This window comes from Peromyscus californicus, unplaced genomic scaffold, assembly GCF_007827085.1.
Source record: "Peromyscus californicus insignis strain IS unplaced genomic scaffold, ASM782708v3 Scaffold_4__1_contigs__length_199733344, whole genome shotgun sequence".
NCBI classification, from domain to species: Eukaryota; Metazoa; Chordata; class Mammalia; order Rodentia; family Cricetidae; genus Peromyscus; species Peromyscus californicus.
In genome coordinates, this window is record NW_026294562.1 from 59384333 (window position 1) to 59520924 (window position 136592).

Sequence of the window (136592 nt, forward strand, 5' to 3'; positions counted from 1 at the left end):
ACTTGATACTGTCACTACTGGACACAAGCTTGCTAGGTGCCCAGTCGATACTGAATGGAGGAGAGGAGAGGAGAGGGGAGGGGAGGGAAGGGAAGGGGAGGGGAGGGAAGGGAAGGGGAGGGGAGGGAAGGGAAGGGAAGGGAAGGGAAGGGAAGGGAGGTAGTGAAGAGAGGAAGGAAGGAAGTAGAGAAGATAAGCAAGGAGGAGGGAAAGGAAGAAGTAGGGGGAGATGAAAGTGGGAAATCAGAGAGGGATGGAGGGGAGGGAAGGGGTGGGAGAGGAAGCAGAGATAGATGTCAGACAAAGAGGACTACAGCGGGCTTTCTCTTTGGGCTGCCAACCAACTCCCAAATAAAGACACGGAGACTTATTCTTAGTTATGAATGGTCGGCCTTAGCCTACGCTCGTTACTTGCTAGCTCTTATAACTTAATTGAACCTGTTTCTCTTCACCTATGTTTTGCCTTGGGGCTTTTTACCTTTTTTTCATTCTGTTTGTCCTACCTCCTGGATTCCTCTGTGTCTGTCTGTCTGACCCAGGGTGTCTCCCTCTCTCTCTCCCTCATTCTCTCTTCTCTCTCCTCCTGAGCCTAGATTCCTCCTCCTACTTATTCTCCTGCCCTCCAGCCCTGCCTATCCTTCTACGGCCTAGCTACTGGCCATTCCGCTTTTTATTAGACCAATCAGGTGCCTTACACAGACAGGGTAAAACAAATGCAACACATCTGTACATAGTTAAACAGATGCAGCATAAACAGTGTAACACATCTTTACAGAGGACAGGCAGGGATCTGCAGTGTCCTCTTGGTAAATGCTAGGAACCCCAGCCCCAGCTGCTCCGTTCAGGACGCCCTAGGAAGCTAAGAGCACCCAGGATGGACAAAGTGAACATCTCACACATACTCCTCTTGTCCTGCCTGTCCATAAAGCAGCCTCCTTCTGCCATGGTGCCCCCCAAGTAGACATGGGATACTAAGCTCCCTACCTGAATCCCCGCCCCACAGTGGCCAGGACAAGCCAGGGAACCTCTGAGAGAGTCAGTGCCCACATCTATGCTCTGGGCAACAGGACACCTTCCAGGAGGAGCCCATCCTCGTGTGTTTGCTGAGCACTCATGTACCGTAAACTCCCCTCGTCTCTTTACAAAGGTCACTTCACTTGACCCTTATGAGGTGGGTAAAGGGAGGCACAGAGAGAGCCAGATTCTGCCGGCAGGTGGCCTCGAAGACCTCCTGTTTCCTCTTTGAAGTGTACAGGGCAGGGTGACCTGCCAGACTGCCACTCTGAGCAACCTCTGCTGCCCAAATCCTGTGGCCCTGACCACTCTCCCCTGCATGCTGAGGTTCACTACCCAGGAGTTCATGCCAGGAACAGAGCTAAGTGTAAGCAAGCTGGTCCTTGCCACATACCAACACACAGAGGCAGATACCCACAAGTGCGGAGCCAGGGACAGTTTTGCTGACATCCTAAGTACAGTAGAGAGACACTAACGCTGTCTGTACAATTGCCCCCCACCCTCACAACCACCCCTGAGGAGCCCTTCCGGAGCAGGCACGGTGCTTCTCCCCAGAGAGGCCTCCTGGGAGCTACCAGGGAGGAAGGACAGCTGGACAGGGGAGGAGAAAGAGGGACAGGGGAGAGGAGGGAAAGGTTGGGCAATGGTGCTGGGAGAAGCTGGCGCCCACTGCTCTAGATACAGAAGATGTGCCACATACCGCCTCTGTGCTTTGTCCCTGGAGGAGAAAGACCACAGAAGGGTTAGGGAGTCTGTCAGTGGGGTCTTAGGTGTTTGTTCTAGACTAATTTCTCCTTCTGCAGCCCCTGCCCAAATCAGCCGCAGAAGAGACAGCCCTGGTGTTAGGTAAGTGCGTCTCCTGCTGCATCCAGGTCGGGCTGGATGCCCAGAAGAAGGCTGCAGAGGACCATGCTGGAGGGGACAGCTGTCCCCGAACATCACACACCAGGCCATTGTGGGTCACTATTTGCAAGTCTCTGGGGTACATCCCAGCAGCGAGCCCCTCAGCCCTAGGTCGCGTGCCTCACGCGCCCGCTGCACAGATCCACACTTGCCTGTAGCTGCTGCCATCCCGCCAGGAAGAGCCTTCACGGGAGGCGGGGCAGTCGGGTCCGGCTTGCCATTGGCTCTGAGCGGCTAGTTGGAGGCGGGACTAGTCCACTTGGGGACCCAACCCACTGGAGATAGCAGAGCTGAGCGTGGAGAACTGAGGACCAGCCTGGAGGAGAGAGAAATCTGCCCCGTGCCCTCATGCCGTGCTGCACGGTGAGTGCGCAACACCCCCCACCCCACCCCACCCCGCGCAGCCTTGTCCCATCCCTGAGGCTACACTGCTGAGATGCGCTAGGAATCTGGGGGTCTGGAGCTCTACGGGGAGGAGGCTGGGGACCCTGTAGGGTTTTCTGCTGACTTCAAAGTTTCCTGGAGTTGCACCTGGTCAGCGGAACCAGACGTCGTAGGGGCACCTCTGCACAGGTCTGCTGTACCCCAGCAGTTGTCAGCCTCACAGGCCGATAGCAGGCGTGATGGGAGCAGGCAGCTGGTTCCAGCAGCCCTGAGGTGCCTTGGGCAGGGATGCTGCATTGCACCCACACACGGGGCCCTGCTCCCTTGTCAGGGTGGCTCCTGCCACCACCTACTGCCTGCACTACTGCCAAGAGTGGTGAGGGGATCGCATACCCTTCCTGGGTAGGGAAGCCCAACAGGCTGGCCAGACGCTTGCCGGCAGACCTCACACTCTATGCCTCCTTCTGCCGAGCCCTCTCCCAGGCTGTCTGAGATTTCCAGCTTAGCTCACTCTTTAAGAAGAAAGGGGCTGTTTATAAATTCCTAGGTTAATATTGCATTGGCGACATTTGGAACAATATTGAGGTGCTCTTTGGACATCTCTCCCCATGGCAGGAATGGACAAGAACTTGGCTTAGACCCATGCTGGGTACAGACAGGGTCCTGGGGCTAACTGGGAGTCAGCAGGCTGGCTTTCCCTGGCTGAGGCTAGCTGGGGCCTTTGAGCATAGCTGGGCTCTCAGAACACTGGTTGGTGCAGGCTCCCTAGAGCAGCGGTTCTCAACCTGTGGGTCGCAACCCCTTGGGAATCACATATCAAATGTCCTGTATAACAGATATTCATAACAGTAGCAAAATTACAGTTATGAAGTAGCAATGAAATGATTTTATGGTTGGGGGGGTCACCACAACATGAGGAACTGTATATAAAAAAGGTTGCAGCATTAGAAAGGTTGAGAACCATTGCCCTAAAAGGAAGTTGGCTTTGCGGCTGATATGAAGGGACACACTGCTCCCCGTTGCCCATATGATGTCTAAGTGTCCATCGGTGTATGGGAGAGGCAGTATCAGCTCTTGGAATGGCTCCTGACGAAGGAGGTGCTCTGTCTTGGCTCTAGATGTTTCCAAGAGCACATTGTGCGGAGCAAGGCTTGCCCGAGACCCTCAGCGCCGGTCAACGTGGGGAGGCTGGGATCACATGAGAGCTGCCAGGGGAGGAGCAGGTGCCTGTGACTCCTGCTCCTCACTGCAGCTGCAAAGAAACAGGACTTCTCTGCAGTTCTAGACTCAAAGGGGCTCTGAGCTCTGGGGCAGGGGGGGTGGTACTGGTTAAAGAGGATTGAGGCGGTGATGGAGCCTTCAGGGTCTCATGCTCCCCAGGTACTAGTGAAGTCGGGGTTACTGCTCTCCATGGCCAAAGCCCAGGAGGAACAAGGGTGATGGCTGCTGCTCACTCTCTGCCAGCCTTTATGTAACACCCCTTGTAAGAGGCAGCCACAGACCGCTTGCCTGTCTACCAGGGAGCCCTGGCTCCTAGAGGCTCACCCGGCTTTCCACCCTCATCATCATCATTTCCAGCCAAGGGTCCCACCCATCAGTGACTGCTGTGCTCTGGAGTCTTTGGAGCATCGTGACAGAACAGCCCCAACCCACCCCAGCCCCAGCCCCAACCCACCCCAGCCCCATTTCTAGGCAAATATGGCAGCTGAGCATCTGAGGTGGGGAACCTGAAGCTGGAGATAGTCCTGACTCTGTGGTCTTGGAGGACCACAAAGCCATTCTGAGCCTCAGTCTCCCCATCTGCAAGTGAGAGAAGTGCCTGCATCGAACATGCACAGGCAGGACAGTAGGCTCCCAGTAAAGGTTTGAGCACTGTGCCTTGCAGAGCTCACAGCGCCAAGTCACCTGCAGGGCAATTCCCATGACATAGTCCAGGGCCCAGGACTGCCACTCATCCTAGGAAGACAGAAGAACTGATGGGGCTAGGTGAGTTAGGAATGGTCAAGAGTCTGAAGTTGGGACCACGGGTACCTGTGAGTCCTAGCTGTCTAGTGCTCTGAAGGTCTTAACAGGATTTGGGGTGCTATGGCCCTCCTTATACTACAGTGCCCCTTTTCCTCTGCATTGCCCCTCTGGGTAACTCCTGTCCAGCTGATGGAGTCATTACTGTTTCCCAATTCTGTGACCCTCTCTGTACCTGGGGCAGAGTCTGCTAGCTAGGCTGTCCTTGCTATATCCCCCCAACCCCTGGATAGGACAGCAACAAGTCAACTCCACTAGCTGCTGCTCTATCCATTCCTCTGAGGACACACAAGCAAGACAGGAGGCCCCGCAGGGCCATTGCGGGGCAGTGGGAGCTGAGGAGACAGCTGCTCTGCCCCCTTGTCTGTCCCTACCCCTCCCTGCCTGCCTCTTTGCCCCTCATTGGGTGCCCCAGGTAACAAGCCACATTCCCAGGTGACAAGATGGCAGGTCCAGGTCTCCATGCGTACTGTGGCCAGTGGTCTAGTGAGTGCACCTGCCAGATGGCCTCTCCAGTGGGCCCTTGTGGCTTGTAGGTCCTGCCTTCACCCTGTTCCCAGATCTATTAGGTAGTGAGCTTTCAGAGTGTCCCAGGACTTCGGAGACATCTGCTGACCAGTCAGGGCAATGCAGACCCCTCTGCCCTAGCAACCCTGAGCTAGCTTGACACCTGGTGACCAGCCCAGGACCCAAGGAAGCCCTAGGGAGAGGCCCCCAAACTGAAGCACTCCATTCTATGAGCTGAGCTTGTCCTGAGATCAGTAGCTGGGATGTAGCAGGGGTCAGCCCAGGGAAGTGAAGACTGAGAGGTCACATGGCAGGTCTCAAGTTTTCCATAGAGGCTATTCTGACCCTTGTCATTGGCCCTGCATGAAGCCCATCAAGCAACAATGTAGGGTAGGTGGCAGGGAGGACCAAGGTAGTGTCAGCCAGGTGGCAACAGACTCTGGGCAGGGTGTAGGGTGAGGTCCTGTTCTCAAGCCGTAGGCTCAGATGCCAGTCTTGATGCTCCTACACTGGGGTGAGCACTTGCATCCTTCTCCGCTTGCTGTTCCTGTCTGGGAACTATACCAGCGACAGCAGGCGTCCACTGTGTTCCGGAGAACTGAATGCTTACAGGTTGCTTGCTGGGTGTGGAGTGAGATAGGTGTTTTGTGTCTCAAAATGCCTGTGTATAGCCTAGGCTGACTTTGAACTCCTGATCCCCTTGCCTCAATCTCCCAGTTTCTGGGACTACAGGCATGCATCCCCACCCCCAGCTGAGGACTCAGTTTTGGTACTTTTAACACAGCGTATAGACCCCAGGTGCAGTGCCCACAGGCCCCACTAGCAAAATGTCCTTTAGCTTTGGGCCCCAGCAGGGCCAATCCCCCCTACAAGAAAGTACCTCACAAACAAGGGCTGCATGAAGGCACCTGTAGAACCTGGGTACTAGGCTCTGCCTCAGGGGCTGCTGTCCCTGAGAGGTGGGACCTTCTGTGCTCTGTAGACACTAGGCCTGGGTCTGAGCCTCTAACCCCAGGCTGGGCCCTATCCAGACAACTGTTGGTGCCTGGGAGGCTGGGCTCCGTGCACTGTCCCTCAGGGATCTCGGCTCCCAGTTCCTCGACATCCTCTTTGTCTCTGGCCAGCTCCTGGCCTTGGCGGGCAGGAAGAGGTGAGGACGAGAATAGCAATTGGGCTGAGAAAAGCCTCTAGAACTCGTGTGTTTCCAGCCAAGGAGGAGAGGGCAACAGCAGGATGAGAAGTGGGTGGGCCAGCGGGTGCTCAAGTGAGAAGATATGCCTGCTGCCCCTGGCTGATGAGGGCCAACCCCTGAGGCCATGGTCATGGTTGGGGTAGAGCATCTATGAGCCACAGAAGCCAGGAGCAGGGATGACTATAGGAGGTGTGGTTGGGTTGGTGGCTGCTGGGGAGGGCCAGGGAGGGCTTGACAATCCCAACCTCCCAATACTGGGCTGTTGCTTCTCTCCGGCCAGAGCCCCACCCCCTAGGCCTCATGCACCCCAAGCCTGTACAGTCCATTTGGAGCCTCACTGCCTCTGAGCCCCCATTGCATGAGTCAGAGAAGACAGGTTACTCCAGCCCACCTCATCCTCACATTCTCCAGGGAGAAGCTGGAGCAGGGACAAGGACACTCAAGGCTTGCCAGCCGGAGAGACCTGCAGGGCACCCAGTGCCAGGGTGACCTGCGACTCTGTCTCCATCTTTCACCTCCATCTGGTGAGAGTCACATCTTGGCTGAGTCAGGAGCTGTCCTTTTGAGGACAGCAGTCTTGGCTGGCCCATCATGTGTCCTTGTCACACGAGTGTCTGTTTCTCCAGACCCTGCTGCTCTAGGAGTGGGTGGCTGCCACATCTTTTCTGGCTCTGTCCCCAGACCCAGGGACTGTCCAGGACAACCTCAGGCTGGGGCTTGCTGGGACCACAAGAGGTGGGACCCAGAGGTACTGCAGCTGTTGGAGAGATAACAGCCAGGGAGGGGGCTGCAAGGAGGGATCTCTAGGCAGGCTGCCCATCCATCTTTCTGTGTTTAACCATCTGCTCCCCAAGGCAGCAGTCTGGAAGATGGGACTCAGCCTCACTCACCACCAGGTAGGTCCCCCAGGGACACACAGTGCCTGGCCCTGGCCAGATAGGTATCACACCTGGGCGCTAGCCAGCTGTGAGGCTGCTGCTCGCTGCCCATCTGGGCACTGAACTGGCCTCCCTGGGCTTCTGAGCCAAAGGTTCTGACAGGTAAACATTGCATTTCTCCAGACCTGGGACTTGTCCTTGATACTGGCGCCCCGTGGCTCTCAGCACCGTACCTCACCTCAGCTGTCCTTGTCAAGTGTGTGGGAAAAGCAAGGACACACGGGCGGGGCCTGTCTAGCTGTCTTAAGTTATAGCTCTCCCCACCGCTGTAAGGAGACAGGAGGGGAGGACAACGGCAGCACAGTCCCCAACCCGGTAACAAAGCCCTGTGACCGGTGTCAGGATGTTCTCCACTCTCACTCCTCACCAGGCACTGGGAGTCCCTGGCCAGAGCCCAAGGACTATGTTCGCAGTCAGTCCACACAAGCACGCTACATATGTGTTTCCTGGTGATCTCAAAGCCCAGTGGGCCTGGAAGTCAGCAGCCCTGCTCAGTGACAGACACTGCTTCTTGGATTGCTCTTTCCACAGAGCAATCCAAGAAGGGCTGTCAGCTGCAGGGTGGCTGTGGGCCACCCCCACGCCATCACACTCAGCGCCGGGGACAGTTCATTTAAACTTATTTAGATTTATTTTATTTTTATTTATGTGTGGGGGCCACCGCTCGGCATGTGGCCAGCCACTGTTCCTCTCTATCTAGGAGGAGATTGCTTCACTCTTGGAGACATTTTTGACACCATTATCAAAAGTCAATTGACCGTGCTGGCCAGGGCTGGTGTCGCATGCATCTGTGTGCCAGCAGATTCTACCCGGGTACTAGGGTGGCTTCTTCTAGTTCTGGGAAAATTCATGCATCTTAACAGGGATCCATCAAATTGGCATGTAGCTTTGGGAAATGGGACATCTTCAGGAGCAACTCTGGAACATTCCCACCTACATCCCATGTGAGCCCAGTGTCCCAGCCACAAAGCAAAGTGTGCCTTGGCAGTCACAGGCCACCTGAGGCTCTTTAAACTGACATTTAAATTTACTGAAGTGAATTCCTGGGTTGCTTACTACACCCTCAGTCTGTATTCATGTGTGACTGGTGGCAGCCACACCGGGCCACTTTGCTTATAGAATATTTTCATCATTTTGGAAATATCCGTTATATAATACCTTTTTGGTAGGAGTTGTAGGAGGCCGAAGGTATAAGAACCCCCAAGTTCTGGGCTGAGGGGCGGGGTGGCTCAGTTTGTAAAGTCCTTGCTGTGAAAGCATGAGGACCTGGGTTTGAGTCCCAGAACCTAACTTTGAAAAGCTGCACATGGTGGGCCACACTTACAATCCCAGTGCTGGCGAGGTGGAGACAAGTGGATCCCTGGGACTCAGGGGTGAGCCAGCCTAGCCTAGCCTAATCGGAAAGTTCTAGTCCAGAAAGGGACTTGAAAAAACAAGGTGAACAATGCCTGAGGAACACTTGAGGGTGATCTCAGATGGGGACACACACACACACACACACACACACACACACACACACACACACACACACGGAACAAGGGGATAGAAAGAGGACAAACATCCCATTGGAAACAGCTGGAGGATCGGGTCCCCATCCCAGACCTGCTTGCAGCCAGGAAGGAAATGCTTACCCCAGTTTTGCTCTGTCCTCTGCCTCATAAATGGTCTTCTCACAGGTATCCACTTGTCCCCTCTACCCTCAGGAATGAAGTGGATCCTTCCTCTGAGGCCAGAGCGATGGGCACACAGAGGGCCTTTATCACTCCCCATCCTACTTCTGAGCCTCACAGTCCCATCCACATCACTCCAGGCCACCCTGTGTCCCTTCCTCTCTGGCCAGCAGGTTGAGTCGTCAAGGACTGAGCATGGACTGTCAGCCTGCCATGGGGTTACCTGGCCTCCAACAGGGCAAGATTCAACCCATCCCCTTTCTGTCTACCTGGGCCTAGGATTGGACCAGGCCCTGAGCCAAGAGTTGCTCTGCCCAGGATGGAGGACCCCGACACCTACTGCCCAGCTGCTCGTATGTTGACAGGCCCCTCACCCAGCCAGGATAAGACTACACTCATGGTCCTGCTGGATGCTTGCTTGGGGCCCCGGTGTCAGAGACCGAAAATACCAGCGGCCACATCTATTCTCTCCTTCCCATACCCTGTCCCATGAGTCCCTAAGACAGCTACCCCAGACCTTCCTGCCAGTTTCCCAGTGTCTATGGCCCCTTCTCACATCCAGAGAGTCACTCCCTCAAGGAGTATAGGTCCCAAGCTGTGCCTGATGACCAGACACATAGTGGAATTTGCTCTGGACAGGGCCAGGTCTGGATCTGGAACAGAATGGCCTCCAGGAGGGCCCGCTACTCAGCTTGTACCCACCCCACAGCCCCTCTGCATCTGTGTACATGTCCCACAGCCCCTCTGTGTATGTGTGCACGTGCTTCTGGAAGACTGCTCCCTATCGCTGGCATTTCTGTCCATCATTTCATCAGTATGACTTTCTGGGCTGTTCTGGGCTGTTTCATCGCAGTTGTGCTGATGAAATACCCTGATAGAATCCATGTAGGGGACAGGGGGTTCATTTCAACTTACAATTCCAGCTTACAGTCCACTATACCAGGGAATTTAAGGCAGCAACTTCAAACAGCTGGTCCCAGCCAGCACATCCGCAGTCAAGAGCAGAGGGAAATGAATTCAGGCTCCCTCCCAGCCTTGCTTGTGCTCAGCTCCATCTCTCCACTCTTACATAGTTCAGGAGCTCCTGCCTAGGGAATGGTGACATCCGCAGTGTGGCATCAGTCAGCTTAATTAAGACAATCCCCCACAGATATGCCCACAGCCGCCTGTCCCCTCTCCCTGCCACTGTTGCCCTGTAGACAATTAATCCCTCATTTGGATTCTCTTCTTCCCGGGTGATTCTAGGTTGTGGCAAGTTGACACTTGAAGCTGTCACACCGGGTACCATTATAGTTCACACAGATCGTCTTGCTAGTGTATGGCTGTCTCCACAGTGGTGTGACTGCCGCCACAGTCCAACTGCAGAGAGGTCTGGACACTCAGTGTCCACCTTGTCCCCTGCCTCTCACCCCTGGGAAACCTGATCTCTCTTCTGTCCCTACATTTCTGCCTTTTCCCGAAAATTGTACAAACAATTGGTGGGTAGACATCCGTTTGTGCTTCTCCCATGCTGCAGAGAGCTTCTGGGATTCCTGCATGCTGCTGAGTGAAGGAAGGGGTTCAGGGGTATGTCTGCTCTGCCAATGCCCTGGTGCTCCTATGTCACATGCCGGCTTGCTTCTGTCTTGGGTGTCTGCAAATGAAGCCATAGACAGTACACACATTTCTGTGCCATGTCACTTTGCTTGGGTGGGTGCAGTGCCACGAAGCCGCTGAGTCTCCTAGAAGTGTTTAAATCTGAAGCTGCCGACCTGCCTTCCAAAGGCCAGAGCCACTTGGCATTCCTTTCAGTGACACGCAGGGACGCTGTTGCTCTGTGGTCGCCCACACCATCTGGCTGTCCTGTGCGATCTGATTTGCCAGTCAGTAACTTAGGGGCTCCAGGTCCCAACAGCCCCTTCAAGGGCACATCCTAGCCCTACCTCCTAAGGGTATCACCACCTCCCAGTGGTACCACAGGTTGGACACAAATCCTCCTTACATGGTTTTGACAGACACTTCTCTGGAAAGCGGTACAAGGTTTGTCTGTCTGCAGAGAAAAGGCCAGTTGTCAGAGTGCCTTTTGTTTGGCAGCTTGCCTTTTCTCCACTGATCTGCCTTTTCTGTCTTTGTGTCTGTGTCAAAAACCAATGGCCCGTGGATTCCTGGACTCTGCTCCATTCTGTTAATCTGTGTCTTTCTTTTGCCAACACTAATCCAGCATGGAATTGATTCTTGTGCGTTCATGGAGAGTCCCTAAGCCAGGTGGCAAGAACCCTACCACCACACAGGTTCAAAACTGTATTAGCGATTCTACTTTTTAAAAAACTGTTTATTTTTATTTTAAGTATGTGTATGAGTGTGGGCTTGTGTGGAGGCATGGGCACTTGAGCGCAGGTGTCTGTGAGGCCAGAGGCATTAGTAGCCCGGAAGTGTAGTCACAGGCTGTTGTGAGCTACCCAGTGTGGGTGCTGGTCACCAAATTCAGATCCTCTGCAAAAGTAGTGCCTGATCTTAACCATGGAGTCGTCTCTCCAGCCCCAGCTACTTTTGGCCATTGAGATGGTTTAACAGGGAAAGGTGTTTGCCCCTCTCTCCCACAAGCCTAACAGCCTGAGTTCAATTCCTGGAACCCATATAAAGATGGAAAGGGAGAATAGATTTCAGAGAGTTGACCTCTGATCTCTACATACATGCTGCAGCACGGTGCCCCCTCCACACATACGTGCACACACAACAACACTAATTATAATCGGTTTTCAAAAATTATTAATATACATTACTTACGTAAAGTAATAGGTTTCTTTTGGGATTGGTTTGGTTGCTCGAGTCTTGAAAATGGCTTTTATTAGTTATATATATATATATATATATATATATATATATATATATATATATATATAATACCCCTTCCTCCTTCCCACACCTCCCTTGGCACCCTTCTTCTTTCATGTCTTTTCGTAGAATATTTTTAAATGTTTACAAAATAAATATGTTTCCATTGATATTAACTATAACACAACTTGATACATTTTGGTAATAAACAAACCCATATGTCCATAATTCAGACCAAAAACTGAGAACATTTTAGCCTCAGTCAGCACTGGGCTCCCAGAGGTAACAGCATATTGGCTTTTGTCACAGAGATTACCTTTGCCTGTGTCCAAACTTATGAACAATATTGCACAGTAATATTCTTTTGTCAGGCTTCTTGTATACTTTTAATGCCACCAGTATTCATCTGTGCTGTCAAATGAAATTTCAGTCTAAATACTACTGAAATACACTGAACTGCTAAGGAACACTGGGCTGTCTTTGGGTTTTGCCTGTGTGAATAAGCTGCTAAAGTTTTATTCTTATTATTTGTAATTATGTGTGGGTCTGTGCACATGACTGCCCAAGGAGGCCAGAAGAGGGCATCAGATCCCTGGAGCTGGAGTTATATACCATTGTTGAGCCTGCCGATGGTTATGCTGGGAAATGAACTTGAATCCTCTGAGTCTGGCTTATTTCGCTTAACATGATCTCCATTTCTACCCATTTTCTTGTAAATGGCATTTCATTCTTCTTCATGCCTGACTGCAACTCCATTGTGCACACTTATCTGTTGACTCTGAACATACTTCATTTTCTTCACCATTCATCTGTGGATGTACCCCTAGACTGTCCCAAATAACATCATGATGAATGCTGCCTTTTGGTATAAATTTTAGAATCACCCTGCTGGGCTTTTGTTGGTATCCCTCTGAGTCTTAGCAACACTGACTCCTGACTACAACTGAGCTTTCTTATTGTTTCATTTGTAACTAAATCCTTGGTCTATTAAGCAGATAGATGCTGCATGGTTAGATTGGACCCGACTATTTCCCACACTTAACTGTATGTGAATGCAGTTTCAATAATACCATAGTACTGGGGTCTCCTTTGTGTCTTCCTTCCCAATACTTACATACACACACAAATGAGCTTTACCTTATAGCGTAAGACCTTGTTCAAGCCATTACTGGGTTTGGTGATTTGTCTATTCTGTAGGATGTCTCACATAGATAATTATATCCCTTGCAAACAGAGGCAATGCCATTTCTCCCTTTCCAGTGTGCCTAGCTGCTTCTCCTGCCCCCCCCTCACCCCCTCTTTCCTCCTTCTCATGTCCTTTTTCTCTTTCTCCTTCTGTGCTGGGATGGAGGCCAGATGTGCTGGTTAAGTTTTTTGTCAAATTGACACAAGCTGTTGTCATCTGAGAAGAGGGAATCTCAGCTGAGGAATTTCTCCTTCATATTGGCTGTGGGCAATTCTGTGGGGCATTTTCCTGACTAATGATTGATGTGGGAGGGTCCAGCCACTGTGTGTAGTGCCACAGTGGTCAGATGATCCTGGGCTGTATAAGAAAGCAAGCTGAGCCGGGCGGTGGTGGCACATGCCTTTAATCCCAGCACTCGGGAGGCAGAGGCAGGTGGATCTTTGTGAGTTTGAGGCCAGCCTGGTCTACAGAGCAAGATCCAGGAAAGGTGCAAAGCTACACATAGAAATCCTGCCTCAAAAAACCAAAAAAAAAAAAAAAAAAAAAAAAAGAAAGAAAAAAAAAGAAAAGAAGAAGAAGAAGAAAGAAAAAAAGAAAAGAAAAAAAAGAAAGAAAGCTGAGCAAGCCAGTAATCGTATTGCTCCACGGTCTCTGCTTTAGTTCCTGCCTCTGGATTCCTACCTTGAAGTTCTGCTCTAGCTTCCCTTCATGATGGACTGTGGTCTGTAAGCCAAATGAACCCTTCCTATGTTTTTTGGTCATGGTGTTTATCACACCAACAGAGAAACAAACCAAGACACCAGGGCTTTTAAAGTTAGGCAAGGGCTCTCTCTGCCACTGAGCACCAGTCTCTGCCCCATGAAGTGAAACCCCACCATGCTGTTTATCTATGATGTTGGGGCCTGAATGCTCCTCAGAGCCCTTACCATGCTGCTGTCTGTCTGTCTGTGGTGTTAATGACTCTTTGACTAAATTTCTTACCAAAAAACAATCTACCTCAGTGTCCCATGAGCCTCAAACTCAAAACATCTTTTTTTTTTTTTTTTTTTTTTTTTTGGTTTTTCGAGACAGGGTTTCTCTGTGTAGCTTTGCGCCTCTCCTGGAACTCACTTGGTAGCCCAGACTGGCCTCGAACTCGCAGAGATCCGCCTGGCTCTGCCTCCCGAGTGCTGGGATTAAAGGCGTGCGCCACCACCGCCCGGCCTCAAAACATCTTTTAACAGGTGCTTTTGACATAGAAAACATGTGCCCCTCAGTTACCCCAATGGAGATTTAGCACTCCTTGAAGTCTGAATTTGTATTATCATCAAAGGACAATGGGGAAACTGAGGCACTAACAGATCAAAGTCAGCTGGCTGGGGTGGGGAGTCACCTGGAGCCCTGACCCTATGCTGGATACTACAGCTTTCTCCTCCTTAAACTAGGAACCTCCATCCCTATCCTGGAGGTCACAGACTGGGTGTATGTCAACCTCAGTCTCTTTGGAGATTTGTTTTACTTTTAATAGTGTGTGTGTGCATGTGCACATGCGTGTGTGTGCCTGTGAATACAGTTGCATGAGAAGACCAGAAGAAGGTGCCAGATCCTCTAGAGCTGAAGTTACAGGTGGTTTTTTTGTTTGTTCGTTTGTTTTTTGAGACAGGGTTTCTCTGTAGCTTTGGAGCCTATCCTGGATCTCATTCTGCAGACCAGGCTGGCCTTGAACTCACAGAGATCTGCCTGCCTCTGCCTCCTGAGTGCTGGGATTAAAGGCATGCGCCACCACCACCCGGCAGTTACAGGAGGTTCTGAGCCACCAAATGTGAACTGAAGTCAGGAATTTAACTTGGATTCTCTGCCAGAGCAAGAGGTGCTTTTAACCACCAAGCCGTCTCTCCAGCCTCCTGACCTCCTTAAACAAGCCTGGACAGAGTTCCATCCTTTCACAGGACTCTTGGTCACCAATGCCAGGCAGGTGCTCCACTACAGAGACATATCCCAGCCTCCTACTACCATACTTGGTCCTCTACGTCAGTGGTTCTCAACCTGTGGGTCAAGATCCTCTCAGGAATGTCGAACAACCCTTGTGCAGGGGTCTCATATCAGATATCCTGCATACCACACATTTACATTATGATTCATAACAGTAGCAAAATTACAGTTATGAAGCAGCAACAGAATAATTTTATGGTTGGGGGCCACCACAATGTGAGGAACTGTATTAAAGGGTCACAGCATCAGGAAGATTGAGAACCACTGCTCTACAGAGACAGATTTTTGTTTTTTTTGTTTTTTTTTTTTTTGTAATCAAAAATAAGACCAATAGGTTGGAGAAACAGATCAGTTGGTAAAATGGTTGCCTTGCAAGTAGGAGGACCTGAATTTGATTCCCAGGACTCAAGTTAAAAAAAGAAGTTCAGGGTGGGCTGTGGTGGCACAGACCTTTAATCCCAGCACTTGGGAGGCAGAGGCAGGCGGATCTCTGTGAGTTCGAGGCCAACCTGGTCTACAGAGAGAGATCCAGGACAGCCAGGACTACACAGAGAAATCCTGTCTTGGAAAACAAGACAAAACAAGCCCCTGCAGGCATGGTGGCACACACTTGTAACCCAGCACTGATGAGGTGAAAGCAGAGGGCTTCCTGGTCTAACCTCACTGGTAAATTCACGTCCCAGTGAGAGAGTCTGTGTCAAAAAGCCAAGCGGACGGCACCTGAGGAACCACAATAGGGTAGACCTGTGGCCTCCACGTGCACACACATAAATACGACCACTCTTTCTCTTCTCAGAAACCCTATCTGAATCCACTACAATCAAAATAAAACCCAAATCCACACATCGCCTAGGAAGCCCCAGGCAAGAAAAACCTCCCAGCCTCCTTGACCTCACCTCTTGCCCTTCTCCCCATTTGGCTGTCCTGGCCACCCCAGCCTCTGGCCACCCCACGAACACCAAGAACGTCACCTCCTCACTCCTGGCACCTGCTGCTTCCTGTGCCTGGGCTGCACTGAGTTCCGATGCCAGATGTGCTCCCTCCCTGCAACAGCTGGAGGTGGAACCTGCTCTCACTATCACTCCTTACATGTGCAGACACTGAGGCATGGAGAGCTGCATGACCTGCTCAAGGCTGCCCTAGGTACTGGAGCTCAGCAGTGTGCCCTTGCCCAACTTACTCCTGCACGGCTCAGCTCCAAGGCTTTTTTTTTTTTTTTTTTTTTTTTTAGCTCCAAGGCTTTTTGCTCTTGTCTCTACCTCTCACCACACGTGCTGTTCATTTGACAGTCGAAGGAAAGGAGGTCCATCCCGAAGGACAGCTCAGGCTGGGGGTGTGGCTCAGTTGGTAGAGTGCTTGCCTGGAATGTACAAGACCCTGGTTTCTATCCCCAACACCACATGTCTTAGGTAGGGTTTCTATTGCTGTGAAGAAACACCATGACCACAGCGACTCTCATAAGGAAACCATTTAATTGAGACGGCTCGCTGACAGTTTCAGTCCATTATTGTCATGGCAGGGAGCATGGTAGCATACAGGCAGGCATGGTGCTGGCTACATCTTGATCAGAAGGCAACAGGAAGTGGACTGAGACACTGGGTGTTGTCCTGAGCATAGGAAACCTCAAAGCCCACCCCCCACAGTGACACACTTCCTCTATAACAAGGCCATACCCACTCCAACAAAGCTACACCTCCTAATAGTGCCACCCGCTTTGGGGGCCATTTTCTTTTAAACCACCACACCACATGAAAGCAGGTGTGGCGGCACACACCTGTAATCCCAGCACTTGGGAGGAGGTAGAGGCATGAAGACCAGAAGTTCAGGCTCATCTTCGACTGTATAGTGAGTTTGAGGCCAGCATGGGCCACGTGAGACTTTGTCTAAAACAAAGCAGACTACAACCTAGAAGGAAGGAGGTGCTGCATGGTGACAGAGCCATGTTCAGCAGCAGCAAGACTGGAGCCTGCCTCCATTCACATCGCTGCCTTTCCCAGCCAAGCAAGGAGCAGGGATGGGGACTTCTGGTAAGCCCAGCTCCAGCTACGCACCTGTCCCTGAGCCAGGCAGGTGGCACGTTCCTCAGCCCACATTTGGCCATCTGGCTCTGGGGGAACCTCTTTCAGACTGTGTTCCCCAGCCCACTTGTCCTGCCATCATGCATAGCCCTCTCCTCCTTTTGCCAGTAATCTGGCCCCTATAGTCAGTCCACATTCAAGTAGCAAGTGAAGGCAATTTTACTGAGGCCTTGCCCCAGGGGACGGGGGCCTTGTTTTCTTCTTTGATTTCCCCAAGGACTAGCCCTAGCAACTGCTGGTTCACTAGCAGTCACACCCAGCTTTTTGTCTGAGCTTGGAGCAGACCTAGCAGACAGGCTGGTCTCCATCTGTGAGGTGGCCCACACTACACACAGCCCTGCTGGAAGGACAGAGCCATCCCTCAGATCTCAAGAAGGAGGTTCCACCATGGCCCTGAGCATCTTGTCTGAGCAGTTCTGCATCCGAAGGCCTCGCCAGGTGACTGGGGTTGGGCGGGGATGGTCGTGGGATGAACTGAGAACCAGAGAGTCCAGGCAACCCACCTGGCCTGCTCCATCTGCGCCCAAGAGGCTGGTACTTGTCCACCAGGTGGAAACCCACCACCTATTCTAGCAGTGTGGGCAAGGCTGAGGTTGAGTGGGCAAGGGGTCCGCAGGGACTGGATGTTGGATATCTCAGGTTTGCATTCCACAGCCCTGCCCAGTGGCTTTTAGCAGCGGTGGCTTTCCACAGTCTGGAAGCATGTCTGCCAGCAGCAGCACCCACTGACAATGTGGGAATCAGGTAGGGCTCTGTCCACACTCATGCCTGGTATTCCTAAGGTTGAAGGTTCTGTGGGGAAGAGCCTCCACACCTGTGTCCTACCTGACTAATTCCAGGGGTCTGGAGGAGGCCGGCCCAACTCCCTGCTTAGGCGGTCCCTGGGAAAGACCCTTCCACACACCCAAACACCTCATGCTTAGGGCTGCAGCTGGAGACCCCTAAGATCAGCCTCTCTCTACAGGTGGTCTAGAATTGGAAAAGTGTCTTCTAAATACATGAGGAATGAGGAGTCTGGAAAGTTCTTGGGGGGTGGGGGTGGGAAAGGCTGATAGACACACAGGACTAAGTTCTCACAAAAATGGGGTCTTTTAATTATTATTATTTCTATTTGTGCGTGTGTCACATGGGTGCGGGTGCCAGTAGAAGCTAAAAGATGTTGTCAGATCCCCTGGAGCTGGAGTGACAGGTGGCTGTGAGCAGCCTTATCTGGGTGCTGAGAATGGAACTCTGGTCCTCTGGAAGAGCAGCATGTGCTCTCAACCTCTGAGCCACCTCTCCAGTCCCAAGGGTCAGATTCTCAGCCCAGGCATCCTTAAAGAAGTGTAGTGGGAATCACGAATGGGGACCATTCCCTTGACCCCTATGTAAGACTAGAGCAGTAGGTTTGATTTCTGGGGATCTTCTTGTGTTTTGAGAAGGGAGGATGCACCGCACCCAGGTACACTCCTCAAATAGAAGACCCTCCCACAAGACTAGCCCCGCTTACCGCCACTCTCCCCTCCTCTGGCTATTTGTGGGGCGGTGTCCCCAGCCCTGGCGCGCAGGTGCCACCCACTTGTCTATACTTAAGGATTTCTATGTCCCCAGCGCGCACCAGGGAGGAGGAGGCTCCAGGCAGGGACTGGATCCCCAGAGCGTCTCCCCAGCAGCCGATCCGCCCTCCGTCCGCCCGGGGTTTTGCGTCCGCCGCTCCCTCCTCCCTCCTCCGCCCTCCGCTCCCTCGCTCCGCCTCGCCTGGATCAGCCCTCTGGTATTTCCTGCTGCTCGGCGACAGCTGAGCCCCTCGCGGGCCCAGCGCGGCCCGGCCCGGCCCGAGCACTGAGCGCGACCGGCACGGTAGGAGCTGCGCTGCTGGGCACCGGGAGGGATAGGGATGGTGGACAGGCCCGGGAAGGCCAGAAGGGGATTCAGCAGGCCTGAGAAGCTCCAGGGCCACGGAGCCGGCGTGAGGGTCAGGGAGCCCTCACGGGCTGATCTGGGAGCCCCTTGGATGCAGCCGGGTAGACTCTGGCAGCAGCCGGTACGGGGAACAGCGCCTGGCTGGGGAGCCCGGGTGTGTGGGGACTTCTGGGTGTCGGGTGAGGCCCGCGTGTGGGTGCGGCATGCCCAGCCCCGCTTCCCACTTGGTGGGGCTTAAAGGAGTCAGGACCAGGCGAGTGGGTGGGAAGGTCTGGCTGCCTCCGACCCTGGGAGTGGAGGAGTCTGTACCCCCAGCCCAGCCATATCAGGTTATTGGTATCTAAGAGGTTTGAGATCTCAGGTCTCTGGCTTGATTCCCAGGATGGTTCTGCAGGGTCCGCAGAGCAAGTGGCTGCTGACCCCACCTTGCCCTTGGACTCTGTCCACCCATGGCCTCCATCCATAGGACTGAGCCCCTAAAGAAAGGGAGGGAGTTTGGCATTGTTGAGATGACTTGAGGGTTTCAGGGACTGGGGTGGGGTAGGACCTGAGCCCCTCCCAGCTACGAGTCCAGCCTGGCTTTGCCTCCCAACCCAGACATCCTGGTTCTTTAGGTCCAAGTCCCTGGAGTCCCAGTTGTGAGTGGCTCCTAGGGGTGTGGGTAGACATCCCCTCCAGAGCCAAGGGGGCTGCTTCACCCCTCACCCACCTTGGGCCAGGCTGGGCATGTAGCTGGGAGGGGCTTCCTAGAACCACTGGTTTGAATTTCTTGTTTTTCACCATCTCCGGGTCTCCCCTGCAGACTGGCCACCCACTTGTCTGTACTTCAAGATTCCTACATGTGTCTGCCTTTGGCTCCAGCCTCTGCCAGACACCCTTGTCAGGTCACAGGAGCAAGAGTGGTGGCATCAGGGCCTGGAGAAGTAGACAAGACCCTTGGGGGCGGATACCGCACTTTTGAGTTTGTTTGTCCTGAGTGAATCCAGCAGACACCGCCACCCCCATCCCCGGAAGGCATGCCCCTGCTAATAACAGCCAACTGGCTGTCTGGCTTTACTACCTTTCTGCCCCTCTTTGCTCAAGTGGGGAAAGGGGTGGAGGTGAGGGTACTTACTGACACTTGAACTTGTTGGGGTTCCAGAGGAGCCCAGAGAGCTTTGCTGGTGTCAGACAAGTCAGGGTGACCTGGGTGGCAAGTGGTGACATCTGGCTGTCCCTTTCAGGCTCCTGACTGCGGATCTATTGTCTGCCTGCACGTGTATGGGGCAGTGTCGTGGGGCCTTTTAGCACCAGGCCAGGGTGCCAAGGAAGCAAGTGTTTGCCCCTGTCTGGTTGGCCTGGCCAGGCAGTGTTTAGAGAAGGGTGAAGCAGCTGGGTGAGGCTCCTCCTCCTCCGCGGGGCTGTGCCTTGTCTCAGGGAGAGTGCTGTGCTGAGGCCTAACCCCAGCAGCACATCCTGGATGTCAGAGGGGTTCTCTTTCCTAGCCAAGGGGTCTAAGTCCGTCAGAGCTTGGCTCTGGGCTCTTTCCAGATGCCTAAAGCATCCCTTCCCCCACACCCCGATTGCGTCTGCCTGGCTGAGCTATCCAGGGTCGGTTTCTCCTGACACCAGGCTTCTTCCAAGAAGCTCTCTGAGCTACAATAGCGCGATCTGACATGCCACGCACGAGGGGGGGGAGGACAGAAATGGCACGTGCTGGCAAGTGTTGTGTCTGGCAGCTGTGTTGGGGACCTGAGCCATCTGTGCGTTCCGTGGTTCAGCCACAAGCAAGTAGGCACACGCCACTCCTGACACACAGGTGCTGAGCTTGCTCAAGGTAGTAGGGGTGTGTCCACCTTCATTTCCATTTATTGTTCAAAACGAGGGTGGGTCTGAGCGTGGGGCTGCTTCTCGGAAACATGTGGGCCTCCCAGTGAGGCCTAGGAGCTTGAATTCTGACTGCAAGACAGTGGTACAAATGACCCTAAGCCCAGAGGACTGTTGGGTTCAGATCCCTCCCTGGAGCCACTGTGAGCTGGTTGCAGGGTTGGCTAGGCAGCCTGGGTGAGCACCTGCAGTGTTGGGTGGGGCAGGACAGTGAAGTTGGCCTTTCCACAGGCGGCCCACTGAACGTCTTACTGCCTGCCCCGGGGTGCCCTGTCACTGTTGAAGACTGTCCTGTAGGAAAAGAATACTGTTCCCTGTGTGCTGAGCCTTCAGCTCAAAGACAAAGAATTCACAACCTGCCCAGATCCCTGAGGGTTTATCAGCCATTCATTTGAGATGTATGCATAGATAAGGAATGTTGAGCCTGGGGTCAAGTACAAAGGCCTTGGACTTGGGATCACATCATTGTCTTTGTTTACAGTTCCCAAGCCAGGACACGGCAGAATGCACACATGGGTAACAGGTCGCCTTGTTCTGGCATCTAAGCTGAGGGGACTGGCAGCAGTCATGGACAGGGCTCGGGATGCCACTGGGGTGACACAGAGGCTCCAACTTGGAGTTCTTTGTCCATACAGCTAGCTGGGGAGTCCTCACGTGTGAAGAGGACCAAGCTGGTTTGGGGACCCAGAGAGGAGATCCTTGCAAGGGTGATGACAGAGCTGTGGGAGGGTGGAGGGCTTGAAGGCCATTGAGAAAGGCCTGGGAGCCACCCAATCAGACCCCTAGCGTGGCTCTGGTCAACACAGCCTTGCCAAGGTCATCCAGGTCATTAAGACATAAGAGAATGCCTTTACAGTTCAAGACAGGAGCCTGGCCAGCCGATGCAGAATGACAAGTGTAGAAGGGCCTAGAATACACAATGGCCTTTGATCGAGGCTCAGAGCCACCCCAGGCTGTAAGCTCAAGCTTTACAGGGCTTTCCCAGCCTCCCACCTGCCCACTCCTGTGTGGGGCATCATTGCTTCCCAGCTCACAAGCTCCCCCTTTCTATCACACCTAGTTATCCAGCCAGAAACAGTGTGGCCTTTATAACCTAGACTTAGAATTGGAGCACTTACTCAGTTCTGGGAGGTTCTGGGTTCCATCTCTAGCACTGCCAAGGTGCATAGGTGTGTGTGTGTGTGTTCATGTAACTTGACCCCTCAGAGCCCTTCTATTCACCATGGATCTCTGGGTAAATCCATGGTCACCAGGGACCTACCCCCTGGCCCCTGTCTTCTACTTTCACCTTGCCCCATTCCTCACTCCCAGGGACTCCCCCGCATGCCTGGTTTTCTTACCCCATGGCCTTGCATGACTGTACTCTCTGTGGCCAGCTTTCTCACAGATCTGAACGTGGTGAGCTCCATCTGATCCAGGTTCCGCCAGGGTGCCACTTCTCCGAGACACCCTCTGTCCCTGTCCTGAAGTGCCTGTTTTCAATTCACTGGGTCTTACGTTTCCTTCTTAGCAGCATGAAGCTATATCTGAAATTATCTTGATTTATTTAATTGGATGTCTGAATATGCAGAGAACAGTTGGGCCAGAGGTAGCCCGGGGGAGGGCACCGTCCCCTGTCACCGTTCTCTGCTGTCTGAATGTGAGCTCCAGGCTCAATTCCCAAGGCCTGGCACACAGTAAGCCTTCTGTGCTTGTGTGAGGTTGGAAGGGAAATCCCTGGAAGTTGGCAGTCTGAGGCCAGCTGCCCATCTTGCCTCTCCCACTCCTGCCTCCCCAGCATCAGGAGGTAAGAGATCTGCCTCGGTATTGTGTGTGATCCATGCCTCCCAGCCTGCGGCCTCTGAATTAGGACCAACTTCTGCAGATTAGCCTTGGAGCAGAAGACATCTATATTCCTATGTGGTGTGTGCCGGTGACTGTTGCCCCTGCCTCAAAGCCAGACAGAGGAGAATTAACTTATTGGGGTTCATAACTTAAGTAGAGACATAGAGATGTCCTGCTGCTGGCCTGGTGTGGAATCACTTTCCCTGGACAAGTACCTGGGGAGTTTGGAAACCTATCCAGGCCACACTGTCTGTGAGGTCACAGCAGAAACAGCGTCTCTCCAGGGGTAGGTGGGCACACAGAGTGCCTGCACAGGGAGAAAGCCAGGCCTCCAGGTATTGGGATTAATCCATGGAGTCTATTTAATGATCAAAGGAATTTATTTGGGGGTGAACTCACAACCACGGGAGATTTAGCGTAGGGTCCAGGAAAGCTGAACTATGTCCCACGCTGAATGGCTTGGTCCAAGATCTCAGTGTCCAGAACCACGAGGTAGCCAAGAGGGGCCAGCATACATGCATCCCAGGTCTTAAGGGTCCCCGGTGGCCATGCTCCAGAGGCCGGTACCTCAAAGTCATAGGCAGGTGTAACAGCTACAGCTGCCTCACGAGAGGCAGTGCTTCAGGGCATGGCTCAAACAGCTACCCACTACCTCCAGGACCTGACAGGAACAGTGCAGAGATTTGTATGGTCCCACCAGGGCACAAACTCGCACACCCAGCCTGGGGAACATGAGCAAGAGTACAAGCAGTGGCATCTGGGCAGTGGTGGCAGTGAGATGCCAGCACACCCTCTGGGTAAGTGCAATGTGGAGAGTCCGGGCCCTTAAGAGAGAGGGTCAGGCCTGGGAAGTGGTTTCATGTCTGAATTCTGCCTTCTTTCTTCGTTTTCAGGGTAGGAGGGAAGCCAGGCACCTCTCAGGGTCTGGTCTGTGGCCCATAGGTGGGCCGCTTCCCTAAGAGTGCAGAGGTAGAGGACTCTGAGGCTGACCACTAGGCACAGGGGTGCGGGGCGGGGGGGGGGGGAGGAGGAAGGAAGGCCAGGTTTCCAGTTTACACAACAAGCTTTACACTCAGCTACATCGGAAAGTCACCTTCATTCAGGGGGTTCAGGCCTATGGGGCAGAGACAGAGAAGGCCTGTGTTCCTTGTTCTGGAAGGGTGAACCAGGGCAGTGAGGGAGTGCTCAGCTCTGGACCACCCTTGGCCCCTCCAACCAGCCACAATCCCAAATGCCAGAACCACCCATGCTGCTCAGATCCCTGGTACAGTTCCTGGACTCAGACTCACAGGGGCCTGAGTGGCCTGAGTGGATGGAAAGGCCTGGCCGTGGGAACCTTACAGAAATGTTGCAATCCAAGTGTTCTGCCACGATGCTCTTTTTGTCTCCAAGTTGCCTGTCCTTGTGTGTGTGTCACTGGGCTCACACAATACCGGGTGACATCAGCCGTTATGTGGTGACTGACTTGTATATTCCCTAAAGTCCCAATCAAAGGTGTCTGCCCTCCAGCCATCATCTCCCTCGACAGTCCCACCTGCTGTCACCATGGGCCTTCTTCTGCAAGTGGAATCCCAAGTGGACCCTGCTTCTACTCAGGACCTTCCCAGCCCTCCTCTTTACAGCTCCCAACTGCTTGTGACCTTAGCCTCCGCCCTAGCTGTCCGGAGCTGTCTCGGTGGGTGGTGGCCACCCAACCTGTGAAGAAGCAGTAGTGACTCCATGCGAGGGGGGCTTGTTTGGCTCCCACCTTCTAGAGAATGCCTGCCATCACCTACAGAGCTGGGATCCCAGCACACAGAATCCTCACATGGAGCAGGCCCAGTGAGACTCGCTGATCCAAAGTCTAGAGAACTGGGGTGTCTTTATCTCTCTGATCCACAGTTGCCTAACAATATCAGCACTTCGCTTAGGAACCAGATTTTTCATTAGCCCAGACCTGGGTACCAGAGCTAGTAATCAGCCTCCAAGATGACAGACAAGGGGTGGTGACAGTTCTCAGGCCATCCTGGCCTCTGGAGCATGTCCTGTCCCCTGAGAAGACTTGGCTATGGGAAGGGGTTGGAAGCGCTGAGTCCTTAGGTACCACCCTCTGTTTACTCCAGAGCTCCACATGCCTGCTCCTGAGCCCTGGTTACTCCACCCTTTCCCAGGCTTCCCTGGGTAAGTGCAGGCTGCCAGTACCCCAGCTCTCATTTAATGGGGACCCAGGAATACAAGATTACCCTTCACCTGGCCTCAATTTCTCTATTCTTAAGGCTCCCTCTCTATGACACTGCCCCCTAACCAGCAGATCCAGGGACTCCTGTAAGCACATGACGTCCAGGCAGGCACTTGGAGTGCAGCTGGGCACCCCCAAAGCAGAGGTTCTCCACAGAGCACCATCTGCACGGCTCCTTGAGCCATTTTCTGTCATTAGAGTCACATCGTGTTTATTCTAAAGAGTTTGAAAGCTGCTCCTTACTCCCTCCCCACACCAGCTCTCACACACAGACAGATGCGTCTTCAGTGTCCCTCAGCATTCTCCAGTCTACTGCACGTGCAGCCTTGTGTGTGTGGCCTCCCCATGGCTGATGTACCTGCTATCAGAGGCAAAGCCCACTTTCCCATAGCCCCACCCTACTAACCTGTAGTCCCTGCATCAGGACAGAGTGGAAAGGACAGAGGCAGATGTAAAAAAGCAGGTAGCAGCGTGAGCAACAAGCCTTTACCTGATGCCCTGTGGTGCCCTTTGACCTCTGTGGGCAGAGGGATGGAGCAGCCAGCTTTGAAGGGAGCCCTCACCCACTGTGGTGCTATGCTGGGTTTCCACTTTGGGCCTGGCACCTGCAGGAACGCGTGGGCCCCAGCTGCTGAGAGGCCTAGATTCTGCCTCTGAATAGCAACAGAATGACAAGTCCCTGGAAAGCAGGTCCCCAAAGGGCAGGGGAGGCTGCTGGGAAGAGGAGGGCACTTGGCTACGTACTGATGGGGAGTTTGGGATATAAAGAGACTTTTTCTTTGACCTAGAAATTCAGCCCCAGCATGTTAACCCAAGGGTGAGGCTGCTTAGGACAGGGCTTGGTTGCTGGTCCCATCCCAGGGGCCACTGCTGGTCATCCCTGCTGACCAGGCAGGTAAGCTGTTATAGAGGGTCTTATGGGAAAAGGGGACAGAGGACTTTCCTGTTGATGACTGACACCCAAGGAGTGGTATTGGTGTGCACAGCCTGGGTGGGCTGCTTAAGAGTGCCTGTCGATGGGTCTGGACTCCATGAGTCCAGACTGATGGGACCCACCTCCTTGCTGCCCTCCCTCCCCTGAATGTATCCCAGGACTCTTTCCCAGTACAAGCCCTCCCTGATGGTGCCCACCATAACCAGTGCCCACCTTCCCAGGAGAACTTGAGTTGGGCAGCCTGGGCCACATTTTTATAATCTCATTTAGAAGATAGAAGAGTGAGGCATGTGGACCCTGTGGCCAGGGGCACAGTCACCCTCACTCTGCACTACCTTCAGGATGACTCAGGGCAGCTGGTGCCGGTGGCCATGTGCCCACTCAACCAGACTGAGCACAGGCCTGGCCCTGTCGACCTTCCTTGAACATGGTACTGGCTTAGCTGGGCCTCTTGCTGCCTACATCTCTCTGTCTTCACAGATGTCCTTCCCTGGCTCGAAAGCATGCCCCTGTCTCTGTGTGGGACACTGACCCAATGTGCCTAGCAAGTGTGTAGTAGATGCAAGATGTTTGGGGCAGGTTTAGTACCTGATACCTGATCCACATCACCCGTGTCTTCTGGCACCCCATCGGTGGAGGCTAACCCCTTTTTCAGGGTGGTCCTTCGTTAGTCTAACTTGATAGACCTTTCATTTGTTTAGTTTTTTTTGAGACAGGGTCTCACTACTACATGTCTGGCTGGCCTGGAACTCCATATATAGACCAGACTGGTCCCGAACTCACAAGACTGTAAAATGTACTTAAAACACTGTGTTTGGGGTGAGGCATGAGTTTGGATTTTGTTGTTGTTGTTTTGTAATTCAATTGCGTGGCTCTCCAGTGTGAACTTTGTAGATGGCAGTGTCCTATCCCACTGTCAAAGGCTAGACACACCTACTTGAATGGGCCATGATCTCCTTGCTGCTGGCCCCAGCCTCCTTCTATCCAGGCTTAGTGGAGCCCACTCTTTTCTCTCTAACCAGCGAGTGTCACAGGGTTGCTGTGTGACATGTCTGTGTGGTTGAGGTGTCTTGTTGGGTACAGAGGCATATAGACTCTGGACTGTTAGCCATGAAGCCATGTGCCCCAGAAGGCTGTGGCACTATCTGCAGCTACTCACTTCTGACCCATGGGCTCTGAGTGGCAGTCTGACGTCCTGGGTGCCAGGTGCCATGCAGTTAGAACATGGATCCAGTTCTTCATGGAAACTCCTTCCCTGAGTGGCCCTGATTGCCCAGACCTCGGTTTGCTCATTGGCCTGTGCAATGGGCCATCATGTTGTCCGCTTCATGGAGATGCTAAGAGGACTTGGCAAGAACATGGACTAGGTCTACCGTGAGTGCAGGGCCCGGCCAGGCTACAGTTCTGTTTAGAGATGGCAGGGCTTCTCAGAATGGAGAGAAACACTTCCTTTCATTAATAAAAACATTGGTTAATAATTAAACATCTTGAAAGATTTAAACACAGAAGCCACATAAAATAATAGAAGCCATGCCAGCCTCACGAGTCATAGCAAACCAGCGTTAGCAAGGCACCTCTGCTCGTCTGTGTTTGCTCCAGGTTGATTCTGAGAGATCAGAGTCGTGCTGCTGAGGGAGGAAGGGAGAACCCTGTACAGTCCCTCCGCTGCTGCGCCTTCCCCAGGGCCTGCAGCCTCAGGTGACGTGGGCATTCCCAGGCCTGGTTTCACTGCCTTCGCTGTGGATGATGGACCGGCAGGCGTGGGTGCCATTCTTGGCCTTCTTTTATACACGTCCATTCTGGATCTGTCATTTTGTTTGTTTTGGTTTTTGGAGACAAGGTCTCACTCTGTAGCCCAGGCTGGCTTTGAGCTCACAGTAGTCCTCCTGCCTCAGCCTCTGGAGTGCTGGGATTTCATTTTGCTCACCCCTCCCTTCTCCTTGCATCTCAGAACCTGCAGAAAGTGGTACACAGCCCGGGCGGCTGGCCCCTTTGCTCTGTGATTCCAGAGCCGGCTGTGTTCCTTGCTTTGCGTGGAAATGTCTAGTTTGCTTCCATTCTCTCTGGCTGGAATACTGTGTCCAGGTCTCCCTGGTGCATCTGTAAAGATCTTCTAAGGAGTGGGTGGTTAAAGGTGCCCATCAGCAGCCCATTGGGATGTGGTTACTTTCTAGCTAAGGGCATTCCTGAGTCTCCTGGCTCTGGGGGCTCCACTTACCACATCCATCTATTGTCCAAAAAGACTCCAATTTCTCTTATCCATTTAGAGAGAGGATTTTAGAGGGTGCATGCCGCCGCCACCACCACCACCACCACCACCACCACCACCACCACCACCACCACCACCCCCAGCTTGCAGAATAAAAGCTTGTTCCCACAGATGCTGGCCAATCCCTCCAGCATTTCTAATTGGCCAATACATTTTGTTAATTAAAAACCAAAAAATTGGCCCGACCTTCCCTGAGGCCCCGAGAATCCAGAAGAGGCCAGTCTGCCTGATGGACTGCAGGGTCCGCGTGGAGCCAGAGATGGCACAGAGCCCACTCTGCCGCCTCCTGTGGTGCCACATTGCCTTGCACATGTGGTGTGGCGTGATTATAGCCCTCTGTACCCATCAACACATAGCATAAATGTTTTCAGCATTTACCTGTTCAAGCTGTGGCTGTTTTACGTCTGCCCAGAAAGCCTAGGCTCAGCTGGCCATGGGCCAACCTTTAGGTGACCCAAGCATTAACCACTCAGGGCTCACACCGGAAGAGCAAGCAAGAAGTGTGTTGGACAGGCTGTCCCATGTACAGGGCCAGTGAGGCTCCATGGTCATGTCCTGTCACTCACTGGTCATTTCCACCACAGGGCTGACTTCCCCCATCAATCATAGATTCCCAGGCCAGGATCCAAAGGCCAAGAGGGCCATTAGAGCTATGCCTTTCCTAAGTAATCTCTGCCTCCACCGTGTCAGGAGATCACATACCCCTAAGGTCCTTCACTGGCCATGAGGGGTCTGGGGTCCTCCCTGGGTTCCCTGTGTTTCCCTCATCAGGCACTGTCTGTAGACCTTGGGAGAGTGTCCTCCGCACCCGTGGGCAGTTGAGGCTTCCAGAGCCTTGGTGCTCCTGCGGATGTTGCATATGGAAGAGGAGGGAGACAGCCCAGGACTTCCTGCTGCCAGAGTCTGTGCTCTTAGAAGCTCAGAACTCTAGTGCAGTGTAAGGGGAAAGCTGGAGGCTCCTCCCAGGCAGCCACGGTGGACAACTGCCCATCCCTTGTGGCCTGGCCACGTGGGTCATTCGGGAATTTTCCCAACTTGGGTCTGTGTCTCCCGGCAGCCTGAGCTTCCCCTTGGTGTAAACTGCAGTTTAATGAATGACCGCACACAAATAACCACCCTCACCCCAAGCGTTATTTTTAACCTGTGTCTGTTTTTCCATTTATTTGCAAACCTTGCCTGTGGGGGGAACAAGCCATGTACCTCCAGTAGGCGCCTATACCCACTGATAGTGCTCGTTCATTGCCCCTGGAGCCTCATCCCAGTGAGGATGCTCGTGTTTGTCATCAGCCACTGTAGACCCTAGGAGCTTCTTTGGGGCACTGGGACTTTTTTTCCCCCCAGATTACACTGCTAGCCCTACTGGGATCCAAGGTTTGAACTCTTTTCCATGCTCAGTGGAAGTGGATTGATGTAAAGGCACCATGTACTCAGTTCCTTGTAAACTTAGGTGCACATGAGGAACAACCCTCTTCTTGCTGGGTGTGGTGGCACACACCTTTGGTCCCAGTACCGAGGAGGCAGAGAGAGGCAAGGAGATCTTTGTGAGTTCAAGGCCAGCCTGGTCTGCATATGGAGTTCCAGGCCACCCAGGGCTAGCTACATAATAAGAAAATAAAAGAAATAAAGAAATAACCCACTTCCTATGACTAGGGTCATTTTGTAGGCCCTTTTGGCTTTTTTAAAAAAAATTATTTACTTTTTAAAAATGTGTTTTGAGATAGGGTCCCAGGTAGCCCAGGTTGGCCTCAAAATTACTATATAGCTGAAGATAACTATTAACTGCTGATCTCCTGTTCCTACTGTGAGGGACCTTCCCCCACTTCTTCCAGGGTACTCTTGAGGAGGGAGGGATAAGAAAATATCAGGTAGAAAGAGAGACCTAGTTGACGAGAGGAAAAGACAGAAACACAGGACAGCTTCGGGAGAGCCCGGATCAAAACCCAACGGCCCAGAACTTTATTCAAAAGGGCTTTTTATAACAATGCCACAGGGTGAGGCAAAAGATCTCCCCCTTGCTAGATACAGCCAAGTGTAGACCCTTCCAAACACCTGGTACCCAGGCCTGTGGTCCAATCATCCTCTTATGCAGGCCTGGTAAAGCAAGCTCAGATCTCACTAGGAAACCTCTGTGGGCTCCCACATCTTACCTCCTGAGTGCTGGGACTGCAGGCATGTAGTACCTCACTTGGTTTATGAGGTGCTGGGGATGGAACCCAGGCTTCATGCATGCCAGGTAAACACTGCCAACAGCACATCCCCCGCCCTGTAGGCCTTTTAGTGACTAATCTCTGCTCGTGCTTAAAATAACAATAAGCAGTAGACACTATTGTCATCTCCTTTTACAGATGGGGACACTGAAGCTCAGAGGTGACAAGAGCTTCCCCAGGTCACCACTCCACACAGGGCTGTGGTTGGAACCAGCACAGTGTAGCATCTCCCACACAGTGATATACTAGACTCTATCGAGATGCTACAGTGTTCTACAATTGGGCCTATGCGGCTGCTCCAAACTCCTTAAACTTCCTGTGGGAGGGGCTAAGTCCACTGTTGCCTGGGAAACCAGATAAACGGTGGTGTTAGAAATGTGAGCAAGCCTTGAGAGCTTGTTTGGGGTTCTAGTAGGGGCGTCTTGGCCCAAGACCTAGCCTTCTTTATTCAGGGAAGATTGTCCCCTTAGACTGAGCTTGGCAGCTTCTGAGGGACACACGTGGAGCCATGAGGGAGGAAGGGAACACCTGCTTAGCCACAGTATTGAGATGGGCGGCACTGGAGGCCCTAGGGACCTAATAGGGTGAGGAAGCCATGGAGGAAAGTGGCTGAACAGTATGTGTTAACCTGGGAGGACCACACGTTGCTACTGAGTCCTGCTCATGGGGTGGTTCAAGGTGGCCCAACCACTTAGGTCTCACTCTCTAACCCAGGCTAGCCTCAAACTCAGGATCCTCCTGCCTCAGCTTTCCAAGTACAAGTATGTGCCCTTGCACTTGGCTAGCGTCTTGTGTGCCACATAGCTAATTAAATCACACTCAGGAATAGTACGCCTATCTATACTGTAGCCACTGAATGCTTTACTATCTTTTTTTTCTTTCTTTTCTTTTCTTTTTTTTTTTGTAATTTTTAAGAGTTGTTTTGTCGTTTGTTGTTGTTGTTGTTTTGTTTTTTTTTTAACCATGTAGTCCAGGCTGGCCCCAAACACTCCTAGCCTCCTGAACTTAGCTCATCCACCATGGGCTTTGTCAGGACCGCTGTCTCTAACAGAGGTGGGAGCAGGGTTGGCGGCCTGAGAGCCGGAGCCTTTTTCCTTGACAGCATCGAGACCAGAAGAGCATCAAGGGCAGGTCTCATGCTTCCCTGACTGGGCTGGGTGAGGCCACCCAAGCTGCCAGCGTCATCAGGAAATGCAGGTGACAGGAACACATCTAGTCTGGCGGGGAGGAAAGAGGGGCTTCAGGGGCTGGTTCTGGGAGCTCTGGGTGTGAGCCTTTCCCCAGGAGTGGGCAGGGGCCAGGAGCTGACCAGGCCAGGGGCCCCGCCTGTGGGAACTGGGAGAGAACGGTCTGCAGCCTGACCGCTAGGAACTCAGCCATCTCAGTGTGCCATGCCGCCTGAGAACTACCCGACTCCTGGGCATGGGACGGCACCTGCAGCAGCAGCACCACCAGCTCTCTAAGGCGTATTGGTTTCCCTCCTGGGTTATGCCAGGCAGGTGTGCAGCAGTGGATCAAAGAGGAGCAGGAGATCCAGTTTAGTGCTAAGGAGGGAATCAGGATGAGAACTCGCCTCTAGCCTCCTTTTCTTTGTGGGGAGAGGATAGGGGCTGTTGGGGAGCCCCTGAGACGGGCCGGGCCATACAGCTGGATCTGAGTGCAGGCAGGGGTGGGTCGCCTTGCACAGCAGTGGCTCTTCTAAGGCCTTTGTGTTGCTGGGCGCAGAGGCTTCTAATGCCACCCGCTGGGGGCGGGGAGCGTCCACTCCCTTCCGCCAGGGTTCCCCCACCTGGTAAGTCGTCATTCTGAGCCACCGCCTCAGAGGACCAGACACTGGACATCAGGACAATAGAAATTCCTTCTTGTGTCGTCTTCCCTCGGGGTGGGGACAGGGGCGGGCTGCCTCTGTGGACCATCAGGGAGGGACTGTCCTACTTCCTTAGCTTCTGGAGACCCAGGGCCACTAAGCTGTGGCCACAACCCTCCAGACCCTTCTGCACCTTCCAGTCACCCTCTCCTCTGTGTCTGTGTCTCCATTCTGTCACGAAAGGACCCCAGTTCTTCTGGTGACCTCTTAACTGGTTACCTCTACAAACACCCTCTTCCCGAAGACACCATACTCTTGGGTTAGGACTTAGATGTACGTTTGGGGGTGGGGGTGGGGGACAAAAGCCTCTTTCTATACCCTTAGGCAGTGGTCAAGAGCTCCTGAGACTCTGAGGGAAATGAATGAAGAGCCAGCACTGCAGCCCAGCTGGTGGAATTGGTGGAGAAAGTGGGTGGGTTCCAGGACCTAGAACAGTGCTGCGGAAGTGACACCACTCATCGCCACAGTCAATCCATCGCCGCAGTCAGTCATGGCCACAGTCAGTCCATGGCCGCGGTCAGTCCATTGCCGCGGTCAGTCCATCGCCACAGTCAATCCATCGCCGCGGTCAGTCATGGCCACAGTCAGTCCATGGCCGCAGTCAGTCCATTGCCACGGTCAGTCCATCGCCACAGTCAATCCATCGCCGTGGTCAGTCATGGCCACAGTCAGTCCATGGCCGCGGTCAGTCCATTGCTGCGGTCAGTCCATTGCCACAGTCAGTCCATCGCCGCGGTCAGTCCATGGCCATAATCAGACCATGGCCACAGTCAGTCCTCCCAGCCCTTGGGCTGGGGACTGGGCTGGGAAAGTGCTATCTTATTTACTGAAGTGCTATCTTATTTACTGATAAGAGCAGTGAAGACTCAAAGGAGCAAGATCTAGGCTGTCCAGGCAGTGGGTGAGGAGCTGGGAAGGAGGGCTAGTGTGACTGATGGGGAGATGTCCCCAGGAGGAGAGGTAGCCTGAGGGATCTTGTACTCCGCCTTGTTGGGCACAGGCCTTGAACCTCAGCATGCCACACTGTCTTGTCCTGGAGGGCGACCTGAGCTCATCCCTCCAGACCCACACTCCTGTGTTAAGTGGCCAGCCTGGCCATGTTGGATATGCTCTGGGGGCCTGGATCACTGCTTCCCTATCAAGGGTCTCCTGGGCCCCTCCTAAGCTCTGAGACACTTAGTCTGATCCTCTGCCCCAGAGGAACCTGGGAGGAAACAGCAACCATTGCATCAGCAGGTTTACTTGGGGACGGAAAAAAAAAAGTCTTCCGAAAGCCCTCATCCAAACAAGGAAAATCAAACTGCACTGTCTGCTCCCTGGGGACCCAGGGGTCTATTCCGGAGACCAGGTCTTCATTGGCTTTCTGTGGAGGGAAGCTGCCTCGATTACTTCTCACAGCCATGCAGCTCCCCTGCCCTGACCACAGCAGCAGAGCCCTCTAGCAAGGAACTGCCGTCCTGTGAGAAACAGAAGCAGAGGGCTCAGGTGTTTGGGTACCTCTGACATGATGCATATACACATGCTTGTGTGTGTGTGTGTGTGTGTGTGTGTGTGTGTGTGTGTGTGTGTGTGTGTGTGTGTAGGGAAAGGGTCATGAGTGTTCAGGGTGGGTGAGAGGAAACAGGAAGCAAGAATCTTGTGCTCCCGTATATACGGAGCTCATCAGTAATGGCCACAGCTGGCCCTTAGGCCCCTAGTTGCCTGGCACCAGCGGGAGGTTGTGGGTTGTGGCCACCTGTTGACAGTCCTTGGGAGATAGATTGTTTGATCAAGAGGCAGATAGACCAGGCACAGGAGCCCATCCGTCTTGGAGTATACCTGTGTGCTAGGGCAGGGCCTCCAGAACCCTAGGCAGCCCACAGCTTTACCCTTTTATGTTTATGTAATGGGTATCTTGACAGCACCTGTTCTCATGACCCCGGAACTAAATGAGGGCACAGGCGCCTAGGCTAGCGGCTCACCTTTAATGGAAGGGTCCCATGTTGCAGCTGCAGCTGCTTCTGAGCTGTTGTGGCTGTTGTGGCCACTTGCTATTTGTTCCCTGGGCTGGCCCCAAGCTCCGAACAGCCTGTCTGAGGGATTGTGGAGTCTGGAGAAGTGCAGCTGTGGTGGTATCATATCAGGGTAGACAAGAAAAGAGGGGCCTTGGGCATAGCTGCCCCAGGACCCTGACTCTGCTGCATTTAGGCCACAGGGTATGGCCCAGGCCTGATCTGGATAAGGTGAGCTTGGCATAATAGTGGAAGAGAAATGGGGAGCATGGCAGTAGGAACCTAGGCTCCATCTCCCCTAGCACCCCCTGGTCTCTAGCTCCTTTGTCCTGTTCTCCCACAGCCCCTGCATGGCCCACTCCTTACAGGACTTGGTGCTGGCTCTACAAAGGTATTTTTTCTAGGCTTAGCCCCCAGCTGGCCTCCTTTCAGCCAGCGTTCCCTCCCAAGGGTGGGGGCAGGGTGAGGAGCTGACCCCTCACCCCAAAGACTCCACCAGGTCCCATGCCCCAGAACTTCCTTATAGGATGTAAGGTCATATTCCCCCCAAATATGCCAAGCTCTCATCCCAGGTGTCTGTGAAGGTGATCTCATTTGGTGTAGGGTCTTTGCATGTGTAAATGAGGGTCTGAGTGGAGATCAGCCTGGATTTGGGGGAGAATGGAGAACCAATGAGTTGTCAAAAGATGCACCTAGAAGCTAGGAGATGCCTGGGGTGCCCAGAAGGTGCAAAGACAGGCAGGTCCCTCTCCTGGAGTCCTTGAGGGTACTGTGATTCAGCTGATACCTTGATTTTGGATTTGGGGCCTCCAGAGCTTCATAAGCAAATAAACCTTTAAGTCATTGTCTGTGGTCCTTTGTCACAGCGGCCCCCAGGGAGGCATGCACCCCCTCTTGGGGAAGCTGGTGTCAAGGCCAAGGAAGGCCCTGCCCCCACCAACTCTGTCTTCCATCAGTAGGAGGCTGAGGGCCTGAATGTAGTGTGACTAGAAGGCTTCATTCAGCTCCTGAGGAAGGGTCCCCAAAGACAGGGATGGTGGGCTGCAGCATCAGACTTCAGAGGCATGTATACGTAAAACAACTGGGCTTGGGAGGGGTTGAAAGTGTGGTGTGACCAGGGACCTATCACAGCCTGCAAGTGTCTCTCTCTTTTCACCTGTCACCTGCTGCTCGCGAGGTCTGGTGGCCGTGCTTCAGGTTTAGAACTTGTCATTTTCAGAGTGTGACCAGTATGCCAGTGTACAGATCCAAATTTAGGCCTGGAAACGTTAAGGACGAGACATGCTTTCTCACTTCTCCTCTGGAACTAGTTCTTAGCCCTAATAGCTCTGGGGACTTGGGACCACTGTGGAGGAGGGGGTGTCTCTGGACCCCTCTATGTCCCAGTGCAACCGGCCAGTCACGGCAGAGGACTGGGTGTCACTCGTGGTTCACTATTCAAGTGGTCTGTCTTTCTGCCCCTCCAGGGACTCTGCTCAAGAGAGGAAGAGTCAGGCCATGGTCCCTGGGATGGATAGTGGAATGACCAATGATGTGTCCTTGTGGTGAGGAGGGAGTAATCTTTGCCCTGATCCATCTGAGTAACAGTATCTGCAGGAGGGTCTGCCTTAGGACTTCCGGTGGTTCTGACAAGGAAGAGGAGGAGAGGGTGGAACTGGGCTAAGAAGACGGAGGAAGAGCCGCTGCACAGTGGTCGCTGGAACCCCTGCCCGGGAGCATGCTGAGCCCTCCATGGAGAGAGTCCAGAGTGGACAGGGCAGGCCCTGTGGTCAGCCCATTCTTCCACCTGAAAAACCATTGCACCGACCTGTGGGCCTTTTGGGGTGGGGAATGGGTTCAGAGTCCTATGAACAGAGAGAGCAGAACCAAGGCCTCCGGGCTGGTCACCCCTCACACAAACACCATCCCTGTCTTGGTGGGGTGTGGTGGAGAATGGCACCTGGCAGTGCTGGGCCCCACCCACCTGTCAGAACTGCCTGTAGCTCTCATTGTAGCTTTCACCTGACTGACAGAACCAGTTTCCCCACAAAGCACAGGGAGGGGCCAGCTAAGGTTATAACCCACAGCATAGGGTATGGTGACCAGGACTGTCACAGCTGCTCATCCACAAGGGTCCCTGAGGAAGTCACCCTCCTGCACTTACCTGTCAGCTCTCTGGGTCCCAGCAGCAGCCCCACCAGGCTGCCAGCCAGTAATTGAGGTGATTGGAAGAGGCTGAGGGCCGAGGGCTGAGGCCACCGCAGCCTTGTGAGACCCTGGTGAGTACAGTAGGTGGGGCTGGCAGAGCAGGGGTGCTCCAGCCCAGAATCAAACTGTAGGAATCAGTTGACTTCCTTTTTCCCTGCGCCTCAGTTTCCCTATATGTAAAATGGAAAGGAGCTAACCACGTGGAGTCAAGCCTGAGGGAGGGTTGTGAGTAGGGTCCCCTAAGCATCGAGTGGAGAGGGGTCCTGGGTTCTTGGAGGGAGCAGAGTAGGGCAAGAAGGGAGGTGGGCCCCCAGGTGTCTGCAGCCAAAGCTCTTCTCTTGGGCCATCCCGGTCTGGTGGTCCCCACAGATGCTGGCAGTCACCATAGAGGGTGTGTGGGCCGGTGATGCCTGCCCTGCACCGACCACCCACATGGCCCTGTGTGATTCTGTGCTTGCTTGTGCCTTAGTTAACACATCTGTCAAATAGAGAGACGGCAGAAGAGAGTGATAGAAGCCTCTGGGCCCTTCCCCCCTTTCTTCTTCTTTTTTCTTTCCCTATTTTATGTGTGGTATGCATGTATGCATGTATGTTTTTTCACATGTGTGGGTACATGTGAATATGTGTACATGTACACTTATTGTGGAAGCCTGAGGCTGAGGTTAGGAATCACCCTTGATTGCTCTTCCACCTGTTTGTTTGTTTGTTTGTTTGTTTATTTATTTTGAGGGAAGGTCTCAGTCAAACCCAGAGCTGGTGGGCATGGCTAGTCTTACATTCCCAGGACTTGCCCTGGGAATCCGTCTCTGCCTTCTGAAGCTGGAATTACAGGTGGGATACCACACCCGTCTGGCTTTTACATGGGTTTCTGGGGACTCAAACTCTGGTCCTCATGCTTCCATGGTGAATACTTTAACTCCCAAGCCATCTCTAAATCTTCAGGGTCTTTACTGCTTCAAGTGCCCAGACTCCTGCCTGGGCAATGGGGCGGTAGAGAAAGGGAGGGGCCCTGCTGCCTGCCTGGCATCTGCCATACTCGGCAAGCAAGGGCAGGCGTGCAGGGGTGGCTCTCGAAAGTGTTGTTGATGAGACTGAACTTGCCAAACCTAGGTGCACAGACACGGCTTTGCCCTGTGGGCATTTCACCTTTCACGGTGTAGCCCCTCCCCCTGCCAACCCAAGCTGTGGTGAAGCTCCCTGGTCCTGTGTCCACCCCATGCCTCTGGTAAGACTGACCAGGCCCTTCTGGAAGCCTCTCATGGGGTGGACAGCAGAGGGGGCTGTGTGGCTGGCCCTGCAAACTGGGGCAGAAGGACATGGGAGGTCGGAAGCACTGCATGGGGGAAGCCAGAACTCTGACCACCCCCACATGAGAGGGAGCCCAGGTGGGCAGGGGCCTCTCAGGTAGAGAGTCACACTCCAACTTGGCTCAAGGGCATTTATGCAAGGCTTATAGCTCATGGGATCAGGGGGCTCAGTTTACCCCTCCAGCAAGTGAGGAAGCCATTGCTCATTACATATGGGGGAGAGGCTCCTCGCTCGCCAGATCTAGAACCTTATTTCTTGAAGAGGAGGGTGTCGAGGGGAAGTGGAGAGGACAGTTTGTCCCAAGCTAGGACCAGGCCAACATGAAGTACCTGTAACCAGGTGAACAGAAAGGAAGGAACGGCTGCATGGCAGAACCCAGAGGAGTGTGTCTTTGGGAGTTCACCTCGTGCCTTTTGAATAGTTGGTTCTTGGTTTTAAATTCCACTGCAGCCCAGATGCACAACTACATGAGTCTTTCCTCAGCCCTCTCAAGCCAGGATGCGTCTCAGCACCAGAGGACAAGGGAGGATGGGAGGTAACCTTGGGATATCCTGTGAAATACGGTATAAGCCTCCCTGGCCTGATCCAGAGCTAGGACTGGAACAAGACTAGAACTTGGTTACCACATGGTATCCACCGTCCCTGTCCCCCAAGTACCACTAGGGCCTGAGTGGTCACATCTGATGTGGGTGCTGTTCAGTGTTTGACATTGGGCTAGCCTCCTCACAACATTTCCAAGGTCCCACATCTGTGACCCTTGACACTCAGCAGGTAGAGCTGAAGAAGGTGTCTGTCTCCAGTGGTCACTTGATCTAGGGCCTTCTGGCAGGTACCACATTCCAAGGTCAGTACACTTTGTGACCCTGCCACAGGACCAGCTGCAGCCATGCATAGACGTGTGAAGAGACCCTCACCCCACCTTGCTTTCTGGTACTGGGCCAGTCCCAGCTTTGTTACACCCCACAAGTAGTAGCGCCTAGATATGTGAGACAGCTGGACACCCACAGATCATGTGGTAGGGCTGGTATGGGGACAGCAGGCAGCAGAGGTACCTCTGGTGATCTCTTTGGTCTCAGACACCAGCCTCACACAGCCAACCAGATCACGTACCATCTTAGAGATCATGGCATGCTGGGTCCTTAGTACCCTTCTTTCTGATTGAGGGGGCAGAAGCCATGTCCAGAGTCCAGGCAGGCCCACCATATCCAGGAAGCATGGGCCTCCCCAAGGCAGGAGTCCCCAGTGGGGGTGGGGTGAGCAGTGGGAGAGAAGACGGGGTGTCTGGGCAGTGTCCAGGCCTCTCAAAACCAGCACAGGCAGTTTCTGCCCTTTGGACCTCAGGTCCCTGGTGCTACTAGAGAGGAAGCAAGAGAGACCGTGGCTACCTTGTCTCCTCCAGTCTTCTTGTGGTCCATCCAGGTAGTACAGCCTACACAGGGAAAGTGAGTGGCTAGACCAGGTAAGCAAACAATTCCTGGCAGCACTCACCCAGCTTTCCTGCTGGGTGACCTAGTGGCAGCTGCCTGTCGCTCCATCAGTCCCCACACCCAGGGTAGATGATGACTTGCAGAGCCATCCCACTGCGGATGGTATGCTGGGCACTAGAGTGGGAGAGCTAAACTAAGGGGTGTGTCTGTAACACCACACCCCTTCTGAGAGCCCCTCAGGTATGCCCGTTTGGCACAGGGCCGCCCGTGACTACAGTGGAGCTCTTCCCAGAAGCGTGTCTGGCTGTCCCTGGGAAGCCTGTCTCCTCCCATCTCTTTTGTATCGGGGTGTGGAGGCTCAGGTGAGTCTGGCCTGAAAGGGGGGCAGACTTCTTGAGCCCTGGTAGGTCCCTCTCCCTGGCTGCACTGTCCCCTGTCCTAACTCTCATCCGCCAGAGTCCCCCGTGCCAGCTTGCATGGCCACCGAGAGCATCACTCCTATTGCGGTCTGTGTCCAAAATCAAAGTCTTCTCTCGGTGGGATGGGACCAACGGGGACTTGGCAGGACATGGTGAGGACAGGCCTTTTAAGTGGTAGCTGCTGTCATTCTATAGTCTGTCAGTTCTCCAGTGAGCATGCGGAGAGCTGAGCTTGTAGGCCCTGGTCCTTCACCGCTGAGCTGGTTTCAAGGATGTGAACCCCTACCACCACCACCATAGCCTTTAATGAGACTCCAAATTCAGACAGAAGCATCAGCACATACACAGAGATGGAGGCCTCCACCGATAATAAAGAGCTCCAGCAGCTGGAACCTCACCTCTTCCCTAGGGACCCTGGCCTGCCTCCCTCCAGCAGCTTCCTGGAGGTTGTGGGTGAAGAAGCTAACCAGAGACCACAGTGCCAGCCATGGGAGAGCACTTGGCTGCTGCAGGTACCTCGAGGCCCCACTCAGAGGAAGACGCTACACATGGCTGCAAAGTGAATGTGGCCATGGTGCTGGGTCCTTCTTGTGGTCCCCAGTCCTCTGCAGGATGACAGAGAGGACTTAGGTCAGAACTGCCCCGTCCCCTCGAAGGTGGAATGCGAAGGAAGTCTGGGAATGGAAGACTTCATTGATCCCTTCTCTGAGGCTCAGGCGAGCCCAGACCCAGATTACAGATTTGTGCCTCCTCCTGTGTGGCCTTGACCTTTCTCCACAAAGATCCCATTGTTTGGGCTGAAGGTGGGCGTCTGTCAGCAGTGGAGGGAGTGGTGCCTTGGAGGCCAGATCCCTGCTTGGAAGGCAGCCGGAGGGCAGTGAGCTGGCTCTTTCTTGTTGGGGTGACCCAGCTGGGAGGGATGTCCTCACTGGGTGGGGACTGAGTGTCTCAGATGGTGGAGTCGTCTCATTAAGTGGACGGCTTAGGTGGTGGTGTCCCCACTGTAGGAGGTGTCCCAGCTGGCAGGGGTCCTTTCCCATTTTCCAGACCTTTGTCCACAGGGACTGATGGAGCAGGGACCACAGTGACCTCCACCTTGCCTGTTCTGGGAGGCAGCATCACCCCTGATACCAAGACAGGCTTCAATGCTCTAGATGGGAAATTGAGTCTGAGCCCGTGTGGAGGGCAGGGTCAAGGTCAAGCTGCCTCCTACCCTTATCCTTTACCTGCCACCTTTCTGACTCCTAGGTGGCCCGTGACCCTCAGCTGGGCAGGAGAGAGTAGAATTCCTGAGAAAAGGGACAAGGAGGACCTACAGTCAAGGGAAGAGAGCCACACGGTGGCTCTTAGGCCTGAGTGGGGGCCACCAGTCAGCTGTCCAAGCCCCTGCTGCTCCCAGGCCCAGCTACATGGATGTACCTCGACTGTGGCCCCAGCAGCACAGTGGGAGCTATGGACACTGTCATGACACCAAGGGCCCCAGAGCCCCATGCCCGTCAGCCCTGGGTACTGATAGGGAGGGATCCAGAAAGCGTCTGGAACAGGTGGTCGGGGTCTCAGGGGTGTGTGTCTATCCCTGTTCTGGCTGGGCAGCCACTGCTTTATCAGGAAGAGCTGCAAGAGGAGTCACTTCCCACGGCCTCAGGGATGGGTCTGATGACCTGCTAGAGCCCTTCAGGAGCCTTCTGTAGAGTTAGCAACTCCAGCTCCTCCTGAGCCCAGTTTGCACCATGAGCTAATTCTCTGCAGAAGTACTACATTAGCCATGTGTCTACCTAGCCCATGGAGCACAGCAGAGCTTGAGGGGTCAAGTGAGCAGAGAATGAGCTCCTTACACAAGCCCAATATGGCATAGCACAGATCCCATACAGACTGTAGGAAAACATGGGTACCTGAACAGCAGCCCGAGGAAACATTCTATGGAAGAGCTAATTCTCTAAGGAAGGAGAAGAGTCCCACAGATGGCCCTGTGGAGGCAGAGGCACACCTCAGCTACCTGGGTGGAGAGAAGAAAGGCCATCAACCAACTGGGGTGGATATGGTGGCTCCCCCTTTCTCCTCCTCTACCTACCCCTAGACTAGCAACACTCAGAGCAGAGCCTACAGGCCCACCCTCACCTTTCCATGAGCTCTGCCAGCAAGCAGGCCCTGCCTGGGCATCACGATACCCACACTGTCCCTGTGAGTCAGGAGTCCACTCCAATCCCCACCCCACCCCTCTCTCGTACTCCCATCAAATCACAGAGTTCCAGGCATGTCCAGCCCATCCTCTCGACTCAGAACATTGTCCTTCTAAGAGTCACATGTCTGTGCTCTGAAGCCAAGTTCAAAATGCCCCTTTCTGAAGGCTGTATGTCCCTACTGTGTGTGGTCTCTAATACAGTCAGAGCAAAGAGAAGGTTAGCTGGATGGCCAGGCCAGAGCCACTCTGTCAGAACCAGCAGGAGGAAGACAGGTGGCCATGCTTTGTCTGCAGCCTTCGTAGCCTAAAGAGTGGGTCTGGCTGACACTGAACACAGGCAGTCTGTGGTAGTCACAAGGTCTACCCCAAGCTGCATTAAAGCTTTCACTCCCAAAGCAGGGGTGCCGGCTGGTGGGTTCCACTCCTGCCTGCCCAATAAGCCTACCAGGACCACACTTTACCGCATAGTCAGGGGTTATGGCCTTAATTCTGGAGGTGACTGGCTTAGACTATACAAGGAGAAGTCTCCCCAGCCTTCCCTTGATCTGTTGGGATTTCTTGTGTTCCTGTCTTGCAAAAACTTCTCTTCCAAGGTCTGGGCCAGAACTGGGTGATGCTGGCCGTATATGCCTATCACTCCATTCCCTAGCCACAGCTCTGTCCTCTGCCTCATGGCCTGGTCTTCTGTGTGATCCCACCTCAGAGGATCAGGGTCTCTAGGCTAGGTCCCTCCTGGGCAGAAATGGTACCACCCTAGACTTCCACCCCATGAACCCAAGCACAAGCAGCTATGTTGTATGCTTGCCTTGGGTTCTTTCTTCTCAGGTCCCACAGGGCTCCCCCATGTACTTGGACTTCAGGATCATGAGGGCAAGAGGAAAACACAGCTAAACATAGAAATGGCATCGTCTGCAGCAGGGAGCTCTTTGGAAACTGTGGGCAAGGACCAGCTGTGTTCAGATGGCATTGAGTAGCTATGAGGTCTGAAAGGCGGCATTGCTGATTGGGTCACAGAGAATAGTTGGGTAAGCACACTTTGACTTCTAGTGGCCTTGGGTAAGCAGAATTCAGGAGCTAGCATCTGGCTGGACCTTGATATTTAGAGTTAAAGTCCAGGAGACCTCCTGGTAGGCCACATGGGCCACAGGTGGGCAACACAGCCCTCCTGAGTCACTCAGAGGACCCAGGACTCTGCTGCTGCAGCCAGCATTCCATTTCCTCATCCATTCTTCCTTTCTTCTACCTCCTCTCTTCTTTCTAGTCCCTCTCCTCCCCTGAAGCTCTCATGGGTGGGCATACATGGGAGTTGAGCTCCCAGGACCTGTCAACATAGAACTTCTGTTGAACATTGGGCCAGTGCAGACTGACAGGCCCCAGCTTGGCCCTCGGTATGTGGGATGGTCTCTGCCTCCCACGCCATTCCTCAGCCATTCCAAGCACTCTACAGATGCTGCCCCTTATACCTAGCTGCTAGCTAGAAAGAGTGACTTTGATGGTTACTGTGGACAGCAGGCCTTGCCTTGGTCACCTCTCTAAAGCGCCTCCCTGAGCTGGAGGCTTGGTGGGCCCAGCGTAGGAGGCACCCTTGTCCAGGGAGCCCAGCTTTACTCCGACACTTTCAGCCAGCATCATCTATAGCCCCACATCCCTAGGTCCCCACTCAGGACCTTCCTCACTTGTTGCTGCCCTGGGTGGTGGGATCCCATGGTGGGCAAGACGGAACCAGAGAGAACGCACCTTTAAGCATAGGGTCCACCTGCGTGCGTCTGTGTGTGCACCCCAGGTGCAGTTGCTCAGAGCCGTCTGCCGTGGATTGTTCAGGCAGGGTCTCTCACTAGCTTGGGGCCTTAGAGATGGACGGGCTGGCCAGCCAGTCTCAGGGATCCACATGCCTCTGCCTCCCCAGCACTGGGATCACAGGTTCTGAGGATTGAGCTCCAGCCCTCTTGCTTGTCTAGCAATCATTTTTTTTTTTTTAAATCAACTGAGCCATCTCTCCTGCCCGAGAGTTTTAACAGTAAAGAACTGCCAGGGAGGGTGTCTAGGAGCCGCCAGTGCTATGCAGAGAATGTGTGTAGTGCAGCCAAAGAGTGGTCACGCAGAGGACACTCTTCTGAGTGGAATGTGACAAAACCCAGCCTGCGCAATAGGGGTGGGGACACAGAGGGAGCAGAGCAGAGCCATGCAGAGGTCCTTCAGCAGGCTTGAGCTCAGCATTTGTCAGGACTGGAGCCCAGGAGGCTAAAGGACTGGAGAACAAGGGCCAGCGGCACAAGGTGGGCAGAGCTTGGGACCGGGGGACCTGGCTGGCTTGTGAGATGCACAACCCCGCCCCACATACCTAGTCTGTGACAGTGACCTTCAGACAGCAGGCAGGGCACAAAGGATGGGAGTCAGGACTTCAGGGTAGCTCTGCAGAGCTGAAGCCTCCTGCTGAGCAGGTCGAAGGAAGCTGCTGGGCCACCACTGGCCTGTAGGCATCACTATAGAGCCCTTGGCTCCTGGTGTGCACCTGAATTGTACTGGGGGTGCAGGGGCGGGGTGTCCGTTCATGCTGGAAGGGTAGTCGCTGCCCCTCCCACTTCGTGTGTCTGAGTGTAGGGTGAATGAGAAGGAAGTGGAAACCAGGCTGGTCAGCTGACTGACTGGAAAGATATAGGGAGCGAAGAAGAAAGAATGAGAGGGTAGATGGTGAGGGATAAGTAGATAAGAGGATGGATGAGTGCATGGATACATGGATGGATGAATGGATGCATGGATGGATGGATGGATGGATAGATGGATGGATGGATGGATACATGGATGGATGGATGGATGCATGGGTACATGGATGGATGGATGGATGGATGGATGGATGGATGGATGGGTGGATGATGCATGGACACATTGATGAATGGGCGAATGGCACATGGATACATGGATAGGTAGGTGAGTAATGGATGGTTAGAGGGAGAGAAGGGTGGACAGACTGATGGGTAAGTGAGGAGGGAAGTGGGGAAGACAGGATAGTATGTACATGAGTGAGCAATGGGGTGCACTTTCTGAGGAGTCCCTCTAGTCACTTACACACATCCTTTCCTGACCACACTTCCTGCAGGTGGGCAGATGGCCTGATGGGTCAGCTGAGAGTAAGCTGTTAACCCTGCCCCAAGCCTGTGTTACTCAATCCCTAAAGAAAGTGAAGCTCGCTGGGTGGTGGTGGCACATGCCTTTAATCCCAGCACTCAGGAGGCAGAGCCAGGCAGATCTCTGTGAGTTCAAGGCCAGCCTGGTCTACAGAGTGAGATCCAGGACACGCACCAAAATTACACAGAGAAACCCTGTTTCCAAAAAAAAAAAAAAAAAAAAAAAAAAAAAAAAAAAACCCAACCCAAAAAAGTGAAGCTCCAGAGAGGGCAAACCAACTACGTCAACACCCTTCGTCATTGTTGCCAGGGATGGCCCTCTTGCCTCCTGTGGGTCCCTAAGAGCCCGGCTTGCCCTGGGCCTGGCACAACCCAGGTGTCTGGGAATCTTAGCTGAATAGAGAAGTGGGCAAGGGCCACAGGGGCTTTGGGGTGTGGAGAGAAACCTCTGGGACCATTGACACCCTAGATACCCTGCCCATTCCTGAAACCCCACCTGGTCCCCAAGTCCAGCAGGAAAGGCTGTGTGTATTTGGGATCAAGCCATTGAAAAAAGGGAGGCTAAAGCTGGTTCTTTGGGGAGCCATTGACCACCTATGGAGGCTGAGGCCATGTCCCTAAAGAGCTGGACAAAAGGGAAAGCTGGTCGATGGTCTGAAAGCTGGTCAGGTGATTTTTCTCATAGGACTAGTGGAGATCGGATGAGTTCTGTTCCGTCAACAGGGAAATGCTTGGGAGGCGGCTGATCAGCTGTTCTCAGCTGGCAGGCCATGTTTAGGGTGAGGCTGTGGGGGCCTGTGATCTGCTGAAGACATTGCAGTGGCCGAGAGTGTGGGAGTGGCTGGCTGTGGTTCCTCCTCTGTGGCCTCTCCTGTTCCCAGGGCTGTTTCTAGCAGGTAGGTGACGTCTTGGGCTGGTATGAACCTGTCAGAGCACACCTGCACCTTCTCACCTTGTTCAGGACTTTGAGTCCAGGGACCCAAACAAGACCAGAGACACTCAGACAGGGGCACAAATCTCATGTGTCCTAAGATGGAACAAGCAGGCCCAGGGACACCCTAACCTCCTTCTAGTGCCTGCTGCTAGCTGGCCTCCTGACACTTTGGGGCCACCTGGTCTGTCCTCTCTTGACTCTCTGTGGGCACTCCCCCTGGCCTCAGGTGAGGCCTGACCACATGCCCCTCCTCTTCTTCCTTTCAGAAGCCCCCCAGTACCCACGTCATGAAGGAGGAGGCCTTTCTCCGGCGCCGCTTCTCGCTCTGTCCACCAGCTTCTACTCCACAGAAGACTGACCCCCGGAAACTCCCACGGAACCTGCTTCTGGGCTGCGAAAATGAGCTTGGTCCCATCACCCCAGGTTGGTGCAGGCCATGGGCAGCTGGGGTCCTCCTGACTCTGCAGTTGTGACAGCCCAGCCAGTATCCCACTCCTCCAGTACCTTCAGGGCCAGTGAGAGTGACTCCCCACACAAAGGGTTCACAGTTCACAGTTCACCCTGAAGGACCAAGTTGGCTGGCAAGGGACTAACTTAGGGATGGCAAAGGGCAGTTATATCAAATATTGGCTGTGGGGACAGGCACCTGACCCCAGCCCTACTGTCCTGGCCGGGAGCCCACAGACCTGTTATTGGGTCTCAGTTTACTCATTTAGAAAATGGATACAACATCAGTACCAATGTCCCACTTCCAAGAGGTCCTAAGCCCTGGGAGGGAACATACCACTTGTGGATAAAGTTCTGGGTCCTGGAATGTGGACCCCACCACAAAAGAATGTTTTCATGGCAGCTGGACCTATGGCTTCCATGCCCGTCAACCCATAGCCGAGTCTGAGCTAAGCTCTCTCTACCCTGTGGGTGACAGGTAGCCTTAGAGGACCTAACCCTTCCTTTCCGGAGTCCCTAAGGAGTGGGAGGTGGGATTGCACTGCTCTAGAGGACTCCTGCCCTCCCCTCCCCTCTTCCCTTTTCCACCCCCCTCTGCTGGATGCAGAGTGAGGAAGAGACACAGGCCCTCTCTTGGGGCAGGCAGAAGGTCATGATGGGGAAGGAGAGCTAAGCGTCATGCCATCAACAATCCCAGCCACCAGAAGGGGAAACTGAGGCCCAGAGTGGAGAGGGCACTCTGGACAGTCACTGGGATACAAGGAAGGTTGATGCCTAGGATGTAACCCGAAGCTCTTATTCACCTCTGCTGCAGGAACAGGGAGGGGGGGAGAGGAAGAGTAGGTCCCTGTGGGGAGGAAGGAAGGAGAGGGAGGAGTGACAAGCCCCAGTCAGTTTCTGGAGACTTGGAACAACTGACTAGGCAGGGTAGGACTGGGAGGCGCCAGGCCCTCCTCAAGGAATGCAAGAGGTGACAGGTCCCAGGAGCAGGGGTGTGGACAGGATATGTATGGCAGCAAAGAGAAGAGCCCGTGCTGGGCTGTTTGCACTGACATGATGTGACACCTCTGTCCTCTTGGGTGCTTGGAGCATTACCCCTCCCCACCCAGGATGCATCTTCCCACATGTGAGAGTAGACAGCTGCCTCCCCGTCACCAAGGCCTGAGTCACGGACTGTATGGGCAGAGAGTAGGCGCTCCTGGGGCTCAGTCACTGTGCCAGACTGGGATGTTAGGTGACTTCAATTGGCTACTGCTCTCTGACCGGTGGGGAGAACTACTTCCTCAGGTCACTGTCCTGGCCTTTCTGGAGAGACTATCCCCATTGTCCAGCTGTGCCCTACCTATCCCTGGCCTGTGGCTTCAGGAAGAGTTTCACTCCATCACTGACTCATGGCCTCTGTTATAAACCTACCTCCCCCAGGCAGTGATTTGACAGTAGCCAAATCACACCCATGGCTGGCTTCAGGCCACCCCACCATCATCTCTCTCCCTCAAGCTGCAGAGTACAGGGCGGCAGGGCAGGGATCCAGGTGCCAAGCTTCCCTCCTACCTCTTCAACTAATCTGGAGCAAGACTACGGGACTACCAGAGTCCTGTGTTTTGAACCGGTGTGCCTCTGAACCTGGGTGCCATGCTTCCTTGGTGATCCAAGGGCCTAAGTCACACCCCACTGGCCCAGCTGTCCTTGTTTCTGCCAGCTCCTCCCCTGTGGTTTCCTCTCTGTGGTTGTGAGGGCCTGGCCAGAGCCTCTGGAACCCTTTACTGAAGCTCATTCTACCTCTCAGGGCCACACCACTCTAGTGGCTTCCTGCCCCTCCCAGGCAGCCTTCAGAGCACTTTGTGAGAAGTCCTGCTTACCCATTGTCTTCCAGGGAGGGACATGGAGTCCAATGGCCCATCACCATCCAGAGATGAAGAGCCCCTGACCCCAGGCTCTGCCACAAAGGTACCACCGGTAAGAGCCTGCCTGTGGGAGGACTGGGAGGCAGGGAGCCTAGCTCAAGGGACAGCAGGGTGCTGGCTGAGCCTGTGGTCCCCATACTTACAGGAGGAAAAGCCTCAACTCTCAGGCTACACCCTTGCGGCATGGGGTTTAGTCATTTGTCTCCCTTGTTTTATTAGGAGCTTAGCATAGCCCAGGGGACCTGAGAAGGGATGTGTGCCAGGCAGAACTATTTGGGGAACAGAAAGTACCCATGAAAGGAAGTCTCTCTGCTTAGGGAGACCCTCCAAGCTATTAGGCCTGCTCCATTTCTCCTTCCACACTCGGTGCTGTTCCCTCGGCAGCCACTTCCTGGTGATTTCCATTCATTAGCTGTAGTAAACAGCTGCTGTGGGCACCCGTGTGCATATATATGTGTCTGGGCCACAGTCCTCTGTGTACTCGCCAGGTGCTAAGGTAACTACGGCCTTCTAAAGCAGTCTTTGTTTCATTTTTGAAGAACTGCCACACTCCTGTGTACTTGGAGAGCACCAGCATGTCACAGGTCGCCCCTTCCTCAGGTCTCCCCAGCCAGCACTGGTGGTTTCTATTCTGTTTCTGACTGTAGCCTTTCCTGATTGGCATCTCAGTATGGTTGGGTTTCCGTGTTGACTCAGATCTGTGTAGCATCATGTGCATCCTCCTGGGGGATGTCTGCTGAGTCCTTCACCTGCCTTCTGATTGGGTTGTTGGTCTTTTTCTTATGAGTTGCAAACCTTCTTCATATATATTCCAAATCCTTTGCCCTGCTCAGATGTGTGGTCTGTAAATACTTCCTTTCATCCAGAAGTTGTTCCAAAATACAGTTGATCTTATTTTATTACATGTGTAAATGTGTGTGCTATGTGGAGTTTGCATGATATAGGAGGTATATGTGCATGCATGTGGAGACCTGAAGTTGATATCAGGTGTCCTTCTCTAGTTATTGAGGCAGGGTCCCTCCCTGAACCCAGAGCTAAGCATTTCTGACTAGTCTTGCTGGCCAGCTGGCCCCAGAATCCCGTCTCTAGCTCTCAATTGATGCGATTGCTGGTGGTAACAGCATCTGTCTTACTCTTAGATGGCTTGCTTCTAGGAATCTGAACGCTAGCCGGCACACCTGTGTGCATGTGCTTTATCCACTGAGCAACCTCCTCCAAATCCTCAAATTCCACTTTTTAAGTCATTTTTTTTATAGGCCACAGAGTTCCAGGAAGATTTCAAAATCCCCAGTTCTGGGGAGCCTTCCCATTTCCTAAGTGTTCCTGTGCGGCCTGGTACACGTGAGGACATAGGAGTGACCTGGGGGCTCTGGTATGCAGGTGCTCTGCCCCAGGCCCCCAGCTGGCCTCCCCCCTCCCTCTCTCTGTGGTCTAGAACAAGCACAGCTTGTTCAGCCCAGGGTGGTAGAGATCATCCACAGGGCTGTAAATAATGGGGTTTTTAGATGCATTTATTTGTATTTTGTGTGTGGATGCTTTGTCTGCATGCACATGTATGCAGCACCTGCATGTCTGGTGTCCTAGGAGGCTAGAAGAATCCTAGAATTACAGTTTTAGATGGTTGTTAGCCACCATGTAGATGCTGGGAATTGAACCCGGGTCCTCTAGAGGGCTCTTAGCCACTGAGCCATTTCTCTCTGTAAATAGTGTTTTAATTTAAACCACGGGTTGATTTTTGTCCACCTCTTCATAGTTCTTGACAAACGCCAGCTGCTAATTTGAGCAGGGGCTGAGTTAGCTGCCCCACGGGGCACTCTGACAGACAGCTAACCGCAGTCCCTGCAGGGCTGGGACTGTCTAAGCCCTGGGCAAGTTGAGGGAGCATGTCTCCACCCGTGTGGTCAGAGCTGTCCTCCTTCTGGGTAGGCCATTCGGGGACTGAGGAAGAGAAGCATCTACCCAACCACGTGGATGAGCATGCCAGGCTGGGGAGCCTTCTGCAGAGTCCCCACAGAGCCTGTCGCTAGAGGCCTGCTACCTGGCACGTGCATTGTCATTTACCCTTAGCTCAAAGACCGCTTCTGAGCAGAGCCGCTGGGCACTTCCTCCGAGGATCTGGAATGTTCTTATGTGGCTAAGAGGGTGCAGCTCTGAAGGGGGACTGCCAAGTTCAATCCCAGCGTGGCTGCTTAGTTGCTGCATGGCCAGGGTAAGCTTCTGAGCCTTGCTATGGGATGGTCCCCGTCTCTGCGGGACATGAGTGACACCAGTGACCTGAGCTGTTGTGGATGGTTGGTTTGTCTTTGAGATAGGGTCTCACTGTGTAGCCCTGGCTGGCCTGGAATTCACTGTGTAGACTAGTTTGTCCTCCAGCTCACAGTGACAGACTCTTGGCCTCCTGAGTGCTGGGACTGAAGGCATGTAACACCACACCCAGCTGAGCTGTTCTGTTTAATATGCATATACAGGCCAGTGAGATGGCTCTGCAGGAGAGGTGCTTGCCACCATGCCCAGTGACCTGAGTTCAATCCCTGGAACTGTAGGAGAGAACCTAGTCCTGCAAGTTGTCTTCTGACCTACACACACACACACACACACACACACACACACACACACACACACGTAAATAATGATTAAAAAATAATGAGTACAGATGTACCTACCAACACAAAAGCCCACACATAGTACTTCCACCCCTCACTCTTACAGCATCCATGTACCTATGGACTCCCATCTGTCCCTCAGAGCCAAGCATAGTCAACCTTACTTCTTCAGGTCCCAATCGATCACTTCGGAGAGGTCAAGGCACCAGAAGCCTGAAGCACTGGTCACCTCTACCCGCAGTCATCTCTACCGCAGTCAGGGGCAGAGAGCCTCTGACTAACACCCATGGGCTGCAGCTCAGCTCACACTCTCCTTTCCATTCAGTCCAGGGCCCAGCCCATGAGATGGTGCCATCCACACTCAAGGTGGGTCTTCCCACCTCCATCAAGACACTCACAGGCCAACCTGATCTAGAGAGCCCCTCACTGAGACTCTTTCTAGGTGATTCTGTATTTTGTCAAATTGACAATTAAAATTGACTCACGCACTATAATTTTCACATCATGAAATATTCATTTGATTTTTTTTTTAGACACTTTAGCTTGTTCTGTGCAGGAGAGTGAGCAATGGCAGCCGATAGCCACACTTTGGGTTTTGAATGAGTGTGTTTATTTTTTATTTTTATTTTTTTTGGTTTTTTTGAGACAGGGTTTCTTTGTGTATCCCTGGCTGTCCTAGAACTTGTTCTGTAGACCAGGTTGGCCTCGAACTCAGAGATCTGCCTGACTCTGCCTCCCAAGTGCTGGGATTAAAGGCGTGTACCACCACCACCCAGATATAAGTGTGTTTATTAAGTATTTAACAAGACAAAGTAAAGAACACACGTAGGTAGCCAATAGACAGAAGCAATAGATAGCAAAACATCATCAAATCAGGCGTTTACAGGGCTCAGCAGAAATGACTGGAAGAGCCTGCTGGGGACCGTGAACAGAGGGACTTATAACACCTGGGGGCTCACAACACCTGGCAGAAACTGCCTGGGAAAGTTGAGGCAATCAGCTGGGGTTTCCAGCTGTGCTTTCTGTCCATAGCTGAGTCTGGCTGCGTGTTCCCACTGTGGGCACTGTTACCTTGTAGGATGAACAATGGTAACTTCCTCCGTTAGAAATGGTCCCTTTCCAGCTCTGAATTCTTCAGGGCTGCTCTCTTCCCTCTCTGTCACAGAGCTGGGGAGGGGCAGCCATGTGAGACCCGGGGCCTTGGAGGACACTGTGACAACATGCATGTGGGCGGGGTGCAGCCTTGTTCCCAGAGGCAGCTTCTCAGTGAGCTCAATAGCCAACGACAACTTACAGCCTCGTGTGTATCACACCTGTAGACCCCAGGGGCACGGCAACAGGTGGCATGCAGGATTCGGGGCACAGTTTGTGATCCCCAGACCTGTGGCCTTTCGACCAAGTTCTGGCTCTACTCCCCAGACCTCAGTTTCTCCATCTGTGGGGTTGTGGCTCCTTCTAGCTCCATGATGCTGCTCTCATACTGCTCTGGGTCTGGAAAGTGAGCAATGGCCCCAGGCTCCAGTGCTTGGCTCCTGTCTCTAGCCTCAAGCAAGGTTTGGACACTGACTCTATAGACACACCTCTGCAGAGCCAATAGGCATCCCTACCCCAAAGTCTCCTTGTTTACCTGCCCAGAGATGAACCCTGGTGGTGGCCAAGGAGTGGCCATTCTGAGCGTCGTGGAAGAGAACTGCTGTCCTTAGGGCTGACATAGGCTAGAAACTTGTCACCACCGTGCCCTGGCTGCCACCAAGGCCCTCTTTTACAAACCCCACCTTACTACTTTTCTCATTGCTGAGACAAGATGCCTGGTGAAGGCACCCTAAGGGAGGAAGGACCGTTTTTGGCTCGCAGTTCAAGGGCACAGTCCATCGTGGTGGGGGTGGGGAGGGCCTGGCTGCAGGAGCTGAGCGGTCGGTCTCATTGCGTCCACAGTCAGGAAGCAGAGATGAATGCTGATGCTCAGCTCGCTTTCTCATTTCTGTCTATTCTGGGACCCCTGCTTTCTGCTGCCCCGGCCCTGGCAGCCCCAACTGTACCCTGACACCTCCCAGCACCCCATTCTCTCTCTTACAGGCTGAGTACAGGCTATGCAATGGATCTGACAAGGAATGTACCTCCCCAACGACCAGGATCTCCAAGAAGGACACTCTCAAGGTGGGCCTGGCCCAGGAGGTGGGGAGGATGGAGGGAAACACCCACACCTTCTACATCAGCGGTTCTCAACCTTCCTGATGCTGTGACCCTTTAATACAGTTCCTCATGTTGTGGTGACTCCCAGCCATAAAATTATTTCGTTGCCACCTCATAACTATAATTTTGCTACTGTCATGAATCGTAATATAAATATCTGATATGCTACTCCCGTGCTAGGGTTGTTCAGCCCTCCCCGAAGGGGTCACGATCCACAGGTTGAGAGCCACTGTTCTACATCCTCCTTTCCCTGTGCCCCGCCGGCAGTGGGAGGAGCTAGGGCAGCCCATGCTCTCCACAACCAACCCACTTCCGTGCTGGTCGCAGGCGCAGAAGGAGAACTATCGGCAGGAGAAGAAGCGGGCTACAAAGCAGCTCTTCAGCGCCCTGACCGACCCTAGTGTGGTCATCATGGCTGACAGCCTGAAGGTAGGCAGGTGTGCCACGCACAGGGGCTCCTATAGGCCAGGACATCCGTGGCACCTGGGAGGTGAGTCTGTTTGTCACTACAGAGCTGTCTGAGTGGCCCTGGACTGTGTACCAAATGGCGCGACACAGACGCCAGTTCCCCATAGGTCTGGAGGCCAGAGGCCAGCGTCAAGGTGCTGTGAGGACCACACTCCCCACAGAGCTCTGGGACACACCTCCTAGCTCCTGGGGCCTCCAGGAGTCCATCACCCCAGTCCCTGCCTCTGGTCATGCCCCGCCAAGCTGTGTAGACGGCTCGGGGAGCGGCCTCCAGTGGATGACCCTGACCGTGAGGTCCTCTGCAGATCCGAGGGACCCTGAAGAGCTGGACGAAGCTGTGGTGCGTGCTGAGACCAGGTGTACTGCTCATCTACAAGACGCCCAAGGTGGGCCAGTGGGTGGGCACGGTGCTGCTGCACTGCTGCGAGCTCATCGAGCGCCCCTCCAAGAAGGATGGCTTCTGTTTCAAACTCTTCCACCCGCTGGACCAGTCTGTGTGGGCTGTAAAGGTGAGCCGATCAACAGGGTGCCCAGGCCGGGGGTTCAGGGAGATTGGGGGCTCCTCCTGGGACCACAATTCCAAAAGGAGAGCTCTAGCAAGGGATCCCTGGAGGTTGAGCAGCCCGTGATGGGCTGCGGGAAGCAGAGATGGGGCAGATCTAGGCTATGCACTGGGTCCCTCATCCAGTGCTGTCTGAAGGGGAGGAAGGGCCTGTCCCTGACGCAGACCTTCATCCCTCACCACCTGGACTGCTCAGCCAGGACTGATGCGACAGGCGTGGGTCCTCAGGGAAAACCTCGTTACATTTGGGTTTCAGAGAAACGACAAAGTTTATGTTTTGTTTGGATTTGGGAGTGGGGATGACACAAGGTGTAGCTTTGGCAGGCCTGGAACTCACTACGGAGGCTGACCTCAAATTCATAGAGAACCGCCTGCCTCTGCCTCCTGAGTGCTGGGATTGAAGGAGTGTACTACCTCACCCGGCTTGGTTTGATTTTTTTTTGAGACATGGTTTCTCTTACTGTATGGCCCATACTGATGTAGAATTCACTCTATGGCTCAGGCTAGCCTAGAACTTGTGGCAATCCTCCTGCCTCATCCTCTCAAATGCTGAGATTACAGGTATAAACTACCATGCCTAGCTTCTATTAGTTTTAAAAGTAATATTCTTCCCACTTTTGGTGAAATTACAGCTGAGTAAACCCACTATGGATTAAAAATACTGAACCTCAAAAATGCATGAACGTGCCTGAGCTAGCACAGTGCAGCCCCCTTCAGCGAGCTGAGGACACCCCATCGCCCCATGGGCAGCACTTGGGGGACAGAGGCAGGAGGATCAGAGGTTCAAAGCCATCTCCAACTACATAGGAAGTTGTAGGCTAGCCTGGGCTGCAGAGTGAGAGTGGGCCAGTCTCAAAACAAACAAGCAACAACAACAAAAACAAAAACTGCTGAAAAACCAAAAAAGAGTTAAAAATAAAACTATTTTATATGAAAATGCTGACCATATAAATATATTCCAGCTTGGCCTGCAAGGGTCACACCTTTAATCCAAGCACTCCAGAGACAGAGTCAGGCGGATTCTCTTTGAGTTTAAGGCCAAGCCTGGTCTACTTAGCAAGTTACAGGCCAGCTAGGGCTACGTAGTGAAACCTGTTTCAAAAGCAAAACAAAACACGTTTACTCCAAATAAGGGACAGACTTCCTTACACTGACCAGCCCTTCGCTGTCCCTCTGAAGGGACAATTCGACCGCAAGTCTGGAACTTACCTTAACTGGTTCTGGCCACCATAATCAGGGAGCTGAACTGAAGGAGGGGTCTCGGCTCAGAAGCGGGTGGGGAGCGCCCCACCCACTTCCTCATAGCCTTCCTGGCCCAGTGCTTGACCTTGCAGGTCTCTGCCTCTCTAGGGCCCCAAAGGTGAGAGTGTGGGCTCCATCACCCAGCCCCTCCCCAGCAGCTACCTGATCTTCAGGGCCGCCTCTGAATCGGACGGTGAGTGCCACCTGCCCTGTCTCCGCCATCCCAGAGTCCCCTGGAAGTGGAACCATGCACTGAGCTATACACCCCCAGCCCCTCCCTGGGAGATTCTAGGCAGGGGCTCTCCCACTGAGTTACTCCCTTCCCCTTACTGGGGGGTTCTAGGCAGGGCCTCTACCGCTGAGCCACACCCCAGCCCCTCACTGGGGGATTCTAGGCAGGGGCTCCACCACTGAGTTACTCCCTTCCCCTCACTGGGGGACTCTAGCTCAGCTACCCAACGACACAGACTGAGCCTGCCCTATAGTGATGCCCCTCTCTCAGCCGATCCTCAGTTTCCCCGTGGATTAAATGGGACTAGCTGTACCTGTCACCCCGATGCTATGGGAATCCCAGGGCTGTATGGAAACAATCAGGTGACAGTTCTGAGTGCCACCAACAAGTTCTGCTGTGATATTTCATGTTTGACAGATGGGGAAGCTTAAGTAACAGGCAGCCCAGAAGTAGTCTAGCAATAGGTTACAGATATTAATGTGGGTTCCCCTGAGTCCAGATCCTCTGAACTAGATCACAGATTCCAAGCAGCAAGCAGCCCATTATGTCTGTAACAAGGAGTCCTTCAGGTGACAGCTTCTAGCCAGGGCTGTGGCTCCTGATCAAAACCTCAGAGCTGGTGCCCCCAGCTGGAGGTCCAAGGACCTGACCGCTAAGGTCCAGCTGTTGAGGTTTGGAATCCCGCATATAGCTTAACTGCTGGTTCTATGGCGCCCCCTTGTGGTCAAATGTTATATCTACACTCACTCCCAGCCTATCTTGAATGCTTTTAATATTTTTGTTCACCCTCTCTGTCATTGGTCCTGCTGGACTCTAGGGTGGACCGACAATCTGTGCCCTGACAGAGCCTGCATACCTTAGGGGTCTTTGAGCAGTGAGCCAGCCACCAGATGACAAGCTTGAACTGAAGCCCTGATTGTCAGGGGCCACAGTCAAGGAAGATTATCTGCAATCTCATGTGTATCAGGGTGGGCTTCCTGCAGGAGGAGGCAGAGGCTTTCAAACAGGTTTCAAAGGATGTATAACACTCAGGATGTCTAGTCTTTTGTGGCAGCCACAAAATGCATGTCTGGGCCCTAAGTCCAATTCCACAGTGATCTCCCCAGCTCTCACCCTGGGTTATATAACCTGCCATGATCCTCTCACTGTCCCCACAAATGCCCAGTGTCACTGGTGGTAGCACTGTGCTCAAAGGAAGCCTACAGTGAGTCTAGCAGGATGCCAGGCATCCTTGAGCAAGAGGGCAGTTCCAGGGCACCAGGAGGTCCCATCCAGTGGGTCCCCTTGAGCTTCCCAGTGTAGCCCCAGGGGCTCTCCAACAAAAGGCTGTGTGGTTTTAAGTTAGTGAAAGAAGCCCACAGTACCCAGGGACACCCAGCATGGAAGCTTAGGAATCAAAAGCTTCCTTCATCTTTCCTTAAGCTGGGGCCCTCACACATGAGTCCCTCGGACACTGTAGTATCACTTATAGGTGACTCTGAAGTGTGGAGTGGATGGAGGCACTGTTGTTAGTAATCATGCCGGGACACTGGTGTCACCTGTGTGGGTGCCTCTCCCCATAGCTCTGAACAATACCTTCCTATCTATCACCCCACTCCCAAGGGCAGTGATATGATACCAGTCTAACCCAAGCCCTGCAGACACGCATACACACTGTCATGAAGAAAGTGGAACCTCAGGGCCACAGGCTTTAGGCCAAAGCAGGCCCTGCCCTGCCTGTCCCCTGCTTTCCCACAGCCCTGGCTGTCTTTTGTTGCCTCTTGAACCCTGCTCACTGGCTCCTCACTGGCATACCAGACCCCTGCCCAGCCTCTGCCCCCACGAACATGGGATCCCTGATGTGTGCCCCACACTCATTTCCAAGGGCATACACATGTGTGCACGTGTTCCCAGAGCTGTTGGCAGCCCCAACAAGCTGGACTCAGCCACCCATTCTCAGTAATCAATTAAACAGACAAAGCAGTGAAAAGTGGAGGAGGGAGATTAATTCAGTGTGGACACACTGTGAAGAGAAACAAAGGCCCTCAAGTCTGTCTTCAGGCTCCTGGTGTGAAATTTAGGTTTAAACAGAGGGCAGGAGGTGTGCATTCCTAAGCAGTTCTGGTCGAGGTGTGGTCCTGCCCATCACTGACCCATCACTGTCAGCTCCAGTCTCTCCTGCAAGGTGGTCTGACAAGTTCTCAGAACTCTGTGAGATCTCTGGGAGACAAGCTCCCCCTCTGACTGGCACCAGGCTTCAGCCTTTCCCTTCCTCAGTGTGAGACTCCTGGGGTTCATTGTTTCAATAGTCTGATGGCCGAAGGGAGGGACACACCTGTCTCTTTAGTTTATGTTCATTCCTGCCAGGATGGCTACATGCAAGGCTGGGGTCTGTTAGGGAGGCGAGTCTTTAACTAGACCCTAGTGGAGAGGAGTGAGGCATGGGACCAGAAGTTTCATGACTAAAAGACAAGATACCTTGGCAGGAGATTGCTTCCTGAAAGCTACTTCTGGAAAATAGGCAGATCAAGTTCCTTGGTGAGTGTCTTGGTTATGTTTTCCATTGCTGTGAAGAGACACCATAACCCCAGCAACTCTTAGAAGGAAAACATTTAGTTCGGGTGGCTTGTTTACAGTTTCAGAGGTTCAGTCCATTACCATCGTAGTGTGGGGAGCATGGCAGTGTGCAGGCAGACGTGGTGGTGGAGAAGTAGCTGAGAGTCTTACAGCTTGCCGGCAACAGGAAGTTGATGAGACATTGGCCAATATCCTGAGCATAAGAAACCTCAAAGCCTGCCCCCACAGAGACACACTTTTTTCCAACAAGGCCATACTCACTCCAATAAAGCCATACCTCCTAATAATGCCACTCCATATGAGATTGTGGGGGCCAATTATATTCAAACTACCACAGTGGGGAAGTACAGGGAAGGCTGCCCCATCGGACTCATTCTGTGTCCCCCAGGCCGCTGCTGGCTAGATGCCCTGGAGCTGGCCCTGCGCTGCTCCAGTCTGCTTCGACTGAGCACATGCAAGCAGGGCCGAGATGGAGAGCAGGGGTCGTCGCCCGATGCCTCACCCTCTTCTCTCTATGGATTGCCCACCTCAACCACCATCCCAGACCAAGACCTGTTCCCGTGAGTGAGCTGGGTGAGAAGGGTCTGCATGGTGTCCCCATTAGCCACAGGAGGGAGGCCAAGAGCAATAGTACAAATGCAGGTCACTCAGTATAAGGCAGTGTGTGAAGTCCCTGAAGTGAGAGAGGCCAGGTACCCAGATGGGTGTCTGAGGTCCTAGGTGTTGCCTGGAACTGGGGGCCCATAGGCACTTCCTCTCTCCAGGCTGAATGGGTCTGCCTTGGAGAACCACCTGGAGAATGATGCCTTCTCGGACAAGTCAGAACGAGAGAACGCCGAAGACTCAGATGCTGACACGCAGGATCACAGCCGCAAGACCAATGAGAGTGGGAGTGACCCACTGGACAGCCCTGGTGGGCCACGGAGGGGAACCACCTATGTGGAGCAGGTCCAGGAGGAGCTGGGAGAGGTGAGAGCCACTGTCGACTGAGAGAACAGAAACAGGGCGCGGCAGGGCTAGGGCTGAAGTCTGCAACCTCTTGTTACTCCGTGTGCAGCCAGCAGCTGTGCCTGTGAGTGGACGTCTCTGAATGACATGTCTCCAACTCTGCCCTGCCCATCTAGCATGAGATGCAAGGTTGATGTGAAGGTCCAGCCCCAAATAAACAGCTTCCCTGAGCTGGGGTGGACTGTGGCCAGAGGACAGATCCCAGCCCTCCCTGCTGGGCAGATGACAAACTCCTGTACACACTGGGGACCTGTCCTGTGGTCGGACAACCTTGGGCCCCTCACCCCAATCAGGAACCTGTGTTGTCCTCTGACTTTTTCACCTACATGTTGAGTGTCCTCCGAAAGCCAGGTGTGAAGCTTGTTACAGCTGGGAGGTGGTAGAACCCTGAGGACCTGGGACCTCAGGAGGAAGTTAGGTCACTGGGGGTGTGGCCTCAGAGGGGTCCGATTGGTTTCTTTCTCTTGCATCCTGACCATGAGCATTTGTGCTGCCATGTACTTCCTGCATGATGTACCATGTCTCCAGAGGCCTAAAGCAAGCTCATCAATCCTACACCAAGCCCTCCTACACTGAAGATAAACCTTTTGTTTCGTTTGAGACTGGGCAGTGTAGCCCTGGTTAGCCTAGAACTTACTCTGTAGCCCAGGCTGGCCACAAATAGCAGTCCTCTTTGTCAGCCTCCTTAGTGCTGAGATTAGCTCAAACCTTTCTTCTTTTAAAAGTCAACTGCCTCGGGTATTTCTTATAGTAGCAGCAAGCTGCCCGGCATACCTGCAAGCACACAGGACCCGGGCAACCAGATTCCTGAACTGGAACTTCTAGAGAAGAGGGGTTTTTAGCTCAGAATTTTGGAGGCCAGACATATAAGATCGGGCAGCCCTGTGGATGTGGCCTCTGGTGAAGGTCTTGTGGATATGCCATGTGGTGAACGGCACCATGGCAGTTGTGCCTGTGAGAAGGAGAGCCAAGGCACCAGAGGTAGAGAAGAGCTGGTCTTGTTCTCAGACCTATTGAGGAACTCCCTCCCTCCCAAGCTCAGAATGGGCGGTGGCACCCATTCACACAGAGTGGATGCATGTCCTCCGGTAGGCAAGGACCAAATGTGCTGTTCTGACTCCCTGTCCCTCAGCTCCTTTGGGCAACCCAGAGCAGAGGCTCCAAGTCCATCCCATGGGGCCTGACTGTATCCTTCCGCTGCAGCTGGATGAGACATCCCAGGTGGAGACAGTGTCCGAGGAAAACAAGAACCTGATGTGGGTGCTGCTGCGACAGCTGCGGCCGGGCATGGACCTGTCGCGAGTGGTGCTGCCCACCTTCGTGCTGGAGCCCCGCTCCTTCCTCAGCAAGCTCTCAGATTACTACTACCACGGGGACCTGCTCTCCAGGTGCATCACCGACAGAAGCGGGTCCCACAGGCCCTGTGGGCTGCTGCGGAGGCAGGGGATGGGGTAGAGCCAGGAAGAGGGAAGCGAAGGGGGTCTTCCTAGAGGGGAGGGCACCCCGACAGCCCGGAGCATGCAGAGCCCTCTCTGCCCCAGTGTGAAGCTGATCCGCAGCACTTTCTATGGCTGTGTGCTAAACCCACTTGGCCTGATTCTGGCCTGCCTGGAAGGATGGAGCGGGGTGTTGAGGTCATCTGGGATGAGGTTGCCTCTTTCATCCAAGTGGGTGGAGATTGGGATGTTTGGAGAAAGGGTTCTGGGGAGGGTATCCGGGGACCCCAACCTGAGTCGGAGCTCTCCACCTCCATCACAGGGCAGCCACAGAGGAGGATGCTTACTGCCGCATGAAGCTTGTGCTGCGATGGTATCTGTCTGGCTTCTACAAGAAGCCCAAGGTAGGAGGGGCCTGTGGAAAGGGCAGGGCCTCAGCCAGGGGTCTGTCAGCCCACCATGAGTGGGACCAACACTCTCCTCCGTGGCCCAGAAGATACCCAGCTATCCCCACCGTGGCCCTAGATCCTGAGAGGTGGAGGACAGTTCTCTCTCTGGCTTCTCAGGCCCAGCTCCCAATGCTGGTCCCATTAACTGGATCCTTCCTCAGTCTTCAAGGAGACAGCCTCAGGCTGCGTGACAGGTGCCACCACACACGAGAGTGTTAGGAAAGGAGCATTTGACCCTAAGTTATGTTACCTCTGGGATCTGGGGTTATCTATCACCTTTTGTCACAGAATCCCTTTTGAAAACCCCCAGCCCAGGACTCTGCTGGTAGCAGCCATCCTGGTTATGGAGTGGCCTGCAGGTCTACCTGGAGCTGGGGTTCCATAGTACACAAACTTGACAACCAAGATTCTGGCCAGATGTGGTAGTGCACACCTGTAATTCCAGCACCAGGGAAGCACAAACAGAATTTCCTGGGGTTCAAGGCCAGCCTGGGCTATATAGTGAGAATCCATCTTTAAAAGGGGAGGGAAGAGTGGGGAGAGCTCAGTCAGTAAAATGCTTGCCATGCAAGCTTGAAGACCCGCGTTTCATTCACTGGGGCTGGGGGTGGGAGCACGTGTTTGTAATCCCAGTGCTGAGGAGGTGGCGATGGGAGAATCCCAGTGGCCCACTGGCCAGCCAGCCTCGCCTGCTTGGCAAATTCTAGGTTAGTGAGCAGTCCTGTCTCAGATAGGACAGAAGGTAGATAACTTCTGAGGGATAGCGCTTAACATTGACTGCCAGCCTCCACAGGCATGTAGACTCACACTCATGCACGCACGCATGCGCGCGCGCACACACACACACACACACACACAGGCAGACACACAGGTGTGGTGACTCACACCTATAATACTAGCTAGCACTCTGGAGGCAGAAGCAGGAAGACTGCACTGAGTTGGATTCCAGTTCTGCCTCTCATTGAATAGATGTGAGCCTGCAGTCCAACCCAGAGTCATGCCATAGACTGAGATAGACCAAGGTCTCCTAGAAGCCTGGCATCTCCCAAGCTTGCCTTTGACCCAGTTATGTATGGGCTGTGCCTCAGTCCCAGGACAGCCAGATCTGGTTGGGGTCTTGAGGCCCCTCTGAACTCAGCAGAAGCCAGGAATTCCCGAGGCAGGCCTTCCCCCATCCTCCCCGCCAAATGTAAGCCACCAGCAAAAAGTCGTCTCCTCAAAGCAGAAGCAAGGTGCTAATGGCAAATCAGAGCCCCTTCTAGAGGCAGGAGCACCCCCCATACTGTCTCACCTGTGCCTCACCCCATCTGGACCCCCGGAAGTGGCTTTTTCTTCCCAGTTCCTCCAGCATGTCTTTGTGCTCCCCACAGGGCATCAAGAAACCCTATAACCCCATCCTGGGGGAGACCTTCCGCTGCCGCTGGCTGCACCCTCAGACCAACAGCCACACCTTCTACATAGCAGAGCAGGCAAGACCCCACTGCCCAACTCAGCCTTCCAGCTCAGTGTGGGCAGCAGGCGGTGGGCAGGGGCTGGTGGGACTGAGGGTGGCATTTTCTCTGGCCCATACCCTGCCATAGGGGAGGCTGCACACTGGTCACTGACCATGGGGATTCTCCAAGACAGGCAGGCATGTAACAGAGCATCACCTGAAGGAGGGCAAGCAGCCTAACTGCCCAGCACAGGGCATTTTTAGATGACTCAGAAATTTGAGTAGGTTCCCAGACACGGAGATTCAGGCCCTGCCGTGGTACTTTTAAGACTATGTCCCACACTTCGTCCTGGGACCCCGAGGTATGTCGTTTCTGGGACTGCCCTCTCTGGAGCCATCTCCAGAGCCACCTCCCTTCACACAGGTGTCCCACCATCCTCCTGTGTCTGCCTTCTATGTCAGCAACCAGAAGGATGGCTTCTGCATGAGCGGCAGCATCACAGCAAAGTCCAGGTTCTATGGTGAGGAGGCTTGGGGGCGGGAGTGGGGGGTTCTGGGTCTTGTAGAAGTGGGAGGAGAATTTCACTCCAGAAGCCAGTGAACCCCAGAACTCCAGTGGTGGGATGATGTGGGTGGCCCCAACTCTGCTGAGAGCGGACACCTTCTGCAGGGAAGCAAGGGAACAGAGGAGAAGCCTATGGAGAAGAACTTGTCCCAGGAGAACCACCTGATTCCATAGCCGTCAGCCACATGTGGCTGTCTGTACTGGTTAAAAGGGGGGCTGGGCTGCAGATCAGTGGAAAGTGCACACCTAGTGGGCAGAGGCCCTGGGTTCCATCGCCAGAAATGCACATGGATGATGGTGGATATATGACAGATAGACAGAAGGTAGGTAGATAGATGGATAGAGAGACAGAAAGTCAGTATATAGAAGATAGATAGATAGATAGATGGATGGATGGATGGATGGATGGATGGATGGATGGATGGATAGATAGATAGATAGATAGACAGATAGATAGATAGATAGATAGGTAGGTAGATAGATAATACATAGGTGGGTAGGAGGCAGAGAGATAGGTAATAGGTAGATAGATAGAAGGTAGGTAGGTATATAGAAGTGAAAACAGTATTCTATTGCATGGGTCCCATCAAGTGTTTTGGTAGCCACACCTGGCTGGTGGCAGGTGCTTGAGTGTTCCAAACAGGGCAGAGCAGCCTGTGATCACAGGACAAGCTGTGTTTCTGTGCTGCTCTGAGCCTGGGAATAGCAGTGCCCAGGAACCTCAGCAACACCTTTCCCCGTCAGGCACCTCGTTACCCTCATAGTTTGTGTGCAGGTATGTGCTTAGGTTCTCTGTGTGCCCTGTAGCAGCAGAGGGTAGCATGTGGCATCTGCATCCATATTCTATTCACCTTTCCCACCTGGGCTCTGGGCTCAGGCTAGCTCCAGAAGGTTAATAGTCTCCACCCTGAAACTCCCTGGTAGAGTAACTATGATGGGAGTAACTACATGCTACAAGGCAGATGATTTCTCAGAGTTCATAATGGGTGCAAACTAAAGAGTTTTTATGATTCCCAAGCCCCAGAGGTTGTTTGTCTGTCCCTCGGTGCTCTAGCTGGAGGCACTGGGAACTCTGGGATATGTTGAAAGGACACTCACACCCTGGGGTCCAGCAGCAGCTAAGGGTCTGTGCCCTCAACAGCCCTGCCCTGTCCTTGCAGGGAACTCACTGTCCGCGCTTCTGGACGGCAAGGCTAAACTCACCTTCCTGAACCGCAAGGAGGAGTACACCCTCACCATGCCCTACGCCCACTGCCGAGGTGAGTGACTGTGCCATGCCCCACTTCCCGATAGCCTGGGCTAGCCCTCAGTCATGGCATAGGGGGCTGTGTTAGTTACTTTTCTTCTTACGATGACATGGTAAAAAACAACCAAGAAAGGAAGAAAGAGTTTGTTTTGGGTCACAATTTGAGGGTCCAGTCCATCATAGAGGAGGAGATGACAGAGCTGGTCATGTTGAATCCACAGTTAGGGAGCAGAGATGAACCTGGTGCTCAGCTGATTTCTCCTTTTTTATTCAGCCAAAGACTCCAGGGATGTGCCATCCATATCCATGGTGGGTCTTCCTTCCTCTGCTAACCTCCTTGGAAACACCATTGTAGACCCACCCAGAGGTGTGTGTCTCCTAGGTGATTCCAAATTCAGGTGGTGTTGACAACCATAGCAGATGCTAAACCACTCAGGTGTTTGCTTGTGTGAAGGTGTCCTGACCTCGTGGGTGACTTTTCAGAACTGGGTGTGTAACTCTGGGTGGACTCTGCTAGGATTTCTCCTCTTTGATTTTTTTTTTTTTTTTTTTTTTTTTTTTTTGCCTCTGGCTCCCGTTGTGATAGTGAGCAGTCCCAGCTATTGAGGAGGCTGAGGCAGGAGGATTGAAACGTCAGAGCCTGCCTGGGCTGCAGAGGGAGTTCAAGGCCAGCCTGGGTAACTTAGTAAGACAGTGTCTCAAAATTAAAAGATAGGAAGGGAACTGGACTGGCCGCTCAGTGGTGCATACTTTCCTAGTATGTATGAAGCCCTGGGTTCAATCCCAGCACAACACACACACACACACACACACACACACACCAAGAAGTATAATTCCTATAGATCCCTACCCACCTCCAGCTCCTATCACAGACATCTTCCTTAGTATGGCAGACATTGTTACATGTTCATAGCAAAACCAGATTAAGACTTAGTTGTTAGCTAAAATCCACAGTTTCCTTTAAGGCCCACTCTTTGTGTATATTCTACAGGTTTAAGAAGAGTGACATAGAGTCACCACTGTAGTGTCAAACAGAAGACCTCCCCACCCTAAAAATCCCTTTGGTGGGGGCTGAAGCTCAGCAGCAGAGCACGTGCTGAGCATGCTGAGGCTAGTATTCAACCCCAAGAACTTCCAAAAATAAAAATAAGAATCCATTCTAAACCTGCTGTTGTAACTCATACCTTTAATCCCAGTACCTGGGAGGCACAGGCAGGCAGGTCTCTGTGAGTTCGAGGCCAGGGCTGCATAGTGAGACCGTGTCTTAAAAAATAAAAAAACTCAGCCGGGCGGTGGTGGCGCACGCCTTTAATCCCAGCACTCGGGAGGCAGAGCCAGGCGGATCTCTGTGAGTTCGAGGCCAGCCTGGGCTACCAAGTGAGTTCCAGGAAAGGCGCAAAGCTACACAGAGAAACCCTGTCTCGAAAAACCAAAAAAAAAATAAATAAATAAAAAAAAATAAAAAACTCATCTCTGACTCGGCATAGCTCTGACAACTGAAAGGATGAGCGGGACACGGGCAGCTTGATCTGGGACGTGCAGCTTGATCTGGGGAGCAGCAGTTGGCTTATGACCCTGAGTCTCTACACCCTGCCTGCCAAGCCCCGATCTTGCATGGCTCTTAAGTCTCGGGCAGAGCTGATGCAGACCTGACAAAGCCATCTAGCTAGGTGACAGGAGGCAGTCGTAGAATCATGGGACTCTTGGTGCTATGAGCCTGCTTTCTGTGCTCAGCTCTGTGTAACGCCTATCTTCCAAGGACTTTCAGAGTCCCCATGGAGTGAAAAGGTCCCCTCCAATATTACACAGTCACTCCCACCAGTCTTAGCTTGGGAGTTACAGTGACTTCGAGGAATTCATTCATTTTTATTTTATTTTGTATAATTGTGTGTGTAGAATACTTACCTGATTCTAAAAATCTAAAACACAAAACAAGGTGTGACTGGTCCCCGTGCCTCCTTCAGAACCCTGCCCCTTGTTCCCACACGGAGCTGTAGTTAGCTTCTTTTTTTTTCCTTCTCCTAGTTTGGTTTTTATTTCATTTATTTGTTTAGTTGTTTGGAGTGAGGAAGTGTGCCACTGCACACTCGTGGAGGTCAGAGGGCAGCTTGAAGGAGCTGCTTCTCCCTTGTCACCATGCGGGACCTGTGGACCAAACTCAGGTCCTCAGGCTCAATGGCAAGCAGCTTGCAGCTTATGAATAAAGATTTTATTTGGGCCTATGGTTCCAGGGAGCCAGTCCTCCGCCATGGTGGGGAGGCATGACAGCCAGCAGCAGGCATGGCAGCTGGAGCAGGAAGCTTTGAGCTCCTACCTTGGACCTCAAGCAAGAGGCAGAGAGAACAAAGGGAAATGTCGGGTCTTTAAACTCCCAAAGCAGCCTCCATGACGTGTGTCCTCTAACAAGGCCACACCTCCTAAACCTCTCCAAGTGGAGGCCAGGTGTTCAAATACGTGAGCCTCTGTGGGACATTGGACATTCTCATTCAAACCGCCAGTCTCCTTGTGTAACCCAGGCCGGCCTGGTACTCACTCTGCAGCACAGGCTGACCTCCTACTCATAATCCTCATGCCCCAGCCTCCAAGTGTGGAGATCACACCAAGCTCATAGCTGACTTTTCTTACTTTGTAATGCAGCCCCGAGACCCCCTGGAGCAACATGAGGATCCTGCCTTCCTCTCAGCTGTATAGTTCCCTGTGCTATGTCTTAGCACTTACACTCTCCTTGGAAGAATATAGGGGTAGAGGTCGAGCCTTTGCTGCTACAAATGGCTTTTCTTTTTTTTTTTTTTTGCTTTTAATTTTTTTAAATGAAATATTTTACTTCACATTTCTGAGTTTTCAAGTAGAAGTGTTTGGGTGTTTTGTTTTATCATTGTCTTAGTCAGTGTCCTATCGCTGTGAAGAGACACTCTGACCATGACAGCTCTTATAAAGAAAAGCATTTAATTGGGGCTGACTTACAGTTCAGAGGTTTAGTCCATTGTCATCATGGCAGGAAGCATGGCAGTGCATAGGCAGACATGGTGCTGGAGAGGCAGCTGAGAGTTCTACATCCAGATTGTCAAGCAGCAGGAAGAGAGAGCCACTGGGCCTGGCTTGGGCATTTGAAACCCCAAAGCCCACCTCCAGTGACACACTTCCTCCAGTAAGGCCACACCTACTCTATCAAGGCCATACCTCCTAATCCTTGTCAAGTAGTGCCATTCCCTAATGACCAAGCATTCAAATATATGAGCCTACGGGGCCATTCTTATTCAAACTACTGCAATCATGGTGGTGATTTTTAAATTAGATTATGTTTTCCATATGACCAGAAGTGTACTGAGAAAAAGATATACAGGATTTTCAGATGCATACAACACCAGCCCTGAGGGACCGCTGGGAACAGACACACTGGCCCAGTCCTGGGGGCAGTGAGGAACAGACACATCTATTCTCTAGTTCTGGGGCAGAACCCAGCCACAGATGTGATTGCTCGGTCACTGGGATCAGGGATTCTGAAGGAGCTGACCCAGTGAAGGGTGTGGCATCTCCAGACCAGAGCAGAGGCCCCTTCCTGGGTCACAGTACTGAAGGACAGGCAGGCTTCTGGCTCCATTTCAACAAACCCCTTCGTACACCTTCCCTACCCTGTCTGCTGACACAGGCTTTCAGGGCTGAATCCCAACACCAGTTGCATTTCAGGGATCCTGTATGGCACCATGACCATGGAGCTAGGGGGCAAAGTGACCATCGCATGTGAGAAGAACAACCTCCAAGCTGAACTGGACTTCAAGCTCAAGGTGATGTATGCAGTTTGTGGGAGACAGTGCATGGAGCTCGGGGAGGGAGGCCTGATCCCCTCATCCCACACCAAGCAGAGTGCCCCCAAACAAGTACACTTTTGCATCCGCATAGAACAGGCAGGGCCCAGAGAGAGAAAGGGGTTGCCCACAGGCCACACAGCAGAACCTGCAGGCCTAAGTCCCATTGTCCAAATGGTAGAAGACCACAGATTTGAGTTCAGACTGAGGCGCTGGCATGAGGGCATCCTTTTCTAGTAGTGAGCCTCGTCTAAGCCGTAGTCATGAGAATGACCACTCCGTACCTCTGAGGATGTGCCTCTAAGCAGGGCCCTCCTCCTCCTCCCCACTCATCGGACGTCCATCTGCTCTTGCAGCCTTTCTTTGGGAGCAGCACCAGCATCAACCAGATCTCTGGGAAGATCACGTCAGGGGAGGAGGTCCTTGCACGCCTCACTGGACACTGGGTAAGACATCATTCCTCGGGAGCCTGGCTGGGCCTGAGGGTGGTCACCAACCAGGCCAGCAGCTCTGATGCTGCTGTGCCATCTGGGGCAGGACAGAGATGTGTTTATCAAGGAAGAGGGCAGTGGAGGCACCGAGCTCTTCTGGACTCCTAGTGAGGAGGTCCGCAGGCAGCGGCTGAAGCGGCACACAGTGCTTTTGGAAGAACAGAATGAGCTGGAGTCTGAGAGGTGAGGCCCTATACCCAGGAGCCCTGCTGACCACAGGCTGTGGTGGCCAGGGGGAGGGCGGTCAGGGTCACAATGCTAGGAGCACATTCCAGGATGTCTTTGGCAAGGACAGCCTCAGAATAGACCCCTCAGGCCAGATCAAACTGTCCTGCTAGGGACAGCTGGAGGAGAGAGCCTCATCATAGCCAGCAAGGGAATCCCTGCAGGTAGCAGGTGGGAGCCCCGCTTAGGAAAAATACAGTTCATAGTGTGGAATCAAAACCTGGGAGACACAGGCTTCCTGCAAGATAATCAGCTCCCTGCCATTGAAGGCAACCAAGCAAAGAGCACTCAGCCTCCTTCCCATATAGACGGGACTGATTTGGGGCTGCCGATTAATGGAGCCGCCCCACTCTGAGCTCCTGGGGGGTTGATCTTCTGGCCTGTAGGCTCTGGCAGCACGTCACCAGGGCCATCCGTGAGGGTGACCAGCACAAAGCCACACAGGAGAAGTCTGTGCTGGAGGAGGCACAGCGGCAGCGTGCCCGTGAGCACCAGCAGAGCCTCACTCCATGGAAGCCACACTTGTTCCACCTGGACCCACTCACCCAAGAATGGCGCTACCGATATGAGAAGTGAGTGGCCAGTGGCCCTGGGGTCTGTGCCATGGGACTGGAGTGGGCAGACTGACTCCACTGTGCCTGTTTTGACTTGGGGACATCATGGAGTCTCTAATGCCCGCTCCCTGCCTTCAGCAGTACCTTAAGGATAAGGATATGGAGGGATGGAAAGATAGACCCCCCCCTAACCCTTCCCTGAAGACTCTGAACAGTGGTTATCCCCCGGGTTACCATGAGAGGCTGAAGTCTAGGCTAGGACAGCGCCCTCTCCCTCAGGAGTGGGGGGGGGGGGTCATCACTGCTACTGATGGATACCATCTGGACCCTCCAGCCACAGCCCCTGGGACCCCCTGAAGGACATCGCCCAATATGAGCAAGATGGGATTCTTCACACACTACAGAGGGAGACTATGTCTGGCCAGACAACCTTCCTGGGGAGTCCAGGGTCCAGACACAAGGTCAGTACCTCTCACCAAGGCTCCAGCCCAGGCTTGATCTCAATGGCTAGCTCATTCCTTCCACCTCGCCCTCCTCCCTCGGTGCCTGGGTCTGTGATATCTCAAACCCTACCCGGCAGTGGGCCTTCACTGACCCCAGGCTCCTCGTGGCTCCTTCTTCCTTTCTGTGGGGGGCCCCAGATCCAGAATACCTGATTCATGGGCACCTTGGGCCTCACAGTTCAAGACTCCATGTAGGAGTCAGTTGGCTACCAGTCTGTTTACCTCCTGAAGCCACTTTGTCCCATTCTATAGATAAAGAAACCCAGGCTCAGGGTAGTCCAAGAAGAAAGAAGAGCAGCCAGCATCCATACGTAGGCAGAGTTTCTCTGCATCCCGGCAGTTGCTCGCTCCCAAATAACCACTCTGAGACGTATCATTAAATATAAGTGCTAGACTGATAGCTTAGGCTTGTTACTAACTAGCTCTTATAACTTAAATTAACCCATATTTCTTATCTACCCTCTGCCATGTAGTGGTACCTTCTAGCATGGCATATTTATCTCCTGCTTCCTCTATGTCTCTCCCATGACTCCCACCCTTCTTCCCAGCATTCTCTCTGCCCCAACAATCCTGCTAGTTATTGGCCAACCAGCTTTTTATTAACAATGAGAGCAACACATTTTCACAGTGTACAGAAGCATTTATTCTACAGCATCTATACATGCCTAGGGCCTGGGAAAGGCAGGAAGGAGTCAAAGGGTCGGGGGAGCTCCAGGAAAAAGGGGGAAGGAGGGAGGAGATGCCCTTATGTAAGGTAGGACTATGAATGGCGCCACCAGGTGGGTCTGGCCACATGTTCTGGGTCCCAGGTGTGAACAGCACCGGCCATGTGCCAACCTGGTGGCCAGACCACAGAGAGCTGGCTGGTCCTCTTTCCTGAAGAGGAGGTCAATGGTTTTCTGTTCCTGATGGGAAACTGAGGCCCCAGAGATGGAATGGCTGCAGTTCATGCCAGGTGATTTAAACCACCTGTGTCCAGCTGCAAAGCCATCAGATCCGTCCTCTGCACACTGCCCTACTCTAGGGCATCCTGACATTAATGGGCCACCATGTCTCCAAAGGGCCCATGGGACGGGAACCTAGATATACTAACTCCATGTCTTTACAGAGACCTGGCCCCGACCGGCGGCTCCGCAAGGCCAGTGACCAGCCCTCTGGCCATAGCCAGGTCACGGAGAGCAGCGGCTCCACACCTGAATCCTGCCCAGACCTCTCTGATGAGGACTTTGTTCCTGGTAAGTAGCTACCAGGGTTTCCCATATGCTAAGCAGGCCCTGGCCCTGGCTGGTGGAAACCTTGGACCTTGACTAAGAGGGAGGAGGGCTGAAGGAGAGGGCCAGTCCCTTCCTGTAGCCCCTCTGCAGGATGTTAAGGGCCAGGAAGCACCTTCCAGAGATGAGGATACAGGGGCAGGTATCCTCATAGTACATCTTTGCTTGTCCTGCCCTGCCCTCTCCCTAAGAGATCTGCCTTCTTAGAGTCCAAGGACAGACTGAGGCTGTAGCCAGGACATGGGGAAGAAAAGAGAGTACCGTGTATGTGGCTTAATGGTAGAAAACCTGCCTAGCATGCATGAAGCCCTGGGTTCAGTCTCAGCACAGCATAAACCCAGCATAGTGATGTACACTCATAACCCAGCACTCCAGAGGTCACACAAGAGATCAAGAGTTAAGGTCACCTTCAGCTACATAGTGAGTTCAAGGCCAGCCTAGGATACATGAAACCTTCTCTGAAAAATGGGGATTTGCAGGGAGAACGTGGTCCCAGGATAGGATTTTCCTGAGCTGCAAGGACACTGTGAGAGGTTGGTTGGGTACTGTCCATTGCCCAGCTCCCAGCTCTGCCTCTGACCCTTCCCTGATGGGACTCTTGGCTCCTTTGTTGTTACTGAGCAATCTGTGTCTCCCCAACATTGTCCCCACCTCTGCAGTGGACCAGCCACGTCTTTGTCACTCATCTCTAGGGCTTGCAGGCTAGCTGAGCCTGCATCCATCCCTTCCTAACCTCTCCCTGTCTTTCCGTGTCTGTGGCTGGCTCCTGAAGTTTTCTCAGGTAGTAGATCAGAAGCTGGGTCAGCCAGGACATCCTAGCTCACCCTGGTTTCTTTCTTCCTGCTGTCTCCATCCTGGACATCCAGGTAGTGAGAGCCCATGTCCTCGGTGCAGGCGAGACGCACACCGGCTACGGATGCTACAGGAGGCTGTGCTGTCTATTCGGGAAGCTCAGCAAGAGCTGCATAGGTAAGAACACAGGAGATGGAGGGGCCTGCCAGCCTAGGAGAGTGCAACCCTCATGCAGGAGCCAGTGGGCACAGGCAAGGGGCTTAGAAGAAAGTACAGGGCTAGGGGAGCCCCTCAGGGCCAGGGGAGCCCCCCACCCCAGGTGTGTGAAAGCAGGTGGCAGCCCTCCTGGATACCTCAGACTCCCTGCAGCTTGTCAGCACCACTATACAGACTATGCTCAAGACAAAGGGAGTATCTGAGAGCCGTACTCTGTGACCTCAGGGGGTATGAACCACGGCCACACAGTTCCTTCCTGACAGGACACAGTATCATGTGAGGACACCATATGCCATCACACTTGGTTCTCCTCTGTAAAATGGGTTAATAGCAGCACCAACCAGGGGGTGGGGGCAGAATGGAGAGGGTGTGGTGGAGAACAAGCTTTGTGCCCATCCAGGCACCCCACAAGTGACTGGCACAGTACTTGACCCTGTTGACTCCTTTCCAGATCTTGCCAAGAGAATTGGTTGGTAGGGATGGGGCGTGGAGCTGAAGAGAAATGAGTCAGGCAGGGCTGGGACACTGAGAAGGGTAGGGACAGGAGTGGGATGTGGTGGGTACCTCCTGGGTCAGCCAGGTTCCAGACACGCAGCACCACTTAGACGGAGATCTAGAAAGCTGACTTGGCTGAAGTCAATTGCTATAGTTTGGGAAGTTGAGAAGTGTGCTGGCTAGAGGCCCCTGGGTACCTGCAGTAGCCTGAGGGGACGGTGTGGAATGACTTAAGACCCTAGGTACTTGCTGGGTGACAGTGGCACACACCATTAATCCCAGCATCAGGAGGCAGAGGCAGGCAGATCTCTGAGTCAAGGCCAGCCTGGTCTACAGAGTGAGTTCCTGGACAGCCAGGGCTACACAGAGAAACCCTGTCTTGAAAAAACAAAACATGATCTCCATCACACCGTGCTGCAGAAAAAAAAAAAAAAAAGAAAGAAAAAACAAAACAAACAAACAAAAGTTTCTATGGCCTCAGAGGCAGAGAGCTTGGAGTGGGTGTGTGAGGCCAGAGGTGGTTTTTGGCCCCAGGGAAGATGATGGCACTGCCAGGCTAGCAGCACTCCCCGTGCTAAGTGCCAGTTTTTTTCTGCTTTCCCCTGTCAGTGTCCTCTAGAGGTTCAAAAAAGAAAAGCCTCATTAATTCACAGGAGAATGTGGGGAAAATTGGCAAAGTTTGCTGGGAGATGAATCAAACATGACATCATTCTTGTTCTGTGGACTGTATATGTCTTGTGGTTTGCCTGCAGGTGGCCATCAACAAAACCATGAAAGTCTCAACACTTGCAATCCTCCTTTGCCTTCCCTGCGGCAGTCACATAAATATAAATATACACCAGCTAATGAGAATGGGGATTCCTAGGGCCTCTGGAGTTCTTCTGATGTCACAGTGGGGAGCCCTAGACCCAGAAGGCTGACAGAGGGCTGAGGAGGTGTGAAGTGGGCTGTGCACAGCCTGCTGAGGACAGGGTCTCCCTGGAGGTGCTTGCCCAGATGCCTGGGTATCCTTGAGTCAATCCAGGTTAACGCCTCTAGCAGATGTCTCAACAATACAGCCATGTGTCTTTCAATCTGCTCCTTACCCATGCTGTGTGGGCAAAGAAAGGGAAACCTGGTACCCCACAAAAGGACTGCTTCCATCCAGGAAACAGAGAGCCCAGACACCAGGGTCCAGGCTTGGTGGGTTTGTTCCTATGTCCCTGGGATGTCAACAAGACCCTGAGTGTCTCACATTCAAGAGGCTGAAAGTCTCAGTCCTGGCTCTTCCCAGTGCCCTGTCCTTGGCTTGCAGCCATTGTTATCCTCTGTAACCATGTATGTCTCTGTCTTGATCCCCTTTTAGATTAAGGGCCCACCCTGTAAGCCTTTTAATGTAGCCACCTCTTCGGAGATCTTATCTCCAAACAGCTCAGGGGAATTCGACATAGGTTTGAGGAGGAGGACACCATTCAGTCACCACCCCAGGGGTGGCAGGGAGGATGCAAGAGGCCTGTTCCCCAAGACCAGACCGTCCTGTCCCCAAACTGATACCCAGAAAGCACAGCCCAGGTTCCTGCCCTGGGACCCCTCTCCCTGAGGAGCCACCCACCCACCCTTGTAGCCATGTTCCCAGCAGACAGACATGCCATCCTGTCTCAGACTCCTCTGTAGGCCAGGAGGGTGGCCATGCTGGTGTTCACGCAGCCTCCGCCTCTGTCATTGCAGGCACCTCTCAGCCATGTTGAGCTCCACAGTTCGTGCCAGGCAGCCGTCGGCCCCCAGCCTCCTGCAGAACCCCCGCTCCTGGTTCCTGCTCTGCATCTTCCTGACATGTCAGTTATTCATTAACTATGTCCTCAAATAAGAGCCCTTGGGATCTGCATGCAGGGTGATGCCTGCAGAGTTCCCTCCTAGGCACCCAGCACTTTACACCGGCCAATGGAGGCAGTGAGGCCCACAGGCATGGCTACTGGGACAGAAGGGTCCTCGTGCGAGAGGATGGCAGGTGGGGCCTGGGGCTATGAGGGTGCTGTGACCCCAACTGTAGGACCCTCCAGGGAGCACTGGCCTCTCCTACAGAGCCCTCCACCTAGCACCGGCCTTAACGCTAAAGCCAAATGCAGTTTTCTGCCCTGCAGTGTGCCCCTGATCATCTCAAGTTGCCACTCCCAAGCCAGCCCCCACTTGCCACATGGCATCAGATCTGGGGGTCAGGAGGACCTGTGCAGGCTCTGGACAGTCACTCCCCGCAGCGCAGGAGAAAGCGAGGAGGTTTCCAGGAGCAGCAGGAAAGACAACTCCAGGATTTCCCAGGGCTCTTTGAGCGGCGACGTTGACTTCGGGACAGTCTGCCCACTCAAGCACTGACAGGCTGTAGCCGCTCTGGTGAGGACATTGGGACCTTTATCCTGTTATTAAGCTGCTTGGACAGGAGCCTGTTCAGGGAGTTGCCGAACCCACACCTGCCCCTACAGCCAGAGGAGCCCACCTGTGCCAGGGGAGTGCCCTGGCCAATGGCAGTGTGAGCTTGTAAGCAAGAGAAGTGCCCAGGGGGTGTCCCCAAAAGCCAGGGAGGCTGAAGCTTGCCACATGCCCTGACCAACACAGTCTTCCCATTCTGTTGACATTCTAAATACATATAGTTGGCAATATTCCAGGCAGCTGTGTGCAGTGACCAGCCTCTGCAGCCGGCCCTCAACCCTGTGTGGATGGCCCTCTGTGCGTGCGTGTGCATATGTATGGGCACCTACACGTACTCACATTCGGAGCCTTAATACCTTGTTGGTGCCATCTCCACTGTAACTGATCCCTTCAAGTTTTGTATCCATTTGTCTCTCCTTCCCCAGCCTGGGGGTGTGTCTGCTCCATGCCTTGAAATAAATGGAAATACATGTATGTTCTCTTCTTGGGGTTCCTTGAGGACAAGGAAGAACTTCTGGGGAGATGGAAAAAAACAGTGTAATAGGACTGTCTTGGGCTGGAGGTACCAAGTGAGAGGTTCAGAAGGCGGGGTGCAGGTTCACAATGTGAAGTGAGAACATGGCCCACCTGGATGGAGCCCTTGGGAGCTGGAGTCCCACCCATCAGCCAGTGAGCAGCTGTGGACATGGGAAGGATGCTGCCTGCCAAGGCATTCTGGGAAGCTACCAGGACTGGGAAAGTGAGGGAAGGGATCGGGACCTATTTCTTTAAGTCACTATAAAGAAGCTCAGACTGGGCAGCCTGCTGTGGCCAGCATGGCCTTGCTGAAATGATTAAGTTTCTTTATGCTCAGATAGCTTGGAGGCATCCAGAGTAGCCCTAGGCATCTCTGAGTCCATTTTAAAAACCTAGAAAGACACTCCAGGAAATGGGTAACTCATCCTACGCCTTCAATTCAATTCGGTCTGGTTGTGTTGTGGAGGTGGGCCAGTCCAGCCCCAGGCACGTGGGGCTGCCACAGGAGAAGGAGAAAGGTGTCGGGCAGAAGAGAACATAGAAGCTGCTGGGTGCTGAAGTATGATCATCTGCTGGAGTGCTTCTGTGGGGCTGGGCTCGGGTCAGGTGGGGCTAAGGTAGGAGCAGGATGAGTGCTGAGGGCTGGAGGTAGGTAAGAACACTTGCTGCTACCGGTGTTGCTTCAGGTGTGGCGGTGCACACCTTTAGTCCCAGGGCTGGGGTCTGGAGGCAGAGGCAAGCTGACCTCTGAGTTCAAGGCCAGCCTGATCTAATTAGACAACCAGAGCAACAAGCAGTCTAACCCACCTCTCCAGCCCCCAGCCCTCACTTAACTAACGGGAGCAGTTCCGAAGGGCTCTTGCACAAGAGCCACATTTCTCACCCACATTCCCGGGGCTCTGAGTCAGTGCCTGGATTCCACCCAGCTCGACAGAGCCCAGCACCACAGGAGCATGCTCTGGCAGAGGACCAGAGTTCAGGACTTCCTGCATGTCTGCTCTTCCTGGGTAGAATTCTCTTTAAGCAAGAATCTTTACCCAAGAAATCATGTGCAGAGAACCCACTCTTATGGGCAGCAGGAGGCAACAGGCAACGGGAACTGGAGGTTTCCTGGGCAGTAACTGGGACAGCTGTGGAGCGGGGGTAAACGATTGAGTAAACTTCAATCCTCAGCTTTGTCCCAGGGAGGAGCGAAGGTTGGGTTGGGAGGAGGTCCTGAAGGTCAGGAAACCACAAGCCTGAGACCTTCCCCCCAAAAAAAGATGTGGAAAGATTGAGTAACACCCCATCCAGTCTGATCCCGTCTGCAAAAGAAATCCCTTTTTGGTCAAACTGAGTAACATAGGTTTAGAAATAATGATTTCTTATGCTAAATGTACCTACAGTCTTAGAGACTGAACTCAGGCAAAATGTAGCCAGCCCACAATAACCAAGTTAAAACCAAACTCTGAGAAAAATGGTAAAACAAGTTTCCTCTTTTTTAAGGTATCATCTATCTATGTGTTTTCTTTTTTGTGGCCTGGAACTCACTATATAGACCAAGCTGCCTCATCCCTCTGATTGTCTAGTGCTGAGACTAAGGCCGTGTGTGCCACCATGTCCAGCTGTTTTATTTTCAAGTTGTTTAAAAAATATTGTTGTAGCCGGGCGTGGCTTTAGTCCCAGCACTCGGGAGGCAGAGGCAGGTGGATCTCTGTGAGTTTGAGGCCAGCCTGGGTTATAGATCGAGATCCAGGACAGACACCAAAACTACACAGAGAAACCCTGTCTCAAAAAAAAAAAAAGAAAAAGAAAAAGAAAAGAAAGGAAGGAAAAAAGATTGTTGTGTGTGTATGTCAGAAGACAACTTAGTGCAATCGGTTCCGTGGTCCCCCCCCCACACACACACACCCCTCTCCAGACAGTGTAGCCCTTGCTGTCTGGGAACTCACTTTGTAAAGCAGGCCTCTGCCTGCCTCTGCCCCCGCTGTGACACCACTTCCTGGCCTGTAGCTTCACCACGATCTGGGTTTGGGGGATTGAGCTAGGGCCATCAGGCTTTGACAGCAAGGGCTTTTACCTGCTGAGCAAGAGCAGCAAGTGCAGCTTTCCAAGGAAACATGTTTGTGTTTTGATTTGGTTTAGTCCTGAGCAGACACCAGGCCTGAGGGAAGACAAGAAGACAGCTGTCGTCTGGGTGGCCGAGGAGCATGCCTTTAATCCCAGCACTCAGGAGGCAGAGCCACGTGGATCTCTGTGAGTTCGAGGCCAGCCTAGTCTACAGAGCGAGATCCAGGACAGGCACCAAAACTAAACAGAGAAACCCTGTCTCAAACACACACACACACACACACACACACACACACACACACACACACACACACACGAACACACACACACAAGGGCTGCAGGCTGTCCAAAGAATTGGCCCCTCCCACTGCCCAACCTAGGTGAGGGCTTGTGGACACAGGCTCTGCTCCCTGGCCCTAGGGAGAGAGGCAAGGGATGACTTAAGGAGAGCCATCCTGGTGCAGGCTCCTCTTCCTTGGAGCAGCCAATGAAATCCAGGTCTCAAAGTCCTCTGATGCCCCTGAGTCCTCCCTCATTTTAAAGAGGAAGTGGTATTTGGAAGGGAGCTGGATGGGCTGGTCAGTGGACCATCTTTTCTAACACCTGGAGGAGGCAGGTGGAATTAGATGAACCAATCGATCATCTTGGACCCAGATTCCCTAGAGAGGATGAGAGATCGACCCTTGTGTTTCCTATGTCAGGCTAGGAGACTTTCCTTAAATGTCGTGTCCCAGGAGCTTGGATTGGCACATGAGGAGCTAAACACAGTCAATGGGAAGAGTAGTTGAGGGATTCACTCACAGGCCTGGGAAAGCCGATACAGGGTGGAGACCCAGGCCTCCCTTGGGGGTCAGCAGAGTTAGCAGGTCTCACATAGCCCCCCAAACCCTGATAGAGAAGCTTTCAGCTGCCTCTCCAGACCACTGACTGGTGACCACTCATGGGAATGCGACAGGGGTGGAATTACTTCAGACTTCTCGTTTGGAAGAGAGACAGCAAAAATGTCAAGTTTTCTGCCTCCTGTGTTGAGCTGAGTGGGACGGCTGTATTGGTGTGGTTTCCACCTTCTCTCTCTCTCTCTCTCTCTCTCTCTCTCTCTCTCTCTCTCTCTCTCTCTCTCTCTCTCTCTCTCTCTCTCTCTCTCTGTTGCTGCTTTTGAGTAACGTTTACAATCTGCCTCTGTCTGTCTTTTATAAAGATTGCAACTCGTTGTTTACAGTTGTATCTGCTGGTGCAGGTGAGTAGGGCTCGGAGCTAAGACCCCTGGTCCTGGCACCCGGCCTCTGGGCTGCAGGGGAAAACTATAGCTGTGTGGGGCGCCGGGATCAGCCAGGGCACAGCGTACGGGCACCTCGGCGGAGCGGGCTGTGTGGGGCGCCGGGATCAGCCGGGGCACAGCCTACCGGCACCTCGGCGGAGCGGGCTGTGTGGGGCGCCGGGATCAGCCCGGGCACAGCCTACCGGCACCTCGGCGGAGCGGGTTGTGGGGCGCCGGGATCAGCCGGGGCACAACCTACAGGCACCTCGGCGGAGCGGGCTGTGTGGGCGCCGGGATCAGCCCGGGCACCGCGTACGGGCACCTCGGCGGAGCGGGTTGTGGGGCGCCGGGATCAGCCCGGGCACAGCCTACAGGCATCTCGGCGGAGCGGGCTGTGTGGGGCGCCCGCATCAGCCCGGGCACAGCCTACACCGCGGAGCCTACTCTTACTCGGTTGGGAGTCGGGGGTGGGGTAGGGGGTTGGGGCAGAGTCAGGGAAGTAGCCACGTTCACAGACTAGAGAAGGGTATCCCTGAGCGCTAGGAGAAGCGCTCATAAACGCACATGAATTTCTTCGCCTGGGCTTTTTTTTTTCCGCCTGCAGGCGCGCACAGGGGCGGATGCAGACTAGCGCTTAGTCGTGTGTGCTCCTCGGTGGGTCCGGCCAGGCTGGTCCCCAGATATGCTAGCTAACTACTACAAAAGGAGCATGTAGAAGGAATGACTGCCTACTGCCTTTCGTGGGCCTCTCTGATCTCTGTCCCAAGATCTCTCATTGTCACTTTAATAGTGAACTGCAGTTAAATTTAAATTAGGTGGGCAGCCTGATCTACATATAGAGCTCCAGGCCAGCCAGAGCTACACACAGTAAGACTCTGAAAAACAAACAAAAAACCTGGACAACCCTGTAAATAACCTTTCGGTTACAGCCAATTTAATGTCCATCTTTTTCTCATGAGAATTCTCTTAAGGCTGGTTTAGTGTCACACACCTGTAATCTCAGCACTCGGAAGACAGAGGCAGGATTGCCACAGTTTTAAGTTCAAGCCTGGTCTCTATAACAGTATTCCAACCCAGCTGAGGTTACATAGTAATATCCTGTCTTCAAAACCAAACAGCCAGGCAGTGATGGCACATGCCTTTAATCCCAGCACTCAGGAGGCGGAGGCAGGCATATTTCTGTGAGTTAGAGGCCAGTCTGGACAACAGAGTGAGTTCCAGGACAGCCACACAGTCAAGGCTACACAAAGAAACCCTGTCAAGCAGGAAAAGATTTATGTTTTATAAACCCATTAGGGTATAGCGTTTGTGTGACACATTTAGATCTTTAGTAGTAACAACAACAAAAAATAATCCTTAGGTTGTTCTAAGATACTATTTGAGCAGTCAGAGACCATTTACATGCAATCAGCGCTTTTTAAAATAACCGGGGGGCTAGAGAAATACTTCCTTGGTTAAGAGTACTTCTTTACTGGCTGTTGCTGGGCAGCTCCCGCCGCCCTGGACCAATGAGCCGGGATCTCCTCCACAGGCTGCCAGCCGACATGCAACAGTGGTGACTCAGAGGTGACATAAAATTCCCAGCTCTCATCCAACTACTAACCAGGCCCGACCCTGCTTAGCTTCCGAGATCAGACGAGATCGGGCGCGTTCAGGGTGGTATGGGCGGTGGTGGCGCACGCCTTTAATCCCAGCACTCGGGAGGCAGAGCCAGGCGGATCGCTGTGAGTTCGAGGCCAGCCTGGGCTACCAAGTGAGTTCCAGGAAAGGCGCAAAGCTACACAGAGAAACCCTGTCTCGAAAAACCAAAAAAAAAAAAAAAAAAAAAAAAAAAAAAAAAAAAAAAAAAAAAAAAATTCCCAGCTCTTTGAGACTAGATCTGAACTTCCCCATGAGGGCAAGACCCAGACCTCACATGGGGTGGCTCTTAACCTCAGCAAACTTCTCTGCCCCTCCAGGTTGGGGCTCTGGAGCTACACGCCTGCTGAGGCATCTCCGGATTTTGTATTCCATCTGCATTTTGTATTCCAGAAACCCCCAGAAACAATCTAGATAGACAATGTTGTTAAAGAAAGTTGTAAAGAAAAAGTAATGATTGACTCAAATACTGTCAAAAAAAAGAAGGTGCTTCAATTTAAGATTGAAGATGAGCTGGGCGTAGCAGCCCACACCTTTAACCCCAGCACTGAGGAAACAGAGACAGGCAGATTTCTGTGAGTTCGAGGCCAGCCTGGTCTACATAGTGAGTTCCAGAACAGCCAGAGCTGTGTAGTGAGACCCTGTCTTGTAAAAGTCAAAATAAAAATAAAAGATTGAAGATAACATCTCTTTAAAGAACACAAAAAAACAGACCATCCTCAAAGAATGCTGAAAATAAAGATTTATTTATTTATTTATTTTCTAGTCAGGGTTTCTCGGAGTAGCCTTGGGTGCCCTGGAGCTCACTGTAGACCAGGCTGGCCTCGAACTCACAGAGATCTGCCTGTCTCTGCCTCTCGAGTGCTGGGATTAAAGGCATGGAACGCCACCACCACCTGGCTGAAAATAAAGATATCTTTATTTTCCACCGTCTGGCCTGTGGCTGTCGTTCTCCCAAGAGAAAGTACAGGTGTAGCAGGCCAGCATTCAGTCCTTGCGAGGCAGGGGAAAAATAGTGAGTGTTGCCTTCAGGGCATGTATGAAGAGCTGCCAGATTCCACAGGTCGTGACAGTAAAGATGGCAGCAAGGTGACCAGCTAGGAACCCTGAAAAGACTCCTGCCTGACCCGAGTAAATGGCAGAATTCCTGACAAATGATAAATGGGCCAAGACTACCAGAAGGAAAAAAAAATTATGCCGTATGATCCTAACCTATGAACCAGGAAATCCTGCCGCCAAGGAGGTTCTCTCGCCTATTGAAGAAACACTGAGGGCGGGAGCTCTGAACCAGAGGAAGATGACGATCGTGAGGAGGAGCTAGCAGTGAAATAGAGCCGAGTGAGTCGGGGTGTGAGAGAGGACAGCTCCCACGAATGTGTAGATGGGTCCTGAGGGCTGCGGCTGTGGGGAATTTCAAGAGTGTGTGCCATGCGAATGCAAACAGAAAGAAGAGGGGCCTCAGCTTGGTGCTTCCCTTGGTAGAGAGTTTGAGGGATCTGTATTCTTAGTTTGAGCCCCTTACGTTTAGGCTATAGATCAAGGCAGGTCACTTAGAGCGGGAAGCAGGGAGGAGAGAGGACGTGCTGGGAACATACCAACTGTTCCACATGCGTTATTTAATCTCGCAACCCTAAGTAAGTATATTACTATCCTCATTCTACAGATGAGAAAAGCGAGACATGACAAGGGTAAATAGTTTTTCCAGTGTGAGTCACCTATTAATTTACAGACTCTGGATTTATAGGCCTGTGTGATATCACAGCTCCATGGATGATGTCCTTTCAATCTCCAACCAATGACCACCACATCAAGCCTTTTTTTTTTTCTTTTTGTTTTTAAGACAAGGTCTCTCTACATATAGAACCCTGACTATTCTGGAACTCACAGAGACTAGCCTGCCTCTGCCTCCAAAATGCCGGGATTAAAAGTATATGCCACTGTGCCTAGCCAGCATATGCTTTTGACTGCCATCTCCCTCCAGCCCAAGAAAAACATTTAAAACTTTTGGATACTTGGAGAAATAATATGTTAAGGTGAATTAAAAAAAAAAAGCAGGACAATGGTAGCCCACACCTTCAGTCCCAGCACTCTGGAGGCAGAGGCAGGTGGATCTCTGTGAAATGGAGGCCAGCCTGGTCTACATAGTGGGTACCAGGACAGCCAGGGCCACACAGGTGGGAAAAAAACAAAACCACAAAGCAGAGCTCTGGATCTTTTACCCCCTTGCAAGTTGCTCCAACTGGCGCCTCCGTCTGCAGCTGCACTATGGGAAGCAGCCATGAAAGCCTGATGTGTGGATGACAGGGTCCGAGTAGGTCACAAGTTGCACTAGAACATTCCCTGCTGACTGCTGGAAGAGAACCGGGGAAATACTGCTGTACAAACAGCAGAGAGCCACCCAACTTCGCCGTGCTCTGCTGGGCACCCTTCTGCAGAAAATTGCAGGCCCCAGCGTCAGATAGTCCCTGCCCTGCTGGCCATGTGCTCCCCACAAGGAGGCTCCTTTTCTTGGTACTTCCTTTTCCACCAGCATCCGACCGTGCTCTGCAGTTACCAATAAATGTAAGCTGCCCCTTGTCCTTCTCTAGCTCCCGCTAATTGCTATGCCAGCACTACTCTCCAGACAGAGTGAGGACCTCTCCAACTGCGGCCCTGATGAGTACTGGTCTGGGGACTACTGCTGCAAGAACTGTAGGGCAGGTGAGTTCCACAATGGGACCCAGTGCCAGAGCATAGACATGGGCAGCCCCACACCAGAGGCTGTACGAGATGAGGAGGGTGTGGAGCAGTGAGTCCACCTCAGCCACTACCTACTGGCTCAGACTCTAGGAAGTACCTCCTAGCCCAGGTACACAGACCCCCCCCAAAGGCGTCCCTTTCTGTGTTCAAGAGAGTTGGTATGAATACTTCTACCAAGGCCTCACTAGTGGAAGCTCACCCACCTATCCACCCTTGGAGGCATGAGCTGTGGCACCCAGCTGAGAGGAGAGTTCAGAAAAGGGAGCCGGGAGGATTAATATTGCCTACCTGTATTTGCGACAGGTGCCGGGAGCCCCTCTGCCGTCCCTCATGGCAGGGCAGTTCACCAAGCAGTCATAGGGTCTTCACAACTCATGTGGGCACACAGAGTGGGCTGCAGATACTTGGGGTAGCCCAAGGCCCTAGTCTGTCAACACAAATGTACGAGAAATCACACCATGCCCCATGGTGAATGAAGGCTCTCTTAACAGGCCCTTCCCATGAGACACCCAAGCCCACTGAAGTGAAGCTGTCCTGGACCCATGGCCCACCAATCCCCCACTCTGTCACCCAAGATAAATCATTTAGCTTACTGTTCTTTAGGCTCCTGTGCGTAGGAGAAGTCTCCTTGCAAAGTCCAATTCCCAGCTGTTAGAGAACTGAGCACTTTTGTGTTCAGTGTAGGCAGAGCCATGTGGGGCCAGAGTGAAGCTACTTCCAGCTGTAAACCTCGGTTCCCCCGGCTTCCCCCTGGAGCAGTGCTGAGGGGCTCCTCTGGAGAAGTACAGAGGAGTAGTAAAGATGCACACCAGCCCTTGCCTGTCTGTCCAGACTGGGTCCCATGAAGCACACCATGGCAGCCCTCGCCAGTCTGTCAGTGTCAGCCTGTCCCCTGCTCCCTCCTGACATTCCTTCAGGAGAAGGTCATCTCCCTAATACCAGTAGACAATCAGGTTTGAAGCCGATGCTGCAGAGAGGGGCAGGCGCTACAGGGCACTGTACTCTGTCACCCCAAACTGGCAGCTCATGTCACCCTCAGTCCCAAAATTTAGAGCTTGACTTTAACATTCTTTATGGTCACTCACTTTCCCATTTCAAGATAGTTTCAAAAAGGAAACAGGGCTGGAAGGATGACTTAGCAGTTAAGAAAGCTTGTTGCTCTCTCAGGGGACAGGAGTTTGTTTCCCAGTACCCACATCAGGCTTCTCACAACCACCTGACTCCAGCTCCAGAGGATCTGTTGCCCTCTTTGCTCTCTTTGGGCACCTGCACATACTTGTGTACACAGACAGACAGACAGACAAACAATAAAAAATAAATCTTAAAAACAACAACCATCGAACCAGGTGGTGGTGGTGCATGCCTTTAATCCCAGCACTCAGGAGGCAGAGGCAGGCAGATCTCTGTGAGTTCGAGGCCAGCCTGGTCTACAGAGTGTGTTCCAGGACAGACGCCAAAGCTACACAGAGAAACTCTGTCTCGAAAAACAAACAAAAAAAAAAATCAACTACCGTAAATGAAAAATTATTGATGTCCAAATAGATACAAGAACCAAACACCGAGACTCAGCTAGCTGTCCACTAGGCTTGACTCAGTCTCACTCCACTAGTCTCTCTTCTCCAATGGACTCTGCATGTCTGCCACCTGGTCATGTCTGCAGCTGTCCTTCGGAGAATACATGAGAGTAACATGTTTGCTGGACTTGGTCCTTTCCTCCATAGTTAGTAGTTTATAGTTTCCTTTACAATTAATAGGAAAGGAAATTCCCAGGGCTACCTGAACACTTCCAAGTTGGTATCAGAGAGCCTGAACCAAGGAAGGATACAAAATGGTTCCAGGAGAACCTGCCAGGACGAAGAACTGTCCTGCCTTTAGGAAAGGCGTAAGACATTGAGCATGGTGGTTCACACCTGTAATCCCGGCATTGAGAAACTGAGGCAATGGGATTGCTGTGAGTTCCAGGCCAGCCAGGACTATTGACTGAGGCTTTCACACACACACACACACACACACACACACACAAGTAGAAAGAAAGAAAGAAAGAAAGAAAGAAAGAAAGAAAGAAAGAAAGAAAGAAAGAAAGAAAGAAAGAAAGAAAGAAGCTAAGCATGGTATCGTAAACCTATAATCCCTGCACTCAGGAGGATTGCTATGAATTCCTGGCCAACTTGAGCCATACTGTATCAACACCACCAATAACGACAGAAAGAGGCCTGAGGAAGAAAGTTCTTGTTAAGTGACATGTTTGTGAGGCAGTAAATGAGGTGACCTGACTTCACCAGGGTCTCAAGTGCTTCTCAGAACACTGGGACTGCCACTCAAAGAGAAGAACATGGGGCTTGAAGGGCAGGAGTCAGTTACTTTTGACATAGAAGCTGAGCCCTGCAGGAGGAGGAGGAGCCCATTCTATTCACTACTGGTTCTCTGGCTTCCTAGACCCAGGAGGGCCAGATAGCCACAGGAAGGAGTGCAGCTCAGGGATCCAGCAGCCCTTGCAAATCCTCAAGCAGTTTGTGACAGAGATTATGTAGAATTTGTGCTAAAGACATAAGCCCACCTGGAGCAACCTAGCCCCTTACCCCTGGGTGCCTGGAGCAAGCTGATCCCTGTCTGCCTTATCCACAGGTGAGTTTGTCAAGACGTCCTGCACAATCTCCCACACCCTCGGACAGTGTGAGAAGTGTCACCCCGGAACGTTCACAAGGGCTAGTAATGGCCTAGAGTCTTGTATACCGTGCTCCAGCTGTGACGAACGTGAGTATGTGACTGAGCAGAGACTGGACTAGCACTGTGTGTCTTTGAAAACTGCCAAAAGAGTCAGAAACACGCTAGTGTTAGTCCAGTACTGGGATGGAGTAGCCATGACTGATGGATGCCAGGATGCATCTGGCGAGTCCCACTAAAATTTGTTTCTTATAGCTGGGCATGGTTATTGCAATATTTAATCCCAGCACATAGGAGGCAGAAGCCGCTGATCTCGGAGTTCAAGGCCAGCCTGTTTACATAGTGAGTTCTGGGGCAGCAAAGGCTACACAGTGAGACCCTGCCTCAAAACCAAACCAAAGCAAAAATTATTCCTTATGGGTGAGAGGGACTCAGAGTAAGAACCGTGTCAGAAAAATCACAATCGCAAAGACAGCCTTCCCCCTTGTTTAGATATTTTTCTCCTAATTGTCAATTGAATGCAGAACCCAGTAAAACACATGCAGGTAATGAGAAAAATCGCCCCTCCAAGGATAGGCAGCCATGTGTGCAAGTTCCCAAACAAGAGCTTCCAGAGCAGAGCAGCGGGTGTGGGGATCTGGGGAGGCTGCTGAGAGAAGAGGCATAGGCCTGCAGGAGTCACTGAGAGGATACGGAAATGTATGTAATAACATCAGTTTTCCAAAAACTTGAAGCAGGCGGGGCGTGATGACATAGATGCTTTTAATCCTCCCACTCTGGAGGCAGATCTCTGGGAGTTCAAGGCCAGCCTGGCCTACATAAGGAGTTTGAAGACAGCCAGAGCTACGTAGCGAGACTCTGTCTCAACAAACAAACAAACAAACTTGAAGCAATTGCTGGGGCCGGGGTTGCAGCTCAGTGAGAGAGTGTTTGCCTAGTATGCAAAAGACCTGGGTTTTGTTCCCTGACATTATGGAAAAAGAAATTCTGCTTTGTGTGTGCATGTGCATATGTATGTATATACACTCCTGTGTCACTGATGTTGTTAAACTAAATGACAAATACCACAATATCCTGTGCCTCAGCACTGTCATATGCTTCTCCTAAGCATAAAGACGGAGGCAGGCTGAGCATCGTGGCACACATGTCTCTGATCCCAGAGCTCAGGAGGCAGAGACAGATAAAAATGTCACTTCAGTGTGGCCAGCCTCATCTGTGGAGTTCTAGGCTAGCTAGGACTACATAGAGAAATATTATCTCAAACAAAGAAACAAAAGACAGAACCATATTCCACAATCACAGATCCCCTGATGCTGTAAGACATCTGCAGAGAGCCGGGCTGGGAGTCCTCCTTGCCTATGCCCACTGCTGTACTCTGAGAATGGACACGGTCTAGCTTCAGAGCACTGTGAGTGAAAGGTTTCTGTACCCCGATATTGGGTTTCTCCGCTGGTGCAATACATTCAATCAGTCCAAATTAAAGTCCAGGTTTTCATCTGAGCAAAGCAATCCTGGGGGGGGGGGTCTCAAGAAAGGGGGGAAACCTCGAGGCAAGTCTATGAGCCGGACCTTAAATACCCTGTAGGTGGCCTTGAGGAGCTCCAGGGGAGGAGACGATGCTTGGCGTGCTGAGGGTGGGGTTTGGAGTGGGGCCCCAAGCTGGAGATCCCTAACAGTGAGGGGTTGACATTCAGCTGACTGTTTGTGGTGCACTGAACTATAGAACAGGAACACCTCAAGTGGGAAAATCATCTTCTCTCATAAGCCACTGAGTCAGTCTCAGTTAAGAGAGGTGCAAAGTCCCACCAGCGATCCAGACACATGGTCACTAGCTCTTCAGCAAAGAATGAGGCAAGTCAGAGATGTCTGGAGATGGTGGCCTCGGGGAGGGGAACTTTGTGGGGCAGCAGTGGACGTACAGGTCAGGACCACCTGTGATGGAGGCCTCGGGGTAGTTTGATGCTGTTGTATGGGATGCTGAACAATGAATCTCCCAAGCCATCACCTACCTCAGGTCTGGGTACCACTCTGGAGGCCTGAGGGTGATCGAATGTTCATAGTAGTTAGTACTGTTTAGTGTTCAGTACATCTGTGATGGCTGGTAAAGCTTGTACTGGGACAGGCTCTTCCTCTCAAATGATGGTGGGGTCTATGTGCATATTTGAGGATGCTCATCTTGACCTAACCCTGCTCTTCCTTGGATTGCAGGCCAGGAAATGGTGGCTGAATGCTCTGCCACCAGTGACCGGAAATGCCAGTGCCAAGTGGGTCATTTCTATTCTGACCCAAAATCCTATGAAGTCTGCCGCCCATGTACCAAGTAAGAACATTGTGGCATGGGTCGGTGGTGGCTTTATACATTGTTTGAGTGGCCTCTAATGTCCAGAGAAGGGGACAGTCTGTGTCATTCTTTGTCAGGGGGTAATGTGGGGTGGGGACTCTGTGGCCTGGATGGTGCAGAACTTATTGCTAGACATCTCCAAGTCTGGTGCCCCTTGAGAGAAAGTAGATATCCCTGCCAGGGGACCCAGTTTTTCTGAGTGATATCTTCCAGGAGGTTTCTTCAGTGTAACAGGATTTGGGAGGGCTGGCGAAAGCCTCGTTCATTCCCAGGAAGGTAGATCTGAGTTAAACCGTATGGGAAAAGACTTCAGGACAAGGTTTTAGGAAAATTCTGTGTTTTTCCCCCCTCGATAAGATGAATTCGCTCCTGTCAGGTGTTAGATGGAGTTGTTGCATATTCAAACCACTAGGGGGTGTCAGCACAAGCCGCAGGCCTGGGGAGTATTGTTGCTCTGGGGACTGTGAAATCTGACTCCCTGATAACAGCAGGACAGGCCTCCTTTTTCTCACTCCAAGGCCACCAAAGAGGCTATGGACATCAATGGAGAAGGGAAATGTAGTAAATTTTGTCTATTTAGTGAGAATCACACAATAGTGTCTGAGATGCCAGTGGAGCTGGTAAGAACTGTATGGCCAGAGCCCTGTTGCAGATCTTGGATCATGATGCTGCCTGATGTGGTTTGGAGGTGGTATCAAGCCTTTCTGGGCATCCTCTGCCATTGATTGGCAGAAAGAACTGAGGGTGTCTCTTTCCAGGTGTCCTCAGGGAATCCCCGTCCTCCAGGCATGCAACTCCACAGCGAACACGGTGTGCGGTCAGACTACAACAAGTAAGACAGATGTATTTTTAAACACTATGGCTATCTTCTTATTGAATGAAAATTTACATACCACACACAGCATTAACTGTTTCAAAGTAGACATCAAAATAACACTGAATACCAGCCCTCCATCTGTTGCAAAATACATGTCCCCCTAAATGGAATCTCTGTCTCTGTCAGACCCTGACCCTCCCAGGCCAGTCTGCTTTAGTGGCCTGTCCTGTTCATATTGTTCAAAGATGTAGAGTCACCACGTGTAGCTTCTGTGTCTGGATCCCTGAGCATCATGTTTCCTTGTAAAATATTTTACGTGTATAGGTGTTTTGCTGCATGTATGTTTGTGCACTGTATATATACAAGAGGTGACAGATTCCCTGGGATTGGAGTTACAGATGGTTGAGAATCACCATGTGCATGCTGGGAACTGAACCTGGGTCCTCTGCAAGAGCAGCCAGTGCTCTTAATGACTGAACCATCTCTCCAGCCACCTGAGCATCATGGTGTTTTTTAATAATTTATTTAACTTGCATTAGTATGAAGGTGTCAGATTCCCCTGGAACTGGAGTTACACACAGTTGTGAGCTGCCATGTGGGTGCCAGGAATTGAACCTGGGTCCTCTAAAAGAGCAGTCAGTGCTCTTAACCACTGATCCATCTCTCCAGCCCCTGGGCATCATATTTTAAGGCTGATCTAGGTTGAAGCTATCAGGGCCTCATTTTTTTTTCATGACTGAATCATTATGTACAACCCACATGTGTCTTCATTCATGTGTTAATGGAATTTTAAACAATCCTTTACAATAAGTGGACCCTTGAGCTGAACATTGAGTAAGGAAAAGGCAGCCTCTTCAACAAATAATGCTGGCAAAAGAACATACATGTGCGAAAGAATGAAGCTGGATCCTTATTTAACAATGTGCAAAAATTAGGACTTGGCTGAAGCTCAGTGGTAGAGCATTTTCCTAGCATGCATGAAGTAGAGCATTTTCCTAGCATGCATGAAGCCCTAAATTCAATCCCCAGTACTCCAAAAAGATACAGTAAAATTCAACTAGCACACACTGGCCCTGGCCTATAATTCTAGCACTGCACAGCTGTGAGTGTCAACAGCCAAAGGGGGAAAGTATATTCAATGGAATAGCATTTTCTCTTGAAAAGGACAGACACTCTGACACAGCAGTATAATAAGCCTTGAAGACAGTGTGCTAAGTGAAATAAGCCTGGCCCTAACGGCCAGTGTGGTTGTACCTGGGCAGTCCTGGAGCAACAAGCTGACAGAGGTGAAGTAGAGAACATTGGGAACCACAGTCTGGGAGCAAGGCTGGGAAGTTAGTGTCCACTGGGGGCAGAGGTCAGTGAGGGAAGATCAGAAAATCCTAGAGACTGGTGTGGAGATGGCTGCACAGCCGTGAAAAACACCTCAGATGTTCTGAAAGTGGTGAGATATTAAGTTTTGTGTGATGTGTGTTTTACCAAATTGTATAATAGTCAACTAACTCTTGGGAACGAGGATGTCTCCTTCCTGTTGGAACACAAGGCCAGTCCTTTCTGTTCTCAGGAGCGCCAGTATGGCGGCCTCCCTTCCTGCTTTTGTTAGTCTGCTTTGCATCACTGAGATAAAATGCTGGCCGAAAGCAACTTAATGAGCAAAGGACTTATTTTTTAACTTGCTTACAGCTTACAGTCCATCATGAAAGGATGTGGGCAGGAACTCAAGCGGGCACCTAGAGGCAGGAACTGAAGCAGAGGCCATGAAGAAATGCTCCATGGCTTGCTCCCCGTGGCTTGCTCAGTTGGCTTTCATAGACTGCTCAGGAGTGGCACTGCCCACAGTGGGGCCTCCTCTCTTGATTAGCAATCAAGAAAATGCCCCCACAGACTTGCCTACAGGCAATCTGGTATAGGCATTTTCCCAGCCGAGGTTCCCTCTTCCTAGGTTGCCCTAACTTAATGTCAAGTTGACCAAAAAAAAAAAAAAAAAAAAGACCCAGTTCTCCCTGTGCTGGGCCTGTCATCAGGCCTCTGCCATGCCAGGAAGAAGACCGTTGGCTTTGCCATCTGTCCTTCATCATAGACTGCCAGAAAAAAAAAAAAAATGTCTGTTCTTGACTTGACCAAAATATTTCTTGTTTTTCCCACTTTCAGATCACAGAAATTGGCTATTCCTACTACTACTACTACTTGTTTTTCCAGTCATTGTTATTGCTGTCTGCTGTTGCCTGAAAAAACAACGGTCCTGTAGATGTCCAAGTGACAAATTAGCTGAAGGCATGTCCATGGTGTCTGAGTCCAAAGAAGGTCAGAACAAATGGCTAACCATGGTGCCTATGAGCATACCAAAGAACATGCTGGCCTCCAGACCCACTCAGTACCTGTGGCTCTTCTCACTACACCCCCTGCCCTAAACTTCTCCAGCTCGTGGGCTCCCCTTTCCCCAGCTTCTCATTCCTATATAACCCTGCCATTTCAGCCATGTGCCTTCCTGGTTCTCCCTCTCTGGGCATCCTCTGGCCCCCTCTTTCTTAAGAGATCCTTTCTTCTCTTCCTCTCTCGCCCCCTCCTCCCTGCTCCCCTCCCCACCCCTTCTTCTCATGGCCTGATGCAGTCTGCTGGCCATGTTTAGTCTACTACTTTCTCTGCTCTGGACTCTTCCAGATGCCTCTAGCTGTAGTCTCCTTCATGTCTGCAATAAAAACCTTCCCCCTAACCATTATTGGAGCGGACATGTCCTCACTTTATACTACATCTGGAGCCTGAAGCCTGGGAGGAGCATAGGTGAGCCCCTTCCAAGGGGCTTAGCCTCTCCTAATTGAAGCAGACTGCTGATTTGACTTTCCTAAGGCATGTAGGTGTGGGTGGCTTGTTTCTGCTGGCTTCTGCTACCCCCCAGAGTGGACTCCTGTTCTGGAGTCCACCTCTTCCGCCCCTGCTTCCTTCCACTTACTCTAACCATTTGTCTCTCCTCGCCTTGGTGAGTTTCTTCTCAGTCTCTCTGGTTCCTGGGGCCTGCTATGCCCTCTTGGGTACCCACCACATGGGCATCTCACTGCTAAGAGAGCTGCCCCTCTTCCTCTGTTGGAACCCTCCCTCTCCCCAGGCTGCCTCTTCAGCTGCTTTCTCCCCTGCCTGCTCTACCCACTCACCTTCCCTCCTCTACCGGGTAAGCGTCTCCCTGGAGCTTCCTGCTTTGTCTACTGTTACTGTAAAAGTCACACCAGTGTGCCAGGAAGCTTCCTCTCGCCCTCCAGGGCCCATCACGTGGAAAGGGATGCCTCTCCTCTATGATTCGGGATATTTCTCTCTGACAGATCTCTCAGTCCCCTTGGGGGTGCCCTGGATTGAAATTCTTGTCACCAAGACACTTACCCTTCTCTCTTCTGCCCTGGTCTTTTCTATCTCTCAGCTCCCTCCTGGAAACCCCGCAGCTTCCTTCTACCCTTCTGGGCCTCCAGGGTGTTGGGCTCCTCCTTCAGTTGGAGTTACTGTTTGCAGCCCTTTCCTCACCTCCCCTTCAGAGCTGCGTGCTCTGACTCTTCTTTCCATCCTCCTGGGCCTCTGCAGTATTGGAACCCTCCCTTGGATGGAGTTCCTGCTTTCGACCCTGTGTCTGTAGCTCAGCTCCCTCTTGGAACCTTCCCTCTGGCGGAGATCTGGCCTCTGACCCCTTCCTCTTTTCCTCCTCGGACTCAGACATTTCTTTAAAGCCTTACTGTCTTACGGTAAATGGCTTGGCCTCAGTACGGGTCACAAAAATGGCACACTTGATCTCTAAATTCTCTGATGTGGGAACAACTTCTGCCACTGTGCAAACAAAAGGATCCCCAAGTCTCTTATACCTAAACTTCCTCTGCTGCCCACTTCCTAAACTCTCTTTTCTCAAAACTTTTCCTACTTTTGAAAATCTTCTGTCTCTATGATTTCTTTGTTCTCTGCTCTCAAAGAAAATCTCTTAAGACTATTGTGTAAACTGCATCTCAGAATTTGTAAGTACTTTAGGTATGGTTAAAAATTTGCAAAATCTGCCAGGTGGTGGTGGTGCACCTTTAATCCCAGCACCCAGGAGCCAGAGGCAGGTGAATCTCTGTGAGTTCGAGGCCAGCCTGGTCTACAAAGTGAGTTCCAGGACAGGCTCCAAAAGCTACACAGAGAAACTCTGTCTTGGAAAACAAAACAAAACAAAAAAAATTGCAAAATCTATAATAAAAAGTTAACTTAAAACATATAACAAAAGGCTGATAGGTAATCTTAGTTAGGTACAGCATATTATATATGTGATTCAACTCTTGTTTAGAAAGATAGATCTGCTGCCCGGCGTGGTGGCACACACCTTTAATCCCAGCACTCGGGAGGCAGAGGCAGGTGGATCTCTGTGAGTTTGAGGCCAGCCTGGGCTACAGAGTGAGTTCCAGGAAAGGCACAAAGCTACATAGAGAAACCCTGTCTCAAAAAAAAAAAAAAAAGAAAGAAAGAAAGATCTGCTATAGCATACTGTATCTGAATATGTAACTGGAATTAAACTCTTGTTTAGAAAAAGAGATATTTTTAAATAGCAACTATGGCTGAGTGGTGGTTGTGCATGCTTTTTTTTTTTTTTTTTTTTTGTTTTGTTTTTCGAGACAGGGTTTTTCTGTGTAGTTTTGCGCCTTTTCTGGAACTCACTTGGTAGCCCAGGCTGGCCTCGAACTCACAGAGATCCGCCTGGCTCTGCCTCCCGAGTGCTGGGATTAAAGGCGTGCGCCACCACCGCCCGGCTGTGCATGCTTTTAATCCCAGGACTTGGGAGGCAGAGGCAGACAGATCTCTGTGAGTTCGAGGCCAGCCTGGTCTACATAGCCAGGGCTATACAGAGAAACCCTGTCTTGAAAATCCAAAAAGAAAATTTTAAACATATTTTTCAACTATGTGGCTTGCCTCCATCTTTGGCTGATGACCTGTTTGGAAAGGAAGCAGTAATGACCGGCAGCCATTATTGCAAAGGCTAAAGGGTACATGTAACTTTGCCACCGTCTCGATTAAGATAACCATGTAGTTTAAACCAACTAAGGCAACAATCATAAAACTTCTTAGTCCCACTGAGTCCTCTGCTTACCATTGTATCTCCTTTCTAGGCTAAGGAGACAACAGCAGGTAGCCAAATTCCTTAGGTTATAGAGGTATATTCAGGTTAACAGAAACTGACTTAAAGATGTCTAACTACTTATGTCTGTACTAACTGCTCAACACCAGGTTTCTAGAAAATTTTAGATAACTACAATCTATGCTTGATGAATTAGGAATATTTGATAAATAAGGTTTATAAATTCTTAAGTTATAACAGTCTGTTCAGATTAACAAAAGCTGACATAGAGATTTATGTCTAACTACCTATGTATTTTCTGTGTTCACACCAGGCTTCTAGAAACTTTTAAATAGGGAACAACATATTTTTGGTAAATAAGGTATATTTGATAAGTACGATTTTTAAATTCCTAAGGTCTATTCAGGCTACCAGAAACTGACTTGAAGATATATGTCTAGCCTCTTTGTCTTTGTGACTGTATTTATGGTTTAAAATTTTATTTGGATGCTAAAGGATCTTCAATTAAATCTTCAATTCAAAGTTTTAAGGCCCAAACTTAACAGGGATAAAATTGTAAAACCCTAATCTTGTATAAGCTACTAACTTGTTGTAAACTGTTAAAGATGATTAAAACATGTAAGTTAATGCTCAGTCACCTTGTAAGGGATCAAATTATTTAATGTGCTCAGAACTATGCTCATAGTCATGCTAAGTACAAATGTAATTCATTTACAGGGGCAAGCTTTATTTAGCCTCCTGTACATGTTTTCAAGATTAAGCCTATAGCAAGTAACTAAAAGCAAAGTTTGATTAAAATTAGAACTCCTCAGAGATCTGCTGAATATGGCATTTAAAGTGTTTAATGAAAAAAAAAAAAAACAACCCTATGATAGACAGAAGTGCCAGCTATTAGTATTGACCCTAAGGTCTCCAAAGAAGAAGATGGGGCACAGATGACTATGCCTGGATTGTGGTAAGTAACACTAACCACTGGGCAAAGAACTGTTCCATGCCTCACACACCATCAGGGTCCTGCCCAAACTGTGGCCAGTGTTAGATTGATAGCTCCCTCTGTCTCCCCAAGATAGGTCACTTTTCTCAAGTTCCTCCTGTGTGCCACAGGGGAACCCAGGGTAACTATCCAGGTAGTGGGTAAGTCTCTGTCATTTTAACTGATACAGAGGCCATTTGGATTACACTTCCTGCTCTAATGTATTCTTCTCAGATCTCTGATAATGTTGATGGCTAATTATCAGTTTAACAGCAGCAAGCACCCAGCTCCCCGCACAAGGCTGCAGCTGCCTGGTCAGTCCATTTCATATGTAAAAATCAGACTCAAAGACAGTTTACCTTGCTGGCTGACTTCACCCTGAAAGAAATAAACTCACAAAACAGGTTTCAATGTAACTTGTTACTATTCCTGAACTTGCTTTGCAGTGACTGCTCTCGCTAATCACTGGTATCTCATGGTAAATTATTGGATGGAAAAAGAAAGTCTTTGATGTTTATGTAAGTTGTGAGGGTCTAAGAACGTAATTTAAGGTATGTAGATGCAAATTGTAAAGGTCTCTTGATGTAAAAGCTTAAGTTAGTTATGAGGGCCTAAGAAAGTGATTTAAGCGGGGTGGTGGTGGCGCACGCCTTTAATCCCAGCACTTGGGAGGCAGAGCCAGGCGGATCTTTGTGAGTTCGAGGCCAGCCTGGTCTACAGAGCGAGATCCAGGAAAGGCCCAAAGCTACACAGAGAAACCCTGTCTCAAAAAACCAAAAAAAAAAAAAAAAAAAAAAAAGAAAAGAAAGTGATTTAAGACATATAAATGCAAGTTATAAAGGTCTGGGGAGTGCTTTAAGGTATATTAGAAATATTTTAGACTGTTTTCCTTCTTTTGCTTTTGTTATACTAAGACTTCAAAAGTTCAGAATTTTAACATTAATCAATGGAGTTCTGATAAGCTATTAACCTAGCCATGGTAATCATAGTCACAAGCTCACAATTTTAAACGCATGAGGCTGCTGCATTTTCTATAATGTAGATTTCGGTATAGATTATGAACAGTGGTAATGCTGATATATCTAAAACTTTTATCCCTTTTTGTAAACTTAAAAAATTCATGTCGGCTTCAGGGAGTCATGACTTGAATCCACCTGTCATAGGTCAAACAGGTTCCAGATAAAGACTCCTGTCAACCAACAGTCTAAGCTTCCCACCTACTGCCTATTCTTGAGAGTGGGCTTTCTGTCTCTCTGTCTCTGTCTCTCTGTGTCTGTCTGTCTGTCTCTATCTCTGTCTCTGTCTGTCTGTCTGTCTGTCTCTCTCTCTCTCTCTCTCTCTCTCTCTCTCTGCTTCCCCTAGTCTTGGGACTACTCCCACACCCCTAGCTACCAGGACCACAGGCTTGGAAGTTTCAAGTGTACACCCAAGATAAATATTTTCCCCTAAGTTCCTTAACTTTACCTTCTGACACTAGTTTGTATCTGTCCAAACAGATTTGCAAGACAACTGAAGACTGCAAACTGCTCCAAATAAAAACCAGCTGGCCCTGGACTTGCTGTACACTGATGTAAATCACAGGTGCTTCTGACAGGATTTCCAACCAGCCTGAACCCTTTCTTGAACCAGCAGTTCCAGACTACTCCAAAGCAGCCTGTTCTTCCTGGCACCTGGTGGTCCTGCAGAACCTGGGCAGGAGTGAAAGAGATGTTTGTCAGCCTGAACTCCCTTCCCTTCCTGGCCTTTGACAAGCATTCCAGCCTTCCTGAGTCCTGACAGTGAAGCCTTAATTTCTACTAAGAAGCAGTTACAGAAGAGATTACGCTGCCCCTTATTAACAAAACCACAACATTTCCCCCTTTTCGCCTAAATAAAAAGGAAAGGTTTTAACTCTAACTTAGTAAAAATATATACAATAAGAACAATTGCTGGGCGGTGGTGACACATGCCTTTAATCCCAGCACTCGGGAGGCAGAGGCAGGCAGATCTCTGTGAGTTTGAGGCCAGCCTGGGCTACAGAGTGAGTTCCAGGACAGGCTTCAAAGCTACATAGAGAAACCTGCTGTGGGATGTTCTGTATGGCAAATGTGTTGCTAATTAGTCAATAAATAAAACACTGATTGGCCACTGGCTAGGCAGGAAGTGTAGGCAGGACAAGGAGGAGAATAAAGCTGGGAAGTGGAAGGCTGAGTCAGAGAGACACTGCCAGCCGCCACGATGACAAACAGCATGTGAAGATGCCGGTAAGCCACGAGCCATGTGGCAAGGTATAGATTAATGGAAATGGATTAATTTAAGCTGTAAGAACAGTTAGCAAGAAGCCTGCCACGGCCATACAATTTGTAACCAGTATAAGTCTCTGTGTTTACTTGGTCGGGTCTGAGCGGCTGTGGGACTGGCAGGTGAGAGAGATTTGTCCTGACTGTGGGCCAGGCAGGAAAACTCCAGCTACAGAAACCCTGTCTCGAAAAACCAAAAAAAAAAAAAGAAATTGCCAAGTAAGTATTACATTTACAATGCCCATTCAATTTGTTTTTGGCAGATTTAAAGAAAATACTCCATTATTTATCCTATCTTGGTGAATTCAAAGCTCTGTACCTAATTTACCTTCTATCATGACTAAGGAAAACAACAACTACCTAGTCTTCGACTCCATCAAACACCCCAGAAGGATATATGTAATATTACCTGATTAAATAGGAAGTGCAATGAAAACCACTTCCAAAACTACACATGACAGAGACATCTGGCTGCCTGGAGAGTCAGTCACCTAAGGTTCCTCGGTAATTTTGGAGCATCCATCTTCAACCTACAGGCCTAGAATTTCTGACAGACTTCTGTGAAGCAGAGTTTTGAAGGACTGTCTCGCCTTGTTTTGACAAAGTTCAACAGTCTTTTTCCTTTGTGTCCTGTTTATATAGTTTGTACAACACACTGTCAGCAGTCAAGACAAGAGCAGTTTCTTGCTCAAAGGGCTAGTCTTGCTACATTAAAAGCAAACTCGATAGGAGTTTCCTCGATGCCCATCATCTTTGAAGTAAATTGGTGCTGCCAGGAGCATCACTGTCGTGAAAAGCCCTAGGTTAAAAAACATTTTAAATACCATATTCTGTAGTCTTGTATAATAGAGGGACCAGTCTTAATAGTATGCATCCCAGGGGCTCAGGAGAGAGAACTATGAATGGAGAGGACTATTTTTGGGAAATAGAATCTCAGCACACCAAGCTCTTAGTCCAGTCATTCATTCTTCCAAATCTTCTTCTTCCTCTCCCGTGCCCTGGGAGTCCCGGTATATACACACTTGCAAGCAGTATTCCCTTGGCAGTGCAAAGCCAGGTTTCCAGGGTGAAATGCAGGGGTGATAGGAATCACACAGAGGGGCAATAACTGTTAATTATCATTTGCAACCCCAAAGGGAAGTGACCAGTGGGGAAATGAATTAACTAAAGGTTAAATTCGGGTAATATCTAAGAAGAGGGATCTTATGTGCTCAACTATAGTCTTAAACATGACTGGTAGAAAATGTTAAGAGCCGGGTGGTGGTGGCGCATGCCTTTAATCCCAGCACTTGGGAGGCAGAGGCAGGCAGATCTTTGTGAGTTCGAGGCCATCCTGGTCTATAGAGCGAGATCCAGGAAAGGCGCAAAGCTGCACAGAGAAACCCTATCTCGAAAAACCCAAAAAAAAAAAAAAAAAAAAAAGAAAGAAAATGTTAAGAATCTATAAGTTGCTAGGTCAATGGGAGAAAATAAAACTGTCTTCTTTTCTCCTTTGGCTCCCATCTGTCCAAGCTATCTGCCATTTTTCTGCAGGGTGGGGGAAAGTGTGCTCAGTCGCTAGGCATCCTGTGTACAGCTAGATGCCTCTGGTGATAGTTAAAGGGAGATCTGGAACTAGAGGTAAGATTTGAGATAGGAGGAAGTTAAGCTTAATTGGCACATCCGCCAGGCCTTCTCAAATGGGTAGTCTGGATGCTTAAGTCTGTTCTTAAAGGGTACCAGAGGTATCTCTGATAAGGTACTTTTCTCCATCTGGGGATGGACCTGGCCAGATGCTGCCAATGATGATAATTACAGGGAGACTTGAACTGGGGTTCTGGCTGAGCAGAGCTGTCAGCACAGAAAGTCATCTAAATATTCCTAGAAGTGGTTAGGTAAGGAGTTAAAGGTCTATAAAATTAGTAAGGCTGTAAGAAAGGAGGGTCCGAGCTAAATTGTGTAAAGCTACTACTTAACGTCCACCTGACCTAGATGGTATCTCCTTGTGGAATTTGCCTTAAATCAGGAGACTAGCATGTGGACTGTTATTACTGTTAGTCTTTGGAAGTGGATAAGGGAGATATCTGATTCCAGAGGAAGCCTTTCCTGAGACTGTTCTCCAAATACCTTGAATGTGTATGTCCAGAGAGTGATCAGTCCACACTGTTAGCCCTTCTTAGGGAAAAATCAATTGGGAAAACTATGAAGGCACACACGATTTTCATAACAGAAGACAGCTGATATATAACAAGCCAAGTAACACCAAAAGCTCCTTGGAATTTGGCTTCCTCTGAAGGAGTTCCTTGATCTCTTCAGGTAGTGACTTTGCCATAACCAGCTGAATTCTTATGATATATTCCTGTGGCCCGCAGCACTATAGGTCTTTGAAGTGTTTGAAAACCATCTATCTGTCTAAAATATATTTTTGTATGACCTTGAAAACATACCTAACATGACTACAAGTTTAACTGTTATAGAAGTCTAGCTACTAACCTGTGTTCCTTAATTATCCTAAATGGTTTATAATAATAGCTCTTAAGGACTTGAACTTTACATTACATTTTTAAATGAGCTGCATAGGTATAATACCTTAAACAAGAGTAGAAACTTCTTGTAGAGAGCTGCGTGAAGCTGCATTCTTGAGATGGCTCTGGCTTTCGCCCCCCCGCCCTCCCGATGGCGAGTGCTCTCTATGTTAAACAACTCCTTATTTGGCTTGGCTTTAAATTTCGGCTTGCTAAGGCATACGTGCACCTATCCAGGAATCCCATGTGGCGCATGATGGCTGGTGGTCTGAGACCTATATAAGGCTGGGCGGGCTCTCCCTAGGGGAGAAGAACAAAGGACACAGATTTTGAGAGGACCTGAATAAAACAGCTTGAAGAAGAGCTCGGTGTTGTGTCTTCCTTGCTGGTCGAGGCAGACGCGACAATTGGTGGCCCGTACGGGGAAAAAACTCTTTGAAGAAAGGGAGCTCAGAACTTCTTGCTGTCAGGGTAGGTATACCTGGTAAGTCCCCGGGTTAATTGGGGAACCGCGACAAAAGCGGGTTTTGCTCTCTTCTGTAGATAAAGAGAGAGCGGTATCACAGAGCTGCGTCCAAAGCAGACGGTATATATTGAAACAAAACTAGTTTGGCTGTTATATCTCCGCGGACGCGTGGAGCAAAAGTGAACTTGTAAACTGGGGCTTTTTGGCAGAAGCTCCGAGAAATATCTTAGGTTAAAAACAAAGGGTTGTACAAGGATGGGCACTTCCTTCTCACACCCAATTTTTATAGCTCTCAATGAGCTGCTTCTAACTAAAGACTTAAAGATAAAGAAGGGAACTTTACAAAGATTCTTAGAGGAATGCGATGTCGTGGCCCCATGGTTCGCTGTTTCTGGGAGTCTCACAGTGTCCTCCTGGGAAAAATTGGGACGAGACTTAGACTTCGCAGCAGAACAGGGGACCCTGAAACCGGGGGTGAGACCAGTTTGGAGATTAGTACGTGGCTGCTTAGAGGATCAACGCTGTGGCGATGCTTTGGAAAGCGGACAAGCCGCCCTAGAGCAGTTACAAGAGGAGCGATCAGAGAAGGCGGGGTCTGAAAAGGCGGAATCTGTAAAATCCAAGGACAGTAAACAACAAAAGAAAAAGGAGACACGACTCTATCCCTCCCTATCGGACTTTGAAGACCCCGAATCTACTGACTCTTCTCTCGGTTCGGAGGAGATAGAGTCTCTAGTTAGAGCATTACAAAAAGTAAAGATTAAAAACAAGGTGAGAGAGAGAGACAAAAGAAAAAAGGTTTGTGGGTCCTTAATCCTCTCCGCCCCTCCCCCTTACCCTGAGGCTGCGACAGCAGCTCCCGGAGCGTCTCCGGTCAGCAGCAGCCTCCACCCACAGCTGTGGAGGGAGGTTAGGAGAGAGATGCAGGTGGCTTGTCCTGTTTTTATAGATAATCAGAATCAAAGATATCATGAACCTTTGGATTTTAAACTTGTCAAGTCTATAGCCGAGTCTGTGAAAAGTTATGGTGTTACCGCTGCATTTACACTTACTCAGATTGAGACTCTGCAAAGACAGTGCATGACTGCCTCAGATTGGATGAATCTTGCCCGTGCCTGCCTTAGTCCAGGCCAGTATTTAGACTGGAAGGCCTTCTTTATTGAATTTGCTAATGAGCAGGCGGCGGCAAACCACAACACGGGCCTGCAATGGGATGCTGATATGCTGCTTGGTCTGGGCAGATATGTCAATCAACAGACTACCTATCCTCCTAATGTATATACTCAAATTAATCAAATAGCCATTAGAGCCTGGAAATCTTTGCCTAACAAAGGTGAAGTGAGTGGCAATTTGACCAAGATACTCCAAGGTCCCATGGAGCCCTTTTCAGATTTTGTGGCTCGCTTGATAGAGGCTGCTGGTAGAATTTTTGGGGACACAGATGCCTCAATGCCCCTGATAAAACAGTTAATATATGAGCAATGTACAACGGAGTGCAGGGCTGCCATCACCCCATATAAGGCCAAGGGGTTGGAAGCCTGGATGAAGGCTTGCAGGGAATTAGGAGGACCTCTGACCAATGCAGGTCTGGCAGCTGCAGTCCTTCAGCTTACCCAGAGAAAAGAGAGTAATACTCCAAATGCTTGTTTTAAATGCGGGAAGAGAGGGCATATAAGACGCAACTGCCCACTAGGAGGGGTTAGTAGACAGGAACAAGGAAGTAGCCAGCGCCGCGTTCAGCCAGGACTCTGCCCAAAATGCAGAAAGGGAAGACACTGGGCCAGTGAATGTCGGTCCGTCAAAGACATAAATGGGCAACCCATTGCAGTTGACAGCTTTCCAAAAAACGGCCAGCGGGGCCCACGCTCCCAGGGCCCTCAAATATATGGGGCGATGGAGACCCCGAGACAGGACTCCCCTCCAGAGCAGTGGCCCTCCCTTCGCCATCCCAAGCACCGCGGAGAGCCACTGCGGGCTCAGCAGGATTGGACCTCTGTGCCACCGCCAGACTCGTACTAACTCCGCAAATGGGCGTACAAGTAATAGAGTCTGATTTTCAAGGCCCCCTTGACCCAGGAACAGTAGGGTTGTTAATAGGGAGATCATCTACCTTATTGAAAGGATTGCGTATTCATCCAGGGGTGATTGACTCTGACTACATAGGAGTAGTAAAAATTATGGTAGAGTCACCAAAAGGAATTACTGCCATATCCCCAGGGGATAGAATTGCACAACTTATTTTACTCCCCAGTCTGCATGGTACCCATCCAGCTTATGACAAAGAAAGAGGAGACAAAGGATTTGGGTCATCAGGAACAGATTTCACATTCTTATCACTGGATTTAGATCAGAGACCTACATTACAACTAACTGTCAATGGTATTAAACTTATGGGAATTTTAGATACTGGAGCGGACCGCAGTATTATTGCTAGCAAAGATTGGCCTCGGGATTGGCCAATACAAGTTTCTTCCCAGATGCTACAAGGACTGGGTTATGCTAGCGCTCCTAATATTAGTGCAAGTTTACTAAATTGGCATGATGAAGAAGGACATTCTGGCGTTATGCAACCCTATGTCCTTGAGCTTCCAGTTTCCCTTTGGGGGAGGGACCTCATGAAGTCTATGGGTTTCAAATTAAGCAATGAGTATTCCAAAGAATCTCAAGATATTATGAAAAAGATGGGATGCCATCCCAATTTTGGATTAGGAAAGTTTTTACAAGGGAGAAAGGAGCCAATACAGGCAACACCTAGAAAGCCCAGGCAAGGGCTGGGTTTTTCTTAGGGGCCATTGAGGAAGGAGTTCCCATATCCTGGAAAACGGAGGAACCAGTGTGGGTTCCTCAATGGCCACTTTCCTCCGAGAAACTGCTAGCAGCAAGGCAGCTAGTGGAAGAGCAGTTGAGAGAGGGACATATCAAACCTTCCCTTTCTCCTTGGAATACACCCATTTTTGTTATAAAGAAAAAATCAGGGAAATGGAGATTGTTGCATGACCTTAGAGCAATAAATGACCAGATGAATATTATGGGGCCTGTACAGAGAGGTCTTCCATTATTATCAGCCTTACCAGAGAACTGGCCCATTATTGTGATCGATATTAAAGATTGTTTTTTCTCCATCCCCTTGCATGACAAGGATAGTGAAAGATTTGCATTTACAGTGCCATCTACTAATCATGAAGAGCCAGATAAGAGATATCAGTGGATTGTCCTACCACAAGGCATGGCCAACAGCCCTACTATGTGTCAGTTGTTTGTAGCACAAGTTCTAGAGCCATTAAGGGCCCGCTTCCCTGCTGTTAGATGTGTCCATTATATGGACGACATCCTCCTCGCAGCAAAAGAAAAGGATGTTTTACAAGCTGCATATCACTTTTTAGGGACAGTGTTAAGAGCTAAAGGGTTGTACATTGCTCCTGAGAAGGTACAACAGGATCAGGTGGTTACTTATTTAGGCTCTAAGATTACCAGTCAACAGATTAGGCCTCAAAAGGTAGAATTGAGAAAAGATCATTTATGTACATTAAATGATTTTCAAAAATTATTAGGGGACATAAATTGGATAAGAGGCAGTTTAAAAATGGCAAATTATGAGCTAAAGCCGCTTTATGATACATTAGCAGGTGACACGGCTTTGGATTCCCCTAGACAGTTAACCACAGAAGCATGTGAAGCACTATGCAAAGTTGAGGATAGATTACAGGAAGCCTTTCTTCAGAGAGTTCGAGATCCCAACACAATTGTATTATGCATTCTGCCCACCTTTTTGCAACCCACCGGTATTTTATGGCAGGATGGGCCTTTATTGTGGGTTTACACTAGAATTTCCCCTGCAAAATCCATTGAATATTATCCCACAACTGTGGCACTACTTGCCCAGCAAGGTATTCAGCAGTGCTTGCAATATTTTGGAACTTCCCCGCAAATGCTGATTGTACCTTATAATGTCAATCAGGTGAAAGTTTTATGTGGTACTGTTGATGATTGGGCCAAATTGCGCTGTAGCTATGCGGGGCATATAGATTGCCATTATCCAAAACATCCATTATTGAATTTTTTTTTAAGGAACATCCTGTAGTCTTTCCTAAAATAACTGCTTCCCGGCCAATTCCCGGAGCTGCCATTGTTTTTACTGACGGATCTAAAACAGGTTGCGGGGCCTATATGGTGGGCTCAGGGGAGCCTGTGAAGCACCAATATTTACCAGGCGCACCTCAGCAGGTGGAACTTTTAATTGCTCTAGAAGTTTTTAAGGTTTGTCCATTTCCATTTAATTTGGTATCAGATTCCTGCTATGTTGTTAATGCCTTAAGAATTCTTGAATGTGCAGGGCCTCTTAAATCCTCTAGTCCCGTACAGTCGGTTTTTTGCCAATTGCAACAATTGATTTGGCAGCGGAAAAATCCATTCTTTGTACAACATATTCGTGCTCATACTGGCCTACCAGGCCCATTAGCTGAGGGCAACAATGTTGTAGACCTCTGTACCAGGCAAGAGTGGATGTTTGTGGCCTCAGCAGTGCAACGAGCACAAGAATTCCACAAGGAATATCATGTTAATGCTAAAACATTACAACAAAGGTTTTCTCTCTCACGTGCTGATGCACGTAAGGTAGTTCTAGATTGTCCTCAATGTGTCATTTTTCAGCACCCTCCTGCATTAGGAGTCAACCCTCGGGGTTTGCTCCCTCTGAAAATATGGCAAATGGATGTTACACATATCTCTGAATTTGGACGGGTCAAATATGTCCATGTTTCTGTTGACACTTGTTCTGGAGTCATCCACGCCACCCCAATGGCAGGTGAGAAGGCATTTCACGTGATCACCCATTGCCTAGAGGCATGGGCAGCGTGGGGCAAACCACAACAAATAAAAACAGACAACGGTCCTGCTTACACGGGTCACAAGTTTGCCTCCTTCTGCCGTCAAATGGATGTTCAACTTGTACATGGCCTGCCCTATAATCCCCAGGGTCAAGGCATTGTGGAGCGCGCACATCGCTCCTTGAAGGAACTGCTTCAAAAACAAAAAGGGGGAATAGGCCATAGCCGTACCCCTAAGGATAGACTCTCTCTTACATTGTTTACCTTGAATTTTTTAAATTTGGATGGATCAAACTGTTCAGCTGCAGATAGACATCAATGTCAGCACAGTCCCTCTAAAGGGATGGTAAAATGGAAAGATGCCTTGACAGGTATCTGGCATGGACCTGATCCCGTGCTTGCATGGGCACGAGGCTCTCTTTGTGTTTTCCCACAGGGTCAACAAGATCCAATCTGGATTCCAGAGCGACTCGTGAGGAAGATACAACCGGACCGGGAAAGGGAAGAAAATAACCATGAAAAGGAGCCTGGACTGCTGAGTTTGATAATTTAACAGCGACCTTGAGGAACGAGATTGTTGCGGTCAACAACACACGGGTCCATGTGGCCACAGCGGAGGAACTTCTGACTTGGATTCATCAGTCCTTTAATTTTTTGAAGGAGTGGGCGGGACTAGGTGCCTTGTTGGTTCTTGTGATACTTGCCTTCCTTGTTTGCCTGTGGTGTTTCCATAAGATGAGGTTTGCACAGCGCCGTCAGGCAGCCATGATTATCCAAGCATTTACCGCCATTGAGGCTGGTCAGTCCCCTCAGGCTTGGCTAGTAAAGCTGCAGTCTTGAAGCACAGGTTGCGAGGCATGGCACTGCACTTGAGGTCGAAATAACACTGACCTCAAGAAGAGCATGTTTGATTGCATGCGGGTTGGCATCTATCTCCCGCCTCTGAAAAAAGGATGCTGAACTGGTCTGGTACTCTCTAGGTGGATGACACCTGGATAGCATTAGTACAGGTTCTTGTTTTCTCAGAGATCAAACCTCTACTCTTGCCTGTTGTCTAAAACAAAAAGGGGGAACTGTAGAGAGCTGCGTGAAGCTGCATTCTTGAGATGGCTCTGGCTTTCGCCCCCCGCCCTCCCGATGGCGAGTGCTCTCTATGTTAAACAACTCCTTATTTGGCTTGGCTTTAAATTTCGGCTTGCTAAGGCATACGTGCACCTATCCAGGAATCCCATGTGGCGCATGATGGCTGGTGGTCTGAGACCTATATAAGGCTGGGCGGGCTCTCCCTAGGGGAGAAGAACAAAGGACACAGATTTTGAGAGGACCTGAATAAAAGCAGCTTGAAGAAGAGCTCAGTGTTGTGTCTTCCTTGCTGGTCGAGGCAGACGCGACAACTTCTACACAGTATAACAAAAATAACCTTAACTTTGTATCAATATACAAAACCAAAAACCCATACCAATGTAAAATATCTGAAACTAGTGTTTGTTCAAAAGTAGACTCAACAATCCATCCTTTTATCTCATCATTTCTACACTATATCCCTCCCCGCCTTTTCTCTTCAGAAAGAGATCTCTGAATCTAATCTCCTTTGTTCAGTTTTTTTCCTGACCATTACCAACAACAACCTGAAACCAATCCCCCAAACGATGACAAACATCCACAACCCACTGAATGACTGTGGTGGTTTGAAAGAAAGTGGCACCCAAAGGGAGTGGTACTGCTAGGAGGTGTGGCCTTGTTGGAGGAAGTGTGTCACTGTGGAAGTGGGCTTTGAGGTCTCTTTTTTCAAGCTTCAGTCAGTGTGCAATGCAAGGCAGTTAGCCAGTTTGGGCCTAATACCTTTTTTTTCTTTTAAATAACAATTTATTTATCTTTATTTTATGTGCATTAGTGTATGCATGTATGTCTGTGTGAGAGTGTCAGATCTTAGAGTTACAGACAGTTGTTAGCTGCCATGTGGGTGCTGGGAATTGAACCTGGGTCCTCTGGTAGGACAGTTGGTGCTCTTAACCACTGAGCCATCACTCCAGCCCCAGGCCTAGTACCTTTGACATGCAGATTCTTCCTTCAGGCAAGATCCACCATCCGTTGCAGCTTTCCTGGGCCACCAAGTCAGAATATGACTTGATTTCTTCTGGGTCATACGAAGGAACATCTTCATTGGGCAGAGTTGGGACTCAGGGATAGCAGATAGTTCCAGAACAGTCTGGGGTTTGAGTTCCCAAAGAACAGCCTCTTTGGCAACTTGATCTGCATAGGTGTTACCTTGAGTTTTGGGGGCTTTTGTCTTTTTGGTGTCCTGGCCAATAAATTATGGCCAGTTCCTCAGGAGCCAGATGGCCTCCAGCAACTGGACAATTTCATGTCTATTTTATTTTATTTATTTGTTTTGTTTTGCTTTGCTTTTTTTTCAAGACAGGGTTTTTCTGCGTAGTTTTGGTGCCTGTCCTAGATCTCACTCTGTAGACCAGACTGGCCTGGAACTCACAGAGATCCGCCTGGCTCTGCCTCCCAAGTGCTAGGATTAAAGGCATGCACCACCACCTCCTGGCTTCATGTTTATTTTTAATAGTCTTTCCCTCTGAAGTGAACAAGCCTGTTTATATATCTGTCCATGAAAATGAGCCATGGAAAATGCATATTGGTTGTCTGTGTAGATGTTCACCATTTTTCCTTCAGCCCATCTTAAAGCCTATATCAGAGCAATTATTTCAGCACTCTGGGTAGATGTACCCCTGGTGGGAAAGGCTTGTGCCCAAATGACCTCCTTCTGGCCTGTGACCACCACTGCCCCTGAATATCTGGCTTCTTGAATGAAGCGGATGCCATCTATGTAGAGACCTGCGTCTTTGGTGGTGAGAGAAACATCTGTCAGGTTAGGTTGCACACCTTGGATGATGTCCAGCCTCTGGAGGCAGTCATGAATGGTCTCAGGGTCATCATCAGGCATCAGAGGGGTGAGATTAATGGCCAAGGATTTATCAAATATGTTTATCCTTATCTAAAAGAAGGGGTTGGTACTGGGTCATTGGTGTCTTAGGGTTTCTATTGCTGTGAAGAGACCTCAGGACCAAAGCAACTCTTATAAAAGAAAACATTGAATTGGGGTGGCTAACAATTCAGAGCATTAGTCCATTATAATCATGGCAAGACATGTTGGTATGCAGGCAAACATGTTGCTAGAGAAGGAGCTAAGAGTTGTAGTGGTATTGGCTCCACCCATGACCTTGGGCTATAGGGCCTGAAGGAGGCGGTGCTTCTTGTACGCCTCTTCAAAGGAAAGGGAGAAGGGTCATGAGTCCCTTCTCCCTGCTCCCTGCTTCTTGGTGTGATTGAACTGGCAGGTGGATTAGCTCCTGTTCAGATAAGAGAACGACTTCAGCTGTCTACTCTGTTCTGTATTCCTGAGTGTATTTCCTCAATTTACCTTAATAAATTTCCCTAATACTCCTTAAGCAGACTCCCATGGATTTATTACACTAGAGAGTTCTACATCTTGATCTGCAGGCAAGAGGAAGTGAATTGAACTAGGTGTAGCTGGAGCATAGGAGACTTCAAAACCAGCCCCCATAGTGACACATTTCCTCCAACAAGGCCACACCTACTTCAGCAAGGCCACACCACCCAACAGTGCCACTCCCTATGAGCTTATGGGGGCCAATTACATCAAACTTCCACATTCCACTCCCTGAACCCCATAAGCTTGTAACCATATCATAATGCAAAATGCATTTAGTCCAACTTCAAAATCCCCATAGTCTATCAGTTTAAACAATGTTTTAAAGTCCATAGTTCAAAGCCTTTTCTGAGATTCATGCAATCTCTTAATTGCAATCCCCTATAAATCAAAAATTAAAAAAAAACAGACCACATACTTCTTTTTTTTTAAGATTTATTTATTTACTATGTATACAGTGTTCTGCTTGCATGTAAGCCTACCCGCCAGAAGAAGGCATCAGATCTCATTACAGATGGTTGTGAGCCCCCATGTGGTTGCTGGGAATTGAATTCAGAACCTCTGAAGAGCAGCCAGTGCTCTTAACCTCTGAGCCATCTCTCCAGCCCCAGACCAAATACTTCTAACATATGATGGCCACACGATATACATTACAATTCCAAAATGTAGGGAAGGGACCACAGTTAGGAAATACTGGACCAAAGCAAGACCGAAAACCAGCCAGGCAAACTCCAAACTCTGTATCTCCATGTCTGATGCCAAAATACTCCAGATCTCCAACTCCTTTAAGCTTGGTTGACTGCAACATATGTCTTTCTCTTAGGCTGGTTCCAAGGCCTATTAGCAGCTTTCTGGGTAGGTAAACCAAGACTCTGGCATCTCTAACTTCTTGGGGTCTCCAAGGCAATCCAGGTTTCAACTTCACAACTTTACACAATGGCCTATCTGGGCCTCCATTCAGGGGCACCCTTGACACATGCCTGGCCTCAGCAACTTTCCTTAGTAACAGAGGAATATTCCATAATCCCTTTCTTCTGTGCTTAACTATAAAACCAGAACCATTTGGCCAAAACTGCCAAGTTCTGCTGCTTACTGGGGCTGGAACATGGCTCCCTCATTCAATTACATCTTCACCACCTTTCTGTTTTCTCAATGGTTTCCTTCACTGCCTAAGTTTGGCTGTTCTGGAACTTGTTCTTAGACCAGGCTGGCCTCAGACTCAGATCTGCCAGCCTCTGCCTTCCAAGTGCTGGGATTAAAGGCATGCATCACCACACCTGGCTCTAAGCTTTTCTTTAATTCCTTTTCACAAGTTGTAAACTTAGCTGGGTGGGATTTTGTCCTGAGGTCTCCACTCCCTTTATTCCATTTTTTAATCTGTTTATCTCCTTGAACACTGAACTCAGTTCCATTCTACTTCCTAGTGCTTTTTCTCCTCAAATTGTACATTTTGTATTTTTCCTTGCTCAGCTTGCTCCTTTTATTTATTTGTTTGTTTATTTTTTGGTTTTTCGAGACAGGGTTTCTTTGTGTAGCTTTGCACCTTTCCTGGATCTCACTCTGTAGACCAGGCTGGCCTCGAACTCATAAAGATCCACCTGGCTCTGCCTCCCGAGTGCTGGGATTAAAGGCATGCGCCACCACTGCCCAGCTGCTCCTTTTAATTATAGATCTTTATAAGCATGAACACCAGTAACCATATGACAAAGTCTTTATTAGGCCATTTTGAGATTTCATCTGCTAATGGACTTCATTCAGATCTCTTCACTTTATCCTTAGGCAGACTCTTCAGACAAGGGCAAAAAGCAACCACATTCTTTACCAAAATATCACAAAAACAATCTCTAAGTCATATATTAAAATTCTTCTCTTCTAAAACCTCTTGAGCCAGGCCCCTACAGTTCAGCAAAGTACATGCAATAGCACAGTCTTCCAAGCTCCTCCTAGGATGGCCCATTAAGCAGCACTTAAGCATTCAACTGCTTTTCTAATACACAGTCCCAAGGCCCATATTCCTTCAACAAAAGCATGGTCAGGCCTATCACAACAATACCCTAGTCCCTAGTACCAACTTCTGCCTAAGAGTTTCTGTTGCTGTGAAGAGACACCACGACCATGGCAACTCTTATGAAGGAAAACATTAAATTGGGGTGGCTAACAGTTTGGAGGTTCAATCCATTATCATCATGGCAGGACATGGTGTGCAGAGGGACGTAGTGCTAGAGAAGGAGCTGATAGTCCTACATCTTGATCCACAGACAACAGGAAGTGAACTAAACTAGGCATAGCTTGAGCATAGGAGACCTCAATACCCATCCCCAACATGACACAAGTCTTCCACTCCTCCTAATAGGGCCGCTCACTATGAGCTTACTGGAGACAATTACATTCAGACTGATACAGATGGGCATTAGACATCCTGCTGATGACATCTCTCAGCAGGGCTTTCACAACACATGGAGCTGTTATAGTTAGAGTCTGTCCCAATGTAAGCTTGTCAGCTTTTTTTTTTTTTTTTTAACAAGAATTGTGGTGGCTGCAATGGCTCTTAAACAGAGGCGCCATCCAGAGGCTACAGGACCCATTCTCTCTGAGATGCAAGCTATCAGCCTTTTCCAGGGACCCAGGGTCTGAGTCAGGACTCACTTGGCAATGTCCTTTCTTTCATGGAGGTAGAGATGAAAGGGCTTAGAGATACCAGGAAGAGTTAAAGTGGGAGCCTGTACCAGGGCCTCTTAAGTTCTTAAAGGCCCATTCATGTTCCTCAGTCCATTCCGAAGGACTGTTGTCCCAGCTGTGGCAGAGTACAAGGGTTTGGCAATTTCAGCAAACCCAGGGATCCAAAGATAGCAATATCCAACAGCTCCCAGAAATTCCCTAACTTGTTTCTTGATGGTTGGAGTTGGAATTTGCGTTATGACCACTATGCAGGCCTGGGACAACAGTCTTTTCCCTTCTCTCGCTTCATACCCCAAGTAGATATTCTGGAGCTAGAAAATTTGGGCTTTCTCTTTAGGAACTCTATAGCCTAAATGGGCTAGAGTTTCCAAAAGGCCTCTGGTGACTCTCAAACAGTCCTCCTCATATTTAGCAGCCAATAACAAATCATCTACATATTCAAATGTGAAGATGGGCTGACATAATTTTGACAGAGTGATGGAGAAGAATGTATCTTTGAAGTCCAATGCAATGTAAACTTTATGCTCTGGTGGTAATAAACTGAGCAAACTATAGGGATTTGGAACCATTGAGTAAATGGATTCTACCCTCTTGTTCCCTTCCCTCAAGTCTTGCATTGGTCTATAGTCTCGAGTTTCAGGCTTTTGGACAGGCAACAGGGGGGTATTCCAGGCTGACTGGCAAGGAATAAGTGTGCCTGCTTCAAGGAGGCACCTGATGTGAATCTTAATCACTCCCCTGTCTTCTGAACTGATGGTGTATTGCTTGACTGGATGGGCATTAACCCTGATGTTAGATGCACTATGACAGGTGGCACATGTTTTGCCAAGCCAGGAGGATTGTCCTCTGCCCAAACTCTAGGACCTTTGTAACATGAATTGATAAATGGTCTGTTTAATAACAAAACAAAACAAAACAAAACAAACAAACAAACAAAAATGGAGCTAGATATTGGGGTGAAAACAGAACAAGCCAGCCATGCTCTTACCTCTATGAAATCTTCAGCCTCAAGAGAGAGACTTCCTGTTTATCCATGCCTTATATACCTTTCTGTGCCATCTTCCCTCCTTCCTTCCTAGTGCTGGGATTAAAGGCATGTGCCACCATGCCTGGCTCTGTTCTGAGTATGGCCTTGAACTCACAGAGATCCAGATGAATCTCTGCCTACTGAATGTTAGGACTACAGGCGTGTGCTACCACTGCCTGACCTCTATGTCTAATTTAGTGGCTGGCTTTGTTCTCTGATTCCCAGCCAAACTCAGAACTTCCTGGATCAACAACTTTTTCCATTCCCCTCCCAAGGAATGAGTTGGATTTTGGAGGAGCAGATATTTCTCACTTATTGGGCAGATAATGGTTAAAGCCTTAGCAGGGCTTCCCAATTGCAGGAATGTCTCCTGAGAATGATATTGTTGCCTGGAGCTTGTTCAGGATGTCCTGCCCCAGTAAAGGGTAGGGCCATTCAGAAATAGCAATGAAAGAACGAGTCACAGTTCCTTGTCCCAGGTTCACATTCCAGTCAGTGATCCTTTTGTGTTCTTTGATAGCCCCTGTTGCCCCTGGGCTTCCATTGTTTGGTTGTAAGGGGTCACAGGGTCTCCTGCAATACTGAATGAGTAGCTCATGTGTCTACCAGCAAATTTACAGGTTGGTCCCTGTCTTAGTTAGGGTTTCTATTGCTGTGAAGAGACACCATGACTAAGGCAACTCTTACAAAGGAAAACATTTAATTGAGGTGGTGACTTACAGTTTCAGGGGTTTAGTCCATTATCATCATGGCAGGGAGCATGGCAGTGTGCAGGCAGACATGGTGCTGGAGAAGGAGCTGCTACATGTTGGTATGCAGGCAACAGGAAGTAGTCTCTCTCTCTGGGCATGACTTAAGCATACATGAGACCTCAAAGCCTACCTCCACTGTGACACACTTCCTCCAACAAGACCACACCTACTCCAACAAGGCCACACTTCCTAATAGTGCCACTTCCTTTGGGGGTCATTTTCTTTCAAACCACCACAGTCCCCTATGGTGAAGGTTACCATAGGCTCCTGGAGGCATAGTTTGAAGGAGCCTCAGCCTCACTAATCTGTTGGAATGTTCTGTGTTGTGTGGGTAGGTCAAAGAAAGAGGTCCCTCCAAGGTGAAATTTTAAGGCCTGTGTGGCAGCAGGAACATGTAGCCTCTGATGAACTGAACCTCGAACAGCCATACAAAGGCATATTTATTGATTGTTACACAAAGTTGTTTTTTGGATAAAGTATTTCCTCACACCAAGGTCCCTAATCTAATCTAGATGTCTCTCTAAAGGAAAGCATCACATGCCCAAAAGATCTTAGTCCTTTATTGTGTGTGTACCATTTGCAGTACACAGTAATCTAAGCGCTTCAGGTGTGCCAGAGGCTTCTTGTGACCAAAGTCATGCAAAGGCTGCAACACCCCCTCAGAAAAACAATTCTACAAATCACTGAACACAATCACTGTTTTCCACAATGATTCTTCAAGGTCAAAGTGCTTCTAGAAAACAGGTATTCACTCCAATATTTGCCACAGATACAGTAAAAATTATTCATTCTACTGCTGACCTCAGATACAATAACTCTGCTAAATTCCTATATCACTAATCCTCCACTAACAAAATCCTTTAAGGAATCAGCCCCAAAGACTTTCTCTCAGGGTCCAAAGAAGATGCTACAATCAGCAGAGATACTATAATCTGAGGGATGGGGAAATGAATCTACTCACACCATGTTCTTCCTCTCAATGTCCCTTTATTGTTCTAACAAACTTCTTCTCTACAGCAGTGGTACCAGTTTATATACATGTATACAACAGTAATTCTTTTTGCATTGCAATGTGAGGCTTGAATTTCTCAGAGTCACCAAGGCAGATAAGATTCACACATAGGGCAATAACTGTCAGCTTTCATTTATGGCACAAGATGGGATGCTGCAAGCTGCAGGAAAAATGTAATAGAATTCAGCTACTATCACAAAAGCTACTACTTGGAAAAGTCAAGGACTTCTCCAAAGGTCAAGCCATGGCTTAAGAAGTCTTGGTGATATTTTAGCTTTTGTATATATATTAGCTGGTTCTTACAGTGATTATCTTGTAATGCTATGCGTGCTTCCTAGAACTCCTAATAGTGTATTTATCTAAAATACCTATCAAGCATCCAAGGCCAACAACATCTGTCTCCTATCTTTTTTTTGTTTGTTTTTTTGTTTTTTGAGACAGGGTTTCTCTGTGTACTTTTTGCACTTTTCCTGGAACTCACTCTGTAGCCCAGGCTGGCCTCGAACTCACAGAGATCCTCATGCCTCTGCCTCCTGAGTGTTGGGATTAAAGGTGTGCGCCGCCGCCGCCGCCGCCGCCGCCGCCGCCGCCGCCGCCGCCGCCGCCGCCGCCACCGCCACCACCACCCAGCATAAATTCCCTTCTTGACTAACCGATCATTAGCACTCATTTGGGTTGTAAAAGAAAGCCTGATGGTCACTGCCTGAGGAAAATTCTTACCTGCCTTTATGACCCTTAGGAACTCAAGCCTGGGGACCTGGCTGGAGGGGGAGGATTGCTATTGCTTGGATATATAACTGGATACCCTAGAGAACTGGGGGAGGAAAAGAACTGAAGGGTATGTGCTGTGGGATGTTCTGTATGGCAAATGTGTTGCTGATTAGTCAATAAATAAAACACTGATTGGCCATTGGCTAGGCAGGAAGTGTAGGCGGGACAAGGAGGAGAATAAAGCTGGGAAGTGGAAGGCTGAGTCAGAGAGACACTGCCAGCCGCCATGATGAGAAACAGCATGTGAAGATGCCGGTAAGCCACGAGCCATGTGGCAAGGTATAGATTAATGGAAATGGATTAATTTAAGCTGTAAGAACAGTTAGCAAGATGCCTGCCACAGCCATACAGTTTGTAAGCAATATAAGTCTCTGTGTTTACTTGGTCGGGTTTGAGCGGCTGTGGGACTGGCAGGTGAGAGAGATTTATACTGACTGTGGGCCAGGCAGGAAAACTCTAGCTACAAGTATGAGGAAATTCAGAGGAAGAATTTAAGAGAGAACTTGAAGACGGAGAACCGAGAGGGATAAGGAGATGGAGAGGAAGAGAGGGATGGAGAACTTGAGGACGGAGAACTGAGAAGGATAAGGAGGATTTTGACCAGAGAGAACATGTGGACGAGATGGAAGATGAGGAAGAGCCAGATGGGGAAGTACTAACTGGATAAGAACAACATGAGAAGGACCTAGATGAGGCAGAATTAAGATGGGAGAATTAAGATAGAACTTAGAGGGAACAGTAGATAAAGGTAGAGAGAAATCAGGCAAGAAAGGAGCTAGGCATGAGAACAGAACTGAAGCTGTGTAGATAGGATTTTATCTCAGAGGAATAAAGTAGATGGACAAAGAGCTTGGTGTACTTAGATTCATTTCCCGAAAATAATTCTCACTGTTTGTAGTTTTCTCTCCTGAGCCCCTGGGAAGTGTAATATTAAGGTCCTTTTTTTTTTTTTTTTTGTTTTTTCGAGACAGGGTTTCTCTGTGTAGCTTTCTTTTTTTAAAAAAAAATAGAAGAAAAAGTTTATTTGCGGATTACAGTTTCAGAGGGTGAGCCCATGACTATCATGGCAGGGAGCCTGGCAGCAGGCAGGAAGGCATGGTGCTGGAGCAGTAGCTGAGAGCTTCTGTCTTAATTTATAAGTAGGAAGCAGATAGAGAGTTAACTGGGAATGGTGTGGGTTTTTGGATCCTCAAAGCCCACTTCCAGTGCCATACCTCCTCTAACGAGGCCACCCTCCTAATCCTTCCCAAACAGTTCCACTATCTGGGGCCCAAGTACATGAGCCTATGGAGTCCACTCTCATTCAAACCACCATCCTCTCTGTGGCTTGTTCAGCTTGCTTTTCCACAACCCAGGACCATTGCCCAGAGGTGATAGTGCCCACTGTGAGCTGGGTCCTCCCATATCAATCTTTAATCAAGAAAATTCCCCACTGTCATACCTACTGGCCAGTCTGATGGAGGCATTTTCTCACTTAAAGTTCCCTTTTCTCAAATGACTCTAGCTTGTATCAAGTTGATGAAACTAACCAGAGCAATGTGTATGTAGTTAAATCTAGATTCTGCTAGGTTTCTCCAGGGGGAGAAAATGTGATATGTATTTTTTTCTGTTCCCCATCCTGCCTCCTTAAGGGTGGTCCTTTTAATATTATACAAGAATGGGAGTTGGTTAGTGAAGGCTCCTTGATGAAGTCAACTAGAGATTAAATCAATGAGGTAATCTAAGAGGGGAATCCATGTGCTTAAATTACATTCCTAAGTATGGCTAGGTGATAAGCTAAAAGTCAATAATCAGTAAAAGTTATGAAAAAGGTAAAAAAACAAAACAAAACTGTCTTTTTCTCTGTGCACTGCCTCTAAAGGCTCTCTTGCCATTTTTCCAATGGTTACTAGGCAAGCTGCATAAGCAGTAGGAGAAAACTTTCAGGTTTTGGTCTGTTGTTGCACTTTCGCCATAATCAGTTGCCTAAAGGGAACTTCTTTAGATCTAAGGATTACACCTAGGCTGTAGAACAAAGGAGAGGATTGAAGCTTAATTTGCACAAGAAGCGGAACCTGGTACCTTCCAGCCACTCTTGCCAAGGTTGTGCTGCAGGTCTTCAAGGAATCTGCTGGAAGGTTTACTTCCTTCTGATTACCTTTCCCATTATTTTCTCAGGGTAAACGCAAGCAATAAATCTCTAAGATAAAATCTTGTGTTAATAAAACAAGGTGATCAAGTGTACTTCATACTTTCTCTTCTATTAAGTTTAATGTAACTGGATTTATGTTGAGGTCTTTGATCCACTTGGACTTGAGTTTTGTGCATGGTGACAGATATAGATCTATTTGTAATCTTTTACATATTGACATCCAGTTATGCCAGCACCATTTGTTGAAGATACTTTCTTTTTTCCATTGTATAGTTTTGGCTTCTTTGTCAAAAATCAGGTGTTCATATGTGCGTGGATTAATGTTAGGGTCTTCATTTCGATTCTATTGGTCTGTATGTCAGTTTTTATGCCAGCACCAAGCTGTTTTTATTACTATAGCTTTATAGTAGAGCTTTAGGTCAGGGATGGTGATGCCTCCAGAGGTTGCTTTATTATACAGGATTCTTTTAGCTATCCTGGGTCTTTTGTTTTTCCATATGAAGTTGAGTATTTTTCTTTCCAAGTCTGTGAAAAATTGTGTTGGGATTTTGATGGGGATTGCATTGAATCTGTAGATTGCTTTTGGTAAGATTGCCATTTTTACTATGTTAATCCTACCTATCCATGAGCATGGGAGATCCTCCATTTTCTGATATCTTCTTCAATTTCTTTCTTTAAAGATTTAAAAGTTCTTATCAAAAAGGTCCTTCACTTGCTTAGTTAATGTTATCCCAAAGTATTTTATATTATTTGTGGCTATTGTAAAGGGTGATGTTTCTCTGACTTCTTTCTCAGCCCTTTTATCATTTGTGTATAAGAGGGCTACTGATTTTTTTGAGTTGATCTTGTATCCTTCCACTTTACTGAAGGAGTTAATCAGCTGTAGGAGTTCCCTGGTAGAATTTTTGGGGTCAGTTATGTATACTATCATATCATCTGCAAATAGTGAAAGTTTGACTTCTTCTTTTCCAATTTGTATCCCTTTGATCTCCTTTTGTTGTCTTATTGCTCTAGCTAGAACTTCAAGTACTATATTGAATAAATATGGGGAGAATGGACAGCCTTGTCTTGTTCCTGATTTTAGTGGAATCTCTTTGAGTTTCTCTCCATTTAATTTGATGGTGGCTGTTGGCTTGCTGTAAATTGCCTTTATTATGTTTAGGAACGTTGCTTGTATTCCTGATCTCTCTAAGACCTTTATCATGAAGGGGTGTTGTATTTTGTCAAAGGCTTTTTCAGCATCTAATGGGATGATCATGTGGTTTTTTTTCTTTCAGTTTGTTTATATGGTGTATTACATTGACAGATTTTCTTATGTTGAACCATCCTTGCATCCCTGGGATGAAACCTACTTGGTCATAATGGATAATTGCTTTGATGTGGTCTTGGATTCAGTTTGCCAATATTTTGTTGAGTATTTTTGCATCAATGTTCATGAGGGAGATTGGTCTGTAATTCTCTTTCTTTTTGCATCTTTGTGTGGTTTGGGTATCAGGGTAATTGTAGCCTCATAAAAAGAGTTTGTTCCTTCTGTTTCCATTGTATGGAACAATTTGAAGAGTATTGGAATTAGTTCTTCTTTGAAAGTCTGGTAGAATTTTGCACTGAAATCATCTGGTCCTGGGCTTTTTTTGGTTGGGAGACTTTTGATGACTGTTTCTATTTTTTTAGGGGTTATTGGTCTATTTAAATGGTTTATCTGGTCTTGATTTAACTTTGGTATGTGGTATCTGTCCAGAAAATTGTCCATTTCTTCCAGATTTTCCAATTTTGTAGAGTACAGGTTTTTGAAGTATGACCTGATGATTCTCTGGATTTCCTCATTGTCTGTTGTTATGTCTCCCTTTTCATTTCTGATTTTGTTAATGACAGTCTATGTTGGAGAGGTGTAGAGAGCTGCATGAAGCTGCATTCTAGAGATGGCTCTGGCTTTCGCCCCCCGCCCTCCCGATGGTGAGTGCTCTCTATGTTAAACAACTCCTTATTTGGCTTGGCTTTAGGTTTCGGCTTGCTAAGGCATACGTGCACCTATCCAGGAATCCCATGTGGCGCATGATGGCTGGTGGTCTGAGACCTATATAAGGCTGGGCGGGCTCTCCCTAGGGGAGAAGAACAAAGGAGACAGATTTTGAAAGGACCTGAATAAAAGTTTAGAAGAAGAGCTCGGTGTTGTGTCTTCCTTGCTGGTCGAGGCGGATGCAACAATTGGCGGCCCCCTACGGGGAAAACTCTTTGAAGAAAGGGAGCTCAGAACTTCTTGCTGTCAGGGTAGGTATACCTGGTAAGTCCCCGGGTTAATTGGGGAACCGCGACAAAAGCGGGTTTTGCTCTCTTCTGTAGATAAAGAGAGAGCGGTATCACAGAGCTGCGTCAAAAGCAGACGGGATATATTGAAACAAAACTAGTTTGGCTGCTACATCTCCACGGACGCGTGGAGCAAAAGTGAACGTGATAAACTGGGGCTTTTTGGCAGAAGCTCCGAGAAATCTCTTAGGTTAAAAACAAAGGGTTGTACAAGGATGGGCACTTCCTTCTCACACCCAATTTTTTTAGCTCTCAATGAGCTGCTTCTAACAAAAGACTTAAAGATAAAGAAGGGAACTTTACAAAGATTCTTAGAGGAATGCGATGTCGTGGCCCCATGGTTTGCTGTTTCTGGGAGTCTCACAGTGTCCTCCTGGGAAAAATTGGGACGAGACTTAGACTTCACAGCAGAACAGGGGACCCTGAAACCGGGGGTGAGACCAGTTTGGAGATTAGTACGTGGCTGCTTAGAGGATCAGCATTGTAGCAATGCATTGGAAAGCGGACAAGCCGCGCTAGAGCAGTTACAAGAGGAGAGATCAGAAAAGGCGGGGTCTGAAAAGGCGGAATCTGTAAAATCCAAGGCCAGTAAAAAACAAAAGAGAAAGGAGACATGACTCTATCCCTCCCTATCGGACCTTGAAGACCCCGAATCTACTGACTCTTCTCTCATTTCGGAGGAGATAGAGTCTCTAGTTAGATCGTTACAAAAGGTAAAGATTAAAAACAAGGTGAGAGAGAAAGACAAAAGAAAAGAAGTTTATGGGTCCTTAATCCCCTCCACTCCTCCCCCTTACCCTGAGGCTGCTGCGGCTCCCAGAGCGTTGCCAGTCAGCAGCAGCCTCCACCCACAGTTGTGGAGGGAGGTTAGGAGAGAGATGCAGGTGGCTTGTCCTGTTTTTGTAGATAATCAGAATCAAAGATATCATGAACCTTTGGATTTTAAACTTGTCAAGTCTATAGCCGAGTCTGTGAAAAGTTATGGTGTTACCGCTGCATTTACACTTACTCAGATTGAGACTCTGCAAAGACAATGCATGACTGCCTCAGATTGGATGAATCTTGCCCGTGCCTGCCTTAGTCCAGGCCAGTATTTAGACTGGAAGGCCTTCTTTATTGAATTTGCTAATGAGCAGGCGGCGGCGGCAAACCACAACACGGGCCTGCAATGGGATGCTGATATGCTGCTTGGTCTGGGCAGATATTCAATCAACAGACTACCTATCCTCCTAATGTATATACTCAAATTAATCAAATAGCCATTAGAGCCTGGAAATCTTTGCCTAACAAAGGTGAAGTGAGTGGCAATTTGATCAAGATACTCCAAGGTCCCATGGAGCCCTTTTCAGATTTTGTGGCCCGCTTGATAGAGGCTGCTGGTAGAATTTTTGGGGACACAGATGCCTCAATGCCCCTGATAAAACAACTAATATATGAGCAATGTACAAAGGAGTGCAGGGCCGCCATCACCCCATATAAGGCCAAGGGGTTGGAAGCCTGGATGAAGGCTTGCAGGGAATTAGGAGGACCTCTGACCAATGCAGGTCTGGCAGCTGCAGTCCTTCAGCTTACCCAGAGAAAAGAGAGTAATACTCTAAATGCTTGTTTTAAATGTGGGAAGAGAGGACATATAAGGCGCAACTGCCCACTGGGGGGGGGGGGGTAGTAGACAGGAACAAGGAAGTAGCCAGCGCCGCGTTCAGCCAGGACTCTGCCCAAAATGCAGAAAGGGGAGACACTGGGCCAGTGAATGTCGGTCCGTCAAAGACATAAACGGGCAACCCATTGTGGTTGACAGCTTTCCAAAAAACGGCCAGCGGGGCCCACGCTCCCAGGGCCCTCAAATATATGGGGCGATGGAGACCCCAAGACAGGACTCCCCTCCAGAGCAGTGACCCTCCTTTCGCTATCCCAAGCACCGCGGAGAGCCACTGCGGGCTCAGCAGGATTGGACCTCCGTGCCACCGCCAGACTCATACTAACTCCGCAAATGGGGGTACAAGTAATAGAGTCTGATTTTCAAGGCCCCCTTGACCCAGGAACAGTAGGGCTGTTAATAGGGAGATCATCTACCTTATTGAAAGGATTGCGTATTCATCCAGGGGTGATTGACTCTGACTACATAGGAGTAGTAAAAATTATGGTAGAGTCACCAAAAGGAATTACTGCCATATCCCCAGGGGATAGAATTGCACAACTTATTTTACTCCCCAGTCTGCATGGTGCCCATCCGGCTTATGACAAAGAAAGAGGAGACAAAGGATTTGGGTCATCAGGAACAGATTTCACATTCTTATCACTGGATTTAGATCAGAGACCTACATTACAACTAACTGTCAATGGTATTAAACTTATGGGAATTTTAGATACTGGAGCGGACCGCAGTATTATTGCTAGCAAAGATTGGCCTCGGGATTGGCCAATACAAGTTTCTTCCCAGACGCTACAAGGACTGGGTTATGCAAGCGCTCCTAATATTAGTGCAAGTTTGCTAAATTGGCATGATGAAGAAGGACATTCCGGCGTTATGCAACCCTATGTCCTTGAGCTTCCAGTTTCCCTTTGGGGGAGGGACCTCATGAAGTCTATGGGTTTCAAATTAAGTAATGAGTATTCCAAAGAATCTCAAGATATTATGAAAAAGATGGGATGCCATCCCAATTTTGGATTAGGAAAGTTTTTACAAGGGAGAAAGGAGCCAATACAGGCAACACCTAGAAAGCCCAGGCAAGGGCTGGGTTTTTCTTAGGGGCCATTGAGGAAGGAGTTCCCATATCCTGGAAAACGGAGGAACCAGTGTGGGTTCCTCAATGGCCACTTTCCTCCGAGAAACTGCTAGCAGCAAGGCAGCTAGTGGAAGAGCAGTTGAGAGAGGGACATATCAAACCTTCCCTTTCTCCTTGGAATACACCCATTTTTGTTATAAAGAAAAAATCAGGGAAATGGAGATTGTTGCATGACCTTAGAGCAATAAATGACCAGATGAATATTATGGGGCCTGTACAGAGAGGTCTTCCATTATTATCAGCCTTACCAGAGAACTGGCCCATTATTGTGATCGATATTAAAGATTGTTTTTTCTCCATCCCCTTGCATGACAAGGATAGTGAAAGATTTGCATTTACAGTGCCATCTACTAATCATGAAGAGCCAGATAAGAGATATCAGTGGATTGTCCTACCACAAGGCATGGCCAACAGTCCTACTATGTGTCAGTTGTTTGTAGCACAAGCTCTAGAGCCATTAAGGGCCCGCTTCCCTGCTGTTAGATGTGTCCATTATATGGACGACATCCTCCTCGCAGCAAAAGAAAAAGATGTTTTACAAGCTGCATATCACCTTTTAGGGACAGTGTTAAGAGCTAAAGGGTTGTACATTGCTCCTGAGAAGGTACAACAGGATCAGGTGGTTACTTATTTAGGCTCTAAGATTACCAGTCAACAGATTAGGCCTCAAAAGGTAGAATTGAGAAAAGATCATTTATGTACATTAAATGATTTTCAAAAATTATTAGGGGACATAAATTGGATAAGAGGCAGTTTAAAAATGGCAAATTATGAGCTAAAGCCGCTTTATGATACATTAGCAGGTGACATGGCTTTGGATTCCCCTAGACAGTTAACCACAGAAGCACATGAAGCACTATGCAAAGTTGAGGATAGATTACAGGAAGCCTTTCTTCAGAGAGTTCGAGATCCCAACACAATTGTATTATGCATTCTGCCCACCTTTTTGCAGCCCACCGGTATTTTATGGCAGGATGGACCTTTATTGTGGGTTTACACTAGAATTTCCCCTGCAAAATCCATTGAATATTATCCCACAACTGTGGCACTACTTGCCCAGCAAGGTATTCAGCAGTGCTTGCAATATTTTGGAACTTCCCCGCAAATGCTGATTGTACCTTATAATGTCAATCAGGTGAAAGTTTTACGTGCTACTGTTGATGATTGGGCCATATTGCGCTGTAGCTATGCGGGGCATATAGATTGCCATTATCCAAAACATCCATTATTGAATTTTTTTAAGGAACATCCTGTAGTCTTTCCTAAAATAACTGCTTCCCGACCAATTCCCGGAGCTGCCGTTGTTTTTACTGATGGATCTAAAACAGGTTGCGGGGCCTATATAGTGGGCTCAGGGCAGCCTGTGAAACACCAATATTTACCGGGCGCACCTCAGCAGGTGGAACTTTTAATTGCTCTAGAAGTTTTTAAGGTTTGTTCATTTCCATTTAATTTGGTATCAGATTCCTGCTATGTTGTTAATGCCTTAAGAATTCTTGAATGTGCAGGGCCTCTTAAATCCTCTAGTCCCGTACAGTCGGTTTTTTGCCAGTTGCAACAATTGATTTGGCATCGGAAAAATCCATTCTTTGCACAACATATTTGTGCTCATACTGGCCTACCAGGCCCATTAGCTGAGGGCAACAATGTTGTAGACCTCTGTACCAGGCAAGAGTGGATATTTGTGGCCTCAGCAGTGCAGCGAGCACAAGAATTCCACAAGGAATATCATGTTAATGCTAAAACATTACAACAAAAGTTTTCTCTCTCACGTGTTGATGCATGTAAGGTAGTTCTAGATTGTTCTCAATGTGTCGTTTTTCAGCACCCTCCTGCATTAGGAGTCAACCCTCGTGGTTTGCTCCCTCTGAAAATATGGCAAATGGATGTTACACATATCTCTGAATTTGGACGGGTCAAATATGTCCATGTTTCTGTTGACACTTGTTCTGGAGTCATCCACGCCACCCCAATGGCAGGTGAGAAGGCATTTCACGTGATCACCCATTGCCTAGAGGCATGGGCAGCGTGGGGCAAACCACAACAAATAAAAACAGACAACGGTCCTGCTTACACGGGTCACAAGTTTGCCTCCTTCTGCCGTCAAATGGATGTTCAACTTGTACATGGCCTGCCCTATAATCCCCAGGGTCAAGGCATTGTGGAACGCGCACATCTCTCCTTGAAGGAACTGCTTCAAAAACAAAAAGGGGGAATAGGCCATAGCCGTACCCCTAAGGATAGACTCTCTCTTACATTATTTACCTTGAATTTTTTAAATTTGGATGGATCAAACTGTTCAGCTGCAGATAGACATCAATGTCAGCACAGTCCCTCTAAAGGGATGGTAAAATGGAAAGATGCCTTGACAGGTATCTGGCATGGACCTGATCCCATGCTTGCATGGGCACGAGGCTTTGTTTGTGTTTTCCCACAGGGTCAACAAGATCCGATCTGGATTCTAGAGCGACTCATGAGGAAGATACAACCGGACCAGGAAAGGGAAGAAAATGACCATGAAAAGGTTACTGGCAATTATGACTACGGTGATGCTGATGTTCCCAGGAACAATACAGAGGGAAACTAAATTATGGGCCGTCCTAAAAACATGGCCCTATCCTCTTCCTTTGACATCTGATTCGGGGATATTGCCTTTCATATTTACTACTAATGATACCTTAGAATGGCCCTCTTTGCCATTTGATGATGTAAAAGCCATAGATAATTTTACTTGGGTTTCTTTGTATAATACCTTATGTTTTTCTATGTCACAAAAAAATATTAGTGAAAATCCATGCTTGGTGTTGCATCATCATGTTTTATGTGTTTTTTATCATTTAGTCAATAGGTCCACCACCTCTGTTGGTCGTGGTACTGCAATACTTCTGCAAGGAGTTACACCCAGAGCCATAAGTAAAGGAGGGGCTAGTCCTACTCGACAACCATCCCTATTACCTAAATGTATGAGCTCTGTCACCTGGCCTCCAGCATGGACAGGATGCCAAAGCACCCTACAACCCAATTTTGTTAATCTTAATAGGACCTTTTCTTTATCATTGAAAGTAAGTCCGTATAATAATTCCTTTAGTGGGTTTAATTTTTCTTATAATAATCCTTTGCAGGCAGCATTTTCTAATCCCTTTGATTCATGGGTATTGTATAATTCCCGCAGTGCCTGTACCCAGCTTAATGCTTTGGGGTTTGTAAAAGGGGGTGCTTTTCAGAATTGTAGCTATTCAGTACATATGGGGATGATGTTTGAATCAGATGTCACCCTGAATTGTACCCATTCCAAGTCAGTTCGTTTTAGTCCTACCCCGGTTTGTGTGTGGCCCCCTTTCTTGTTCCTGCTGTTTAATTATTTGGGTGGAATGTTGAATTGTTCATCTCAGAAATGTTTTCTTGCACAATGCTGGAATGCCTCTGAGCATGATTCCGCTGTGGTGATGTGTGTGCCCACCTATATTCCTGTGCCCGTCTGTATTGATGATGCACAATTACCAGTGGTCTTAAGTAGGCAGAAAAGAGACTTTGGCATTACAGCAGCAATAGTAACAGCCGTTGCATTATCAGCTACTGCTGCAGGGTTGGCTGCTGCATCCATGGCCACATCTGTCCCGACAGCACAAGCACTAAATGAACTGTCGAGTAATACTGCCAAAGCCCTGCAAAGTCAAAATGCTATTAATGTGCATCTACATCGTGGGATCACATTACTTAATCAGAGGGTAGATCTATTACAAGAACAAATTGATATTATGGAGGGAGTACTTACTTCTGCTTGCATAGCACCCATGACTGGGTTGTGCATTACCTCTATTACCTATGAGAATTGGACTCGAGCAGCTAATCTTTCTAAACAATTGAGTGCTATGATTACAGGAGCCTGGACTGCTGAGTTTGATAATTTAACAGCGACCTTGAGGAACGAGATTGTTGCGGTCAACAGCACACGGGTCCATGTGGCCACAGCGGAGGAACTTCTGACCTGGATTCATCAGTCCTTTAATTTTTTGAAGGAGTGGGTGGGACTAGGTGCCTTGTTGGTTCTTGTGATACTTGCTTTCCTTGTTTGCCTGTGGTGTTTCCATAAGATGAGGTTTACACAGCGCCGTCAGGCAGCCATGATTGTCCAAGCATTTACCGCCATTGAGGCTGGTCAGTCCCCTTAGGTTTGGCTAGTAAAGCTGCAGTCTTGAAGCACAGGCTGTGAGGCATGGCACTGCACTTGAGGTCGAAATAACACCGACCTCAAGAAGAGCATGTTTGATTGCATGCGGGTTGGCATCTATCTCCCGCCTCTGAAAAAAGGATGCTGAACTGGTCTGGTACTCTCTAGGTGGATGACACCTGGATAGCATTAGTACAGGTTCTTGTTTTCTCAGAGATCAAACCTCTACTCTTGCCTGTTGTCTAAAACAAAAAGGGGGAACTGTAGAGAGCTGCATGAAGCTGCATTCTAGAGATGGCTCTGGCTTTCGCCCCCCCCCCCCCCCCCCCCCCCCCCCCCCGCCCCGCCCTCCCGATGGCGAGTGCTCTCTATGTTAAACAACTCCTTATTTGGCTTGGCTTTAGGTTTCGGCTTGCTAAGGCATACATGCACCTATCCAGGAATCCCATGTGGCGCATGATGGCTGGTGGTCTGAGACCTATATAAGGCTGGGCGGGCTCTCCCTAGGGGAGAAGAACAAAGGAGACAGATTTTGAAAGGACCTGAATAAAAGTTTAGAAGAAGAGCTCGGTGTTGTGTCTTCCTTGCTGGTCGAGGCGGACGCGACAGAGAGGATGCGGAGCAAAGGGAACACTCCTCCACTGTTGGTGGGAATGCAAACTTGTACAACCACTGTGGAAATCAGTATGGCGGTTTCTCAGAAAATTGGGAATCGATCTACCTCAAGACCCAGCCATACCACTCTTGGGCGTATACCCAAGGAATGCTCAATCATACCATAAAGAAACATGTTCAACTATGTTCATAGCAGCAATATTTGTAATAGCCAGAACCTGGAAACAACCTAGATGCCTGTCAACTGAAGAATGGATTGAGAAAATGTGGTACATACACACAATGGAGTACTACTCAGCAGAGAAAAACAATGACAGCATGAAATTTGCAGGCAAATGGATGGAACTAGAAAAGATCATCCTGAGTGAGGTAACCCAAACCCAGAAGGACAAACATGGTATGTACTCACTCATAAATGGATTCTAGATATAAAGCAAAGAACAATCAGACTGCAACCCACAGAACCAGGGAGGCTATATGGCAGGGGGGACCCCAGGATGACTGTGGCTTAGAATAAGTTTTGGTTTTACTCAAAAATAAAGAAAGAAAGAAAGAAAAAAGAAAGAAAGAAAGGAAGAAGGCAGACTGCCAAAAGAAAAAAATTTATTTAAAAAAATAAAAGGGAAAAAATAAATAAATAAACCAGGGTGAAAGTAAATACAAGGAGTTAAGAATGTTTTAGTGCGAGGTTAAAGTCATCGCTACTCTTAGGCATGCTTGTCCTCTATCGAACTAAGTGGCTATGAATCAACATTTTCAGACATGTAGTAACTCTGTCCTTGGTGTGTCTGGAAATGTCTCAAATGAGTACTTTTGCCTGGACACTTAGCACTGACCAAATGCCTGTCAATAAAAATATTTACAGGAAGGCAGATCTCTACATCTACATTGGAGGAAGGAACAAAGGCCTGGTTGTGGGAAGCAGGTTTTTCACTGTGTGATTGTTTTCACACATAGCTAGGGGATGTTATCAATATACCCCAAACACAGGGGAAATTGTACCCAATAGATGATCAAACACTTTTAAACTGTGGGAAATGAATCCCAAATTGTAACAGATGGGAATAAGCTATGGCTTCTGCAGCAAGAAATACTCAATTCATTCACAAGGCAATAACTCCAACATGCCTTGCATGATGCCTTAATCCCCTACCAGGACCCTTGGTTCTGATAGGTTGACCTTTATCAATGATGGCTGAATCCCTACTGCATAATCCTGTGGCTCCCAGCACTCCACAGCTAGAATTGGCTTGGGCTTGGGAAGTGGGACTACCTGTTTCTGTCATGGACATCCATTTTTCCAATGACCCATTTCTTTGTGGTAGGTGCATTGATCCTTTTGTAGAGGTCTCCTCTTTTGATCGTGGGGTGTATGGGCATAGTTGGGAGTAGCTGGGATTTATAGTACAGGCAGTGTGATACACCCCAACTTCTTTATCAGAAGAGCTGCTTTGCTGTCTCTGTTGTCAAACACCTTTTGGGCTATCTCTAACAGCTCTGACCTGTTCTTGCAAACCCATCCATCTTTTGTATCTTTCTACATATGTCAGGGGCCAACTGAGTAACAAAGGCCAGGTTAATCACCTTGAGATTTGCCAGGTCCTCTGGGTCTATAGGGGTGTGGTGGTTTGAAAGAAAATGGCCCCAAAGGGAGTGGCACTATTAGGAGGTGTGGCTTTGTTGGAGTAGGCATGGCTTTGTTGGAGAAAGTGTATCACTTGTGGGGGTGGGCTTTGAGGTCTCCTTTGCTTCAGCTACACTCAGTATGGGAGACAGTTCACTTCCTGTTGCCTGCAGATCAAAATGTAGAACTCTCAGCTCCTTCTCTAGCACCATGTCTGTCTGCATGTCACCATGTCCTGCCGTGATGATAATGGACTAAATCTCTGAACTGTAAGTGAGCCACCCCAATTAAATAAACATTTTCTTTATAAGAGTTGCCATGATCATGGTGTCTTCTCACAGCAATAGAAATCCTAAGATAAAAATGAGAGGACCTAGCCGGGCGGTGGTGGCGCACGCCTTTAATCCCAGCACTCGGGAGGCAGAGTCAGGCGGATCTCTGTGAGTTCGAGGCCAGCCTGGGCTACCAAGTGAGTTCCAGGAAAGGCGCAAAGCTGCACAGAGAAACCCTGTCTCGAAAAACCAAAAAAAAAAAAAAAAATGAGAGGACCAAGCATATGCCATAACAGGGTGCTCAGTCTTCTCTCAGAGATCAGGCCTCAATTTCAGTTTCCTGAGACTGAACAAGTAGTTTCTGAAAGACCTACAAACAAAGGGCAATTAATCATTGGTGCCCCTGACCACAGAGGCAAGGGAGATAGGATGCACCAAGCCTGGGCCACTGAGGCTGTCCCCACAGTCAGTATGTACTAGGCCAGCCAGCCTCCACAGCAACTCAAGGACAAAGCCTGGGACTTGTCCAGGCCTGCCCCAAAATGAAAGTTGTTACCCTGACCAGCCCCTAACTAGCCCTGGCCAAGTAAAACGTACTAATATGATTACCACTTGATTAAGCCAATTGTAGATAAAATAACCTACCTGCTCTAGGACCTCCCCTTAGCTATGCTTAAAAGGAGCCCACACATTTCTCTTTGGGTCATTGCCATTTTGCCTTTGTGTAGAATGGTTGGCCCCCATACACTGGAAACTTTCCCGAGATAATAAACACTCTTTCTGATTGCATATGTGGGTGGTAGTCTTTTATGGGACTTCTCCAGGACCCTAACAAAAGGGTGTTTAACAATAGGCATCCAGGAGTTGCTCCAGGAAAGCTGAAGGTGATTCATCTTGGCCCTGTTTTATATCTGCTACCTTAGAGTGGGCTTTCGGGTTGCCTGTTCCATCCCTTCTAACAGAACCTGTTTGTACTCAGAGTGACCTCCTACCTCTCTCTGTGTTGTAGTCCCATTGGGGTCTACTTCTTGGCAGAGCACAGTCAATTGCCTCTGCCCTCTGGTCACCAGCCATTGAAGCTATTCCAGGGAGTGCTTCAGTTGCTTTCATGAGAATCCAGAATCCCATTCCCTTTCTTCAGTAGTGAAGAGGGTACGGAGAACCTACTGACAGTCATCCCAGTGGGGAGATGATTGAAAAAGATAGAATCATTGGAGAAATTAAGGAATCGGGGTTAGCGCTGAAAGAAAGGTTCTGGTTCTTCCAGTTGTAGAGATCTGTGCTGGAGAAATGGACATACAGGTATCTATAGTCAGGACTGAAGCAGGCGCCACCCCAGAACCAGAATCAGAGGAGGAGTCAGGAGGGCCATATGGGGCCCCCTGGTGTGTGGAGAGGAAAAGACATGAGGAGGTAGGAATGAGCTATGGGGAGAAGACAGGCAGAGGTAGGGAAGAATTAGATGATGGGGGAGGGGTAGGCGTGGACAGGGGAGCAAAGGGAGGCTTCAGTGGCGGGGACTGGTGTGGCAAAGGTGGAGGCTGAGGTGAGGATTGGAGCAGGGGGTGAAGACAGTTACATGGAGAGAGGAGGGGTTCTTCCTCTTGTGAGTCCTACAGAACAGTTTTCAGAGGAGGCCCCTGGGTCTCTGTTACAGGTCCTTTATGGGTCCGCCTGCTGACAGCCAGGGCTTGGCCACCTTGCCTACTGCAGACCACACAGACCTTCATCCAGGGAGGCAGGTTGGAAGTGGCTTCAGCCTAAGGCAAGATGTATCCAATCTGGTCTGGGTAACCAGACTTACTAATAGTGACATTCATCACTGCCCAGGCTATCAGAGAATCAAAAGTACCCTGGGAGGGCCAGTCAACCCAGAATGTGGGCCATTTAGTTTCACAGAACGTTTGGAGGCAATCCTTGGTGATAAGTTAATCACAATCCTTCTTGACTATAGCGGGGTAATGTTTGTCCAAATTCTTTAGGACACAGGTTAGAGGGCTGTTAGGTTTGCTAGTCTTATTACCCACACTGTCCAATAGTTCAGTAGCCCCAAGTCCAAGATAAACCAATGAACACAGAAAGTACAAAAGACAGAAAGAGGACAGTGAAAATGAAGCCAAAAACAAGACAAGACATACAAAGACAAGGCAAATGGGACATAAAACCAGACCAAGAACCTCAGGTGGGCCACGCGATGTTTTGCTATATGCCCTGGACAGGAGAATATTGGGGTCCTGCCAAAACCCCTCCACGGACTCGAAAGGGATCCCACAAAACCAAACCAGACTATCACTCTTCGGAAGGGCTCCATAGATGCCTTCTGCTTATTTCAGCACTAAGGTTCACTCTGATAGTCTGAAACCCGAAGGCAGCCTCGGAGCCTTGGAATGTCTGGAGGCACACGCCTTCTGAGGCAGCCCCTCAGCCTCAGAGTTGCAGAGCAAAGGTCTGGGTTTAGAATTTGGGTGGGTGGTGAATCTCACTGGGGGCCTCCAGAAAATGTTAATCCTACTGGGCAAGGATAAGATCATCACCACAATTCGAACCAAATTTGGAGTAAGCTTGATTTTATTGGGGTACACCTGTTATGAAACGGCACATGGGAGGCCTTGGCAGGTTGGGCCAAGGTGGCCCAGTGGGTGAGGGAGACATGCCATGCAAGCTCGGTGGCAGGCTGTGGTGTGAAACGGTGTAAAGTTATTCACAACATGCAGACACATGTCCATACGGAAAGTTCATTATTAGAGAGGGGAGGAGGGAGGGAGGTATGTACTACCTCTGGCGAGAGGGGGAAGAGAGAGACTGAAGGGGGAGGAGTTTTCCCTTTTTTTTAATTTAAAATTTTTTAAAATCAATTCTTTATTTTTTCATCCCTCCTCCAACTCCCCCCCCCCACTCACCTCTCATTCCCTCCTCCAAAAGGGTAAGTGTAGCAGGAATCTTAAACGTTCTTATTAATAAAATCAAACCTGAGCCAGGTATTGGGGTGAACTGGAAGATCAGAGAAACAGAACAAGCCACAGCTACCTCACCTCGCCGGATCCTCAGCTGGTCTTGTTTCCTCAGACTGGAGGCCTCTGAGTCCTCATCCAGAATGGGTCTCAGCTGAATTGCTGCTCAAAAGCCTGAATGCTTAACCAGGCCAAATGCTTCTTGTTCCTGATCCTCACACCTTATATATCTTTCTGCTTCCTGCCTCATTCCCTGGGATTAAAGGCGTGAGTCACCATGCTTGGCTGTATCCTTGAACACATGGATTTCTGCCTCTGGAATGCTAGGATTAAAGGCGTGTGCTACCACTGCCTATCCTCTATGTTTAATATTGTGGCTGTTCTGTCTCTGACCCCAGATAAGTTTATTAGGGTGCACAATATTTTGGGGAACACAATACCACCACATTTCCCCTTTTTTGTCTAATATTAAAAAAAGATTATAACTAATACAAGAAAAATTATATCCAATAAGTATATATAATATACACAGTCAAGATTACTTTAGCAATGTCTAGTCTATTAACATTTGACAGATTCAGATGAAAAATTCCAATTTTTATATATATATATACATATATATACATATATGTATATGTGTATATATATATAAACAATGTCCAGTCCAATAACATTTGATAAACTCAGACAAAAAATTTTTCATTACTTATCCTATTTAAAACAAGTAGTTCCTTTTTAAAAGTAGATTCCACAATCTCCCTTTTTATCTTATCATATCCATATTCTCTCTTTTTTCTTTTCATAATAGATTCAGTAGTCTACCTTTTGTCGTTTTTATATCTTCCCCTTTTTCTTTTCAGTGTAGATTCAGTGATCTACCCATTTATCCTATTTTTTTTATCTTTTTTCTCAGAGTAGGTTCAATTATCTACCTCAAATCTATATTCTCTTTTTTCTTTTTCTTTTTCTCAAACAAGTAGAGAGCCCATTGGCTGAATTACTTTGTTAATTGCTCTAAGGTCTGTTACCATTCTTCATTTACCAGATTTCTTTTTAATAACAAATACAGGAGAATTCCAAGGGCTGGTTGACTCTTCAATATGTTGAGCATTTAACTGTTCTTCTACCAGCTCTTCTAAAGCCTGGAGTTTCTCTGTTGTTAAAGGCCATTGCTGAACCCATACAGGCTTGTCTGTTAACCATTTTAAAGGTAGAGCTGTTGGTGTCTTTGGAAGATCATCAGTAAATTTTGAATCTAATCTCCTTGTTCAGCTTTTGTCTTGACCATTAACAATTAACAACTTGTTTTTCTTTTTCTTTTTTTTTCTTTTTTTTTTTTTTTTTTTTTTTTTTTTGGTTTTTCGAGACAGGGTTTCTCTGTGTAGCTTTGCGCCTTTCCTGGAACTCACTTGGTAGCCCAGGCTGGCCTCGAACTCACAGAGATCCGCCTGGCTCTGCCTCCCGAGTGCTGGGATTAAAGGCATGTGCCACCACCTCCCGGCTACAATTAACAACTTGTAACCAACCATCATAAACAATAACAATATCCCAAACTCATTAAACAACCAGAAACCTCCCATCCCACCTCTTGGGAATGTGGGCGTCGTTTAATTCCTCTTTCTAGGATGAAGGCATCTTTAGGGGATTCTGAAAAGAAAATTTTGGGTTAATTGTCAAGTCCTGTATCATTTGTCCAGTCTCTGCATAATGGAAAAGTGCAGGGCTTGTTTCAAGTCCTTGTTCAAGTAGTCCGTCAGGCTGGATCATCTCAGCTAGCCATCTTGACATTGTCCTGAGCAGTTTGTAGTCCAAAGTCGATCTTTCCGTGGTGTTAATCAGCTTAATGGCTTTACCATAGTCTATGTGGAATCATCTTTGTGGAGTCCCATCTTCCTCTTGACGATTTCAAAGTCGCTGTTATGTGTGGTCATGGTTCCCTGCAGATTTTTTGTTTGTTTGTTTTTGTTTTTTGAATTCATCTGTCCATTCTTCTTGGCTATGTGTGTGTGTGGCTTTATCTCAGCATCCCGTTCTCCCATAGGGGGACAGCTAAGCCTGGTACATTCAGTTGAGGCAGGACCAAACCCCTCCCCACTGCATCAAGTGCGAGCAAAGTGTCCAACCATAGGTAATGGGATCCAGAAAGCCAGCTCATGCACCTGGGATAGATCCTGCTCACACTGCCAGGGGCCCCTCAAACAGACCCAGCTACACAACTGTCTCCCATATGCAGAGGGTCTAGTCCAGTCCCATGTAGGTTCCACAGCTGTCTGTCTAATATTCATGAGTTCCTATGAGCTTGGTTCAGTTGTCTCTGTAGATTTCCCCATCATGATGATCTTGATCCCCATTGTTCATATAATCGCTCTTCTCTCCCTTTTACTGGACTCCCGGAGCTTGGCCTGGTGCTTGGTTGTGAATCTCTGCATCTGCTTCCATCAGATACTGGATGAAGGCTCTCGGTCCAATTGGAGCTGCTGTCTTGGAGGATGGGTGGGTTTGGGGTGGTGGAGTGGGGCTTCTAGGTTACAGGGTCCAGTGGGGGAATGGTAGTAGTCAGGCCTACCTGCAGGAGTCCTGCCTGCTGGCCTGCAACTGGGGCTGCAATGGGTGTGGGTATGGGGGCAGCATCCAGGTGTGCCCCTGGGCCTAAAGCCTAGAGGCTGGGGTGATGGCTAGGAGAACAAAGACTCACCTCTTGGTCCAATCGGAGCTGGCGGAGTCTCGAGGAGTTTTTTCTTAAAGGAGACTTTACATAAGATGATGTCAGAATGCTGGGTGGGTCCCCAAAGGGGCAGTTCAGAATACTAACAGCACCCAAGAGTTGGCCAGTGACTGCCTCCTAAGTTGGGTTAAAGAGAGCAGCCCTGAATCCATTTACTGGGTCCCTTTTAAGGACTAAAATCACAAGTAGTTGCAAAGCAGGTTTACAGAGGAAAGACAGTGGGGGCAATAAGGAAATGCAGAAAAACCTTGAAAAACATCATGTGGTCACCATGTGACTAGGGAGGGTGATTAGGAGGATCAGGGAAGGTAAGGGTATTCTCAAAAACAAGTCAAGGTCATGGGTTGGAGCATGTTAATCTCCAGGAAACAGACTTAAAAACAGCAACTCAGTTCTTACAGTAAATGGAAACTTATTTTTAACAATGCAGTATAATGAGTCAAGTCTTCAAAACGGAGTAGGCAGGTTCCTCATTATCTGTACTTGGGCAAGTGGGGCTTACAGGTTAGAGGCATTTTTGTTTTACAGCTCTCTTAAGCACAGTAATTGAAAATTAAAACGTAACTTTAGCCCTCATATCTGAACCCCTGATGGGATTGCAAATTGATCAAAACCATCTACGTTTGGGGTTTATCAAGACAGATTTGCTGGAGCTGGAGAAATGGTTCCTTGAGCTCTCTCTGTCTCTAGCTCTTTGGCCAATCACCTGGTTGAAAAGCAATTTATCTGGGACAGTTGACAACTAGCCATTGTCTCCAGACATGGGATGCTCCTGTGAGGCTTTCTGGAAGTTGCTCATAACGCTGGCCAAGTTCAGTTCTGGTAACTTCTTGTGACTGTGGACCACATGACTTCCTGGCAGCCCCTCCACCTAGCACCTGTGATTGTAGTCTCATGAGGATAGCCAGATCATTCTACTGAGCTTCTGATAAACCGATTTCTTCTCTTCTTTTTTTATTTTTTTGAGACTTTGTAGACCATGCTGACTGTTGTGCCCAGGTCGCAAAACCCCCAAGCAAGACCACCACAGAGCCATTATCCGATGCAAGCACACGGAGGTTTTTAATAACAAAACAAGCAAGCTTGGTCCGCATCCAATATCTGACACAGTGGGTGGAGGAGAACGCCCCGACCACTCACTTGAAGGGGTTTATATAGGAAAGGTTTATATGCAGCTAGAGACTGGACGAGGGGGCTACCGGTAAGGTAGTGGAGTTACTGGCTGAACTATAAGCATGAGGTTACTGATGGCTAACAGGATTCAGGGTATCTACAGAGACATAAATTTTTACTCCCTATGTCCTGCTTTTGTTGAACCCAGGATATACACATTCAGATTTATTGTTGCAGTCCTGCTCTCCTATAAGTTCAATTTCTGGTCAGTTGAGCCCATTACTCCCTATATCTTGTTTTGCCAAGTCCAGGATGCATTGATTTATTGTCCCAGCCTTGTAAGTCAACTTCTGGTCACTTCTAAAACTGCTGGTCAGCAGATACCTTTGGAAGAGGGGAGGGGGAAGCGTCTCTCAAGATGGCTACTGATTTTTCCCTTTCACTGGCCTTGAATTCATGGATATTATCCTGCCTCTGAGTGCTGGGATTAAACATGTGCACCACCACACTCAGCTCCTTTTCTATTCTCTCTCTCTCTCTTTCTAGACACACACACACACACACACACACACACACACACACACGCACACACACAATGGATCTTACATTCTTCTTTTTTTTTTTAATTGTTTTTTTCAAGACAGGGTTTCTCTGTGTAGTTTTGGTGCCTGTTCTGGATCTTGCTCTGTAGACCAGGCTGGCCTCGAACTCACAGAGATCCGCCTGGCTCTGCCTCCCGAGTGCTGGGATTAAAGGTGTGCGCCACCACTGCCCAGCTGGATCTTACATACTTATACTCTCTCCACCCTCTCTTCCACAATGATCCCTCAGCCCTGGGAGGTGGGGGTGTGGTATAGACACCTTATTTAAGACTGAATATTCTGAAGCCTTTTATCAGCTGCAGGTCTCTGTATTAATCACCATCTATGTCTCAGTCAGGGTTTCTAGTGCTGCGACAAAACACCATGACCAGAAAGCAAGTTGGGGAGGAAAGGGTATATTAGGCTTACACTTCAGCATTGCTGTTCATCACTGAAGGAAGTCAGGAAGGAACTTAAATGGGGCAGGATCCTGGAGACAGGAGCTGATACAGAAGCCATGGAGGAGAGCTGCTTACGGACTTGCTTCCTCTGGCTTGCTCAGAACCCAGGACCAACAGTCCAGGGATAGCTGGGCCCGCCTGCATTAATCACTAATTGAGAAAATGCCTTACACCTGGATCTCACAGAGGCATTTCCTCAACTGAGGCTTCTTCCTCTGATGACTAGCTTGTGTCAAGTTAACACACAAAAGCAGCCAGTACAATCTACTTCATAAAGAAGCTTCCTTTTTATTGTTGTTGTTTTGTTTTGTTTTATTTTGTTTTCAAGACAGGGTTTCTCTATGTAGCTCTGGTTGTCCTTGAATTTGCTCTCTAGACTAGGTTGGCCTTGAACTTACAGAGATCCACCTGCCTCTGCTTTCCAAGTGCTGGGATTAAAAGCATGAGGCACCACTGCCTGGCTCCAATTTCTTCATTTTTTAAACCACTCTGGCCATGTCTGAATGCCCAGCTCCAAAGCACAAATCACATACATAGCACCGGTGTATCATCAAGCCAACCCCTGC

At 49.8% G+C, this 136592-nt stretch overlaps 2 protein-coding genes across 4 annotated transcripts; both read left to right on the top strand.

The window, feature by feature from the left end:
• Positions 1–2180: 2180 nt before the first annotated feature.
• Osbpl5 (oxysterol binding protein like 5) lies at positions 2181–74912 on the top strand. 2 transcript variants are annotated; one of them, XM_052762619.1, is made up of 22 exons: positions 2181–2280; positions 45606–45762; positions 47660–47742; positions 52370–52450; positions 52814–52915; positions 53260–53463; positions 54867–54951; positions 57935–58106; positions 58311–58515; positions 59758–59942; positions 60313–60394; positions 61810–61908; positions 62296–62392; positions 63597–63695; positions 67370–67467; positions 67845–67934; positions 68026–68162; positions 68591–68776; positions 69093–69219; positions 70370–70496; positions 71399–71501; positions 73743–74912. In XM_052762619.1, exons 1-22 carry the CDS (start codon positions 2266–2268, stop codon positions 73879–73881), a joined length of 2673 nt encoding a protein of 890 aa, XP_052618579.1. In that variant the 5' UTR covers positions 2181–2265; the 3' UTR covers positions 73882–74912. The 2 variants fall into 2 exon arrangements, with proteins under 2 accessions (XP_052618579.1, XP_052618580.1); XM_052762620.1 differs by lacking the exon at positions 2181–2280 and adding an exon at positions 18329–18518.
• Positions 74913–76961: 2049 nt separating this feature from the next.
• Positions 76962–96943, top strand: LOC128095093 (tumor necrosis factor receptor superfamily member 22-like). Of its 2 annotated transcripts, XM_052713810.1 has the most exons (7): positions 76962–78240; positions 82488–82599; positions 85264–85392; positions 87511–87622; positions 88402–88475; positions 90612–90764; positions 96013–96943. In XM_052713810.1, the coding sequence occupies exons 2-7, from the start codon at positions 82503–82505 to the stop codon at positions 96027–96029; spliced, it is 582 nt and encodes a 193-aa protein (XP_052569770.1). In that variant the 5' UTR covers positions 76962–78240; positions 82488–82502; the 3' UTR covers positions 96030–96943. The 2 variants fall into 2 exon arrangements, with proteins under 2 accessions (XP_052569770.1, XP_052569771.1); XM_052713811.1 differs by lacking the exon at positions 90612–90764 and having other exon boundaries at positions 76968–78240.
• The last annotated feature ends 39649 nt before the right edge of the window (positions 96944–136592 follow it).

What these genes read in the sequence shown, in the direction of transcription:
- Osbpl5 (XM_052762619.1), top strand. An exon ending in CACGGGGACCTGCTCTCCAG is followed by an intron (nt 59,943 to 60,312) that starts GTGCATCACCGA and finishes CCTCCATCACAG; the next exon opens with GGCAGCCACAGAGGAGGATG. An exon ending in AACTGGACTTCAAGCTCAAG is followed by an intron (nt 67,468 to 67,844) that starts GTGATGTATGCA and finishes CTGCTCTTGCAG; the next exon opens with CCTTTCTTTGGGAGCAGCAC.
- LOC128095093 (XM_052713810.1), top strand. Translation starts at nt 82,503, where the DNA reads ATGCCAGCACTACTCTCCAGACAGAGTGAGGACCTCTCCAACTGCGGC. An exon ending in GTCTGCCGCCCATGTACCAA is followed by an intron (nt 87,623 to 88,401) that starts GTAAGAACATTG and finishes GTCTCTTTCCAG; the next exon opens with GTGTCCTCAGGGAATCCCCG. An exon ending in GTGCGGTCAGACTACAACAA is followed by an intron (nt 88,476 to 90,611) that starts GTAAGACAGATG and finishes TCCCACTTTCAG; the next exon opens with ATCACAGAAATTGGCTATTC.